Here is a 144,179-nt window from a genome sequence, read left to right on the forward strand (position 1 = left end):
GAGGCATGAGGACTGCAGATGTGGCCAGGGCAATAAATTGCAATGTCTGTACTGTGAGATGCCTAAGACAGCGCAACAGGGAGACAGGAAGGAGAGCTGATAGTCCTCGCAGTGGCAAACCATGTGTAACAACAACTGCACAGGATCGGTACATCCGAATATCACACCTGCGGGACAGGTACAGGATGGGAACAACAACTGCCCGAGTTACACCAGGAATGCACAATCCCTCCATCTGTGCTCAGATTGACCGCAAAAGGCTGAGAGAGGCTGGACTGAGGGCTTGTAGGCCTGTTGCAAGGCAGGTCCTTACCAGACATCACCGGCAATAATGTTACCAATGGGCACAAATCCACCTTCGCTTGACCAGGCAGGACTGGAAAAAAGGGCTCTTCACTTACGAGGCCTGCACTCTGAGCAGGATTGATTTGGAGGTGGAGAGTCCGTCATGGTCTGGGGCAGTGTGTCACAACATCATCGGCAATCTCAACGCTGTGAGTTACAGGGAAGTTATCCTCCTCCCTCATGTGGTACCCTTCCTGCAGGCTCATCCTGACATGACCCTCCAACATGACAAAACCACCAGCCATACTGCTCGTTCTGTGCGTGATTTCCTTCAAGTCAGGAATGTCAGAGTTCTGCCATGGCCAGCGAAGAGCCCAGACCACAATCCCATTGAGCAAATCTGGGACCTTTAGGATTGGAGGGTGAGGGCTAGGGCCATTCCCACCAGAAATGTCCAGGAAATTGCAAGTGCCTTGGTGGAAGAGTGGAGTAACATCTCACAGCAAATCTGGTGCAGTCCATGAGGAGGAGATATATGCTGCAAGACTAAATGCAGCTGGTGGCCACACCAGATACTGACTGTTACTTTTGATTTTGACACATTTGTTCAGGGACACATTATTCCATTTCTGTTAGTCACATGACTGTGAAACGTGTTCAGTTTATGTCTTAGTTGTTAAATCTTTTTATGTTCATACAAATATGTACACATGTTATGTTTGCTGAAAATAAAATCAGTTGAAAGAGAGAGGCCATTTCTTTTTTTGCTGAGTTTAGATATATATGTGTGAGTGCGCGAGAGTGTATGTATTTTATTTTAAGCAATGCTGAATGTGTTTCCTTAATGTGAAGAAATTGAACAGCTTCACTGAAAATGTGCATCCTAATCAGATTCAATCCCTACTTCATACAGACACACACTCACAAGAAAAGCAGTCACTCTCTCAGTTCTTAATATGAAGAGGAGAAAAAAACATAACCATCTCATGCATTATGGTGTGTTAAACATCCTATGTACACAGGGGTTAAAAACCTTGCTTCAGATCTCACATTTTCTGGCTTGTGTGACTGCCTGTGTGAACAGTGCAAAACCTGATGTTAAAAATAAGTATGTTTATGAATAATGTTCCTCGGGGTATTTGCTCAAATTAATGTGTCTGTTTTGTGTCCACATCTGCTTATAATTATTATAAATTCTCCAAGTATGAAATTATAAAATTGATGATCATCATCAAAGACACTTTTTTCTTATCTGTGTTAAACAGACTGGTAACAGTGTACAAACAACAGTTCCAATCCCAAGAAATCTAACTCACACACACACACACACACACACACACAAAGTCATGCTCCCTATATAATCTTGCAATAACAAAAAGAGACAATTAACAGTGGCAAAAGTGATGCAAAACAGTGATTTTAAAATAAACTCAACAATAAAAAAGGTGATGCAGAGGAAAGTAAATGTATATATATATATATATATATATATATATATATATATATATATATATATATATATATATATATTCACTCACCTAAAGGATTATTAGGAACACCATACTAATACTGTGTTTGACCCCTTTCGCCTTCAGAACTGCCTTAATTCAACGTGGCATTGATTCAACAAGGTGCTGAAAGCCTTCTTTAGAAATGTTGGCCCATATTGATAGGATAGCATCTTGCAGTTGATGGAGATTTGTGGGATGCACATCCAGGGCACGAAGCTCCCGTTCCACCACATCCCAAAGGTGCTCTATTGGGTTGAGATCTGGTGACTGTGGGGGCCATTTTAGTACAGTGAACTCATTGTCATGTTCAAGAAACCAATTTCAAATGATTCGAGCTTTGTGACATGGTGCATTATCCTGCACCAGCCTGCACAGTGGTAACAAGGCATGATGGATCCATGTTCTCATTCTGTTTATGCCAAATTCTGACTCTACCATCTGAATGTCTCAACAGAAATCGAGACTCATCAGACCTGGCAACATTTTTCCAGTCTTCAACTGTCCAATTTTGGTGAGCTCTTGCAAATTGTAGCCTCTTTTTCCTATTTGTAGTGGAGATGAGTGGTACCCGGTGGGTTCTTCTGCTGTTGAAGCCCATCCGCCTCAAGGTTGTGCGTGTTGTGGCTTCACAAATGCTTTGCTGCATACCTCGGTTGTAACGAGTGGTTATTTCAGGCAAAGTTGCTCTTCTATCAGCTTGAATCAGTCGGCCCATTCTCCTCTGACCTCTAGCATCAACAAGGCATTTTCGCCCACAGGACTGCCGCGATACTGGATGTTTTTCCTTTTCACACCATTCTTTGTAAACCCTAGAAATGGTTGTGCGTGAAAATCCCAGTAACTGAGCTGATTGTGAAATACTCAGACCGCCCGCCTGGCACCAACAACCATGCCACGCTCAAAATTGCTTAAATCACCTTTCTTTCCCATTCTGACATTCAGTTTGGAGTTCAGGAGATTGTCTTGACCAGGACCACACCCCTAAATGCATTGAAGCAACTGCCATGTGATTGGTTGATTAGATAATTCCATTAATGAGAAATTGAACAGGTGTTCCTAATAATCCTTTAGGTGAGTGTGTGTATATATATATATATATATATGGTTTTATCTGAATCAATTAATTAAATTCACCTAAAAAATTAAATGACAAAAACAAATTTAACTAAGATAACGGCTTGAGTAGGACCATAAATGTGAACCAGTACCAGAATGAGATTTGAACACGGCAATAACAAAAGAAACTCACCAAATGGACAGGACAGGTAGAACATACTGCATATTCAATGTATCAAAATAGAACAGGCCCTATTTATACATGAACACTTACAGTGTGTGACTGTAACCACCCACTTTTTCAGTGGCCTTTGTTTCAAAAGGGATTTTTCCCATTAATTTTCTCCATAGGCATTATAGAAAATTATTTAGTAAATAGTTACATGCCGTGAACCAAACCAACCAGCTCTGAGATTAATTACAACATTACAATATTTTATTCCAAGCAAAAACTTATTTGAAAATCAGATACTGTAGCATTTGACTCTTTCCCAAAATTACAAAGGGTTGGTCAGTCAGCCAGGATCCAAAAGTAAAGAGGTAAATGATGCTGAGAATGCAGGTTCAATCAGTCCCCACCACAGGACCCTGATTGAACCAGCTCCAATATACTAAGGAATGGACTGTACAGTTGAAAACTCTTTGCAACTCTCAAACATAGGTTGTTTAGAGAGCAGGTCTCATTACATAAAAGGCAAGTTTGTGGGTAATATTAATATATAATTTTGATAGGTGAAAAAATGCATTTTAAGTCATTTAGAGACAGTATAAGTTGTGTGGATGTGTTTGTAGTGTTTTGGAGGGGTGTTAATTGATGATTCTTTAATCATGTGCTGATATCCCATTGATTTGGAAGCACTCACGCAGAGGTGCAAAATTGTCCATCTCTTCGTGTTTGTGTGTATATGTGAGTGCATGTGTATATACAGTACATGTATGATATGTCCTTTTGCTCTCCACAGTGAGAACAACAAGGCTCACTGTTGATGTCCAATTTGCTTGGGACTTGCATGGACAATAACATCGGAGCTCTTTCAAATGTAAATGCTTCTGACAACATGTGCGGACACAAACAGACAGGTATAAAGAGAATCATAGGCACACATCAGCAGCAGCAGGTAAGTACGGGATGTAAGTAGATGCCAGATGCCAGTAGTCAGATTACTGCTGTTCAATTGTGAGATTGAACAAAGAGACTAACAATTGGCTATCCCATATGGAGCATAAATACACAAGCAGGAATAATCACACACATAGAGAAAATCTGACTGTGAAGAAGGAAGATTGTGGCACTCAACAAACTACCAGCACCAGCAAGGCAACAATCTCAAAATGTGTGTTATACACAAATAAAATATCTGAAATATCAGATATTTGAAATATACTGAACTATCTTGGCATCACTTAAAAGAATAGTTAACCTAAAAATGAAAAAAGGTCATAATTTACTAACCCTCAAGTCATGCTCAACACAAAATATGTTTAAATAAATATAAATCATGTTTATGAGAGCTATGGGAGAAGACTGTGCATAGTGGTGCACATGTTCATGCGAGAACATACATTGTTTAGTGCTAAAATATCGCAAAGAATGAACATGCCCCTGTGAATAATTGGCTTATCTCAGAGTGCTTGCAACGGACATAGATTTTGACTGAATATTAATTACTTTTTTCCTCACCCAAACCTACATATAATGATGCACATGTCGCATAGGCTACTTTTATGATACCTTTAAATTGTATTTTACATTTTTAAATCTTCTCATCTAAGAAGCAATTAATACAGATGCACAAAAATAAATACAGATAACGACATGGTTACTATTATAACCTCTGTTCCCTGATGGAAGGAATGAGACTTTGTGTCGATTATAGTGACACAAGGGGTCTTTCTTGAGAGAACATGACCATAGCAACGTTGCGGTCACGGCTTTCGTTCTTAAAGACGAATGCCACTCCAGCCGTCTAATTAGAATCTTAGATGTTTCTTGTAAAATTTCTTTGTGGAAATAAAAATTCACTTGAGACAATTATTTACTGTATATACAGAATATAGAGCTATAAAGTTAATGTGGATAGCATAGCTCAGATAGTATGATCTTGAAGAATTTGATGAGAAATGTTGAAATCTCCTTTTGACTTTTTATTGCAGACTTTGGCAATTCTGAGCACAGTTTGTGACATAGTTGAGATGTCTTCTGAAACTCAATAGGAGACACATGTGAGATTAATAGGGTTTTGTCTCAGGAGAACCTTAAGCAAATATTTTCATTTACTCCCTGTTAATGCCTGCCAAGGCAAAACAATTGAGATATTAGATATATCTCATTAGAGATGTTATCATTCCTATGGGATCTCACATCCTGAATAATTCCTCATTAAAGGGTAACTAAACACCTGCTCAGAGTCTGACTCCACCCACTAGAAATATTTGAAAAAGCAGGAAAAGTGGGCAGACCCCGGCGGGGATAGAGGGAACGAACCGAGTGCGGGGCTGAGAGGGGGGCGTGGTGGAGGGGGCACCTGAGACTCGTAGTGACGGATTAATTGACAGCTGCTGTCAGACTCTATGTTATTATTATTCCTCACACGGTCGCAAGACGACATGTACATGAATCTGGCGTGGTGAGCTGGAACCTGCTTACGTCAGCTGTCACCGCTTACGCCACAGGCACCGCAACAGCCAATAGGAAAATTCAACTGCAGTAGCCACCGTTCAACCTGAAGAGGGCAGCACTCAGACATTTTTACACCATATATTGTAGAATTAAAACACTTTATACACAAATGTCAAAATAATTACTTGAATCAATGACCAGTACTAATGAAGCCCCATGCTTACAGATCATTAACTAAAAAAAGTTGGTTTAGGGTTTAGTTACCCTTTAATGAACATAATTGCAAGCTATGTTATGTGTTTCTCTGTATAACATCTAAGTGCTGATGTTGCTTCTCCATAACACCTGATATATTAAAAGGATGTCAAATGAGATTTGAAATCTTAGCCATGCTGTCTAGTTCAGCAGGTAGAAACAGGAGCACATGTCCCTGTCCTCACCTGTGCAATAATTAAGACAGTCAAGCTGTCATTCACCTCACCTGTCAATCAATGAGCTATGTTGTTGTCCCAATGGGAGTCACCCTCTTAGAGAAAGAGCTCTATTCACACCTCATTAATAGCTGATTTTACACTCTTATTCAGTGAAGTTAAGCTTTGATAGAAGTAAAAGAAGAAAAGAAAACCAACCAAAAAAAAAACAACCTTAAACGAACACATGCTCTTTCTCTCTGAAGTACAATGATGTTTTGTAATCTTTTGGAGAATAAAGACAAAACTAGGTTGTGATCAGTGGTTTTAGTTTAATTTAATGTGATCTGTGGCTTGATAATAATTATAGCAGGCTTTCAAAGCATTCATAAATAACTTATTAGTTGAGTTTGCACTCATACAGTATCTTCCTGATGCCTAGACTTCAAATACAAAGGGCGTCTCTGTTCGTTCCAATTCCTGATGCGAGCACTGTATCGATTCTAAGTGCAGGTGAATCATACCGAATGAAAAACACAGACAGTATTATATGCCATGTTACATAAGAAAACTTAATGATCTCAGTCCCTTTAAAAAGCTGCAGCTCCCAATCCCCAAGTAAAGCATACATGACCATGCTTTAAAATAATAACAATAGCTTTTGCCAGCTGTCCAAGGTGACCATCTATTATGGTTCAACTTACAAACTATTGCAACATTGTGGATTCCGAGCACAGATACCCCATGTCTGCTGCATCCACTGTGCAGGCAAGATAAACATCAGAATGCTTTGTGTGCAAGGCAACATATAACGACTCATATTTTTTATTAGACTGAGGGTCACTTTTTTAATTTCCTATTTATTGTTAGATATGCATCCAATGTTTATTTGCCCCCACTTGTTTTTTTTAGTTCAGTTTCCATGGTGCCGCCCTACTTGGGACCCATGAGAATTGGTACTCATCTATCTCTATTAGATAATCCAATTAAGAAGGGGGAGTTGGGAGTGTCTTAAAACATCCATCTCATTAGAATATGGAAGTAGACAATAAGAATTAATGACACTGGTAGACAAACAGTACTTCTGTAGAGCGCTATCATGTGAGCTGTATGAGATGGTCACACTTTGCAATAAGGTTCCATTTTTTAACATTAGTTAATGCATTAGGTATCATGAACAAACAATTATAAATATGTTTTACAGCATTAATTGATCTTTGTTAGTTCATTAAAATGCAATTTTTCATTGTTAGTTCATGTTCGTTCATAGTGCATTATGTAATGTTAACTAATACAACTTCTGATTTAAAAAATGTGTTAGTATTTTGAAATGAACATTAGCTAAGATTTATACATTGTATTGTTCATTGTTAGTTCATGGTAACTAATGTTGTTAACCCTTTCCAGCCAGAGCGTTCAAATTTGGGAAAAATGTTTCCCATGGTTCCTGTCTCAATATCTTCGCCGTTCAATCACCGATAATATTTCAGAAAACTGCAAGAGACTTATGACAATATAAGCTAAAATCTAAGTTTGGGGGTTACTGGGCGTGAATAATAAATGTATTGTCATCCGCGTCATCCTTCATTTGCCTGAGCGGAGCCAGAGCACCTATCCCGGTAGATTACATCCAGTGTTGGACTTACTGCTACAAATTGAAAACTGGGGTGATCTTTCGAGATAAGTTATTTAACATGTGTTTTCAATATTTTCTATTGGAGGTCAAAAAGTTTTAGTTATGAAGAATTTATTTTTAGGAGTAACGCTAGTTCTATCGGGAAGACACGCAGGCTTGTGTGAAGTTTGAGATGCCATTTATTTGATAGATGTAAAACGGGAGGTAATGTCTCTCTCTTTGGTGTAGGCCCCGTCCGGCAGTCTGAGGGAGTTGTACCTGGAACCGTCATGTCCTGCCGGAGATAGGACGCCAGAACCCTGTCCTGGACGCCAGGACAGGGTTCAACTGATGGTGGTGGGGAGGTTGAGGTTGCAGTGTAAGCACACCGAAACAGCAATGTGATAGATTGTGAGCATTGGCTTACGTGCGTACGTAATTGGCTATGAGTTACCCAGCTAATGATGTGATTATGTACACCTGCTGGTCTTCCCGCTTGAAAGTTCTACGCTCCACTTCCATTTATTTCTGAAAATAATTACATGTCCGTTGCCGTTCATCGGACAGGCAACTAACCTCTATTTTTAAGCAAATTTCTGTGAAACTTGCTAAATAAACATTAGCTAGTAATACTATGTACATTTTAGCTAAATATCAATTACTTATTTGGCCAAATTTGTCACTTGTGTAAGATAGTCAAACCTTTTTAGTTACAAAGCATTTATTTGTAGTTGCGCTGCTAGCTAGTTTTTTTCTGGAAATAAATGTGGCAAACCTCTTCTATTTATATAAAAAATGGCAGTTTCTGTGAAACTTGCTAAACAAACATTAGCTAACAATACTATGTAATTTGTTTTTACTAAATATCAATAGTATGTCTGAATGTGTAAGTATTGTTTGTTTCTATTTCTCATATGACTGATACTTACAGTAACACTAACACTGTTACTCTTATTATTTTGGGTATGGGAAGCCATTCTCGCAGAGGTCCCAAGTCAGCTAGAAAGCGTAAAGGCTTCCCTGACTCTCTTTCTTATCCCTTGTACGCTGACATTGATTCACAGGCACCAAGACCTCTCTCATTTAAGCCTAGCCATCCATTAGGTATTGACTTAGGTAGTGTAGGATTATTCCTGAACGGAGCCATCAAATGAACAAACACTGCATTCCTCAACATCATAAAACAAATAAATGGCGCCTGAATCGCTGAAAGAGATCTCTCTCCCAGGCCTGCTTAGTATAAGACTGAGGGCCTCTGTGCAGAGAAGTTCTAAGTGCAGAGGTTATGGGCATTAAAAGACAGAAAAGACCTCCCTGGAATTCCTAAAATCATTTAAAACCACAATTTACACAATACATAGCCTCGCTAGATAACTCTGAAAATTGCTTTGAACTTGGACAAATAAATGATTGTAGCCGATGTACCTTTTAAAATATGTGTAGTGATTTGTAATCACTTATAACTGAAAAATCAATGATTATAATCTTTAATGTTGTTTGATTCATCTCGTTCTACTAAGAATGGTAACTATAGTGGTTTAAATTTATAATATATTCGCTGAGTAATCAGGAGCCGTAGTTCTTCGTTCTTATTTGCCAGAGACCGTATATTAGCGAGGAAGATACTTGGCAGTATTGGGCTATGTGGGTTAAGCTTTAGCTTAGGCTTAGGCCACCCCGCTTACCCCGTCTTTGTTTATGTTCGTGGCGCTGGCGATGGGCATTTCCTGTCGGACTGGCTTACTCACTCGAGTCCGGGGACTGAAGTAACTCTGGAGGTAGCAGATGGAGGTCTGATTTTGTATCCACTGCGGTGTTTGTGCAGCAAAGTTTGATGTCCAATAGTGTGTGGTGGCTGTATGAAGTTAGTACAAATTTGTGATGAACAACTGAGCTGAAAATAACAAGGTAACTAATAACTAATTTGAAAGAACTGGAGAGACATTATGTTCCGTATTAAATAGAGGTCCAAACATCAACGGAACAAACACGAAGAAATGTGATGACACGCAAGTACATTCCCACACTTTTGCTTAAAGTGCTGGTGTATTAGTTAAATACTTTGGGTAATATGTGTGCAAATCGATTTAGACTCAAGGAAGAGTCTAAATCGTGTAGATCATACAGAAAGACCCCGCGGAGACCACACCTGCCCAGACTGGGGGAGGTAAAGAGTGGTGAAATACATCACATGGGCTTTTAGGTCACAAGTGGAGAATGGCGTGGTAGTAGATCCTACCTCATTTGGAGGGTGGGGTTGATACAAACACGGCGACTGGGGTCCGTGAGGACTGCCCAAGGGAGACGCGGGTCCGCTCGCAAGGGGACCGTACCGCGGAAAATACGCACGGGGGGAAAGTCCACGTGGGAGCCCGTCCTGTGGAGCATCTTTTCCAGTACCCTCATTGGTCTTGGTTTAGTGAATTCCTCCGCTGAATTCGCGGACCAGAGGGCAAGGGAGGAGTCATCCAGGGAGCCAAGTTCGTGGGATCTCCTGGGGTAAAGGCGCACTGTATTACCTCAGCAGAGGGAAAGGGCGCTATGTGCAAGTGGTCCACCCGGTCAGTTTGTCAGCGTGTACCGATTTCTATCGGCTAGGACCTGAGAAAACACGGGTCGAAACCGACTCAACCCTGAGATTGTAAAATCTCGCAACGGTATCGGGTGCTGCCCAACCTGCTGCTCTACATATGTCTGCTAGGGAGGTGCCCCTGGCCAGTGCCCATGAGGACCCAACACTTCTTGTTGAGTGTGCTCGGACCCGAAAGGGGGGGCATGGATTGGGTGCGATAGGAAACGTAATGGCGTCCACTACCCAGTGGGAAAGCCTCTGTTTGGAGACAGCATTCCCTTTCCGCTGTCCACATAAGCAGACAAAGAGCTACTCAGAATGTCTAAAGCGCTGCGTGCGGTCCAAGTATATAAGCAAAGCATGTACCGGACACAGCAACGAAGGGGCTGGGCCTGCCTCCTCCCGGGACAGCGCTTGCAGGTTCACTACCTGGTCCCTGAAGGGAGTGGTGGGAACCTTGGGCACGTAGCCCGGCCGCGGTCTTAGGATCACATGTGTGTCTGCCGGACCGAACTCCAGGCAAGTGTCGCTGACAGAGAACGCTTGTAGGTCGCCGACCCTCTTGATGGAGGCGAGCGAGATCAGCAGGGCCGTTTTTAAGGAGAGGGCCCTGAGTCCAACTGATTCTAGCAGCTCGAAAAGGGGTCTCTGAAGGTCCGAGAGGACCACTGAGAGATCCCAGGAGGGGAACAGTCTCGGTCGGGAGGCTTTTAACCTCCAGGAACCTCTTAGGAACCTGATAACTAAGTTGTGCTTACCCAAAGACTTGCCGTCTACTGTGTCATGGTAGGCTGCGATAGCAGCTACATACACCTTCAAGGTGGAGGGGGACAGCGTCCCCTCCAACCTCTCCTGCAGGAATGAAAGCACTGACCTAACTGCGCACCTCTGTGGGTCTTCAGCCCGGGAAGAACACCAATTTGCGAACAAGCGCCACGTCAGGGCGTAAAGTTGCCTGGTAGAAGGGGCTCTGGCTTGGTTGATTGTGTCTACGACAGCAGGTGTTAGATCAGCTAGATCTTCCGCAACCCATCCAGGGGCCAGAAGTGGAGGTCTGGGTGCGTATGCCAGAGCGTGCCCCATCCCTGAGAAAGAAGGTCCTTCCTCAGGGGGATTTGCCAGGGAGGGGCTGTCGCGAGGAGTACGAGATCCAAAAACCAAGTCCGAGTAGGCAAATAGGGAGCCACTAGAATGACTTGTTCCCCGTCCTCCCTGACCTTGCACAGCACATGCCAGCACGTCAGTGGGAGGTTTCTTGGGAGGCGAACAGATCTACCTAGGCCTTGCCGAACCATTCCCAAATCAGCTGGACCAACTGGGTATGAAGCCTCCACTCTCCACTGGGGAAGCGTTGTTGTGATAGCGCATCCGCTACCGCATTGAGGTTGCCCGGGATGCGAGTGGCACGCAGCGACTTGAGGAGGAGAAGACAGGTAAGCTGTGATATGTAACGGGAGCGTACGCTTCCCGAAGCGGGGCAAGGGCTGCCTCTGCGTCCTTCGTGAAGACGCGAGGGGACAGTGACATGCCGAAGGGGAGGCACTTGTACTGATACTCCTGGCCGTCGAACGCAAACCGTAGAAAGGGTCGATGTCGAGGCAATACTGAGACGTGGAAGTACGCGTCCTTCAGGTCTACCGCTGCGAACCAATCTAGATGCCGGACGCAAGTTAGAATGAGCATTTTGAACAGTCGAAGATCGGTCGTAAGTCGTCACTTTCTTGGGTATGATGAAGAGTGTAGTGGTGGTGGCGTAGTGGTTAAAGCACAGGGCTGTTAATCAGAAGGTCACAGGTTCTAACCCCACAGCCACCACCATTGTGCCCTTGAGCAAGGCACTTAACTCCAGGTTGTTCCGGGGGGATTGTCCCTGTAATAAGTGCACTGTAAGTCGCTTTGGATAAAAGCGTCTGCCAAATGCATAAATGTAAATGTAAATGTAAGTAAGGGCTGTAGAAACCTTCTTCATCTTGGTTGGAGGGACAGACTCTATTGCGTGCAGGGATCTTCGCCGTGTACTGTGGTAAAGCGGACGCCCCCGAAGGAGTCAAATGGTCCAGGCCAGCCAGCGTGATGGATTGGGAAGCGAGAGCCATGCGTCCAAGCTCCGTGCTAGGGGCACTAAGGGGACGACTATTTTTGACGTACCCGGCGGGGCTTCGCAGTGGGGCGGAGTAGGTAATGTGGCGTCGGGAGGCAAAAACGAGTCTCGAGGCTCTGGTGCTGAGAGAAGACTCGAAGCACTTACCTTGCTCCGCACACCTGGCGGGGGGCGGGTTAGTGACTGAGGAGGAGGTCCTACAGAGGCGTCCTCTAGACTCGTCAGAACTGGCCAGCCGGGGGACAACAGTCGTGGGGCTGGAGGTGAGAGGTCTGCGTCCAATGTCCCGGGACTGTTGAGGTGTGGTGGCAGAGTGCTGTGATAATGGCATTTGCAGGCCAGGTGACCCAGAGACAAAGGGAATTGCTCCTTTATTGAGAATCGGGTGCGGCAAAGTAAGTAAACTTAACTGAAAATTCTCCTCCTGGCCCTCCACCGGGAGACGGAGTGGTCTGCTTACCATCTCCGGAGCAAACATCTTGATCCCTCGGTCGTCCGTCTCAGGAAAGCTTGGGAGCCTTCCAGGTCCTTGAAGGGGTTCGTGAGATGGGGGGCGTGCGCCTCCTCCCAGACCTAGAGAATTGTGTATATCTGCAAACATTTTGTTGACTGGTCTAAAATTAAAAAAAAACTGCTATAGTAGTATTATATATATATATATATATATATATATATATATATATACACACACACACACCTAAAGGATTATTAGGAGCACCTGTTCAATTTCTCATTATTGCAATTATCTAATCAACCAATCACATGGCAGTTGCTTCAATGCATTTAGGGGTGTGGTCCTGGTCAAGACAATCTCCTGAACTCCAAACTGAATGTCAGAATGGGAAAGAAAGGTGATTTAAGCAATTTTGAGCGTGGCATGGTTGTTGGTGCCAGACGGGCCGGTCTGAGTATTTCACAATCTGCTCAGTTACTGGGATTTTCACGCACAACCATTTCTAGGGTTTACAAAGAATGGTGTGAAAAGGGAAAAACATCCAGTATGCGGCAGTCCTGTGGGCAAAAATGCCTTGTTGATGCTAGAGGTCAGAGGGGAATGGGCCGACTGATTCAAGCTGATAGAAGAGCAACTTTGCCTGAAATATCCACTCGTTACAACCGAGGTATGCAGCAAAGCATTTGTGAAGCCACAACACGCACAACCTTGAGGCGGATGGGCTACAACAGCAGAAGACCCCACCGGGTACCACTCATCTCCACTAAAATAGGAAAAAGAGGCTACAATTTGCAAGAGCTCACCAAAATTGGACAGTTTAAGACTGGAAAAATGTTGCCTGGTCTGATGAGTCTCGATTTCTGTTGAGACATTCAGATGGTAGAGTCAGAATTTGGCGTAAACAGAATGAGAACATGGATCCATCATGCCTTGTTACCACTGTGCAGGCTGGTGTTGGTGGTGTAATGGTGTGGGGGATGTTTTCTTGGCACACTTTAGGCCCTTAGTGCTAATTGGGCATCGTTTAAATGCCACGGCCTACCTGAGCATTGTTTCTGACCATGTCCATCTCTTTATGGCCACCATGTACCCATCCTCTGATGGCTACTTCCAGCAGGATAATGCACCATGTCACAAAGCTTGAATCATTTCAAATTGGTTTCTTGAACATGACAATGAGTTCACTGTACTTAAATGGCCCCCACAGTCACCAGATCTCAACCCAATAGAGCATCTTTGGGATGTGGTGGAACGGGAGCTTTGTGCCCTGGATGTGCATCCCACAAATCTCCATCAACTGCAAGATGCTAGCCTATCAATATGGGCCAACATTTCTAAAGAATGCTTTCAGCACCTTGTTGAATCAATGCCACGTAGAATTAAGGCAGTTCTGAAGGCGAAAGGGGGTCAAACACAGTATTAGTATGGTGTTCCTAATAATCCTTTAGGTGAGTGTATATGTGTGTGTGTGTGTGTGTGTGTGTGTGTGTGTGTGTGTGTGTGTGTGTGTGTGTGTCATTGGTCTTTGGTATAAGCTGCTATGTCTTGTTAATTTGTGTGTTTTGTTGAATAATTAAAAAAAGAAGGATAAATGGATATTAAAGTTTTTATCAACTGCTTACACACTTTTTCAAAACTTTACACACAAATCCAAGAATTGCACACACAAAATGCAAAATGCCTCACATCTCTTGCAAAATTAAGCACTGCATTCAGAATATCACAAACACGTCTCAAAAGCAAACATTTGTCTTACGTTGCAAACACCTTTGCCATAATATTATATTTTTGTATAATATACACACAGTTATTCAAAACCTAAAGCTCTTTTTTCATGAGCTCCTATGTACATTTCTGTAAAAGATTGAAAGTGATTGGAAGAGAGATGTCAAAAAATTCACGGTAAATACGAAAGCAAACAATAAATTTTTTTACTGTAAGCATTTGTGGTTGTGAATATAGTATTACACAGTACAAAAGAAAAGAAATACATCAACCATGTGTAGTTGGACAGAAACGAAACATTTTTTTTGAAAAAGGTGATTATTCCAAAGAAATGGTGTGTGTGTGTGTGTGTGTGTGTGTGTGTGTGTGTGTGTGTGTGTGTGTGTGTGTGTGTGTGTGTAACCTTTTTCCTTACAGTAGAAATTGTGAGCGGATACAATGAGACGTTGTATTATGATTTTAATGGTGGAGAATATTATTCAGACAATTAATCTAGTTATTGGTCATTTATCTAACTTATAATGGCTGTTGAACGTGAGTAATTCCATTATGAATTTCCTTATGTAATAATGTAGAATAAGGACAGTTTAATATAGTTCCTAGATACCACATACTGTTTCCTAGCATATAATGGAGTAGAACTGCATCACTTTAACCCACACCATGTACATCTACATCATACCAAATTCCCAACATATATTGGTGTGAGAATGCAGGCACTTTAACTGATCCCGTCTAAATTTATAATACCAAATTCCCTACAGTAGCGTGTGTCAGGCTGTGCGGTCAATCTCCAATATGATGTTGTGAGAAATTGTCATTTCCATGCTGATTTTTCTCATGCTGTAGTTGCTGAGATATGCAGCTTTACAAACCATCAGGGGTGGGAGCTCATCCTAAACTGTCCGTCATATTCCAGCTACCAAGGAGCTTGGATGGAGGTGACCCCCAATTAATTTTATAAATTTCTTGGGTTGCTCATTTTCATGGGGATTTCACTTCCACCTGATTCCCATCGTCACTGTGGAACCAAGTCACTTCAGTGCTCGTGGGCGAGAGGATTTATGTCGCGTGATCATTACAAAGCTCTTTTAGCAGCTTTACATGTTGTAGACCCTATCAAAGAGGATAATCAGGATCACCTTAGGAAGTTGTTTTATCTTATGGACCACCTCAAACAAAAATGCCAGTAGCTCTTTCAACCTAACCAAAATCTTGCAATAGATGAACGTATGGTCAAGTCTAAAGCTTGGTCAGGATTTAAACAATACACAAAGGGCAAGCCTACTCTGTGTGGTTTTAAATTATGGGTAATTGCAACATCAGACTAGGGGTACACTCTTGAATTTAATGTTTACACAGGAAGTCATGATGGGCATGTCTTGGCCACCAAAGTAGTTGAATCTTTACTGCAGTCATTCAAAGATCAGGGCCACAGTGTTTGTTTTTACAAATGTACACTTTTGAGTAAGGGGAATTGAGGGGAATATACTTGTAATTCAGTGGAAGGACACACGTGGTTACATGCCTCTCCAATTTCCACAATGCAAATGGCTCACCCGAAATTACTAGGTTTGTAAAAAGTAGGGCGACTGGACAAAAGAAGTAGCCCTCCAGATCACTGTCATCAACAATTATAACAAAAACATGGGCGGTGTTGATAGGTCAGGCCAAATTACAAAATCTTACGACGTCCTACAAAAAACTCAGAAGTGGATTAAGACACTTTTTTCCACTTCACAGACATTGCCGTTGTCAATAGTTTCATATTGTTTAAGGAATGGCAACACTTTCATGCGGCACCAGGGGATGAGCGTAGACCAGTGAACTTGACCCAGATAGATTTCAGAGAAACCTGGCTCGTCAGCTGGGAGGTATCGATATTCATGCAAGTTTTCCTCTGCATACACTAAAGCCTTCCCTCCTTCATCATCATTCCACACAGCCCATGTCCCTAAATTTGAATAGTCCTCTAAGAGATGTTGGCTATGTTATTTGAAAAGTAGGACTGCAAATAAATGTAAAGTAGCTTGTTGCACACCAGAATGTAATGGCAAAAGACTTTGCTTGGTTCGCGATAGGAAATTTTTTCAGTTGTGGAACTAGCTGAGTGTGACCAGTTTCGCAAAGTGGCCTAGGTTGGGCTGTGTTTGCTTGTGTTGTTGTACTCCCTTTTTTCTTTCCTTTTCTCCCTCTCTTCTCTCCACAGGTATTGCAGTTGTTGAGAATTTATGAATTTATATACAACGTGTTTCTGCACTATTTATTAAACATGTATATACTGCAGATTGTTCGAAGGTTTGATGTTTTGCTTTGTAATTCGTGTGTAATTCTAATGTTCAAATTAAATAAAGTGTGTGTTTTATTGAACACAAAAAATTTATATTTCAGTGTTGTATCCTTTAATTCCTGATGCAATCTCAATTTATTATTACAGGTGCTCAAAAGGAGTATTTGAGGAGTGGTCATGTGAAATGTATCTTAACATTCTATTTTATGTTTGTTTTATTCCATTTTCCCACTAATCACTAGAATGGTAATAACTTTTAAACAATAGATTCTATTTCTAATCTGTCTGCTATTCTACATTGCCCACAAATATACATAATTATGTATATTTCATACACTCTAAGTTTCCCTCTAGCTTGTAATTAAAATGGTTGAAAAAGCAGTTGTCTGATGAAGTATGGTGGCCGGAGAAGATTTTTGTAAAAATTGCTGTGTGAAATCTTATTAATAAAGGATGATTAGCCTTAAGTAATCATGCATATATTTATTTCATTTGAAAGCCATAGTTCTTCTCTTCAATATGGTATATGCAGTTCAGGTGTGTGATGTTATATGAATATGAATATTATATGAATTTTGATATGAATATCATATTCTGGCACAGAATGGAATTTTGGGCTCAGGCGTTAACTAACGTTAACAAATGGAAACTTATTGTAAAGCATTACCGAAATGATTTATCCTAATGCATGTGAGGACACATATTTGGTATTTGTATTTAATAGTTTCTGCATCCCATTGTGGTCCATGCACTGTGTGTGTCAAATAAATGTAGGCTGCACACCAGGTCTTGAATCTGATTGGACGAATGATCCAAAAGTGCTGGTACACAGTCCAACAGCATTGCAATGCATTACAATTTGCATTTCTCTGCTTCTCCATCTTTATGGTTTTCCAAATAGTGGTCAGGATTTTGATTCATCATTCATTTTCTGAATTGTCAGCATCAAAATCAAAGTAAGGGAACTAAGGGAAGTGTTTATCGTCATGGTAAATTTAAATCCACCATCACCTATGCAGCTCAGCGGTAATCTGGCTGATAACTGGGAACATTTTAAGCAAATATTCAACATTTATATCTCTGCAAGTGGTGCAGGAGGGGAAGATGAGGAGCTACAGGCCTCTATCTTTTTGTATGTAATTGGTGAGACTGCACTGGACACCTATAATGCCCAGCTTTCAAATCGACGATGCAAATGTCACACTGACTGTTCTTATGGAAATTTCGGAGGAATACTTTGTGCCTAAAAGAAATGTCACTTTTGAGAGATACAAGTTTTTCTCTGCTGACCAGAAACAAGGAGTGAGTTTCGACCAGTACCTCGCTGAACTGCACACACTGAGTAAGACTTGTGAATTTGGAGATTTAAGAGAGTTAGTGACAGAATAGTTTGCGCAATTCCCGATAATAGTCTCAGAGAAAGATTGAGAAAGATTGTAACGTGAACCAGCACTAACACTGGATAAATCTATCAATATGTGTAAAGAAGTTGTGATAACTCATGCACAAGTTAAGGAACTGCAGAGAAATGTGCTAAAGTGCATGCTGTAAAAAGAGAGGAGTAGCAAGAAAACATTTTACAAAGCAACAAGGAGGGAAAACGTCAAAAAATTTGACAAATGTGGAGAAAAACACACATACCAAAATCATGTCCAGCTTATTGCCAAACATGCAACAGCTGTGGGAAGAAATATAATTATGCAAAGTTTTGCATATCTGACAAAGCTAAGAAAAAAGTACATGCAGTTGAAGAACAGCCTGAGGAATACTTAATTGATTCGGTACAGACCAGCACAACAGACAGAGCTGAATGGATTTTACCGTTGACAGTAAATTAGATAATAATTCAATTTAAAGTAGACACAGGTGCACAAGTTAATCTTTTGTCTATGGCTGACTACAAAACCCTCAAAGTTAAAAGTAAAATACATCCAGCAAAAATAAAAGTAACAGGATACAAAGGAGAGAATGTCCCTGTGAAAGAATCTACCTGTGACACTGAAAAATAAAGGACGGATGTTAAAGTCACAGGTACTGATTGTGAGTAAAAGTGCCCAGTCAATTTTAGGACTGAGCATGTGTAAAAAGCTTGAGATGGTGAGGAGAGTGTCTGTGGTGACAGCACAAGCTGAAACAAATGAAACCTGTAACAATTGAGCAGCGAGGCAGACAAGGAGATGCGGATCCAAATGCGGTTTGACTTTATTAAATAAACAACCCTCAATGAGGAAATAAAACATAAAACTGAAACACGGGCACGATAAAACAAAACAGCTGAAAGGAGACTATGGAGCTAAACAAGGGACAAAAATGATAAACAAAGGGCAACAGTGAAACAAGACAAGGTAAACATAACAGAGCCCCCCTCAAAGGATCGGATTCCAAACGATCCTAAAGAACAAAAAACCAAGGACAGAAAACCCACAAAAAACAAAATGAGGGCACCAGGGGCAGACAGGCAGACCGGGGGTGGGGGTACAAGAACAAGGCAGTCCAAGGGGCACAGAGGACAGGCAGGAAGTCCAAGGGGCAACGAGGGACAGAAAGGCAGTCCAAGGGGGCAACGAGGGGCAATGAGACGGTCCACGAGGGCACAAAGGGAAATGAGACAGTCCAGGGGGCCAGTTAGGCAGTCCCTGGGGGCACAAAGGGACAGGTTTGGGGGCCAGGGAGGTATCGACCGGGCAGGGACAGGTTTAGATGGCCCGGGGGCTGGCCATAAGGCAAGGGCCGGCTCAGGGGGCCTAGGAGGAGGCCACAGGACAGAGGCCGGATTTGGTGGCCTGGGAGATGGCCGTGGGCCAAGGGCCGGTTCAGGGGACCTGGGACGTGGCCACAGGATAGAGGCCGGTTTTGGTGGCCTAGGAGATGGCCATGGGGCAAGGACCGGTTCAGGAGGTCTGGGAGCTGGCCACAGGGCAAGGATAGGTTCAGGAGGCTTGGGACCTGGCCGCAGGGCAAGGACAGGTGCAGGAGGTCTGGGAGCTGACCTCAGGGCAAGGACAGGTTCAGGAGGCCTGGGAGCTGGCCACAGGGCAGGGACAGGTTCAGGAGGCCTGGGAGTTAACCACGGGATGTGGGTAGGCTTGGGGGACCTGGGTGGTGGCCGCAGGATAGGGGTCGTGAGGCGGAGCTGTAGAAGACTTGGGAGGCGGCGTAGGCAGGACCGTGGGGGGCTTAGGAGGCGGAGCCGAGGGAGGCCCAGGAGGCGGGGCCGAGGGAGGCGATTGCGTAGTAGGCCCAGGAAGTTTAGCCGTAGAGGACTTGTGAGGCGGAGCCAAGGAGTGCTCAGGGGGCAACGCCGAGGATGGCTCAGGAGGCGGAGCCGAGGAAGGAGCCGGAGGCGGGGCCGAGGGAGGCTTGGGAGGCGGAGCCGGGAGAGGCGGAGCCGGGAAGGAACTAGGAGGCGTCGGAGGCGAGGCTGAGGGAGGCTTTGGAGGCAGCGCCTGGAGGGGCGCCGGAGGCGAGGCTGAGGGAGGCTCCGGAGGCGGAGCCGAGGATGGCTCTTGCTGCGGGGCCGAGGGAGGTGGTGCCATAGGAGGTTCTTCAGGTGGTGAGCTGGAAGGCTTTGGAGGCGGAGCCGAGGAAGGTGGCGCCATAGGAGCCTCTAGAGGCGAGGCCCTAGGAGTCTCTGGAGGCGGAGCCGCGGGAGGCTGAGCCATAGGAGGCTCCGGAGGCGGAGCCGTGGGAGGCTCGGGAGGTGGAGCCGTAGAAGGCTCGAGAGGCCCGAGGGGCGGAGCCCTGGGAGGCTTAATGGCGGAGCCCTGGAAGACTCGAGAGACTTGAGGGGTGGAGCCCTGGAAGGCCCGAGAGGCTTGAGGGGCGGAGCCCTGGAAGGCCCGAGGGGCGGGGCCCCGGCAGGCTCGAGAGACTTGAGAGGCAGAGCCCTAGAAGGCTCGAGAGGCTTGAGAGGTGGAGCTCTGGAAAGCTCGGAAGGCGGGGCTCTGGGAAGCCCAGAAGGCGGAGCTCTGGAAAGCTCAGAAGGCAGAGCTCTGGAAAGCTCGGGAAACTCGGAAGGCGGAGCTCTGGAAAGCTCGGGAAACTCGGAAGGCGGAGCCCTGGAAGGCTCGAGAGGCTTGAGAGGCGGAGCCCTGGAAGTCTTGGGAGGAGGAGCCCTGGAAGGCTCGAGAGGCGCTGGCTCTAGGATGGGCACGACCACTGGCGCTGGCTCAGGGACGGTCCTGGCTACTGGTGCTGGCTCTTGGACGGTCACGGCTACTGGCGCTGGCTCAGGGACGGTCACGGCTACTGGCGCTGGCTCAGGGACGGTCACGGCTACTCGCGCTGGCTCAGGGACGGTCGAGGCTACAGGCGCTGGCTCAGGGACGGTCGAGGCTACAGGCCCTGGCTCATTGACGTTTGAGGCTATCGGCACTGGCTCATTGACGTTTGAGGCTATCAGCACTGGCTCACTGATGTCTGAGGCTACAGGCGCTGGCTCGGGGACGGTCGAGGGCTCAGGCTCGCTCACCGTGGCTGACGAGGACTCAGGCTCGCTCACAGTGACATGCGTGGGCTCTGGCTCGCTCACAGTGACATGCATGAGCTCTGGCTCGCAGACCGGGGCAGGTGGAAGCCCGTCTTCTCCTCCTCCTCTGGGCAGACGAAGATGAACGCGCTGGCTCGTGGGGGGCGACTGGCGTAGGGATGGGCTCGCTGACAGGTGGAACTGGCGTGACGGGAAGAGCCAAGGGCGAGCTGAAGGTCGCCACCGCGGGAGGTGAGGCAGGGTTCTCCTCTGCCACGTACACCGTGAGTGACGAGCCGCTGACCAGCAGAGCCTCTTCCACCATCTCCTCCAAAGTCCAGCCGAGCGTCGCCGGTGGCAACTGCTCCCTTAGTGAGGCATTCAGATTTCCCCGAAAGAAAGATGCCAGGATTAAGTCCGGGAAGTCAGAGACAAACGCCAGCTCGAGGAAGTCCTGGACGTGGTCCTCAATCGGTCGGTCCCCTTGCTTCAAGCAGAGCAGCTGGTAGTTGGCCTGTTGGACCGCTGGATCCATTGTATTGGTCTATCATTCTGTAACGATTGAGCAGCGAGGCAGACGAGGAGATGCGGATCCAAATGCGGTTTGACTTTATTAAATAAACAAGCAAGTAAACACAAAGGAACAACCCTCAATGGGGAAATAAAACATAAAACTGAAACACGGGCACGATAAAACAAAACAGAGAACTCAGGCAACTAAACAAGAGAACTCAGGAAGGGAACACATACCAGGCTAACAACAAACAACGATAGACAAGGACTGAACCAAAAACCAGGATATAAATACATGAACATAGGAAAAAGGGGCCAATGAACAAACAGAACTCCAACAAGATAACAAGGGAATAAACAGAGGCAAATGGCAAATTAACGAGGGCAGGTGCAAACAATGAATGGTGAACATGAAAGCTGACAAGGAGACTATGGAGCTAAACAAGGGACAAAAATGATAAACAAAGGGCAACGGTGAAACAAGACAGGGTAAACATAACAAAACCTCATTAATGGAAGAGTACAAATATGTGTTTGAAGGACACGAATACCTGCCTGGGGAGCACAAAATAAATGTTGATGACATGGTGATACATGTACATGCATGGATAAAATTTCCATTTGCATTGAGAGAAAAACTTAAAGAGGAATTAGCACGCATGGAGAAGCTGGAGGTCATAAAGAAAATTGATGAACCAACAGATTGGGTGAGTTCACTTGTCATCGTACTCATGAAACATTTGCGAATATGTCTTGACCCAAGAGATCTCAATAAGGCAATAAAGCATGAACATTTCAAATTGCCTACCAGATAAGAGATAATGTCTCAGTTTGATAGAGCAAAGTGGTTCATGTATGCTAGATGCGTCATCTGGGTTTTGGTAAATGAAACTTGATGAGGCAGGCTCAAAACTGTGTACCTTCAATACTCCAGAAGGCAGATATTTTTCTTCATCTTTCATGTGGTATTTTTTCGGAAGCAGAAGTTTACTACAAAACAATCCACATGATCTTTGAGCATTTACCAGGATTAGAGACTATTATGGATGATATAATTGTGTGGGGTCAAACCGTCAAGAACATGATGCATGATTGAGACAGGTCCTGGAGCTAATGAGATATTACAAACTGAAGTTGAATGTTGATATTAATGAGATATTACAACCTGAAGTTGAAGTTGAAGCAGAGAGAAATGTGAGTTTGCTGTCAAGAGCCTACATTTTGTGGGATATGTTCTTGTGGAGGAAGGCGTTAAACCAGACCGTAGAAAAACCTCATCCATAGTCAACATAGAACGAACTCAAAACAAAGAGGAGGTGAGAAGATTCCTTGGAATGGTTACATACCTGGCCAAATTCATTCCCCAAATGTCGACGTGTTCAGCTCAACTCAGAAGTCTCCTGGAGCAAAATAATGAATGGGTGTGGTCTCATGAGCAAGACTCATGCTTTCAAAATCTGAAGCGCATCATCACAGAGGAGCCAGTGCTCAGGTATTATGATCCACAAAGGAGCACTAGGATTTCAGCAGATGCCTCACAATATGGTTTAGGTGCTGTGATGTTACAGCAACACGATGGGAGTTGGCAGCCAGTAGCTTCTGCCTCACAAGCTTTGACAAGTGCGGAATCCAACTATGCACAAATTGAAAAGGAACATTTGGCTAGCACATATGCCTGTGAAATATTCCATCAGTATGTGTATGGACAGACTTTTGAAGTGGAAATAGATCACAAGCCAATAATGTCCAAGGCCTTAAATGATTGTCCCTTGAGAAGCCATTGCATGCTCATCAGACTCCAAAAATATGATTTCAAAATGTATGTTCACAGCAGATACACTTTCAAGAGATGTTGACAAATATGAAAGATCCGATGATGAGAAAAGTGCAGACATACCTAGAGAGAACAGAGCAGATGAGAAAAGCAACTGAGATTGATGGAACAATGAAGGAACTAAATGAGATCATATGGAAAGGCTGGCCAGAGAATAAAAGTTACAGTTCAAAACAAGAGCAAGACTACTGGACATGACGAGCCAAGCTTTCAGTAGTAAATTACATTGATTTCAAAGGAAACAAGTTTGTAATTCCAGCATCAATGTGTTAAGATATGCTACAGAAAATTCATGAGGGTCATTTAGGAAAGGAGAAATGCAAATGCAGAGCACGTGTGGTGATGTATTAGCCAAGAATAATGACATCAGTAAGAATACAGCATCATGTGAAATATGTCTCACATACAGGTCTAAGCAGCAAGCAGATCCGCTTGTGCTTCATCCAGTGCCTGATTGCCCATACAAAAAGGTTGGAGTGGACCTTTTCAACTGCAATGGTAAGAGCCACATTGTAGTTACTGATTATTTCTCCATTATTGAGTCCCCTGCAAGGTGTTTTCTGACAACGGACCTCAATTCTCAAGCAGAATGTTCCGTTTATTTGCGAGAGAGTGGGGATTTCAACATACCGCGTCGAGTCCAAATTACTCAAGGTCCAATGGGCTAGCAGAAAGTTCTGTAAAGATCATGAAGGCACTCATGAAAATAAATTATGTTGGTAAAGAAGACTTCCACAAAAGTCTTGTGATTTATAGGAGTGCTCAACTGTAAAATGGTTTGTCCCCAGCCCAAATGTTGATGGGTCGAAGGATATGTACTAATCTACATATCCATCAGGATTTGCTGACAACAGCAAAAGCAAACAAAATCAAAGCTGCAAATCAAAATCTTAAAGAAACACAAAAATGGCATTACAACAAGAAAACGAAAAATCTGCTAAAACACAAGCTGGGAGATACAGTTTGAATTTAAAATCATGCAACAGGGCTCAACAGGGTTATGTGAAAAGAAAACTGGTTCCACGTTCATACGAGATCCAAGCAGAGCATGGTACAACCCTGAGAAGAAAACGTGTGGACTTGAGAGCGCAAGTAAATATTGAGTCTTTCAATCATTGACTCAACAGATTGGTAAAAAAAAGTGCAGAGTGGTTTGCCACTAAAACAATGGACGTGAATAAGAACATTTGTTTACTTAAAAGAGTTGTTCAAAATCACTGATTCGTTTAAGCATAAAACACCATGCAAAACTTACCTCTTGCTCCATCTTGGATGGATTTTTTTAAGCTTGTCATTCTCTGATGGCCTTCTCCACAAAGAATGCATGAGATGCAGCATTAGGCGGAAGGAATATCAACATACCTTGTTTTACTAGGGTGACCATATTCTGGTTTTCCAAAAAGAGGACACCTTAACAGGGTTCAAAAGAGTGTTACTATGAATGCAAACTTTAATACAGTGAAAAAGACACTTCTATTAGCATAACATAAATATAAATAAATAAATAAAAATATCCAACATTCTTTTGAATGTCCATGTCCTAAAATAAAATATTTGATGCCATGAGTGTACCTTCATTTTACTATTATTTTGAATGGCCATGGAAAATGAGAGCAATGCGATCACAATTTTACCTGGTCGCAAAAAGTAGTCCGTTAATTTACCTGTTGAACTTTCACCTTTTGCTGACCCTTTATGCTTTTCAGAACTAATGTGTGCTTCTAAATCACTTGCACCTTTATTAGCACCTGACACATAAATGCCAGCTTTACATGTCATACATTCTGCTTCCCATGGATCTGGACCAGGATGAAAGCATATGAATTTTTTGTGCAAATCTTCTGTAAATTTGCACTTTCGTTTGGGCATTGTTTCAACTCAGCTGTCTTTTTCTGCTACTGTCAATCAACTGTTTGAAGCCGAACACAACAGCGCTTTGCACGTTTGCGGAGAGATTGACAGGCAGTAATTTGGCCAATAGTTGCTGCAAGAATCTTATAATCGACAAATTGGTGTGCGAGAAGGCGGGACTTACAAAGAGGGGTTAAAGCAATGCAAATATGTGTGCGTACACAATGAAATTTTAGACAAGATGCACATCATAATGCAACTAAAGCCGAATCCCAAATTTAGCAAATTTAGAAATCCCAGCCGGATGCTTTTTTAAGGTCCGAAAAAGAGGACATGTCCGGAAAAAATAGGACGTATGATCACCCTAGTTTTACCCATATTCTATTAATTATTTCAATGCTGTTTCCATATGCAGCTTACTAGATTTTGGAACTTAACAAATCTGTGTAATTGTGCATCTAGATGTAATACAAGTGTGTAAGTGCATTTTAATAGTGGGATTTTGTGAGACTGTGTATGCATGTGTTTTTGTGATGAATTTCTAGGTGACAGTGAGCAGATGTGAGAGGCTGATGAATTGCAGGGACATCGGAAGTGACAGACAAACAGCACTCAAAATGTAAAACTGCCTCTGTATGCCAACACACACAAAGCTAAACTCTTATGCCTACATACTCGGCAAACATCACACTCACACACTTATCAAAATGTTATCACCTCAAGCAACAGTCTGCCTCTTAAAGACATGAAATAAATACAAATCTGAATTAATGTCTCTTGCCATCTGTCCACAGTGACTCTGCCAGATATGTCCCTGACCATCTATTTTTGATCAGTATGATCAAATACTAACTAAAGAGACTCAAGGACTGACAAAAATTAAATAAAAATGTTGGCAACTTGGATTCAACCAAGAAGCTCAGCAGATATTACCATCACAAAGGAAGATATTAAATAAGGCCTACAAAAATACATGTAGCATAAAAATGAGCTGTTAATTTCAGGGGGAAAAAAATGTCCCATGCTGAGCACACTAGGTCTTTATACAGTAGCATTTGAGGGTCTGTTTTCTATAGCTGGAGTAGCTAGTCCAGCTGATCCAAGCTTTAAATTGTGATTGTGTTCTTTGAGGTTATACACATAGTTTGGTTTTCTGTGGAATGAAAGATTAAATTAGCATAAATTGTGTACATAAACATGTCAAATGGACAGTTTTGATGTATGGAAACAGTTATAGAGGCTGACGGTTAAGCAAAGTGCAAGCTACGGCAAGTTGGAATATGTAAGTTACTGCATTGGCTTTGTTGACTTGCCAAGAGTATACAAAATGTATTGCACATCTCTAAAGGGACAGAAATTGTGACATAGGAGATATTCTTTGATAGCGATTCAGAATCGAAAGAACAAAAATGTTTACTTATTAGTTTACAAGGCATTTACACAAAAGTCTTCTCAGAGGTCATTGTTAGTCCTGCTTGTGAATCTTGCTTCATTCAAAACTCAAAACTTTTGTAATCCATTTGGCATCTATTCTTTGCTGCATCTGTCATGGAAAAAAAATTGTTATGTAATGTATGTAAGTGTTACAAGATCTATACCTATGTGATTTTTTATAGCCATTAAATGATAAGGGAAAAACAGAGAAGGGTGTGAAATGTGAAGATTTCCCTTGAAATAAACAGTTGATAAGAATAATAACTGTATAAAATGTATATGATGTATAAAATATATTATTAATGTTAAAAAAAATAAAAAAATCTAGGTGTGAATGCAGTAAGTCCCACAATGTTGCATTGAAATGCATCTAATTATCAGTTCTAGAGCTCTAGTTTGAAACTTTTAACTGAAGTAGGGGTTAAAGGGAAAGGAGGCGCCAAGAACCGGATTAACAATATAAATAATATTTAATTAAATAAAAATACATACACAAAAACATACAGCGAAGCTGCCCGTAATTCTCTCTCTCACTCTCTCTCGAATTGTCGTCACCGGTCACCTTTATCCCTCGCTCGACCCATCAGGCTGATTGCGTCGTTCCAACAACAACAAAAAAAAGCAAAAGGTGAGGGAAAAGTTAACACAGAGCAACAGAGAGGAGAGAGAGGAAAGAGAGAAGAAGCTCACTCACTAGTTCTCTGATGTGCCATCGTGTGGTCCCCGATCGCTTCTCCACATTCTCAGGCGGATGACAGCCACGGAAATGTGGCTGTCATCAAAAAAGCAGAGGGGTGTTCTGTACGCTGGGGGTCGGAGGTTTGACAGGAGTCAAACCTCCGACCCCCAGCGTACAGAACACCCCTCTGCTTTTTTTTGCGGCACGTGGGAACACTCCTCCCCGCCATCGGGGAGTCCCGTCCCTCCTCGCCTCGTGGACAGGGGACATTCTCAGTGTCCAGGCGGTCGAGGTACTCCATCCCCCGGTGGATGGCAGCGGCACTCCCCTGGGTGGATGGTAGTGTCGTGGACTCTATGACGGACATCTCTCCTCCCTCACAGGTTTTGGCAACAGTGTAAGGGGTTAAAGGGAAAGGAGGCGGCGAGAACCGGCTTAACAATATAAATAATATTGAATTAAATAAAAAGACATACACAAACACATACAGGGCAGCTGCCCATAATTCTCTCTCTCTACAGATCTTTATTGGAAAGGGTTTAAACAATGTTGTTCAATGAACCATAAAAAATTCATGCACATGTATCTGTGGAACGGTCATTAAGACACTAACAGTTTACAGACAGTCACAGTTAAAATAACTTAGGACGCTAAAGAGACCTTTCTACTGACTCTGAAAAACACCAGAAAAAAGATGCCTAGGGTGCCTGCTCACCTAAGTGAATGTACCATAAGCATGCTGCAAGGAGGAATGAGGACTGCAGATGTGGCCAGGGCAATACACTGCAATGACCATAATGCGAGATGCCTAAGATAACGCTATCGGGAGACAGGAAGGACAGCTGATCATCCTAGCAGTGTCAGACCATGTATAACAAAACATGCACAGTATCGGCACATCCAAACATCACAACTGCAGGAAAGATACATTATGGCCACAACAACTGTTCAGACTGTCTGCAACAGGCTGAAAGAGGCTGGATCCCAATCCCATTGAGCACATCTGGAACCTGTTGGATCGGAGGGTGAGAGCTAGGGCATTCCACCCATAAATGTCTTGGAACTTGGAAATACCTTGGTGGAAGAGAAGGTTAACAACTCACAGCAAGAACTGGCAAATCTGGTGCAGTCCATGAGGAGGAGATGCACTGCAGTACTTATCACAGCTGGTGGCCACACCAGATGCTGACTGTTACTTTTGATATTGACCCCCCATTTGTCCAGGGACTCATTCCATTTCTGTTTGTCACGTGTCTGTGAAACTTGTCCATTTTATGTCTCGGTTGTTTAATCTTTTTATGTTCATACAAATATTTACTAGGGCTGTCAATCCATAAAATGTGTTAATCGAATTAATTACATGGTGTCCTGATTAATTAATCGCGATTAATCACATTTAATTACTTCTAAAAATATTTGCTGAGAAAGCCCCTCATATAACAATAATTCAACATATAATGGTAAAATAATTATACATAGTTATCTTATATATATATATATATATATATATATATATATATATATATATATATATAAAATACAAAATATTCAGATAATTAAAATGCATTACATTCTAGTGGCAGAAGAGTTAATCATTGATAAGACAATATAAAAAGTGGCTTTAGAATACAATTTATTGTTTACTACCATATTATTGAACATAAGTCAATCATTGGCATACAGTTCACAGCAATCCAATTCACAAGTGAATTTGTCAATCAGTTCGAGATTTATTATGAGGGCTTGTTTAAGGACCCGTCAATTTACACCTGCATCAGACATGCTTGTGTAGCGCCTCGGGTGCATTGCGTCATAAACATAAAATGTTTAGGTTACTGTGTCAAGTTAAATATAGTTTAATACTCAATCTTTAAGCACATCTTGAGATCACTTTGATCGCATTTGCACTCCTTCAAGTGTTTTCAGCGCAATAATGTAATGCATGTCTGTATTGTGGTTGTTTTCTTCACTGTATAAACTGTGCGTTACCACACAGCCGAAATTTCAATTACTGCCCACAGGAGTAAACAGGTGGTACTACAAGCTTGCATTTCTCAGGAATCGTCCTTATTATGGTCCGGGGCAGTGCGATTAATTGCGTACATTTTTTTTTTTTAATCGACAGCCCTAATATTTACACATGTTAAGTTTGCTGGAAATAAAAAAATGAAAGTGAGAGGATATTTCTTTTTTGCTGAGTTTATGTAATGTGGGGGCCACAGTGTAGAAAAGAACTCTGCCAATATAGACTGGGAATGCATATCTAACTGCATTTCTGTTTGAGGTGCACACTGTGTTTTCTGTTAGGTGGACTCAAAGGGTTGTGTGCTATTCAAATTAATTTTGCCTTATAAATTCCATTTCACTTCCTGAATTTGAATTGAGGTAACAAACGGGGTGGACAATTGCAATTCAAATTAAATTAGAATACAACTGGAAAGAAATTCAGATAAATTAATTTAACTGTAGGAAGTGTAAATTTCATTTTATATTACGAATTTCCTATAAGCATGTTATCAAACACACCAATATGGGGTTTTTCCAGAAACATATTTTAATAATTAATGTCTAAAATTACACCCATCAAAACATTTTAACTAATGTATATTTTTAGATTGAATAAATAAACCATTTAATGCTAATGAAATCAAATCAGCAAAATCAATACAGTATAAATGGGCTGTCCGTTAACAGTGGGATATAATGAATGAGGTCCTTGGTTCAAAAATGCTTGAGAAACCCTGTTGTAGATGTGCTGGAAGTCTTTTTGGAATAAAACATAATGCATTGACAATGTACCATGACTAGTGCTTAATATTAGCAATTTGGGAACATACATTTAAATGTATGCTCTTCAATAAAGCTCAGTGTTGAGCAGTGGATGTTTAGTATGTGTACAGTATATGAGCACAAGTAATAATTTGTGGCCTAATCATCAATGACTAGCATGTCAGATAATCAGTAGAGTAATGTGACAACACAGCTGAGTAGCATTAAAGAGAAACACATTTTTGTATTTGCCAAGTGAGCCGCTGCTGTTGTTTATGTCAAAGGAGCCAAAGCTTGCAAACCCCTTTGTTTAAAACAAGGAAATCTATTCTATTTTATGACAATTAGCCATCATATGTGATTTTTCTTCTGTGGTGATAATATGTTGTAGTGATACATGCATCTGGAAGACATCTCTGCAAAAGAAAACAATGGCATATTTTGGAGTTGACAGAATTGATACACTCCAGTATTTGCCTCTCAGTTGACTAAAAATTATCTGTTCCATTCATTAGTGAAATAAATTGCTGTCAACATCCACATTTGGAAACCAAAGACCTGTAAGTGGCACATCAATCTTCACGCATATTTGATGTCTGTATTTTATGTGTGTATATATATATATATACATATACATATATATATAATGGGATCATACATGGGTCTTGTCATGAAGAATAAAATGTTCCTTGATATTTTGATTTATAAGGCGTTATAGTTGTAGGGCCTTGTCCCAATCAAAATGGCTAAAGAGGCTGCATGGCTTTTTGTTCTATAATCAGAGGTGAGACATTGAACTCAGTTTCCCAGGGTCTGTCACAGTTTCACAGCTGGATGTGAAGTTCCAACCATAGACCCTGTCTCAAACACCATTGGTTGAAAGCGGCCTATGACCAATGAGATCATCTTTTCAATAAAACCCATGGACAGATGTAGCTCAGTCTCTTTGCTAAGCTCCAGCTGGCTATTAAAGGGACATCTGTATTCAAGTTTTCCCTCCTTTTTGGACAAAGAACAAATAGACCACTTTTTTCTAACCTCACAATTTGGCCACAGTAGAGTAATATTAACTTAGCTTTGTTCCAGTCTTGTAGTATACTTATTACAACTGGTTCATTCATTTTAACTGCAAGACAGCAGTGAATTTATTTTGAAAACAGAATGGCGACCAGCTTCCCTTCTCCATCATTTTCTATCAATGTTGACTATCGCCTGCATTTCTCTCCATCACCGGACCAGTGGAACAAAGCAGATACGTGTCTTTTCGCTGACGAGCGTAAGACAAAGGACCAATTCCAGATCGTTTTCTCCTGACCGCTCAACACAACAGGAATTCAAACGGACCACCCTGCTTAACTAACGTTAACAAATGGAAACTTATTGTAAAGCATTTTCCGAAATTATTTATTCTAATGCATGTGAGGTATTTAATAGTTTCTTTATCCCATTGTGGTCCATGCACTGTCCATGTCAAATAAATGTAGGCTGCACACAGGGTCTTGAATGTGATTGGACCAGTGATCCAAAAGTGCTGGTACACAGTCCAACAGCATTGCAATGCTTTACAATTTGCATTTCTCTGCTTCTGGTATATGGTACAAAGAGTTCAGGTGTGTGATGTTATATGAATATGAATATAATATGAATATGGATATGAATACCATATTCTGGCACAGAATGGAAGGTTCAGAATTTTGGGCTCAGGCTGGAAAGGGTTAAGTGAGGAACCTGCCAACATAAATTAACAGTGCAAGCTTGTTATCTCTGTAAATATGAATGAGGATTTATTGGACTAGGTTACATCTCCATATTTAGCTAAAGCATCATCAGTACAATCAAGTGTCTGGTGTTCTTGAAACTGAAGTTTGCGGACATGGACTTGACTTTCGCAGGGGTGACATTCTTCCAGGCTCTTCTCTCTAAATCCTCTGAACCGTTCCAGTGGGTGAGGCTTGCTGTGGGTGAGACAGCATCAATTTGGATCTACTGATTTCCTCTTTTCAGCTGCATCTCTTTTCTATCCATTTTTCTTGGATATTGTAAGGAAGTTTTTCAAGAATATGGCTCACTCCACGAGCGGTGACAAGATAACTCCGTCGTTTGACTCTGACTCGGTTCCTCAAGGCTCGGGTGATGACGGGAGGCCATTTTAAGGAGTTGCAAAAGGAGTTTTAAAATTATATTGCCTTCTATGGCTATCTTCCTCTGATACGAGAGCGAATACATTTTGTAAATCCCTAGGCAGAACTCTCTGCTTTGCTTTCCACATACAAATCAGAATCTTCAAATCAACCAAATCTTTGAATTTTAGAAGTCCAGAATTTACAAATAAACTGTTTGTGTGTTCTCTGTAGCCTGTCTTGTTGATTATCCTTAATGCTTTTTTCTGTAACAAAAACAGAGGTTTTGTGTTACTAGGGTGTGTATTACCCCAGACCTCTGTGCAGTAACCAAAGTATGGAAGTATTAGGGAATTGTACAGCATATGCAAGGAAGAATAGTCTAAAACCTCCTTAACTTTATACAAGACCCCAATACTTTTACAAACTTTACTCTTAATATAAACTATGTGAGCTTTCCAATTCAATTTATCATCCAAAATAACACCTAAGAATTTTATCTCATTAACTCTTTCAATATCAGTTCCTTCAATTACTATTATTACATTTTCATTCTTTTTACGATTACCAAAGATCATGTATTTTGTTTTCTCCCAATTTAAACATAATTTGTTTTTGTCAAACCATTCCTTAATTTTTACCATTTCTGAACTTATATTTTCTGTAATTTCTGACAGATTATTTCCAGAGTAAAAAATATTAGTATCATCGGCAAACATCAAAAACTGTAATACCTTAGACACTTCACAGAGGTCATTAATAAACAAAATAAAAAGTAATGGACCTAAAACGAAACCTTGTGGAACTCCACATATTATGTCTTTTAACTCAGATTTTTGACCATTAATTTGAACAAACTGCTGTTGATTACTAAGATAACTTTTGAGCCATTGATGAGCTGGACCCCTAATGCCACAATTGAATGATTTTGACAATAGCAAACTATGATTTATGGTATCGAATGCTTTGCTTAAGTCGATGATTTAATTAAGCTTTGCATTAGGCAGCAAACGTTGGCATGCTAATATTGGCTCCATCTCATGTGTGCTAGCTCTCGGGTTGCTAATGTATGTCTTGTGCATCTTCATGCATGGTCCCATTCTCTCCACACATACAGTGAAAATATGGCAGTGGTTCCATTTAAAGAGTGTCTATGCATATAACTTATTTATAAACCATATATCAGGCAATTGAATGAGCTCATATTTATTAGGCTTCGTACCTCCTACACATGCTTGCTAGTGTGCTCTCCTACACATTTAATAACACATTATGTGCAAAAGCTCTCGCTCTCTTTCTCAACCTATTTGAATGCTTGGACAGCTAGCTCATGGGAAACGGCGCTTTGTAGAAAAAGTCTACAAAAGTCTATCTTCCTGCAGTTCTTCCTCTCCCCAGGCATTTCATATTGTAAACACAAAGCACATTGAGTGCTTTGCCTGTTTTAAAGAGTCCATCAATGAGATTTTCTCCATTTGTGGCAAGCCACAATTTGAAGTGCTGATTCCCTGGAGAGCTCTTTCTCAGTGTGGACCTCGAAGGCTGTTTGGAGAGTGTGAAGAACGTGAACGTTCTTATCCATTAAACATGCAATAAAAGGGGAACAGGTTTAATTTTTTTTATTTTAAAGAAGAGTGAATAAGTGAACACATTAAATGATTACAAGCCGCAGCCTTGAACTTAAGATTCTATAGAGTGTCCATTGTTTTCAAGACGTATATGTAGACTTTATAGCCTTAATCAATTACACACTGACACTTTACAAATTATGCAGACTATTTAAGGTGCTGCAAGCGATATAAGTTGTTTTGTTACCTAGACTGCTTGCAACATTTTATGATAGCAAAATACATTGCCACTTTTGAATGGCAATCAACATTGAAACATGCTTTTTATTCTCATAATGGTGTAGTTACCACATGTACCAGCAGGGGCTAACTTCTTAAGCCAGTGGTTCCCAAACTTCTTACAGTGGCGTACCCCTTCAAACATTCAACATCCTTTCACGTACCCCCTCTCAAACGCATAGATAAAATTCACACAATGTAATTTGAAAATATGTCTGTTCAACACAATTATCTTTGTAAAACAACTCACTTATATTAAACATGTTATATTTGTACATGTTATATTAATCATATGCATACTGAATAAATGGCTTACCGATTGAGATGGGAATGCTAGATATGATATAACTGCATAACTTGAAAACTCCCCCCTCATCATGTCGCGGTACGCAAGAATATCATTCTGTGCCTGGAAATGCAAATCATTGCAGGTACGGGATTGCCGGCTGAATTTGAGCATTGTGGGTAAGTATCTGTGCAATTGCTTGGTCAGCTCAATGAGCTTTTTATGTCACATTTGACACTGTTAGCAAGGTTGAGCTCATTTGCTGAAAAAACATCATGTTACATCAATTTGCAAAACAAATTACGTTTTAAACTGGGGGGGGGGGGGTTACTAAACTAAAATTGTGAACGACTGACATGTGCAAGTCTGGAAAAACAGTGAAGTATTTTACTTGCTATCACTTAGCTACGTCATCTAGCACTTGGCTAGACTGACGAAAAAAGATCCTTGTGTGACGCATGAGTAATTGCATTTTTTATTGCATATTTTTCTGACATTTACGACACAACCATTTTGATGTTTCTACACTAGAGGGCATACAAAATAATTTTTGCCAAAAAGAAATAAACGAATTGGGTTTCAATGTTATTTTAGACTGTGATGTAATTGAAAGAACGGTAAATCTCAGAATGTAATTTGTGTACCCCCATTGTCACCTCACGGACCCCCAGGGGTATGCGTACCCCAGTTTAGGAAACACTGTCTTAAGCTAACCAGCCAAACCTCCTGATTTCAACCAAACACAGGTGCTTCTCAAACGGAAGGCTGTAGCCTAGTTAGGCTGTGTCCTTCCAAGACCAGTCCTTCTGATGCTGTAGGCTAGACTCCTCCTCAGCATTCAGTGCTAGAATGAGATGGTCTAATATGTCTGCACAGCAAACCACATGTTTAGAACAATGTTATATTTTACTCTGTTTAGAAAACCTATATACTTCAGAACATGAGAAATTTGTCCATAATCTCTAAATGATTTTAGTAAATATTTTATTAACAAAGATATAGCCACTCAAAAAAATCCTTTACATGGATTTCCAGTTTGGTAATGTGGTGTTGAGACGTACGGTGTCGAAGCTCCGCATTATTTCATGTAATCTCTTCAGAATACACCTTATTTTATCAGCACATCGTATTAATTTAATCCTTTTTATATGTTTGAAACATTCCGCCTTCGGAATCTTTCACTTAAAATGAGTAAGTCTAAGAGGACAGGAGGCAAACAACAGACTCAAGTTCAACATGCACAGGCCTGTCAAGAAAGCAGCAAAATGGCGGAAAACGAGCCCGTATTTGCACAGCTCACAATCGAATCTCTAGTCAAAGAGCTCGAAAAATTCAGAGAAGACATGACTGGGGAGTTCGTTGCACTTTTAAATAATTCTCTGGAACCAATCCGATCTTCAATTGAATCGATTGGTGCGACCCTGACAACACAGGCAGTGACCATAAGCGTGACCATAAGCGAGATGGAATCGGGTCTCTCAGACCATAGCGACCGAATAACTCAGCTCGAGCATGATGTAAACGCTGTTCAATCAAAACTGACGACCATGGAAAAGGAAAACATGGCGCTCAAAGCTAACGTAGAAGATCTGATCTCTCGCTCGAAGTGCCAAAACATACGAGTGGTAGGCCTTCCTGAGGGCCTTGAGGGAAAAAACGCAAGGGAGTTCATGACTAACCTGCTTTCTGAACTCCTTGGTGACTCCCTTACAGAACCACCTGAGCTGGATCGCGCCCACCATAGCCTGAGGCCCAGAACTCGTGCAGAGGAATCTCCACGTCCGCTGATTATCAGATTTCATCGATACATCGTTAAGGAAATTGTCATGAGTTGGGCTAAATCCCACAAAGACATGTCTTACAAGGGCCACAAAATCAAGATGTACGAGGACTTCAGCACCGAGGTGGCGAGGAATCGAGCGGCTTTCAACAAGATCAAGAGCCTACTTTACCAGCAAGGAGTGCGTTTTGGAATGCTGTATCCTGCTCGCCTCCGAGTGAGTCATAACGGCATGGAACGGATCTTCGATTCCCCTGAGGCAGCGGAGACGTTTTACCATCAAAACTTTCCTAATAAGTCGTGAACTAACACTCATGTCCGAATTGGGATGGCAAATTCAACAGGTACAAGTTGCTGTAAATAATTTAAGGACAGTATTAAACTCTCACGTTACTTATGATTGGCCTTGAGGGAAAGTTCACACTACGAGTGCATCTGTCTGCTTTATTTGGATGTTATTCACGCATCCCCAAATAATATAGTTTATGGTTTGCAAATAAGTTACTCGGTTGATGATTTTAAATGTCATACCACCTGACCTGATCCATGTTGGCAGTGCCGTCTTGTGGCGGATAGCTTATATAACTTGCCAACTTTAACTATGTTTTGCTTAATGTTCTCTTATCTACTAGTTGTTTTTGTGTTTTGTTTTATTCCCCCATTTCTCGGCACATATCTAAGCCTTGATAGATGCTTTGGTGTATATTTAACTTTTAGGAGTTGACAGTTTTACGTGGTTAATCGGTTGTGTGAATCGTTGTTCTGGCTACTCGTCATGTTCAAAAAGACGAGCATCAGAGTTGTAAGTATAGGTTTGTATCCCCCCCCCCCCTTTTTTTTCTCTTTCTTTCTCCTTTCCACACCTTTCAATTTATTCGTCTCAGACTTTTTTCTTTTCTTTTTTCTGCACGATAACAAATGATTAGTCCTAAAGTGAACACAGAGGGGTTGGCTGGTCATACTGTCAAATTTGTTACTTGGAATGTAAGGGGTCTAGATGGTCAAATTAAAAGATCAAGAGTGCTCTCGCACTTGAGGAGCCTGTCTACGGATATTGTTTTTTTACAGGAGACTCACCTCAGGGTTAGTGATCATGTAAGACTACGTAAGCCATGGATTGGTCAAGTTTTTCATTCAAACTTTAACAGTAAATCCAGAGGCACCGCAATTGTAATAAACAAACGTATAAAGTTTGTCCCACACAACGTAATATCTGATCCTGATGGGCGTTACGTAATAGTATCTGGAATTCTGTACCAAACACCTGTTATATTAGTTAGCGTTTATACCCCTAACTCTGATAACCCTGCTTTTATGACCTCTCTCTTTTCCCATCTTCCGAATTTGGATACCCATCACCTTATTCTAGGTGGGGATCTTAATTGCACAATCAACCCAAGTTTGGACCGCTCACAGCCCAAGTCGTCAGCTCCTAAGTCAATGTCTAGATCCTTCTCATCTCTAGTAGATCAGACGGGGTGTGTAGACCCTTGGCGCTTTCTTAATAAGAATATTCTTTTTTTCAAATGTCCATCGTGTTTATTCATGTATTGATTATTTTTTTATTGACAAGGCGCTTTTATCTCTAGTTAAATCCACAGAATATTCAGCGATAATTATCTCAGGCCACGCCCCACACATTTCAGACCTCTCTTTCCCACAAAACTCATGTAGACATGCTGGAGGCTGGAAGCTCAATACTGGGTTGTTGGCTGATAAAGAATTTTGCGATTATATTTCTAAGAACATTGATTTTTTTTTGGAAACAAACAAATCAGATTTGGTTTCGCCATCACTTCTATGGGAAACATTTAAAGCTTTTATACGTGGAAGGATTATTTCCTTTAATTTCCGTTGGACTAAAGCCAGGAAACTAAAACAGCAAAAACTTATTGACAAAATTTTAGAGGTAGATAGGCTAAATGCCAGGTCACCAAACCCTGTTTTGGAGACACAATGGCTAAAACTACAAACTGAATTTGACTTATTGTCAACTAACAAGGCGGAGTTTCTGCTGAAACGTACAAGAGCAACCTACTATGAGCATGGAGATAGAGCGGGCCGTCTGTTAGCATCTCAGCTCAGACATCAAACTGCTTCTCAGTTAATCTCAGAGGTGTATGACTCATCCAATAACCTTATTACTGATCTGGTTAAAATAAACTCAGAGTTCTCTACTTTCTATTCTAATCTTTACAAATCAGAAGCTAGCGTTGACATTGCTGCTATTCAGTCTTTCCTTTCTCATTTGGAAATACCTAAGATAAGTCCTGATATAGTCAGCAGCCTTGATGAGCCTATTAGTTTGGAAGAGATAGCCTCCTGTATCCTAACCATGAAAAATAACAAAGCTCCTGGCCCTGACGGCTTTCCTGACGAATTTTTTTAAATGTTTTCCACTCAGTTATCCCTCTTATTATTAGAACTGTACAATCACTCCCTTGATCAAGGCTTCCTATCGTCATCCTTAAACCAAGCTTTGATTTCCTTAATATTAAAGAAAGACAAAGATGCTAAATTTTGTGGAAGCTACAGACCTATTAGCCTAATTAATAATGACATTAAACTACTAGCTAAAGTATTGGCCAAACGCTTAGAGGCTCATCTCCGGTCCATTATATCAGTTGATCAAACTGGCTTTATACTTGGTCGTCAGTTGTCATCCAATATACGATGACTCCTGAATGTAGTCTTTAATCCTAAGGCCAGAAATGGTTATCTCGCTAGACACGGAGAAGGCTTTCGACCGGGTGGAGTGGGATTATTTATTTACAGTCTTACAAAAATTTGGGTTTGGACCTAAAATAATATCATGGATTCGTCTACTATATTCCACTCCATCAGCTTGTGTGAAAACGAACTCCGAAACGTCCCCTTATTTCTCTCTTTCTCGTGGCACCCATCAGGGTTGCCCACTTTCGCCTCTCCTCTTCGCCTTAGCTATAGAGCCTCTCTATATAGCATTAAAATCGTCTTCAGTGTTTTCAGGTATTGATAGAGGAGGAAGGGAACATCGTGCCTCATTGTATGCAGACGACCTCCTGTTATATGTCTCAGACCCTCTTAACTGCATAGATAACATAATGCACCTGTTGAATGAGTTCGGATTTATTTCAGGATACAAGTTGAACTTTGCTAAAAGTAAGTGTTTTCCCATAAATGAATTGGCAAAACAAATTCCTCCAGCTATGCTCCCTTTCCACATGTCCTCTACAGGTTTCCGCTACCTAGGGGTTCATATTTCAAACTCATTCAAGTCATTGCACAAAGAAAATTTTACAAAATTAATGGACCGCATTAAAGTAGATCTTCAGCGTTGGAGCAATCTTCCATTTTCTTTAGTAGGTAGGATTGAATCAATTAAAATGAATATTCTGCCGCGAATACTTTTTTTATTCCAGACTATTCCTATTTTTCTTCCTAAATCTTTTTTTTAAATCATTCGACACCATTATATCCTCATATATCTGGGCTGGTAAGCCTCCACGTGTACAGAAATCAACTCTTCAAAGAACCAAACAAGATGGGGGTCTCGCTCTTCCAAATTTCCTTTTCTATTATTGGGCAGCTAATATTCAGAAAATATATGCATGGTGTAATTCTCCGAATATTGATTGGTGTATGATAGAAGCTAACTCCTACTTATTATCCTCATTATCGGCATTCGTTTTTGATCCCAATTTAAGACGCTCCTCTAAATACACCACTAACCCGATTGTGCTTTCATCGCTCAAAATCTGGAAACAGTTTTGTCATCATTTTAAATTAAACACACTGTCCACCTTAATGCCTATTTGCGGTAACCATCTTTTTGTGCCTTCTACTTTGGATTCAACTTTTGCACAGTTCAGGGAGAAGGGCCTAGTACTGTTTCATGATTTGTTTCTTGGTGATCATGTATTTGCGTCATTCAATGATTTGCTGAGTAGATTCAAAATTCCTCAATCCAATTTATTCCGCTATTTTCAATTGCGTGACTTTGCTAAAGCACACTTTGATACCTTCCCTCATCAGCCAATGAAAACTTTAATTGAAGCTATAATGTTACTCCCGAAATCACATAGCCATATCTCCTCAATTTATGGCCTGTTACGATCTTCGCAGTTCCCTCCTCTTTTTGCACTCAAAGGAACCTGGGAGAGAGAGCTAGGACTGGAGCTTGACGAGGAGCTGTGGAATAATTCTCTTGCTAAAATTAACTCTGTTTGCATCTGTGCTCGCTTGAATCTTATTCAGTTTAAAGTTGTTCACAGAATTCATTTCACCAAAGCAAAATTGAAGAAACTTTCTTAACAGAAGATGATAGGTGCAATAGATGTTCGCTTTCCCCAGCAGATCATACTCATACATTTTATACCTGTCCTAAATTGTACTCATTCTGGTCTTCTTTTTTTGATACGCTGTCAAAGGCTCTCAGTGTCGCTGTGAAACCCTGCCCAATAATTGCAATTTTTGGAATAACACCTGTTGATGGCTTGTACAACAAGCGTCATGCTGATATTATTGCTTTTGCTTCATTGATAGCCAGAATACGAATACTGTTGCATTGGAAATCCTCATGCCCCCCTTCTAATTTTTCTTGGCTGAAGGACTTAATGTCCTCTGACAATAGACTCTGTTAATTCATTTTATAAAATGTGGAATCCTATCCTTTCCTTTGTTGAGACTATACCTTCATTGGAGATTTGATTTGATTTCTTTGTTTTTATTATTATTATTATTATTTTTTCTTTTTTTTTTTCTGTGGGATGTTTTGGGTTGGGTAGAGTAAAAAGTGTTCTCTATATTTGTATAATCTTTCTTTATTCATTTCTATGGATGTAAAAAAGCAGGTTGTGATGTTTTTTGTATATGTCATGCACATATTGTCTTTTAAAAATCTGTTCAATAAAATCATATATATAAAAAAAAAAAAAAAAAATCCTTTACATAATACATTTTGCAACACTGATCTTAGAATTTATAATTAAATCCATTCAATATTGAAAAAACGGAACCCTAGACTTTAATATAAAACTTTTAAGGCTTTTCAAATTCAAGTAATTGCCATATTTTATTGTATTTATTTATTGGTGCTTTGTATCATCTAATTTGTTGTATTATCTGAACTACTTGCATTTGTTTTATTTTTTCTACATATTGTCATTGCTGCAAGTGGAAATAAATACTTGAAGAGAGAGAAAAGAAAGTAAGCTGTGACAGAAAGGTTTCCACCTCTGTGGTCATGCTTCTCATTTTACACACTTTTTTTATTAATTGGGACATGTGCAAATTATTTTGGGTGATTGAAGGCCACAAAGGATACACCCGATGCATCCTCCAAAATATGGCAAACGAAGGATGCAAAATGAGGATACACACCCTAAAGAGGCTGCAGCCTTCCGATTGAGAAGCACCCAATCTCTCCAAACCCTTCCCTCTAAAGTCAGCCAACCCAATATCAGGATACCTAAAGACATAACATTCGCAGATACCTAAAACATTTTTGAGTTGTGTCTGGCAGGCTACTTGGTCTTGTTGTCTCTATTAGGAGTGAATTAAAAATACTGTATAAAATGTTCAAACACACACTAGTGCAAGAAGCAAAACAAAGAAGTATCATCTGTATAGCTGTTTTCATTTCAGTTAATACAAGTTCTAGACTAGTCTTAACACTCTAGATTTTCATCTTTCTGATCATTACACCCAATGTTTTTTAGTCAACTATTAGCTATTGAAGAAAGTCACCATTGCATTTGTTTGAGGAAGAAGCCCTGCCAGGTTTATTTTGACTATGTGTTATGGAAACGAGTTATATGGAATTCAGCTTTTGACTGTGATCAGCTACCATCTAATTTAAAAATGCACAGTGTAGCAGATATATGAATCAAACAATCAGTGATCTAAACTGTGATTGTATAAGCATTTTGGGTCTCGAGTTGAGGCAATCATGGCTGAAAACTTTACATGTATAAAAACACTGCTGAAATTCTCCTCTTAAATTGGTTGAATGAAATAGCAGCCAACCTCTGTGGTCCCTAAGAGCAATTTCAACTAATATCTGCAGCATATCGTCCCCTTGGAATTATAAGGTTCTATCTGACATTTTTGTCAAAATTGAGTTATTCACATATTCTTATTCTGTGACAACTTATATACATTATGTAATGTTTTTTTTTAAGTTGTGTACATTCTGGGACTTTTTATTGAAAAAAAAAAAAGGTTCTATCTACAAAGTCGAACTCTAACTTGGCTCTATAAGGTTCTATCTGCGTTAGCCAATCAGCATTTCGAATGAACAGAAGAGGACCAATCAGGATCAACTTTATATGTCGTGTCGCCGGCTTTTTCTTTGAATACAGAAAAGATCGCAGAAACAAAATATCTGAGAGGATAATGGCACGCAACGCAAAATTTTTAAGAAACCTCAAGATCGACAATGAAATACTCTACTCCAGGCCACTCCGCAGTGCAGGAGGTAGACAATATGCACAGCCATATTGAAAAGGCAATGGCAGTGTCTGAATTCTATTCACCACTGTCTTTCTTACGCATTTTACTGAAGGTGAACAGGAACAACCCATATGAAATCATACAGATGAAGAGAATAGATTTCTATGACTTTCAGGCATGTTCCAAGCTGTTTCAGTACAAACAGGTTCCATTTTTTGAAGTGTCACAGCTTGTGTTTGATCAGTGTCCATATACGCTTCATTACACAAAATCACATGCAGAGCCAAGAGTTAAAGTAGACATAAGAGGACCAAGCAAACACACGAGAAGCCTGGCACCTACATCCATTTTACCCAAACCAAGGGTACTCCCCAAACAGAGCATCATCTCAGAGGCGAAGATGAGTGACATTAAGTCCATGTTTAAATTCATGGCACTAGCAGATAGAGAGTATTATAAGTCTGTGTTTTAAAAAATGAGTCACAGGGAGTATTATAGTTCTGTGTTTTAAAAAATGAGTTTGTGATTTTTTTTATATAGTCAGTGTATAATTTTTCAATGATTATTAAACTTAATGAATTAATTTGCTGAAGCATGTCTGTTTTCTTGCAGTTTTTAAAGTCTTAAAATGTCTTAATTTTTACAATATTAAGCCTTAAAGGTCAAATAGTCAACAATTGAATTCATGGGGTCTTAATTACAACAATAAACGTTACCATGTTATTTCAGCCATACTGATGTCTAGAGAGAAAGCCATTTTACCTGGCCCACTTTAGGTGGAATAAAGTCCTGCTCAGATGTATTACAGTAGCTGCTTTCTGTCTAAACAAAAGAAAAAATAAAGTAACAATTTCTGCAATAATGTGTTTAATTACTCACCAAATTGGTACCAAAAATTAACTGCTCTGGACAAAATATTTAGACCTACCTTGCTTAATTTGAAATGTCCTAAATGCATGAAAGTGCTAAAAATATGAAATAAATGTCATTATAAAGGATAACATTTTACTTTCTAACACATATTGAGACATTGTTACAACATTAATTTTATATTTAATGTTCAAATAATGTTTTGGCAGATAGAACCTTATAATTCTAAGCGAAAAGTGTTTTTTTAGAATTATAAGGTTCTATCTGCATTTGACCCAATCCAAAAATCCCCATTTACAAATTTGAGAGGATTTTGATATTGTATATTTAGAATACATATAGGGTCCCTGTTATTTTCATGTTTGAAAGAAACTTGTTCCCCATATAAATTTTCCTATATGTAATGCAAAATCTTTAAAGCTCAATATCTCAAAACTGCTCAGAACGCAGATAGAACCTTATAATTCCAAGGGGACGATATGGTAAAATCACTCAAGGAATAGTGTAAAATCTGTGCACTATGAAGGTTACTGTGTTTTAGGCACCTCTTTCCATGAAAATGCTTCAACCCTTAGCTGTTAGCGATATGGATGTTTTTCCTTGCAATGCTATCACTTATGGTAATGATATTACTGAAATAGCATGAAAGCCATCACGCTTGAAATTCATCATACAGTCTGTATATTTAAATCTTGCCAAGTGTTGACTTGCGCAAATCTGTTATGCTAATGGATATGTGTTCTGGCTGGTTTGTTTTAAGGGGTGGCTGTAATTTAAAGCTGTAAAGTAAGGAACGTGCTAACTTGCGTTAGCCATCCATCGCCCCGCATGTCACGCTCTTCAACGATTTTCCGTCTACTTTTCATCCACTGCTAATATACTGACAATATTACTTACGCAAATCACTCAACAGCCTTCTGTAGCTGCTCAGAAGGATGATTGTTAGTGGAAAGATCCAGAGCTCCATCATGGCGTGGTGGAATAATAGCAGATCAGTTGTTTTGTCACTACAACACCTGCTCAGCAACACCATGCTTGACCTGTTCTCTTTCAAAAAGCTACACTTATGATGCTGTGCTGAATTAGCGCTTTGGGAACAACTTTAGGTGTGACCAGCTGTGAATATGTGTGCAACACGTCAATGAAAATTGACCGGAATTTATAGCCTCTGCCGGTGACATCATTGGATGCACCTGTAGCAGGGCTATAAATAGATGCGTCACAGGTGGATCATCAGATATTTTGTCGTCAGATCACTCTGTTTGTGTGTGCTTCATGAGCCTGTCAGAAACTTTCTACTTTCCTCTGATAGTTGTTAGAATTGTTAGGCCAGGGGTGCACAATATGTCGATCGCGATCTACCGGTCGATCGCAAAGGTAGTGTGGGTAGATCGCATGGCATTAAAAAAATAGATGTCAGCCTATCATCTGTCCTCGCTATAAAATTTGTCACTTGATTGACATACATGGCAGCCAGTCATCACTGCGCATGCGCATACAATGGCGCTAAGTGCTGCAAAACTCTAGCAAGCTTGCGAGTTGCCCAGTTAGCCTCCAATTTATTTATTTTGAACTTGAGAAAGGGTTTAAAAATGAGTAAAGAAGCTGGACCAAGTAAGAAGCCTAAAATGTACCATTTCCATACGGAGTGGGAGGAGGACTTTTTTTTCACTATGTAATTTTCGAAGTGCGTTTGCCTCATCTGCCAGTCTACCATCGCTATAACTAAGAAAGGGAATGTGGAGCGCCATTTTCGGCAAGGTGGCTTGGTCGAAGTAAATTCCTGCAACGATTTTGAGAGCTCTGTCCGGAGATAAAGGAGTTTTTCCATGTAGCTAAACATGCAGAGTACTACCAACTAAATGACAATCAGTGGCTGCTAGATTTGACATTTTTAACCGATCTGACCAACATGTTGAATGACCTTAATCTAGAGCTGCAAGGAAAAGACAAAACCGTGATCAATATGATCAGCTCAATTAATGCATTCAAACAAAAAATGCATCATCTCTCCTCAAAGCTGCAGGGCTATAATTTGGCAAACTTCCAGAACCTTGTGTCAGAGCTGGAGACGCAGGGGAAGTCATGTGTGGCTTAATCTATCGGGCATCAGAGACAAGGACAAAAATGTCCTTCTCGATGCCCTGGTTTCGCCTTCTGGCTTATTTGGTGACGCAATGAATATAGCTATCACCAGGTTCCAGGAGGCAAAAAGTCACGAGGAAGCCTACGGCCAATTTCTTCCTCGCACACTCAGGGGGAGGGGCCGTCGGCAACCCAGCCCCGCCCAAGTCCTTCTAGACGGGAGGCTCAGAAACAGAGCGTGGCGAGTCGTGCTCCCCCTCACAAAGACTGGGGACAGGCTCGTCGCCCTCATTAGCCCCCAAAGCAAGACCTCAGGGGAGTAATTTCTAAAAAGAGAAAACCCTGATGGTCTTGCGCCCAGCCTTGTGGGGGTAGCCCTCCTCGGGACGGGGCACATGTATCATCCACTTCGACCCTTCCGGTACACCCATGAAACCTCTCTATTCCCGCCGCCTCTGGTGTTTCGGGAGTTAGAGGCTTCCAGCGAAATGTTGGGTGTACCACTGTTTTCTGCCTTAGTCCAGGATGCAGAATACTCGACATCCCCTCATTTCTATGTGGGTCCTAAGAACAGTAGAAAATGGCTACAGAATTACATTTGTCACCGCCCTCCACGTTTCAACGGCATGGTTTCCACTACTGAAACTGGAGCAATCATGTCTACTGTGGAAAGAATTGCAAAATCTCTTGGTCAAAGAGGCCATAGAACATGTTCGCCTTCCAGAGAATGAGTCAGGTTTTTACAGCAAATACTTCCTAGTTCCCAAGAAGGGTGGGGGGTTGTGTTCGATCTTAGATCTTCAAGGCTTGAATCGCTCAGTCAAGGCATTCAAGTTCAAGATGCCATCTATCAAGACGGTTGTGTCACAAATCCAACATCACGATTGGCTGGTCACGATCAATCTCATGGACGCATACTTTCATCTAGAAATTTTGCTACAGCACAGGTAGTTCCTGAGGTTTGCTTTCAGGGATGAAGCCTTCCAATATCGGGTTCTTACGTTCAGCCTAGCCCTATCACCCCACACATTCATGAAATGCATCCATTCATGGATGCAGCACTGGCTCCTTTGCGACTCCGGGGCATCCGCATTCTGAATTACATAGAAAACTGGCTGATACTAGCACAGTCTCAGGAACTGGCAGTTCAGCACAGGGATACTGTCTTAGCTCATCTGGTTTCACTGGTTCTGAGACTCAACGTCAAAAAGAGCATTCTTTCTCCCACCCAGGGAATTACCTATCTGAGAGTTATATGAAATTCAATCTCGATGCAGGCACAATTGTCTCCCGTTCGAATCATGTCCATTCAGAACACCCTGAGCAAAGTCAGGCTAGGTCAAGGTTGCACTCTTCATCAGTATCAACACATACTAGGTCTCATGGCGTCTGCGTCCATGGTGATCCCTTTCGGCTTTCTGCACATGAGACCATTTCAGTTGTGGCTAAAAGCAAGGGGATTTCATCCAAGGGCCAGTCCCCTAAGGCAAATAAGGGTTACTCGCTGCGTGCTTCGTTCCCTTTCTATGTGGTTCAGACCTCTGTTTCTTACCCTGGGTTCCACTCTGGGTGCGTCTTGTCGTCGCAGGTTGCTAACGACTGACGCCTCCCTGACGGGCTGGGGAGTGGTCTTAAGTGGTCGTCTAGCTCAAGGGGAATGGGAGGGTCATCAGCTCGATTGGCACATCAACTGCCTCAAGTTGATGGCGGTATTTCTGGCCCTGAAGTACTTACTCCAGCATTTGAGAGGCTGCCATGTCCTGGTACGGGTGGACAACACAGCGGCAGTCTCCTACATAAATCATCAAGGAGGTCTACATTCACGTCAGCTGAATACTCTGGCACGTCGGATTCTTCTTTGGGCCCAGGGCAAGCTCCTGTCACTCAGGGCAGTTTATATCCCAGGAGTCTTGGCCAGAGTTCACCAGCAAGAGTCCTGCCTTTTACTGATAGCTAGGACCAGGACCCCTTCATGGGACTTAGCAATAGTCCTTAAGGGTCTGGTTGAGACCCCCTTTGAACTTATAGAGTCAACGTCTGATAAACTTCTGACTCTCAAGAGAATTGGGGATCTACAGGCTCTGTCTGTCTTGCCAGCCTGTTTAGATTTTGCCCCAGGAATGGCTAAAGTGATTTTGCACCCTCATCCTGACTACTTGCCTAAGGTGCCTTTCTCAACCTTACATCCGGTCACTCTCGAAGCCTTCTGCTCCCCGCCGTTTAAAACGCCGGAGCAGGAAAAACTTCACAGACTTTGTCCAGTCTGTGCCCTTCAGACTTATGTCCACTGCACTAGCCAGTGGCATAAGTCAGGGCAACTATTCGTTTTCCATGGGGGCCGCAACAGGGGGGTGGCCGCCACCAAGCAGACTGTCGCATTAGGTGAGGGACGCTATTGCCCTTGCCAACGAAGCGTGCATTAAAGCTTCGCCAGTAGGTATCAGGGCTCACTCTTCCAGAGGGGTCGCCTCCTCTTAAGCATTAGATAGAGGTGTCCCTCTGCAGCATGTTTGTGATGCGGCAGGCTGCTCCTCTCTGCACACATTCATTCGATTTTATAGTTTGGATGTTCATGCCACTCCGGGCTCTTATGTCCTTTAGTTGACATCACAAGCTCATGTCTGAGACCTCTCACGCTGTTGTGAGCACACTACACAAACGTAAGGGGTCTGGACATCCACAGTTTTGAAAGGGAAATTCTCGGGTTACTTGTCTGTAACCCTTGTTCCCTGATAAAAGCGGAACGAGATGCTGCACTACATTGCCGCACGGGGATGCCCCAGGACTGCTCTTCAGACAAAATACCTGACGATGCACCTGTGACGCATCTATTTATAGCCTTGCTACAGGTGCATCCCATGATGTCACCGGCAGAGGCTATAAATTCCGGTCAATTTTCATTGACGTGTTGCACACATATTCACAGCTGGTCACACCTAAAGTTGTTCCCAAAGCGCTAATTCAGCGCAGCATCTCATTCCGCTTTTATCAGGGAACAAGGGTTACAGTCAAGTAACCCGAGACATTCTACAGTATACTGAGTTGATGGCTGTAACTCCATTTGGTATTTGCATGCCATAATTATAACTGCTTTGTCAATGAACTTCAGTCCTATCCTCGCTTTAATGAAAATTTATCATAGTTCTGTGATAAAAAACAACAACAACCATACTTTTATTATGATATTTTTTGTAAACAAAAGAAACCCCTGTTAAAACCATGGTTGACTTATTATTACTATAGTTTGATCAATCTGTAACACAGACTACAGAATTTGTTAAAAAAGCTCAAACCATAACTGCCATATATGTTATAAGAATGAAGAAGATTCCCTTACCTCCCTAGATGATTTATTTGGAATGAATCCATATCTCTGCTATGTGCCCCATAGCCTCATCAGTAAGGCTCAATTACCCTTTCATTGACACCAAACCTGTTCCTCTACACTTGCCTGTATATTATACTTGATTTATTTGACATTATTATTGTGTTTATCTAAGTGGTCATTATTACAACCTGATAAACCTGGTTAATTGTTTTTCATATTAAAATTGTTAAGGTGCAAATGGAGACATTCTTAAGAAATACCCAACAGTTTATAATTATAATTAGGTTTATACATTAATTAAGTGTCCAATTGAACCAAGTTCCCCCTGGGCCTGGCCCTTGATTGGGACACAGCTAAAAACCATGGCAAATAAAGTTGCTGATGCTTTTTTGATTTCATAATATCAATTAAATTATAATTAAAATAACTTCCACACAAATTAATTTATTTTATCCTAATTACCAATATTCCCTGATAATGTAGCCTCAACTACATTGTAACTCATCTTTCTTTTCTCTTAGTATTCTCAGAATTTTGATTGATTAATAGACAGCAAATTAAAACTGCAATAAAACAAGTCAGAAGAAGTAATTCTGTTTAGCCTTTTCAGCCTTCTTTTCAACAGTTGCTTAGAAACTATGGTGACATGATTATGATGGATGATGGTTAGATAAACTGATAAGTTCCCACTGAGATGGTGGCAAGTGACCATGAGATAAGTGAGACACAGAAGCTGCCATCCTTCTGTTCTGCAATAATATCACTGGAGCGTGTTTTCAAAGTTATATTTTGAAAAAAATGCTCTCTCGTAAATCTTATTGTAGAGTACACAGATTTGGGGTTCTATCGGGAAGACACGCAGGCTTGAGTGAAGTTTGAGATTACATTTATTTGATAGATGTAAAACGGGAGGTGATGTCTCTCTCTTTGGCGTAGGCCCCGTCCGGCAGTCCGAGGGAGTTGTACCCGGAACTGTCATGTCCTGCCGGAGATAGGAGGCAGGGGCGATGAGCCTACCCCCAAAAACAGAGAAAGTAGTATACTACCCCCAAAAGAGATGATCCAGTTTGGTACGAACCAGGCCTTGTGTTGGGTGTTCATTATGGAGGAGGAATTAAGAGATGCGAGCTTCAGAATTTGACGTGAAATTTGCAATACCTCTGGCGTGGTTGTGTGAAGCCTTTGCGATGGGAAAGCATTTTTTTTTTTTTTTAATTTGATTTCGTCCCTGTGCATTTCCTCTTTGTCCTCGAGTGTGATTTTGGGCACTCCGTCAAGAGCCCCTGGTTCACCAGAATCTTTGCTTTAGGCCAGCATTGCTGTGCAGTGTCTTTGTTGAAAGATAAACGACATTTGATATGAAAACCCTCCGGCGAGGGAAAAGTTGTTCGAGGCATCTTTGCCGAGGGGGACAACATGTGTAGAGCCATACGATAATGTCGACGTTGCGTGCAGTCTCTTCGTTGAAGACATTTGATATGAAAACCCTCCGGCGAGGGAAAGTTGTTTGAGGTATCTTTGCCGAAGGGGACAACATGTGTAGAGTCATACGATAATGGCAATGTTGCATGCAGTCCCTTCGTTGAAAGACATTTGGTATGAAAACCCTCCGGCGAGGGAAAAGTTGTTTGAGGTATCTTTGCCAAAGGGGACAACGTGTGTAGAGCGATATGATAATGGTGACGTTGCGTGTGGTCCCTTTGTTGAAAGAAAACAACATTGATATGAAAACCCTCCGACGAGGGAAACGTTTTTTGAGGTATCTTTGCTGAAAGGTGAGCAACATGCGTAAAGCCATACGATTATGGCGACGTTGCGTGCAATCCCTTTGTTGAAAGAAAACATTTGATATGAAACCCTCCGGCGAGGGAAAGTAGTTTGAGGTATCTTTGCCAAAGGGGACAACATGTGTAAAGCCATACGATAATGGCGACGTTGCGTGCAGTCCCTTCATTGAAAGACATTTGGTATGAAAACCCTCCGGCGATGGAAAAGTTGTTTGAGGTATCTTTGCCGAAAGGTGAGCAACATGCGTAAAGCCATACGTTTATGGCGACGTTGCATGCAATCCCTTTGTTGAAAGAAAACATTTGATATGAAAACCTTCCAACGAGGGAAAGTTGTTTGATGGTTATCTTTGCCAGAGTGAACAGCATACATAACGCCATACGATAATGGCGATGTTGTCGTGCCATACCTTGTTGAAAGCCATCTCGTTATGGTGCGAGCTTCTGGCGAGGGCGGCTGGTTTGAGCAATACCTATGCGAAGGACCTGTGCTTGAGATTATGGAAGCCCGGCGAGGGGGAGGGGGGGACATAGTTATGTGCTGTCCTTGCGAACGGTGAGCTTGCTTGAATTGAATCATTGTGTAGGTAAGGATGAGCTGGGGAAGAGCCACCAACCACCACCAGATATGCATGAGAACTTATGGCTGATGGGGAGTTGAGCTTGTTTGATGATTTGGGTGAAGTTGACTATTTCAGGTACGATTGGGGAGAGCAGCGGCCGAGCATCTTCATTGTAGATTTCAGTATACCTCGAAGGGTGACCGTCGAGCTGGTCTGTGGAACTCCTGCTAAGCGAGGGAGGGGGTCAGAGACTACGTTGAAAAACCCGGGAATGTGTCTGGCTGGGATGATGAAGTTACAGGAAATGCTCTGCCATGTCAGACGTCTTATAGGGGACATGATGGTTCGAGGAGGGCCAGACTTTATTGATTGTAGTAACGACTGCGGAATTGTCGCATGACTATGATGCGTTTGAGTTTCTGGAGGGAACCCATATGACGTTGGCCGTGATGATGGGTGTGGAATAAGAAAGGCCTATTTTAAACTTCTTTTGTAGATGTAGCTTGCTGTGTCATCGCGGAACGAGGCTGCAGTGGTTCTGGGAATGTATTTCCTAATTCTGAACTCAAACATATATTTTACCCCATATAAGGTAAAGAACCAGTTCATTGGAGGGTAGAGGGGAAGGTTGTTTGCTGGACAGTATGATGAAGTGCTGTACGAATGGCGAGGAAGGATTTGAAGCTTGGGTCTCGGTGTCATTTCTTTCTTCCCTCCGCTGAGCCGCATCGAGACTGGGATTGTAGATCGAGAACATTTGTTAAATACATTCAATTATGAAATATCTAGCAATGCGATTACTTACGATGAGAGCGTCTGGAGAGTAGGAAGCGATATTGAAGAAAGTATAATTCTTGCCATTCCCCTGTGAACCATGGTCCTAGACGGCAACCCCTGAATCCTATGGAGGGAGCCATGTGCGGAAAATAGGGGCGTGTCATCTGGAGATTCTCGCCAGCCATCGTCGATTGGTGGGTAGGAGAGGCTGTCTATGGAATGAGCTAGTGTGAGGAGGCGGAAGAACGGCGGAGTGGCCTTGAGGAATGATAAGCATGGCAAAATTGAGGTGGCCTGATGGGGCTGGAGATTGCGTTAGGAGACCCAAACTGACCAGGGAATGATGTGAAAATAGACCTAATCCTGTCATGTTTCTTTAGAGGGAATTGCATGGTTAGAGAATGTGTGTGATATCTAGAATTCTAGAGACGTGCTCGTTGTGTTTTTTTTTTCGTTTTTTTTTCTCTGCTCTCTCTCTCTCTCTCTCTCTCTCTCTCTCTTCTCCCTCTTATTCCTCGAGCTGGAGCAAATATGGTGAGAAGAATAATGGCTCAGCTTCAAGAGAGATTAGTTGTTGGCTGTAAAAGGAACATGAGAGTCTTCATGTACTCCCGGCATAGAGCCCTGAAGATGCAGTGGACAGTTTAGTTTTTGAAGGAGGTGTGCCCCAAAACATACAAAAATGTGTGCATGTTTGTGCAAATCATCTTGCACGAGACTGCTTTGTGAATGTGTGTTGATATGAATCGGGATCTTCAAGAATGTGATTCTCGAGCATGGATCAGTTCCGGCTGTTCATGTCCCACCTTTACGACCTGAAGATGCAGTATCACACTTTATATTTTGTGAAAATTTGCAAATCTCCTTCTGAATGTGCTTGATAGCTGATTCGACAGCTGAGGTGCCAAGTTACCATTGTCTCTGACATATTCCGGAGACCAGATACACGCACGCCTAAACATGTATGGCTGAATTCCGGCATTTACGCTGTCGATCATATTGGTTCTGATTAGTTGTTGCTGTAGTGGTCTGACCACGATGAGTGAATGATTTGTGAAGACATGCTAACAAATTTCTGCTCTTTGATGATGCCTGAATGATAATAAAATGGAAGTATGCCATGCGATGGGAATTACTCGTTGTATGACCTGATCATAGCGAAATGCCTTACGCTGGTGGTGGATAATCTGATGAACAGGGGAAGCGGTGCGGAGCCTACCGCTAGGTGTCAAAGGCGCGCCGCAACATTGGTGCTAGTGATGAGAACATGGAAGTACGTCTGGAGTAAGAAAATGCTGCGTTTTATGGATCGCGTAAATGCGCCCTTGGATGCGCTCTGGGAACCTCATCGAATGTTGTACCGAATTAAGTAAATTCTTTCACAAGGCTTGGTGAATACATATTTGTTTGCACTCGGGAGTGACTTCACTCTGCTTACGTTTAATATATTTGCATTCTGATATATGCATGCATGGATATGCAATTAATGTTAACAGATTAAACGTCTTTTCGAAGGTCTAAGTGTACAACGTTGATATCCGATCTCTGTTGCATGATAGCAGTCCTCCAGAAACAGCAATTTGTTTATTTGTGCCGGAAGTGCGGATGACAACATGCAATATCAAAAATGGGACTTCATACCTTATTATGAAATAGCGATGCCAGATGAATCCATTTCAGCCTGCTTGGGTCAATTGTCCGTGACAGAGTTCATTCTACACCGTCCAGTAGCACTTTTGTACGTAATTATAAATCTTGATATGTTCTCCGTGTTTACATGAGATCTCGCCTGGAAGAATTACACTTCATCGTCGTTCTTCGACAGACTATGCAATCTGAGCAGCATTCCTGTTGTAAAACTGTATATTATCTTATATATGAAGTCTTCTAAACAGAATGAGACCATCTCAAAGTTTTTTTTTTTTTGAGATTGTAGTTTTTTGCTTTAAAATAACAACATATATTAATTCTGAAACTTGAGAAGTGAAGCCCAATGTGTCTTCTTTCAAAAGATACTACGACTGTGTCCATACTCCAGGGGAGCCAGTAGATACAGCCATTTAAGTTGGGTATGTAATTTGCATGGTTTGTGCTCGGGAAAGTGGGGCGCACATCAACAGGTGAAACTGTGATGTCATGCTCCCTCGGAATGCTTACATCATGGGCTCGTTCTTCCTAGTGAATAGGGCATAGGGATGATGAATTGGATTGGAACGCACCCATTACGTGATTTGGGCGAAGGTGGCCGCAAAATGGGGGAATCTTACTGAATGAAGTAATGAGAGCCCGTATGATAAGCGTTGACTGTACATGATGATATGCCTGAATAATTATCTTAATTTCCCGATGGGGAACGCTCGGGCATGCAGACTGTGAATGACAAGTGAATGAACCTTGACCGAGTTGCCCTCATGAGATTACGGGATTGCCTGCCATACTATGAAAGTGAATATGCTGTTGACATGAAATACTGGCTTTTGATGTTGATGCGAATGCATTATGATGAACAGACAGCGTTGCAACTCTGTGATGAACAGGTAGCATGGCAACGGAAGGTCTAGATCCATGACTAGATCTGAATGCATTTGATGGATATGAAAATGACTTAGCTTATTTCTGATGGAAGTCGGCTGCTGCCTGAGCCGATGATTTTGCAGGATTCGAGGGGTGCGCACTCCTTCCGCGCCGGGTTCTCTGCAGTGAAGAAGCATATGGAGGCCATATCACACATCCTGCCCCACTGCAAACCTGCCCCATCTGCTTGCCGAGGGTGTCCTCCTGCGGTGAAGAAACGCCCAGCTTTGCCTCAACCCGGGCCCAGTTCTCAGGCCATGCATCGAGCAACCCGCAGGAAGCAGACACCCCCTGTCTCACGGACCACCCGGGCCTGGTTCTCGGACCTCGTACTCCTCGCGACAGCCCCTCCCTGGCAATGGCGCCCGCTCTGTCATCCACACCCAGACCTCTGGAACTTCCACGTCTGGCCCCTTGATGGGACGCTGAAGATCTAGCTGGTCTACCACTTACCGTCATAGACACAATTAACCAAGCCAGAGCCCCCTCTACCAGGCAACTTTACGCCCTGAAGTGGCGCTTGTTCGCATATTGGTGCTCTTCCTGGGCTGAAGACCCACAGAGGTGCGCAGTTAGGTTAGTGGTCTTATTCCTGCAGGAGTGGCTGGAGGAGAGGCTGTCCCCGTCCACCTTGAAAGTGTATGTTGCTGCAATCGTGGCCGACCACGACGCAGTATATGGCAAGTCTTTGGGTATGCACGACTTAATCAAGGTTAAATCCTTCCCGGCCAAGCCTGTTCCCCTCCTGTGATCTCTCAGTGGTCCTCTTGGGCCTTCAGAGACCCCCCTTGGAGCCGCTAGAATGAGTTGGACTCAGGGCCCTCTCTCTAAAGACTGCCCTGCTGATTGCGATCACCTCCATCAAGAGGGTCAGGGATCTGCAAGCGTTCTCTGTCAGCGACACTTGCCTGGAGTTCGGTCTGGCAGACACACATGTGATCCTAAGACCGCGACTGGGCTATATGCCCAAGATTCCTTCCACGCCCTTCAGAGACCAGGTAGAATGCTGTCTCCAAACAGAGGCTTTCCCACTGGGTAGTGGACGCCATTGCATTGGCCTATCACACCCAGGCCGACTCAACAAGGAGTGTTGCATCCTCATGGGCACTGGCCAGGGGCACCTCCCTGGCAGACATATGTAGAGCAGCGGGTTATGCAACACCTAATACCTTTGCGAGGTTTTACAATCTCAGGGTTGAGTCAGTATCGTCCCATGTTTTCTCTGGTCCAAGCCGGTAGAACTCGGTACACGCTGACAGACTGACCGGGTGGATCGCTTGTACCTAGCGCCCTTTCCCTCAGCCAAGGTAAAACTGTGTGCTTTCTCTCCCAGGAGATCCCGTTCATTCGGATCCCTGGATGACTCCTCCCTAGCACTGTGGGTCCGCAATTCAGCGGAGGAATTCGCTAACCCAATCCACTGTGGCTGCCATTTCTGGCTCCTCAGAAAAATCCTGAATGAACTCAACGTATTTCCCAGCTTTTATACCCGTATGTCCGGGGGCGGGGTATGCAAATACTGTCTGCCTACTTCTCATTGGCATTTTTTCATAGATCAGAGGCATATTCGGCACTCAAGAGAGACCCCTAGTGTCGCTTCTTCGACACAATGTCTCGTTCCCTCCATCAGGGAATGGAGGTTACATAAGCAACCTAGACGTTTTCCTCCAACATAACAATGGTCATTATGGCCAAGCAGTTACATTTTTATTTAATCAGACCAGAGAACATTTCTCCAAAAAGTACGATGTTTTTTATGGTGGTTTTGAAGCAGTGGCTTCTTCCTTGCTGAGCAGCCTTTCAGGTTATATTGATATAGGACTTGATTTACTGTGGATATAGATACTTGTCTACCCGTTTCCTCCAGCATCTTCACAAGGTCTTTTGTTGTTGTTCTGGCTTTGATTTGCACCAAGCTACATTCATCTCTAGGGGACAGAATGAGTCTTCTTCCTGAGCGGTATGATGGCTGCGTGGTCTCATGGTGTTTATACTTGCATACAATTGTTTGTAAAGAGGAACGTGGTATCTTCAGGCATTTGGAAATTGCTCCCAAGGATGAACCAGACTTTTTCTGAGGTCTTGGCTGATTTTATTTTTATTTTCCCATGATGTCAAACAAAGAGGCAATGAGTTTGAAGGTAGGCCTTAAAATACATCCACAGGAACACGTCAAATTCTGTACACCTCATATCAGAAGCTTAACGGCTAATTGTCTAAAAGCTTGGCATCATTTTCTGGAATTTTTTCTGGAGAACACAACATCTCGTTCCCTCCATCAGGGAACGGAGGTTACAAACGTAACCTAGACGTTCCCCTTCTATTGCTCTCTCCACGTTGTGTCAGAGAAGCGACACTAGGGGTCCACTTATAAAAGTGCCATGCGCTGAGCCGTGTACGTGAACTGCTGATACAGGAGCGAGCAGGTATTCTTACGTGCAGGATGACCAACTGTATCAGGCTGCACGTACCCTTCCCCAATGCTCCATTTAAGCCATCAGGATTCCTTATTGTTACCCTGGAGGGGGGAACAAGGTGCTGGCCGCCAACCTGGGAACGGGCCAAGCCTGGCCGGGCCTCTTTTCTCTCTATGTTTCTTGCATAGAGCAACTAAGGCCGGGGCCCTTACACGCATTGAGGGAAGGGGGTCTTAGCCCTTATTCAGGGTGGAGAAGACCCTGCGGAGGCCACGCCTACCCGAGAGGGGAGGCAAGTTTAAGTGGCAAAACTATCAGAGGCCTGCTTAGGGCCTATGTGGAAAAGTTGGTGCGGTGGTGGATCCAGCCTCATAGAGGGGGGAACATACAGCACGGCAGCCGAGGCAGCCATGACTGCCTAAGGGAAACATGGGAGTCAGCTCGCCAGAGGGGACAGAACCGTGGTGTTACACACAGGGGGAGTCCGAAGGAGGCCTTACCTGTGGAGCACCTATACCAGTACAGGGTAGCTTGCGGTACCACGAGTGGCTTGGGTCAGCGAGTTCCTCCGCTGAACTGCGACCCACGAGGGCTAGGGAGGAATCGACCAGTGTCCCAAACCTGAGATCTCCTGGGAATGAAGGCGCACTGTTTCCCCTGGTTAGGGGGAAGGGCGCTAGGTGCAATCGATTCACCCGGTCAGATGGTGGGGGTGCCACCGAGTTCTACGGGCTCGGTACCTGAGAGAACACGGGACGATACTGACTCAACTCGGAGATTATAGAATCTCGCAAAAGTGTTAGGTGTTGCCCAGCCCGCTGCTCTACAAATGTCTGCTAGGGCAGTGCCCCTAGCCAGTGCCCATGAGGACGCAACACTCCTGGTGGAGTGAGCTCGGACCCGCAAGGGGGGGGGGGCACAGCCTGGGTGTGATAAGCCAGGGAAATGGCGTCGACAACCCAGTGGGCGAGTCTCTGCTTGGAGACAGCATTCCCTTTCTGCTGTCCCCCAAATCAGATGAAAAGCTGCTCAGAGCGTCTGGTGCTCTGTGTGCGGTCCAGATAAATACGTAAAGCATGTACTGGACACAGCAGTGAAAGGGCTGGGTCTGCCTCCTCCCGGGGCAGTGCTTGCAGATTCACTACCTGATCCCTGAAGGGCATGGTAGGAACCTTGGGCACATGCCCGGTCGCGGTCTTAGGATCACGAAAGTATCTGCTGGACCGAAATTCAGGCAAGCGTCGCTAACAGAGAACGCATGCAGGTCCCCGACCCTCTTGATGGAAGCGAGCGCGATCAGCAGGGCAGTCTTGAGAAAGAGGGCCCTGAGTCCAGCTGAGTCAAGCGGCTCGAAGGGGGGTCTCTGGAGGCCCGTAAGGAGGACCGAGAGATCCCAGGAGGGGAACAGGTTAGGCCGGGACGGAGTTATCCTCCGGGCACCTTTTAGGAACCTGACGATTAAGTCGTGCTTACCAAGAGACTTGCCGTCTACCGTGTCGTGTTGGGCCGCGATAGCAGCGGCATACACCTTGAGGGTGGAGGGGGACAGCCTCCTCTCCAGCCTCTCCTGAAGAAACACGAGCACTGACCTAACTGCGCACTTCTGCGGGTCTTCGGCTCGGGAAGAACACCAGTCCGCGAACAGACACCACTTTAGAGCATAGAGATGCCTGGTAGAGGGGGCTCTGGCTTGATTGATTGTATCTATGACGGTCGGTGGTAGGCCGGCTAGATCTTCCACATCCAGTCCAAGGGCCAGACGTGGAGGTTCCAGAGGTCTGGGTGCGGGTGCCAGAGCGTGCCCCATCCCTGAGAAAGAAGGTCCTTCCTCAGGGAATTCGGCCAGGGAGGGGCTGTCGTGAGGAGCGTGAGGTCCGAAAACCAAGTCCGGGTAGGCCAGTAAGGGGCTACCAGAATGACTTGCTCCTCATCCTCCCTGACCTTGCATAGCACCTGTGCAAGAAGGCTCACTGGGGGAAATGCGTACTTGTGCAGCCTCACGGGCCAGCTGTGTGCCAACGCGTCTGCCCCGAGGGGAGCCTCTGTCCGGGCATACCAGAGCGGGCAGTGGGAGGTTTCTTGGGAGGCAAACAGGTCTACCTGAGCCTTGCCGAACCGGTCCCAAATCAGCTGGACCGACTGGGGGTGGAGCCTCCACTCTCCGCCGGGCAAGCTTTGTCTTGACAGCGTGTCCGCTATCACATTGAGGTTGCCGGGGATGTGAGTGGCGTGCAGTGACTTGAGTCACTGCTGACTCCAAAGGAGGAGACGACAGGCGAGCTGTGACATGTGGAGGGAGCGTACTCCACCATGGCGGTTTATGTAGGCTACGACCGTGGTGCTGTCTGTTCTGACTAGGACGTGTTTGTTCCGAATTAACGGGAGAAACTTCTGCAGGGCGAGAAAAACAGCCAGCAGCTCTAGGCAGTTGATGTGCCAGCGCAGCGGGCCTCGGTTCCACCGGCATACGGCGCCCCAACCCAATTTGGAGGCGTCGGTTGTGACCAGAACGCGTCGGGACACCTGCTGCAAGGGTACTCCTGCCCTTAGGAAGCAGAGGTCTGTCCAGGGTTTGAAGGTTTGGCAGCAGGCAGAGGTAACTTTTATGTTGTGCGTGCCACAGCGCCATGCTCGTCTCGGGACTCGAGTCCGGAGCCAGTGCTGAAGTGATCTCATATGCATCAACCCCAGTGCGCGGCCGCCGCGGAGGATGCCATATGCCCCAGGAGCTGTTGGAAATGTTTTAGCGGGACCATGGCGCCTGGCTTGAAGGAAGCGAGGCATTTCAGCACTGACTGAGCACGCTCGTTGGAGAGACGTGCTGTCATTGGGACTGAGTCTAACTCCAGACCGAGAAAAGAGATGCTCTGGACCGGGGAGAGCTTGCTCTTTTCCCAGTTGACCTGAAACCCCAAACGGCTGAGGTGGCTGAGCACCTGGTCTCTGTGTGCGCATAGTAACTCTCGGGAGTGGGCCAGTATGAGCCAGTCATCGAGGTAATTGAGTATGCGTATGCCGGCTTCTCGGAGCGGGCAAGAGCTGCCTCTGCGACTTTCGTGGAAGACGCGAGGGACAGAGACAGGCCGAAGGGGAGGACTTTGTACTGATACGCCTGGCCGTCGAACGCGAACCTTAGGAAGGGGCGGTGTCGAGGGCGAATTGAGACGTGGAAGTACGCGTCCTTCAGGTCTACCGCAATCTAGATGCCGGACGCCAGATATAATTTGTTTCTGGGTGAGCATTTTGAACGGGAGTTTGGACAAGGTTCGATTGAAAACTCGCAGGTCCAAGATCGGTCGTAAGCCACCGCCTTTCTTGGGTACAACGAAGTAAGGACTGTAGAAACCCTTCTTCGTTTTGGTTGGAGGGACAGGCTCTATCGCGTCCTTTAATAGAAGGTAGGTGATTTCTTTGCGCAGGGAGAGGGCATGTTGGCCGTGTACTGCGGAAAAATGTACGCCCACAAAGGGGGGCGGAGACCTGGCAAACTGAATTGAGTAACCGAGTCGAATGGTCCGGTGTAGCCAGCGTGACGGGTTGGGCAGTGAAAGCCACGCCTCTAAACTCCGAGCTAGGGGCACCAAGGGGATGGGTTTTTTGGACGTACCCGGCGGGGCTTCGCAGCGGTGCGGAACAGGTAATGCAGCGTCGGGAGGCAACGTGGCGTCCCGAGGCTCTGGTGCTGAGAATAAACTCAAAGCACTTATCTTGCTCTGTTCGTGACTGAGGAGGAGGACTGAGGAGGAGGTCTGATGTTGGCGTCATCTGGACTCATCTGAACCGGCCGGCCGGGGAACAGTCGTGGCGCTGAAGGCGGGGACACTGCGTCCATGGAGCCGGGACTGTTGAGGCCTGAAAGCAGAGTGCCGTGAGAACGGCATTTGCGGGCCATGTGCCCCAGAGACAAAGGAAATAGCTCTTTTATTGAGAATTTGGGTACCGCAGCCCATGTTAGGGGGTGCGGCAAATGAAAAAACAAAGGATTCTCCTCCCGGCCCTCCACCGGGGGACGGAGCGGTCTTACCACCTCCGGAGCTAACGTCTTTGGCTCTGGTGCGTTGTCTCAGGAGCGCCTGGGAGCCTTCCGGGTCCTCGAGGGGGTCCGTGAGACAGGGGGCATGCGCTTCCCGCTGGGGCTGAGAGCTGGGCCCGGGTTGAGGCGGAGCAGGGGCTTGCCTTCTGGCTGCGGGAGGACGCCCTCGGTGAGCAGACGGGGCATGGGCCGTTGCGGCAGGCTTGCGGCGAGGCATGATGTGAGAAATGGCCTCCGTCTGCTTCTTCACCATGGAGAACTGCTGGGCAAAGTCCTCGACGGTGTCACCGAAGAGGTCGAACTGGGAGACAAGGGCATTGAGGAAGCGAGTCTTGTCGGCTTTGCGCATCTCGACCATGTTCAGCCACAGTTGACGTTCCTGGACCACTAGCGTGGCCATCGCCTGCCCGAGCGCTTGCGCTGTGACCTTCGTCGCTCTCAGGGCGAGGTCGGTCGCTGAGCGCAGTTCCTGCTGCGTGTCGGGATCAGGGCCACCCCGTGCATGTTGCGTAGTGCCTTGGCTTGGTGGACCTGCAGGAGAGCCATGGCATGCAGGGCGGAAGCGGCGCGTCCGGTGGCGCTGTAGGCCTTCGCTGTCAGCGCGGAGGTTGCTCTACAGGTCTGGGAAGGGAGTACGGGGCGACCTCGCCAGGTGGTAGGGGTACCGGGGCATAGATGGATCGCAACCGCCCTATCCACCTGGGGAATCGCCTCGTAACCATGGCGTGCTCCGCCGTCGAGTTGGCGAGGGCGGACGAGCCTGTGGCGATGTGACGAGTGGAGAGAGGTGCTCTCCACGAAGACGTCAGCTCGTCATGCACTTCCGGGAAAAATGGGACCGGGGGGGCGAGGCTGTGAGCGGCGCCCAGACCCCAGGAACCAGTCGTCCAGCCGTGATGGTTGTGGGGAGGATGGAGGGTTCCAATCCAAGCCCACGCTGTCGGCTGCCCAGGATAGCATGTCAGTCATCTGTGTGTCAGCCTCAGCCTGGGCGTGCAGGCCCGAAAGCGGCAGCCCAGGGGAGTCCTCAGCATCAGATAACCCGCCCTTCGATGCCGCGGCGAGCTCATCTGCTTCCATCGCAAGAGGGTCGGCAGACTGGCTGTGAGGCGAGTCACCACTGCCTCACGGTTGTAAGCAAGCTGCGACCGCAACGTTGTCATGGTCATGTTCTCGCAGTGAGAACATGAACCATCCACAAACGCAGCCTCGGTGTGATCGCTACCCAGACACACGAGACAGCGCCTGTGGCCATCGGAAGCGGAGAGCACTCTACCGCATCCAGAAACAACACAGGGGCAGAAGGGCATCTTTATAAAGACGCATCCTTAAAAGGACGTTCAACGCCGCTGTGTTTTGCTCTTTTAGAGGAAATTACTCTTTTAAATAAAATCACTCTTTTAGGGAAAAAACTCGTGAGAGTTTTTAAATCTGCACTGTCGATGCGCCCAGGGGCAGGAATGCACAGCCGTGCAAACAGGAGAATGCCGCTGTTGTGCGCCGTAGAATCCAACAGCATGCAACAGAGGGATAACAGGAACTCGGTGTGTACACGTAGACATGACCATCGGCTCCGAAGAAATTTTCTGAATGAACTCCCGTATATGCGCCGCTTAAATACCCGTATGTCCGGGGGCGGGACATGCAAATACTGGTTGCCAACTCTCAATGGCCTTTTTTCATAGAACCAGAGGTGAATATCGGCGCTCAAGAGAGACCCCTAGTGTCGCTTCTCTGACACAACGTGGAGAGAGCGACAGAAGGGGAACTATAGTTTGCTAATATTAAATCTGTGAAGTGGTTAAAAAAATGTGTTTTAATGAGTGTATGTAAACTTCTGACTTAAACTGTATATATAGCAATATATTCTGTATCACTGTTGTTTAAAAATATTGCTTGTAAAATACAAGGAAATTCCTCACAGATATTTTTGGTCTGCTGTAGCTGAGTTGTTTGTTGAGGGGGTAATTTGATATGTTTTTTTTTTTGTCAGTGTGATATTTAGTGATGGATGAGACTGGTGATTTGATGTCTCAGACAAATAAGATATTCACGCACACACACACACACACACACACACACACATATGCTGTTGCGATTATCTTTATGAGGACTCTCCATATACATAATGAGTTTTATACTGAACGAATTATTGATTCTATTCCCTAACCCAAACCTTAAACCTGACCCTCACAAACATTTTTCAGCATTTAAAATTTTTTTTTAACAAAAATGTTATGTTTTTTAAGCAATTTAAATTATGGGGACACTAGAAATGTAGAAGATTTTGATATTCTAGGAACTATTAACAGGCCAGAATTTTGCGATCTTAATGAACGTGATGGAATAAAGCATGGTAGAAGGTCACTTAAGTACTGCGGAGCAAGACCATTCAAAGCTTTGTACATAGTTTTTAAAATGACAGAATTACTACAGAATTTTAAAATTAATACGGAATTTAACAGGTAGCCAATGTAACGATTATAACATGGGTCTAATATGATCATATTTCTTGATTCTCGTTAGCACTTTCTGGCCATCCAGTCTGTTATTTAATTGATACACTGCTAATTTGGAGAATTGTGAAATCTTATCAGGTTTTGAAGAAATATAAAGTTGTGTATCGTCGGCATAGCTGTGGAAACTTATTCCACGATTCCTGATAATATATCCCAGGGGAAGCATATACATGGAGAAAAGCCGAGGCCCTAAAACTGATCCCTGCGGCACTCCATATTTTACTTTTGTTTGGTTTGACAATTCCTCATTTACATAGACAAAGTGGTAGTGGTCTGCTAAATATGACCTAAACCATTCTAATGCAACTCCACAAATGCCAACATAATTCTCGAGCCTATTCAAGAGAATGTCGTGATATATCGTGTTGAATGCAGCACTAAGATCTAAAAGCACTAGAAGGGAAATGCAGCCGCGATCAGTTGATAAGAGCAAGTCATTTGTAACTCTGATAAGTGCAGTCTCTGTACTGTGATGAGGCCAAAATCCTGACTGAAATTCTTCGTATATACTATTTCTCTGTAGAAATGAACATATTTGAGAGGATACTACCTTTTCTAGTATTTTTGACATAAACGGGAGATTTGAAATCAGTCTATAATTAGACAGTTCTCCAGGATCAAGTTGTGGCTTCTTAATAAGCAATTGATAACTGCCATTTTTAAGTTTCTTGGGACATGTCCTAAGCATAGCAAGGAGTTAATAATATTAAGAAGATGTTCTGAAATTACAGGAGATACCTCTTTTAAGAGCTTAGTTGGCATAGGATCTAACAAGCATGTTGTGGCTTTCGATGTTTCGATGAGTTTTGTTAGCTCTTCATGACCTATGACAGAGAAGGATTGAAGTTGCACGTGAGGAAAATGATTAGACACTGTTTTCTGAGGTGCTATGACAGATGATTGCATAATTCCAATTTTATTTCTGATTATTTGAATTTTATCTGTAAAGTATTTAATGACGTCATTACTCTTTTTACTATACCAATTTAGCCACAGTACTGAATAAACATCTAGGATTGTTGTGGTTATTTTCTATGAGTTTACAAAAATAAGTAGCTACAGACACTATCCTTCCATGCACCACAAAATACTTCTAATTTTGTATTTTTCCATTTACTCCATTTTCAGAGTTGCTCTCTTGAGAGCATGATTGTGATCATTGTACCATGGTGCAGGGCTTATTTCTGTAATTTACTTTAATCGAAGTTGGGCAACAATATCAAGAGTGCTAGAGAAGACTGCATTTATATTTTTGTTATTTCATCAAGATCTTCTGGGCTTTGGGGTTTATTGAGTGTATGAGATAGATCTGGAAGATTAGTAGTGAAGCTATCGTTAGTGGTCAAAAGAATAGTTCTACCTGAACAATAGCTTGGTGTAGATTGAGTAACATTAGCTGATTGCAGCATACAAGAGATGAGGTAATGATCCGAGATGTCATCGCTCTGCTGCAGAATTTCTATATTATCAACATCAACTCCATATGACAGAATTAAATCTAGCATATGATTATGGCAATGAGTTGGTACTGTTACATTTTGTCTGACTCCAAGAGAGTTGAGAATATCGATAAATGCTAATCCCAAAGTATAATTTTCATTATCTATGTGAATGTTGTAGTCACCAACAATTAAAGCTCTATCTACATTAACTACAAGATCTGATAAAAAAATCAGCAAATTCACCAAGGAAATCAGAATAAGGCCCGGGTTATCTATACATTGTAGCAAGGACAAAAGACGACAGCTATTTTTTATTTATGTCTGATGGTGTTACATTAAGCATTATTAGTTCAAAAGACTTACATTTATATCCTGTCCTCTGAGTAACACCAAATACTTCACTGTAAATTGTAGCAACACCTCCTCCTCGACCCTTCAGACGAGGCTCATGTTTATAACAATAACCAGGGGGAGTAGATTCATTTAAACTAATATATTAATCTGATTTAAACCAGGTTTCAGTCAAACAGAGCACATCCAATCTATGATCTGTAATCATTTAATTAACAATGAGTGCTTTGGTAGAAAGAGATCTAATGTTTAGTAGCCCTATTTTTATATGATGTGTATTTTTAATTTGTTTGTTTTGTTCAAGTTTGAACTTAATCATATTTATTCAAAATGATTTAGTGAGGGTTTTGTGTTTGGTAGTTCGGGAAACAGACACAGTCTCTATGAGATATCTAGGTGATACAGTCTCTATGTGTTGTAGTTTATGTGACCTGTGTGGTGCCTCAAGGGAGCTAGCAGACATTCGGATTAACCAGTCTGTCTGCTTCCTGACCTGGGCCCCAGTTAGTCAAATACTATCATTATTAAGACATTGAGCCAAATTACTAGAGAGGAGAGCGGCACCTTCCCTTGAGGGATGGAGTCCGTCTCTCTTTAGCAGGTCAGGTCTACCCCAAAAACTCTTCCAATTGTCTATAAATTCTATTTTATTCTTCAGACACCACTCAGACATCCCGCCATTTAGTGACACTAATCTACTATAAACCTCGTCACCATGACGAGCAGGGAGGGACCAGAGCATATTACAGTGTCTGACATTGTTTTTGCAAATTTGCACACCTCTTTAACATTATCTTAAGTGATCTACGACTGGCGATGCCGGACATCATTAGTGCCGTCATGAATAACAATTTTAGAAAATCTACGTTTATTATTAGCCAGCACTTGTAAATTTGATGTCAGATGTGCTGTACAATAGACTCACCAATAACAAGGGCTCTTTCAAAATTATTCTCATTGGGTGTATCACTGAGTGGGGTGAATCTATTGGAAACCCTAACAGGAAAGGGAGAGTGAGTATGCTGCCGAGACGTCACCCAAATGCCCTGCTGCAGGGGCTCTACAGCTGGAACCAAAGTGTGTGTGTTGCTCTCTGTACTACTCGCATCCGAAACAGTATCTACCGACTTCTCTTTCTCACTGACCTCAACTAGCGTTCAGATGCAAGTCTCTAACTCATTAACCTTCTCATTCAGCCTGACTAATTCCTTACATTTATCACATGTGAATCCCTCACTGCAGACAGAGGAGGCTATTGTAAACATGTGACATGCAATGCAGGAAGAAATAACATGAGCGGATACCATGACATACAGCAAATTGTTTGTTGTTGGTTGTTCCTGAGCGGTGAGGGTTTGAGATTGATGTGAATCCCTCACAAAATTGTTTGTTGTTGTTGTTTGTTCTTGATAAGCAGTGCTTTGAGATCAATGCAATAATCTGTGTACCGCAGAGGAGAGAAAATGGGTGCACGTTGAAAAAATGCACACAGTTTAATCACGATAAAAATAGAATGTGGATGCAGTTGGAATATGCGTGCAGTTGAATCAAGATAAGAGAATAATATGAGGGAAAACCTGATGCGTGATTAAAAATGGCAGATGTTAAGGATTAAAGGCTGAAAATAGATATAAAAGCGATGCTAAAAAACTAGCAGGCTACAAACACAGACTCTAGCTAGGTGCCAGCAGCAACAGGTAAAATACATGCAGATGAAACAGTAGAAAAGAGGAAAAACCTGAAAGGTGGTAAAATGACAAAGGATACAACGATGAACGATGAATATAACGATGAATGTTTCAGAATAAGAATAAGCAATACTAAGCAGCCTAAGCAGGCTACAAACAAACTCTTGTGCAGCGTGCCATCAGCAACAGGAAGTCCAGTGACGTCAGGGCAGGAAACACACACACACACACACACACACACACACACACACACACACTGAAATATTAGTGTCAGTGAGAGTAATGGCCCATTCTATCTCTTTTCAAATAAAGCATGGATCAAAGCTGGAGAAACTAAGTTTCATGTCCGCAGTCTCGGCTTTCTCTCTCACTTTCATCCACGCAAACTCCTGTTCATTCTATTCACGCACACTCCCACACACACTTGACGTAATGATAGCTCAAACACGTTCAGCGATTCTCTCTCTCTCTCCCTTTCCTCTAGCACAAACACAGTGCTGTAATAATGGCCTGGCCTCATTCCCATTGTATAAATAAATGCTATTTCCACACAGTCTCTCATCCATTTCACTCTCATTAAAGTTGGAGCCTTAAAATGCTGTCATGTGTGACCTTTGCAGACTTCACCCACAACTCTCACATCCCAAAATGTAATGGTCTTATCTTCCTGCATAATCTTCAAACTTATTTCTCTGATTAATTAGTGTCTAAATCACGATCCGTCCACTCAAATGGCTCACCTTAAATCCAATTTATTTTATTAATGGGATTCAATTCCAATTTACAAGGCTGCCACAGAGTTCCTCCAACTGTACTTGGTGCCATCATGAACTTTTCTGAAAGAGAGAGAGATTGTAAGCCAGAGGCTATTTTTTTTTAAGTAACACACTGTTTCAAATCAAAATCAAATCACTTTATTGTCACACTACCATGTACACAAGTGCAACAGTAGGTGAAATTCTTGTGTGCAGCTCCGAGCAACATAGCAGTCATGACAGTGACGAGACATAGCAATTACAGTAAACAACATACTTACACAACACAATTTACATATCAAATTAACACATACTTACACAACACAATAATTATATACAATGTACAGTACACAATACACACAATATAGAATACACATTATACAATAAGTAAGAGTATATGAATATATATATATAAGTAGTTGTATTGAGGAGAATATGTTGACAGTCCAGTGTGAGATTATAGATGAATAAAGTGCAGTGCTAATTATTGATCCTGATAGATCAAGTGTTCAACAGTCTGATTGCTTGGGGGAAGAAGCTATCATGTAGTCGGCTGGTGCGGGTCCTGATGCTGCGATACCGCCTGCCTGATGGTAGCAGTGAGAACAGACCATGACTCGGGTGGCTGGAGTCTCTGATGATCCTCCGAGCTTTTTTCACACACCGCCTTGTATATATGTCCTGGAGGGAGGGAAGCTCACCTCCGATGATGTTTCTGGCAGTTCGCACCACCCTTTGCAGGGCTTTGCAGTTGTGGGCGGTGCTATTGTCGTACCAGGCGGTGATGCAGCCAGTCAGGATGCTCTCTACAGTACTAGTGTAGAACCGTGTGAGGATGTGGTGGTTCATTTTAGGACATACGTAAATTTCAAGAAACTTGCAGGTCTCTCCATAACAAGTCTTGTGTAACCAGACATTTGACTAACAAGTCTGATGCACTTTGCAGTTTTTTCTGGGCAAGAACCGCACACTTCAATCACAGTTAGTTTTGGTTCTACATGCAATTTAAGGGCGGATAAATCTGAAATGGTGACCACCATGAATGGATGTAAGACAACACAGAATAATTTAGCAGAAAATGTGTAAAACTAATTCTGTCCAAAAGTAATACGTATTAACAAGCCACATAAAAATAATTTAGCAAAAATGTAATTGTAGTAAAGTCATTCTTTGAGACCAGTTTGGAAAATACAATTCAGCTTTTGAGAACATCTAGTTTGCAAGCTAAATCTGGCAATGTTGGTGAGATTAGTAGCTTACAGTATCAATCAGGTGCCTTTTAAAAACTAGTTTGTTTCCCAGCTGACTGATATTTTTTTTTTAAAGAAATAAAAAAAAACATACTCCCGGTAGTTGTATTATAGTCAAGCTCTCTGAAAAAATGTCACGGTGCTTGATACCAATATCGACACCACTGCAAAAATATGCTAATTGAACACACTCTGCCCTATTAAAAATTTCAATGGAATATGCATTGCCTTATAAGCACGCAGCTCACTAAAATTGTAGTCTTATGCCGTTTATCAATCACACTAGGACTTTAATTTCATGATTTTACGATGATCATGATTTTAATTAGATTAACTGTGCATTTTTTCCCCAAAATGTAAAATGTTCTACAACTAAATCTACTACTGTAGTTTCCTCTATATATTTATCTGTTGAATCTTATTTTATCTTATTTTGTATCTATATTTTTTATTCTTATTTCACTGTTTACGTATATATATATATATATATGTATATATAGATTTATTTATTTATTTATTTATTTATATGTACATTTCAATTTTGTATATATGTGTTGTATATGTATATTTTTTGGAATTATCTTTGCACTGGAAGCTTCTGTCACCATGACAAATTCCTTGTGTGTGTAAGCATACTTGTCAATTCAGCTCATTTTAATTCTGATGTCAGTCAAACAGAGTGTGGGTATCGAATTGAGTTGGTGCTCGGTACTGTAGAAACACTGGTATCATGACATCTTTTTTTAGTACCAACTTGGTATCGTAGTACCAATACTTTTGACATCACTAGTTAAAATGCTGTTTATTTTTGGTATCATGTTGAGGTGTCATTAACGTTTTAATCAATAGAAAACAGACTTGAATATGTTGAAAGCATACATAATAAGATTACAAGTTGGCAAATTTACAATGGATATTAATTTATCTATTCCTCACTTCCAATTACACACAAATATCTCAAGAGACCTGGTTGTCATCAGTAATGTCCAGAATTGTGTCAGACATGCTGCTAATGGAGATAAATTCCTCCAATATTAGAATTATACTGTAATTTGGGAATTTCTCTAAAGAAGGACATTTAATCAGTTGTCATCTCTGCATTCACCATTCAGAGAAAAAAAACACAGACACACTGAATCATATTGTGATGGTGAGGGCATGGTTAAGTGACAGTTTGTGAATGGAGAGTGAGATCAGGAGATAAGAACAGTAAGGATCATCACCTGGTAATGTTTGTCTCTAACAGCGGTTTGTCACTGCACTGAGAGTGGAGACAGGCTTTAAGATCGAGCCAGATGCCAATCCCGACAGAGAGAGAGCTGAGTTTACAGAGTGTGTGAACCTAATACCAGTTCTGCTGAAAAGAAAACATTGAAAGTTTTAAATACAGAAAAGTATAAAAACAAAAGTACCTTTTGAGTTGGATTACGCCATCTCCCTCTTCCTCCTTGTCCTCATCCTAAGAACGTTGTTACACTGGTTCCAACACCTGCATTAAGGGAGAAACCCTTCCCATACCAGCTGCTCAACTCTGCCAGTTTCCCCTGTCCCTCTCTGCTCTCACCCCCAGGGTGGTGGACCCGCTGTCAGGGGTGCAGGCGTGGAGCCTGGGCCAGTCTGTTGGAGCTGTGGAGAGCCCGGGCATTTCCCGGGTCCCCGACACGCCACAGGCCACCCCCAATTGATCTGGGATGTACCGCATACCTGTTTCAAGACGAGGCTTTGGGTGCTAATCACAAGGTGAAGGTTAGGTGTGTGCATGGGGATATCCATGATTAGTCAAGTCAAGTCAATTTTATTTGTATAGCGCGTTTCACAACACACATCGTTTCAAAGCAGCTTTACAGAAGATCAGGCATTAACAGACGATAAAACTGTAATGTCTATAATGTAGATGAATCATCATTGTGTAATTAGATAAAATACGATTGTAAACTATTTTAAAAATAAGTAATTAAATAATAATTGTATTAATAACCCAAGTGAGCAAGCTGAAGGCGACTGTGGCAAGGAACACAAAACTCCATAAGATGTTGATTAATGGAGAAAAATAAACTTGGGAGAAACCAAAATCACTGTGGGGACCAGATCCCCTCTGGCTAACATCATGAATATAATTTAAATATTACTTATGTATAGTTAAAGTCATGGTTTAAAATTATTAAACTAAGTAAGTGTTAAGTGTCAGTGTTTAAATGTCGATTATGTTTGAAATGTAAGATGTCAATTTGAGGTCCATTCTGGATTAACTGCAGACATTCACATAGATGCAATTGTCCTTGTTAATTATCTGATGAAGGCTGTTGTTGGTAATTGTTAGTCTGTGCATTCCATTTCAAGATCGTAGTCCATCAATAGACCGAGGTGATGCAGGCAGAGATCAGGGATGTGAAACACAGTTCAACCTGGCCGTTCATTTCGGTGAGGTTCGGTGTTGTCCACCCTAGATCCAAGATTCAGACAATGGCATATGAAGTATCCCATGTCTTATGGTTGGAGTTGGCATCAGTTCATCCTCTGAAGTCCATCATAATAGACTGAAGTGATGTTTGGCTGGCACCAGCTGCATTTAGTAATCATCATTCAGCGACACGTAGCAGTGGTGTCCAACATGAAGCAGGAATGGTGCTGGATCCAGCCGGTTCTGGTGACCTCAGGATAGGAGTCCCGAGGTTGAGACAGGGAAACAAATAAAATAATATAAGCATACATGCCATAAAATTTATTGCAGAGATATAAATCATGATCAATGTTTCTGGTTTTTGCTTCCGGCAGACTAAACTAAAGCAGCCTAATTGTGGGTTGGAGATAAATTAGGTGTATGCCTGACTAAATAGATGAGTCTTTAGTCTAGACTTAAACTGAGGGAGTGTGTCTGCATCTCGAACAATGTTAGGGAGACTATTCCATAGTTTAGGATCCAAACATGAAAAGGATCTACCTCCTTTTGTGGATTTTGATATTCGAGATAGACCATTCAAAGCTTTGTAAGTAGTTAACAGAATTTTTAAATGAATACAGAATTTATCAGGTAGCCAATGTAATGATGATGAAATGGGGCTAATATGATCATATTTCTTGGTTCTCGTTAACACTCTGGCTGCTGCATTGTGAACCAATTGAAGTTTATTTATTGATCTTGCTGGACATCCTCTCAGTAATGCATTACAATAATCTAGTCTTGAGATCATGAATGCATTAATTCGTTTTTTGGCATCAGCAATAGAGAGCATGTGCCTTAATTTAGCAATATTTCTTAGGTGGAAGAATGCTGTTCTAAAAACATTGGTAATTAGATTTTCAAAGGACAGATTGGTATTGTAACAAGGACACAGGTAAGTTGGGATCCATATGCGGTTCTTTATTGGAAAGGCAGAGCAAAAGTCGTACAGGCAAGGTAGTGGACAGGCAGACAGGGAATATAACAGGCAGGCAATAGCGTAACTTGAACAGGCAGGGGTCTGGTCAGGCAGCAAACAATCGAGGTACGAGACAGGCAAGAGGTAACAAGGCAGGTAGCAAGCAGACAAGGTCTAAGAACAGGCTAGGTTGGCACACAGGATAACTAGGGTATGAATACTGAGAATAACTTGCTTGGAAATGTTGCCGGGGCAAACAAGACTTCGCAATGAGGGAATACACAGTCACGATTAAGTAGGGAAGTGAAAACAAGGGACAGCTGTGGAGTAATCAGACCTAGGTATGCGGGTTAAAGGGAAATGTAGTCCTAAGGGTCAATACTCCGGTGAATCCGATCTCCGATGACTGAAGGTGGAGGCGCCTTCACCGGTGTTCGTGACAGGTATCAAATATAACACTTAAGTTCTTCGCTGTTGAAGATGATGTAACAGTACATCCATCGAGAGTGAAATTATATTGTAGTGGCTTATTTTTAGAGTTTATTGGTTGAATAATTAGTACCTCTGTTTTGTCAGAATTGAGCAATCTTTTATTTCATTGATACATTCTGCTAATTTCGAAAAATTAAACTCATTAGGTTTTGAAGAAATATAAAGTTGTGTATCGTCGGCATAGCAGTGGAAACTTATTCCACGATTCCTGATAATATCTCCCAGGGGAAGCATATACAAAAAGAAAATAAGAGGCCCTAAAACTGATCCCTGCGGCACTCCATATTTTACTTTTGTTTGGTTTGACAATTCCTCATTTACATAGACAGAGTGGTAGCGGTCTGCTAAATATGACCTAAACCATGCTAATGCAACTCCACGAATGTCAACATAATTCTCTAGCCTATTCAAGAGAATGTCATGATCTATCTTGTCGAATGCAGCACTAAGATCTAAACGCACTAGAAGAGAAATGCAGCCGCGATATGATAAGATCAAGTCATTTGTAACTCTGATAAGAGCAGTCTCTGTACTGTGATGAGGCCTAAATACTGACTGAAATTCTTTGTATATTATTTCTTTGTAGAAATGAACATATTTGGGAGGATACTACGTTTTCTAGTATTTTTGACATAAACAAGAGATTTGAAATCGGTCTATAATTAGTCAGTTCTCCAGGATCAAGTTGTGGCTTCTTAATAAGCGGTTTGATAACTGCTATTTTAAAGTTTCTTGGGATATGTCCTAAGCATAGCGAGGAGTTAATAATATTAAGATGTTCTGAAATTACAGGAGATACCTCTTTAAGAGCTTAGTTGGTATAGGATCTAACAAACATGTTGTGGCTTTTGATGTTTCGATCATTTTGTTAGCTCTTCATAACTGTTAGGGTTACCTCGTCTTGTTCTCACTGTTACCCCTTGGTTGTCATTTTGCCTCGACCGTCCCCGAGCCAGCGCCTGTAGCCTCAACCGTCTCCGAGCCAGCGCCTGTAGCCTCGACCGTCTCTGAGCCAGCGCCTGTAGCCTCGACTGTCCCTGAGCCAGCGCCTGTAGCCTCGACCGTCCCTGAGCCAGCGCCAGTAGCCATGACCGTCCAAGAGCCAGAGCCAGTAGCCATGACCGTCCAAGAGCCAGCGCCAGTAGCCATGACCGTCCAAAAGCCAGAGTCAGTAGCCATGACCGTCCAAGAGCCAGCGCCATTAGCCATGACCGTCCCAGAACCAACGTCACCCAAGCTTTCCAGAGCTCCGCCTTCCGAGCTTTCCAGAGCTCCGCCTTCCGAGCTTTCCAGAGCTCTGCCTTCCGAGCTTCCCAGAGCTTCGCCTACCGAGTCTTCCAGGGCTTCTCTTGAGCTTTCCAGAGCTCCGCCTTCCGAGCTTTCCAGAGCTCCACCTTCCGAGCTTTCCAGAGCCCCGCCTTCCAAGCCTCCCGAGCTTCCCAGAGCTCCGCCTTCAGAGCTTCCCAGAGCTTCGCCTACCGAGACTTCCAGGGCTCCTCTCGAGCTTTTCAGAGCTCCGCCTCCTATGGCTCAGCCTCCTACGGCTCTGCCTCCCGAGCCTCCCACGGCTCTGCCTCCCAAGCCTCCTACGGCTCCGCCTCCTGCGGCTCCGCCTCCCGAGCCTCCTACGGCTCCACCTCCCGAGCCTCCTACGGCTCCGCCTCCCGAGCCTCCTACGGCTCCACCTCCGGGACCTGTCCCTGTCCGATGGCCTCCTCCCAGGTACCCTGGGCCGGCCCCTGCTCTGCGGCCATCTCCCAGACCACCTAGACCTGTCCCTGTCCGAAGGCCGCCTCCCAGGCCTCCTCGACCTTTCCCCGTCTTGTGGCCGTCTCCCAGGACTCCTCGACCTGTCCCTGTCCTGTGGCCACCTCCCACGCCCACCGAACCGGTCCCTTTTCCTTGTCTGCCCCTTGTTGCCCCCTGGACTGCCTGTCTGCCCCTTGTTGCCCCCTGGACTGCCTGTCTGCCCCTCGTTGCCCCCTGGACTGTCTGTCTGCCCCTCGTTGCCACCTGGACTGCCTGTCTGCCCTTCGTTGCTCCCCTTGGTTGTCATTTTTGTCACTTTTGTATTCCGTAGTTTTCACTTTTGTCCCTTGTTTAGTTCCATAGTCTCCCTGTTAGCGTTCGTGTTCTCTGCCATTGTTTTCACCTGTCCTCATTAGTCTACCATTGGTTTCTGTTTATTCACCTTGTTATCTTGTTTTGAGTTCTGTTGTTCATTGGTTCCTGTCTTCCCTTGTCAGTGTATTTAAACCCTGTCTGTTTGTTCAATCGGGGTCTATCGTTGAATGTTGTTAGCCTGGTATGTGTTCCCTGCCTGTTTTCTCAGTCTTGTGTTTATTTCCCCATTGAGGGTTTTTCCTTTGTTCCCGAGTTTTCCGTGTACCTGCCTTGTCTGTTTCCTCAATAAAGTTGAACTGCACTTGGATCCGCATCTCTTCGTTTGCCTTCGCTGCCCATTCGTAACAATAACCTATGACAGAGAAGGATTGAAGTTGAACGTGAAAAAATTATTAAACACTGTTTTCTGAGGTGTTATGACAGATGATTGCATAATTCCAACTTTATTTCTGATTATTTCAATTTTATCTGTAAAAAAATTCATGAGGTCATTACTCTTGTGCTGCGACATAATATCCGGTTCTGTTGAGGCTTTATTCCTAACCAATTTAGCCACAGTACCGAATAAACATCTAGGATTGGTGTGGATATTTTCTATGAGTTTACTAAAATGTAAGTAGCTACAGACACTATCCTCCCATGCACCACAAAATAATTCTAATTTTGTATTTTTCCACATGCGCTCAATTTTCCGAGCTGCTCTCTTGAGAGCATGAGTGTGATGATTGTACCATGGTGCAGGGCTTATTTCTTTAATTTTCTTTAATCGAAGTGGGGCGACAATATCAAGAGTGTTCTAGAGAAGACTGCATTTATATTTTTGTTATTTTATCAAGATCTTCTGGGCTTTGGGGTTTATTGAGTATATGAGATATATCTGGAAGATTATTAGTGAAGCTATCTTTAGTGGTCGAAAGAATAGTTCTACCTGAATGATAGCTTGGTGTAGATTGAGTTACATTAGCTGATTGGAGCATACAAGAGACGTGGTAATGATCCGAGATGTCATCGCTCTGCTGCAGAATTTCTATATTATCAACATCAACTCCATATGACAGAATTAAATCTAGCGTATGATTATGGCGAGTAGTTGGTCCTGTTACATTTTGTCTGACTCTAAGAGAGTTTAGAATATCGATAAATGCTAATCCCAATGTATAATTTTCATTATCTATGTGAATGTTGAAGTCACCAACAATTAAAGCTCTAATTACAGTATCTACAAGCTCTATCTACAGTAACTACAAGATCTGATAAAAAATTAGCAAATTCACCAAGGAAATCAGAATAAGGCCCGGGTGATCTATACATTGTAGCAAGGACAAAAGACGACATTTATTTCCTGTCATCTGAGTAACACCAAACACTTCACTGTAAATTGTAGCAACACCTTCTCCTCGACCATTCAGACGAGGCTCATGTTTATAACAATAACCTGGGGGATTAGATTCATTTAAACTAATATATTCATCTGGTTTAAGCCAGGTTTCAGTCAAACATAGCGCATCCAATCTATGATCTCTAATCATTTAATTAACAATGAGTGCTTTGGTAGAAAGAGATCTAATGTTTAGTTATTATTTTATTTTTATATGATGTGTATTTTAGTTTGTTTGTTTTGTTTAAGTTAGACCTTAATAAAAAAATTGTTAATTATTTAGTAAGGGTATTGTGTTTGGTAGTTTGGGGAACAGACACAGTCTTTATGAGATATCTAGGTGATACAGTCTCTATGTGTTGTAGTTTGTGTGATGTCTCAAGGCAGCTAGCAGATGTTCGGATTAACCAGTTTGTCTGCTTCCTGACCTGGGCCCCAGTTAGTCAAATACTATCATTATTAAGATTATGAGCCAAATTACTAGAGAGGAGAGCGGCACCTTCCCTGGAGCGATGGAGTCCATCTCTCTTTAGCAGGTCAGATCTACCCCAAAAAATCTTCCAATTGTCTATAAATCCTATTTTATTCTTCAGACACCACTCAGACATCCAGCCATTCAGTGACACTAATCTACTATAAACCTTGTCACCACGACGAGGAGGGAGGGACCAGAGCATATTAGAGTGTCTGACATTGTTTTTGCAAATTCGAACTTATCTTTAGTGATCTGTGATTATCCTGTAGTGATCGTGACGATTCAATTTCGGGGACAAAAGTATACTGTCTAGGCTGCAGTAAGTTTGTGCCTCACCAATCTGCTAATTTTGGGAATTTGTGTGAATTGGTCCTGTAACAGAGTGTTTCTGTGTGGGATTTGTGATGCACTGGTTGGGGAGGCAGAGCTGTGGCAGTCTACATCAGTTCCACGTCAGGATGGGGAAGTCTTGGCTTCAATAGCCCTTAGAGGATTTTCTGCAGGGGATTTCCCTCTGGAATAGACATGAGATGAGACTCTTAGGGCACGCCTTCGACCAAGTGAGAGTGACTGATGTCATAATCTTCAGCCAGACATTTCACTAGCCTATCTGTATTTTTCTATTATAAATGACCAGTTGTATTGAGTGAGGCAGGACGCTCAGACAAAGGAAGATATGACCCAGTTATTGATACTAAAGAACTGGTGGGAAATGTTGTTCCATTCTGCTCATTAATATCTGACGGCGGGACACTTAGAGCAGGAAACGACACAGAAGTGTCTAATGACAGTTTCTATTGGCCGGGCATTCACAGGGATGATCGCAGATGTTGTGCGGCATGGCGTGAATGCCAGCTGGTGAATCTGCCTGCCAATCCAAGAGTGCCTTTGTGGCCGCTTCATTTGATCGAGGTCCCCTTTGATAGAATTGGCATGGAGCTCATCGGGACATGGGTATCACTTTGTGTTCGTTCTGGTAGACTATGCAATGCAATATCTGGAAGCAGTGCCTTTGCCCAACATCTCAGCATGTAGTGTTGCGGAGTCACTCTTCAAAATTATCTCCCGAGTGGGGATTCCAAAAGAAATCCCTGATCACTGATCAAGGCACTACGTTTATGTCACGTAAACTACATGAGCTGTAAACATTATTGGGCATTAAATCGATTCGGACAAGTGTGCACCACCTGCAAACAGATGGCTTGGTCTAATAAAACCCTGAAAAACATGATTCATAAGTTCTTGCACAAAGATGCTTGGAATTAGGATAAGTGGCTTGAATCCCTATTATTCACATTGCGTGAGGTCTTGCAAGCCTCCACCATTTAAATTATTGTATGGGCGAAAGCCTTGTGATCTTAGATGTCGTGAGGGAAAATTGGGTGGAGGGACCTTCAAACAGCAAAAACTAAATTCAATATGTTCTTGACCTGAGAGCAAAACTCATTGGGGCAACTATCACAGGAGAATTTTGTACAGGCTCAAGAGTGTCAGACCTGGCTGTATAACAGGGGAGCTAAGCTACTGGAATTTATACAGGGAGATAATATCCTTGTATTACTACCCACATCAAGCTCTAAATTGCTTGCAAAGTGACACAGGCCCTTTGAAGTCACACGGCGAGTCAGGGAAGTCGATTATGAGGTTAAACGTAAGGATGGGGCGGAGCAAATCAGATTTACCACCTCAAACTCTTAAAACTGTGGAGGGAGGTGGTCCCTGTGGCTTTGGATACAGTGGTACCAGAGAGGGAGGAGCTTGGGCCTGAGGTGAACTTAAACACCAATCACGGCAACCCGGTAATTTTTTAGACCACGTCTACCCTCACAAATCACGGACGTGGCCCGGTTGCAAAGACAATTCTCAGACATGTCCTCGCCCCTTCCTGGTCATACAAACCTCAAAACTGTGTGAACTGAACTGAAAAGTATAAAAATAAAAGTACCTTTTGAGTTGGATTTCACTGTCTCCCACTTCCTCCTTATCCCCATCCTAAGAACGTTATAACACATATCCTGTGGCACAAATTTTGAGGTGAGAGCATATACATTAATGGTAAATGGTCTACACATATATAGCACTTTTTTTTAACCTTAGAGGTTACCAAAGCGCTTTACATTGTGTCCCCCATTCACACTCACATTCATACACCGATGGCGGCAGAGCTGCCATGCAAGGCGCTAGCCTGACATTGAGCAACCTGGGGTTCAGTGTCTTGCCCAAGGACACTTTGGCATGTGGAGTCGTGTGGGCCGGGAAACGAACCGCCAACCCTGCGATCGGCAGCCGACCCACTCTACCACCTGTGCCACAGCCGCCCCACTATTCTCAGTTGTTTTACAAATTGGTTGCTTCTACTGGTTTCCTTAGTCATTCAACTGTAATATGTTTTTGTTAATGGTATAGTTTACCCCAAAAATAAAATTCAGTTTTTTACTCTTTATTCTAGTCATTTACTCACCCCATGTTGTTCCAAATCATTTGACTTTCATTCTTCTATGGAACACAAAAGGAGAATGCACTGGATGTTAGCCTTAGTCATCATTTACTTACCTTTACATTTATGCATTTGGCAGACACTTTTATCCAAAGTGACTTTCAGAGCCCTTATTACTGGGGGGCAGTGGTGGCTCAGTGGTTGAGGCTCAGGGTTACTGACCAGAAGGTCAGGGGTTCAAGCCCCAGCACCACCAAGATGCCACTGTTGGGCCCTTGAGCAAGGCACTTAACTCCAGGTTGCTCCGGGGGGATTGTCCCTGTAATAAGTGCACTGTAAGTCGCTTTGGATAAAAGCGTCTGCCAAATGCATAAATGTAAATGTAAATGTATTACAGGGACAATCCCCCCGGAGCAACCTGGAGTTAAGTGTCTTGCTCAAGGACACAATGGTGGTGGCTGTGGGGATCAAACCGACAACCTTCTGCTTAACAGTTTAGTGCTTTAGCCCACTACGCCACCACCACTCCATTTACTTTAATTGAACATAATAAGTTGCAATAAATATCCTTTAAAGGGATCACATTATGAGGAATCAATATATCTTGCTCAAGGACACAATGACACAATTTAGTGCTTTAGCCCACTACGCCACCACCACTCCATTTACTTTAATTGAACATAATAAGTTGCAATAAATATCCTTTAAAGGGATCACATTATGAGGAATCAATATATCTTTTGAATCAGATGTATGGCAACTTTAGAAACTCAAATATTCCCAGTATAAAAATGGGGACCAAGAATGGGGTGGGTCCCATGGCGAGTTTGAGGATGCAGAACCATACTTTTCTCTTTTATTTCTGTTGATTATCGACATTCTGTCAATGTTGAAAATGTACAAATCTTGTACATTATATTTAGCACTACTGCAGTGAATCACTACACTTAATACATTCAATGAAATACACTTCAATGAATTTCAGTGTCAATGAGCAAAATTAATTCCGACCATCTAAGCATCATTACTATGAGAATGCCATACCACACACTACATTGCATCTTGTAGAAAACATCTTCACACAAAACTGTCAGCCACAGGGCATTTCAGAAGTACACTGATCCATTCACAAGATTTTAGACTGCAATTATATTATAGGCTAATAAAGAATAACAACTTACCGACCGCTGATTACAGTGGGATCTTTCTGGCCTTCATCTCAGCTATAAAATGTATATAGTCCGATGTCAGAAGCAATGTACTTTTCAATTTATAACATTGACAGCTCACACAAACTCTCCTGTGACATAGTTGTTTATAGGTAGTTGAATAAGTTTTGTTCTGCTGATGCCACTGTTACTGGGATGGTCTATAAAAACTGATACGTAACTTTGGTGTTTGGGATCATCTCTTTTAGAACTTTCAGCTCGGAAAGGAGATTGGAGCCATCAATGTTGTGTTATTTTCTCCATCAGACAAAGAATTGCTGAGTTTCATGCAGTGATCTTACATATCTTCATCTGTCAATACACTTAATTTGACCACATGAAATAAAAAACTTATTTTGGACATCCTGCATTTGTTGAAATCGTAAATTTAAATTTTATTACTACGTAATAATCAGTTTCAAACATTTTCTATGGTGAAATATCAATATTCCTCTTTCGTTTGACATTCTGAATTTTGGTTCAACCCCTAATTCAGACGCAATCTCAGTTGCTGTTACTTTAGCAGCCCTATATCCTGTCGCTCTGTAATTTTGAATTCCTTGACAAGTGAGAAGGCCACCAGCTACATGTATTTCAATTGCAGATGTTTACTCACTGAGTTTACAGCAAACAATATGTCATACAAAATGACCATATTGAAAATTAATTCAAAGTTTTGTATCTCATAATTTACAAGAGACTCTGCTTCACTCTTAACTTTTGGATCATAGCTGGCATCAGCAATATGCTGTAAAGAGTCTCTGATTTGACTGGTCTGATAGTGAATTGCTTTATCGCACTCTATCCAACATTCTAATCGTGTGTTGGACAGAGGCTTAGGAGTGATGGTGGCATGCACCTTTAGTAACTGCCATTGATTTGTCAAAGGTGCAAATAGAGTGTAAAACCGTTGAACAACTCTGAAAAATGTCATTGTTTTAGGAAAAGACTTTGTCATATCACCCAAAACTAAACATAAGTTGTGACAACCATTATGGGTGAAAAAGCACTGGGGTTCAGAGGATATGCACTTGAAAACCTTGACTGGGTCCTTTCATATAAGCCCTGCTGTCCTATCTTTGCCCACAACCAATAAGGAGGCCCATGCTTTCAAGGGAGGCCAGGAGGATTCTGAAAGTCCTTAACCTATCTGATCTGCAGTCTGAATGAAGTCAAGAAAAGGTTCCTGAATGCTTATTTCCTGCATCTTCATATTTACAAATACAAAGTACAAGAGATGACTTGATGACTCATGTTTGGTGTGCAGTCCAGAATTACAACAAAGTATTTAGAGGTCTTTATATCATGGATAATTTAGTTTGAAGGTGTACGTAGTCATTATAGCTGCACACCACGACACAGTGGGCGGTAAGTCCTTAGGAAAGCACGACATGATCATCAGGTTCCTGAGAGGCACCAGGAGGTTGAATCCCTCAAGACCGCACCTCATTCCCTCATGGTACCTCTCTGTAGTCCCTCTGGGTCTACGGGAAGTCCCCTTTGAGCCTTTAGATTCAGCTGAGCTTAAAGCACTCTCTCTGAAGTCTGCCCTCCTGGCAGCACTCACCTCCATCAAGAGGGCATTCTCTGTCAGCAAAACGTGCCTGGAGTTCGGTCCGGGTTACTCTCATGTGATCCTGAGACCCCGACCGGGCTATGTGCCCAAGGTAGGTGTCCACGACCCCATTCAGGGATCAGGTGGTGAACCTGCAAGCGCTGCCCCAGGAGGAGGCAGACCCAGCCTTGACGTTGCTGTGTCCGGTATGCGATTAATGCATTTATTTGAACTGCACGCAGAGCTTCAGAGCTCTTGGCAGACAGTGGAAAGGAAGCGCTGTCTCCAAGCAGAGGATCACCCACTGGATAATTGATGCCATAGCTATGGCATACCACGCTCAGCATGTGCCGCCTCCTGCAGGGCTATGAGCCCATTCTACCAGGAGTGTGGCAGCCTGCTGGGCCCTGACCAGTGGCACCTCTCTAAAAGACATTTGCAGAGCAGCGGGCTGGGAAACACCCAACACATTTGCAAGGTTCTACAATCTCAGGGTTCGTCCCGTGTCTTAGCAGGAACGAACAGGTAAGTCCGGGACAGTCGGCCGGGTGTATCGTTTGTGTATAACGCCTTTCACCTCCACTGAGCTGAAGACGTGCACTCTTGACTCCCAGTAGTGTTAACAAAATGTGTTCCCTGGATGAGTTCCTCCTAGCCCTGTGGCAGACGAGTTTACTGAAAAGCTTGCTGCCGGCTCAATACATGTACAATCTAAGCCCTGTACTAAGTAGGTGCTCCGCATGTGCTGGTTTCCCGCAGGTAACCCCTTGTGACATATATCTTCCTCTGAAATGTTTCCCTGTTGGTAAACTGCATCTTCCTTGGGCAGAGGCCACTCTGCCCCAGTCACCATGTTTGTAGAGTCTCCTCCTCCATTGGGTAGGACCTACCATGGGACATCTCCACATGACATACTTCCGGCAACCCTCGGCAAGACCATGTGATGTATCTCCACACAAAATGCCCCCCTCCCCCTCTCTCTGGGCGGGGCGTGGTCTCCACAGTGTCTTCCTTTTCGGAGAGACATCCCCGACCGACATGGTCACTGGTGGTCCCAGTCCGTTGAAAAGCGTTTACTCTTTTTAGGGAGGAAAAGAAAAAGATGGAAAGGGCACGACTGGGCTAACCTTCCCCTATCTTTTGGGCAGTCGACTTGTCCCCAAAGGGCCGTTTGACGCTCATAGCAGCATTGGGGGAGGTTACTTGTCGGCCTGGTGCGCTGGCTACGGGGAACACAACAGTCTGCCTGTCTCACACCGCCGGTCCATGTAACACAGTTCAACTAGTTGTGGCGTTTTTGTAGGGGACCCCTAGTGTCACTTCATTGACACAACGTCGAGTGAGTGACAGATAGGGAATGTCCTGGTTACTTCTGTAACCTCCGTTTCCTGATGGAGGGAATGAGACATTGCATCCCTCCTGCCACAACGCTGAATTACCCGCTGAAATAGCCGGGACCTTACTCTCGGCTTCTCAGCACAAAACCTGAATGAGCAGTATGCACGCCAGCTCCTTTATACCTGTATGTTCGAAGGGAGTGACATGCAAATACCACTCGCCAATTCCCATTGGCCTTTTATCAAAGATCAGAGGTGTCTCGGGCTCCCAAGGGTGACCCCTAGTGTTACTTCATCGACACAATGTCTCGTTTCCTCCATCAGGGAACAGAGCTTATGGAAGTAACCCGAATGATTTCTCTTCTTCTACCGAGTAGACTTCACTGATATCTCCACCAACCCGCTGAGAATCAGCTGTCATACCGCCCACTGACAGAGTGAGGAAAAAGCCTCCCGTCATCACCTGAGATTAGAGGAACTGAAACAGAGTCAAACGACGGACATTCTAACTGTGTCTCAAGTAAGAGGTTTACCTCTTCTTGTGTATCAAGGTTATTGCTTGCACAGTTTATGGACCGACTCAGTGTTGCTAATAATATTCAAGGTATTACTGTAACTTACTGTTACCAGAAATTTGATTTGCTGTGTTGTCATTCAAACACATTGGGCTGTTTGTGCATTTCCGCCATCGCGGGTGAGCGACAACACACTTTCGTGTCACTCACTTTTTTTAATGGAATTTATCCATTAAAGAACCAATGACCGCAGTGGATGGATTACGAGCCATTCACTGTGTCTCATAGTGATACAACTAATGGTTGCCATCTCTCCCACTATCGCAAAACCTGTCAACCTGTTCTCTCTCTCTTGTACTAACTCTACACACACCCACAACCCCTCACAAACATACCCACACACATTTGGTGACCAGATAACTTTGGCGATAGAGCCCAGCTTTATCCCCAAGTAATCATACCAGCAGAGACACGTGTTAAACAGGCAGACGCCATTAACCACTCTCTCCGTCCACATTTGTGGCCACATTCTCTGGCCGGAAACCTCATGTGACGCACTCTCCACGAGAGTCATGGCTGGCATTTTCTGCACTCCTTCTCTCCTTACACACACACACACACACACACATACACACAAACAAGCACACCTCTACCCTCTTATCATGTATTACAGGTTTATCTGTTACCATATTGTAGCAGGGCAGAGGGTGGGGCCGGGTCGTGATTATACACACCCGGTCCCTTATCAGGCTAATTAAGCCTCCGAGAGGGATAAAGGCCGATTGCGGGCGGTGGTGCGGGAGAGAGAGATTGTTTACGGACACGTTCGTCATGTGTGTGTTCTTGTCTTTTGTTTAAGTTTATAATTAATATGTAATTTATATTGCCAAGCCAGTTCTCACCTCCTCCAGCCCCGCCCTCCACCCTGTCACATTCCTCCCTCGTTCTCAGGCTGGGAGCCCCTGGCCTGAAGTACACCCCCCCTCTTTCCCTGGGGGAGGGCGTGCTATAAGCCCGGTCTGCCGGCAGGTCATCCCCATCTACCTGGACGAGGGAGGGGACAAGGGGAGGCAAACAGAAATAATTCAAATGGGGGGTACCTCCTGTAACAGTGTAGTACCCCCCCAAAAATCACTGTAAAATTTAAACGAGAGGGAAAAGGCCAACGCAGAGCGGCACTGAGAGAGAGAGAGGAGAGAGTGATGAAAAAAAAACCTACTCGCCGGTTCTCCGATACACTGTCGCATGGTCCTCGATCACTTCTCCACCCTCTCAGGCGGATGACAGCCGCTTCTACCCGGGCGGACCGGAGTCAGACTCATGACCCCGGCGGTCAGAACGCCCCTCCGCATTCTCGGCAACTCGTGGGGACACTCCTACACCCCTGGCAGTGGCCCTAGCGCTCCAGGTGGTCGGGGAGACAATTCCCTCCTCCCCTCGCAGACGGCGGTCTTCCTTCGACCCCTCCGCTTTTCCGCAATTGGCCTTTATCCCTCTCGGAGGCTTAATTAGCCTGATAAGGGACCGGGTATAATCACGATCCGGCCCTGCCCTCTGCCCTGCCACACATATCTAATCATGTTACTGTTTAGTTTTTAGTTGGAAGTCTATCGACTGCATTGTATTGAATATTGAATTATATTACTGCATCAATAAACGTTATTGTACTTTTGTTATCGAGAAGTGTTCTGGTATTGTTGTGTATGCACCTGGGCCAAGGGCTGGCAAGGTAAGTCAGTGCTCGGATTCAAGACTTAATTGTTCCCTATTTGAATATTGATGTTCTCAGGATGTCAACTTTCCTTTCCTTTGATTTTGATCATTGATAGATATCTTTGATGATTGTTGATTTGAAGGATTAAAGAGCTATGGTTGATTCTAATCAATGTTCTATTGGTTTTAATAACTAATAATTATATTTTTTTCAGATTAACATTTTATTTTTTATTCTTATACAGAAGACAAAATAAAATAATATAAATGAACAGACTCAACTATTATCCCTTTTAAACCCCCATCCCCTAACAATCATCTGTCTGCCGGTCATAACACTGGCTAGGACCCAATTTTTTATATATTTATCCCCGATATTAATGACCACCCCATCGCCTAAAATACAGAGTCTGGGGCAAAATGAAATTTGAGTGCCCAATACGTCACACATAAAACCCTGAAACCTCAACCAAAATTCTTGAATCTTTACACACCACCAAAAAAACATGGGTTGTGTCCCTATCTTCTGCTTGGCAGGTGGGTATGTTTTTAAGACCAAGCCTATACAATCTAGAGGGGGTCCAATAGAATCAATGAAAAGTCTTAAATTGCATAAGGCAAGTCTTGCATCTCTAAATGTAGACTTGATATTTTTTTAGAATCCAAGCCCACACTCCCTCCTCCAATACCAAGTTTAAATCTTTCTACCATAATCTCTTGAGTAATACACTGATGCCTCATGACCTTTTCCAAAATCAGTAAACACCATTCCCAGAGTATCTGCCACTTTAGGGGCGTGTATGCTACTCCTGAAAAAAGTACAATGTAGCCGGCACAGCTGTAAATACCTAAAGAATAGAGACCTGGGAATCCTGAAATGCTGAACCATGTTTTCAAAGGATCTCAACACTCCAATCTCATATAGGGCACAGAGCGTTTTAACCTCCCTCACAATCCACTCTTACCAGCAGAAAGGGTACTTATTAATACATCATCTTGGGTTCAGCCATATGCTCGAAGCAACATTTAAATAAGTGTCCAAATCAAACACTCTGGACCCTTTTGTCCATACCACGTGCAAATGCGAGATAACAGGTTGTAACTTAACTTCTTCAGTAAGGTTGATAGAAAGGATTTGCAATGACTAAATAGGGGCAAGAATTTACTGTTCAATACAAAACCAGGGAGGGTCTCTCTCAGGTGGAAGAGAACAATTAGCTAAATGTCTAAGACCAAATGCATAATAAATGCATAATAAAAAAAACAATATCTTGGGCAGGTTTAGCCCACCTTTGTCAATTGGACTATGCATTTTACTGAAATGTAATCTGGGTTGTTTACCATTCCAAATTAAGGACTTCGCTATGCTATCAAATTGCTTGAAATAAGAGAAGGGGATGTAGTTGAATTTTGGAATACAGTTAATTTTTAATAACATTTATCTTCCCAATCATAGATAAATATAATGAAGCCCACCAGCCCACATAGCATGAAAACCTTTTATTAAAGGGTAAAAATTAAGGGAATTTAATACTTAATGCCCTGTTTGGGCCAATGGAAGGCATCCGGCTGAAAAGCCGTTACTGGGCAGTATTTTGTCAGAGCCAGAGCTTGGGATTTAGACTAATGTATCCTGAGAATTTAGAAAAGGAAGTAAAGGCAAGGCATAGATCTGGTAGGGTCGGAGACAAATAATAAAATATAATCTATGTAAAGCAAAAGCTTATGCACCACACCTCCCACCACCAACCCTGGAAAATCATCCTCCTCTCTTAATGAGGCTGCTAATGGTTCCAGGACAAGACAGATAATAATGTGGAAAGAGGAGAACCCTGCCAGGTGCCATTATCCAGAGTAAAATAATCTGAAATTAATCAATTTGTTTGTATTGCTGCTGGGTGTTTAAAAAGTAACTTAATCCATCCAATAAAAGTATTCCCAAATCCATACATTTACAAAATCTTAAAAAGATAATCCCATTCTACCATATCAAATGCCTTCAGCATCAATTGAGATGTCAGCGACCGGAGACTGAACATTTGCCACTGACCAAATTATATTGATTAAACGCCTAATGTTATCAGAGGAGCTATGGCCCCGAATAAACCCAACATTATCTATATGTATAAGAGATGTCATAACTTTACATAATCTGTTAGCCTACATTTTTGACAATATTTTAACTTCTAGCTGGATCAGGGATATTGGACGGTAACTCTTACACTCACTTGGATCTTTGTCCTTTTTAAGAATCAGACAGATCCAGGCTTGTGTCATGGTTGCTGGAATCTTTCCATTCTTTAATGATTCTGTATAAACTTCTATCAAAAGTGGAGCAAAAAATCAGTGGCAAAGACGTCTGGCCCCAGAGACTTGCTTGTGGGCAAGGCCTTAATTAACTCGCCAAGCTCCTCCAAGGTTATCTCAGAATCAAGAGTATTTTTTTGTTCATTCGACAGTTTAGGAAGTTCTAATGGTTCTTCAAAGTTTCTAATATCTCAATCAGTAGACGGAGACATGGAACTATAGAGATCAAGATAGAATTCTTTAAAAGCATTATTAATATCAATGGCAGAGGTAAATACTTAATCACCAGCAGAATTCACAGAGGGAATGGTAGAAAAAGACTCTCTCTTTTTTATATATCTAGCAAGAGGTTTCCCTGCTTGTCCCCCGACTCAAAGTAAGACTGTCTTGCCCTGAATTGCCAAAAATCCACCTTCCATGACCAAATAGTATTATATCTGTATTTCAATAGGGTAAATTTTCTGAGGCCATTAGAGGACCTTCTGCGCTTCAGCTCTGCCTCTGCAATTTTAATATTCCCTTACAATTCCACTAGTTCTTGTGCTTTGGATTATTTGGTGAATGAGGCATTCTGTATTATCTGGCCCCTAAGAAACGCCTTAACTGTCTCCCCAGCCACACCCACAGAGGATACTGAGGACCAGTTGGTCTCCATAAAGACATTGATTTCAGCCTTTAGCATTTGTCAGAATTCAGGATTTTGCTAAAGGGATACATTAAAGCGGCAACTACATGATTTCTTGTTCTTCTCATGTGGCAACACCTCTAGACACACCAGTGCGTGATCTGAAACTAAAATGTTTCCAACTGAGTGTCATGGCACACATTCATTTGTTATGTTTTAGCACCATCTTTTAGTAGTTTGATGAAACAACAAAATGAACGATGTTAACTGAGAACCACTTAGTGGTTCGTTCGGATCATGTGACACTTAGGTTAGAGGTTGATCAGGAAATAACCGCAGGGTTCCAGATTCTATCCATGCGGTTGGTCAAGAAAACTCTTCTATCTGTTTTCTTTTACATTTATGCCTTGGAGAGCTTTTACTTTTAAGTTTGTTATCTTTTTTCTTTTCAGTGCTTTGTGCAAATGTATGTGTGTATATACTAGTAAGTCATAAGTTTGAGCTTAAAAAAATATTCTACGGTGATCTGTTAACAATAGTAACAACAATACGCAAATATGAATGTAATCTTTGGTATACATGCTCAAATAATATTTGTACACAGTGGGGAATTCATTTTTAAGACATTTTGTAACAAGACATTTGTCATTTTTGTTTGTTTCAGTTTTACAAAACAAGAGTCAACAAAAAGAAAACAAAGAGGAAAGAACATAACAGTAAAAACCCTCAACTTTACTCCAGTGTCTGACATTTTCTGACTCCTGTTAGCTATCTGTCAGTTTTGCGTAGATTAAACACGCATCTAGGACAGAATATTGAGCAATCAACAACAGATGAAATGAGGGACTTATGGAAATCTTATGGACTGATGAAAACAAATTATAGTCCCTACCAGATGTGTTCAAAAGTCTCCAAATATCTGTAATAATAATAATAATAATAATAATAATCTGATTTTTACTCGTCCTGTGAAGCGTCACTGTTGCTCTGGGGGCTTGCGCACTTTTGCTTCACTGTGATCAAGGATTCCATCAAAAGGTTTAAGTTTCCTCTAAATATTATATCATGAGCGGCTTGTAACATCCCTTCAAGATCTATAACAAAGCCCTGATCATCAATGTTAGGTGTATAAATATTAGCCAAAATAATTATTTCAGCTAAAACAATAATGTATCTTCCTAATTTATCTTTACTCTGTTTGAGACATTTGAATTGTAGATTTTTACTTATCTGTGTAATGACTCCCCTGCTCTTTCTCAAGCCAGCACTATAAAAAAATGCCCTCCCCATATCTTTCCAAAATTTTCAGCTACCTGCAGAGAAAGGTGCGTTTCTTGAAGAAACACTACATGATATTTCTTACACTTAAGAAGAGAAATAACCTTCCTTCTTTTTATGGGGTGCCCCAACCCATTCACATTCTACATGGAGAGAGACAATCCACTCATAATAACTTTTGACATTCTGACATATAAAAAAAAATGATTGTGTGTCAAAGACAAGATTATAAAGACCACATTCAAACATTAGTGCAACAATCAAATCCCAAACATCCACTAGAAAAAAAAACGTGCACATTAACCCCGCACAAAACAGTGCCAACTGGCGTCCATCCCCCTGAATTCAAACCATCCATGCACGCCTACAAGAGCCCCCGTGACAACCTTGTCATCGGATTGCTGAAGTTCAGTGTTTCTATACAAATTTTGTGAGACAGAATTGCAGAGCAAAATAAAATCTATAAAATAAACTTCATCCAGTAGGCAAACTAAGTACAAAGAGCATTTAAATTCATCCACAAAATCGTCACAAAAGTGTGTTGCTCTATAAAATAAACTCCAACTACTAGCCCCTTAACGCTCACTGTCATAAATATGCGACAAACCGTTTGACTCAATCAACCAGCCGAGATAACGTCTGCATTCCCCCAATGCCGGTGAGTGCATATTCGCTACGGACCTAGGAACCTTCGACAAGCACTTGTTTCTAGTTGGACCGCAAAGTGACGGACTTATTTCCTGTTTACGCACGAGAATTACGCCAGTCGCGAAGTTATGGATATGAGTCGGGAAAGTTTGATCCTGAGGTGTATATAAGGTAAGTTGTGCTAAGATAAAAAATACTCACCTGCTTATTGTGTGCTTATACACTTGACGTAATGAGGTGAAATATGTGTGACAAGTATTTTTGAAGTTATTGTAATATTTAGCTTTGTAGCATATTAGCGACAGTAGACCATAAGCCTAATGCTGACCGCTAACCAGCGCTATAGAAAAACTCTTTTCGTGACAGCTTATCTAGGTAATCCTTTGTATTTTGCTTAGTTATTTTCAATAGTCTGTATACAGACACCATGCTGGGATACACCATGCTGGGATATGAATATAAAAGCTATTTATTTTTATGCAGATCCGAATGAAACCTTCCGTGTTTTACGGCAAGCGCGTAAATGCGCAACCTCATGTCAGAGCTCCCCCAGAGGAAAGTGAGGATAGTTGTCTCAGTGATAGTGCAGGCAGCGATGAGGAATATGTTCCCAAGCCAGGTGATGAAGAGAGCTGCAGTGAGAGCGACAGGAGCAGCAGTGATGAGGAAAATGTTGTCAAGCCAGGTGAATCAGGATTCAAAATTAGCACCAGCACCAGCCAAATGCTGGTTAATTTTTATGTTGGCTGGTACTAGATTTTAGACTGAAAATGCTGATTTCCTATTGAATGGCTAGTGAATTTTGCCAGTTTATCCATAGATTATCCATAGATTTTCACATTTCTAAAAGTTAATTTGGACCCCTGCAGGTGTGAGGAGGAGGAGCAGCAGCAGTGCGGAGGAGGTTCAATACCAGGATGCGGGCAGTGATGGCGAACGTGTTCCCGAGCCAGGGGATGAAGAGAGCAACAGGAGCAGCAGTGATGAGGAGGTTAATAACACCAGTGCCCAAGCTGCAAGAAAGACACAAAAGAGACAAAACAAAGACAAAGTGGTGTGGAAGACAGTGAAACAGACTCAGAGCTCTACAAAAAAAGTGCCCTTGGCACTGTGCGGCAAAATCGCCTGCGATGCTGCAGTTTCAGCGAAGACAAAAAGCTCAAAAAGAAGGGAAGAGGGACATTTGAGGAGCAACAGGCTGTTGTTGACCGTGTTGACCGTGTGGAGGTTAGGGCTGTCAAATGGTTTGACAACAGAGGGGTGATTGTTGCCAGCACTTTTGCAAGTGCCCAGCCTGTTTCCTTCATAGAGAGGTGGGACAGAAAGCAAAGGAGGAAAGTGTCTGTGGAATGTCCTACCATCATCACCCTCTATAATAAGTTCATGGGTGGTGTTGATGCACTTGATGCCCTAATCGCCTACTACCGCATCCACATCAGGTCTAAGAAGTATTACCACCGATTCTTCTTTCACTTCGTGGACATGGTGGTTGTCAACGGCTGGTTGCTCTATCGGCGTGATTGTGACAGTATGAATGTTCCACGGAAGAAGCAGAAGGACTTGCTGGCTTTCAACCTTTCCATTGCACAGGCCCTCTGCATGCAAGGCAAAGATCTGTCAGCCAAAAAGAGGGGGCGGCATTCGTCTGACGTGGAGCGAGAGTTCAAGAAGAAGCGCAGGGGACCAACTAAGGCTATTCCCACACAAGATGTCCGTGCTGATGGTGTGGGTCACTGGCCGCAAATCGACAGTGTGCGGCAACGCTGCAAATTCCCTAAGTGCACGGGCCACACTAGCTTCAAGTGTACAAAATGTGATGTTCACTTGTGCCTAAACAAGAACAAAAACTGCTTCTGTGCATTCCACGAGTGAGAAAAACATTGTTACATTGTTGTGCGTGCGTGCATGCCTGAGTGTGTGTATGTATGCATGCATGCATGTGTGTCCACGTGTGTGTGAATGCGTGTGTGTTTGTGTGCATGTGTGTGTGCGTGCGTGTGTGTGTGTGTGTGGAGGTTAACCCTGGGGCTACCCAAGAGGTGTTTCACGGCCCCTGCTCCTTAAATAATTAAAGAGTGGAGTAGCATTGTTATGTTACATTGTTATAGTACAAAGAACTGCTTCTGTGCATTCCCTCTCATTCTTTCAGGTTCAGCAACATACATTTGAAAACTTAATTTACAATTCAAATCAATCTACAATTCAAATTAATGCAATGTTTCCTATAGCCTTAACAGTAACATTTGTGTATATTGTGTTGGTGACATGAAAGTGGTCATAATTCTTATTATTAAATACCTGCTGTTGCAGATTTATATAAATAAGTAAAAAAAAAGGGGTGAATAAATAAAACATTGTTTATTCACTGTTATTTTACTGTGTTTTTTGTTATCTTATTATTGACCATTATGCCCGCTGTTGCAAATTTGCAACATACCAAATTGACCCCAAATTGACCATTATGCCCGCTGTTGCAAATTTGCAACATACCAAAATTTCGATTTATTTGTTGTGCAAAAGTGAAATTGATAATCTCAACATTATTTACCATCTACTTAAAGGCAAAAACACACATAAAATATTTTTTTATATACAGCTATATAAATTCAGGCGTTAAGGGGCTAGGTGGAACCAGCGCAAAAAGAGAAGCAGATCCTTCAACAGTCAAGCGAATGTTCAGTGAGCCAGTCCACTCAGCGTTTGAGTACAACAAGATGACTTACTCACTCCATTGACTTTATGAAGGACATCGCTTGCTGTGGGCATGTGAATGTTTTATGATTATCCTTAGCATCTATTCTCAATTTGGCTGGGAATATCAGTGCAAAAGATACCTTCCGTTGATGTAAAAGTTTCTTGCATTCCTTGAATCAATCACATTTCTCTCTTGTCAAGTTCGCAAAGTCTGGGAAGAAAAAAATGCTCTGGTTCTTCCAAGAAAGCCTTCCTTTACTCCTTGCCTCATGTAACACAAGATCTTTATCAGATGATCTCAGAAATTTGGCCTCAACACTATCAATCCCTCGTTGTGTCAATTCGTCAATTGTCTTACTGCCCTATAAATGTCAGTACACCTTAAACCATATTGTTGCATTGATTATGTGATCATTGGATGATTCATGCAGTTTTAACTTTGCAGCTAAATGCCTCCCGTCATTAATGCCGTATTTTGCCAATCTAGTAGTTGATTTCGAACCAAACAATTTGCAAAAAACTGAATCTGCTTTTTTTTTAAATAAATCAGCCAAGTTTTTTCTACCTTTTCTCCATTTCTCCAATATCCTGCTCTAGAACTCCTCTGAGAAACATCGGTTTTCAATGTTTCCAGAAAGACATACTCTTTGTAGGACATATTTAAGGGCCCTCTTTCCACTAGCATGTCTATCATCTTTACTGGTAAACTTTTCCAGCCAGTTTGCAGGTTCACTGATGTCTTATTCCACAATGTTACACCAGACAAATGTGGCTGAAATTGGCTCACTGTCTGAGATGTCAGTACCAGCAGCAGCGAAAGCTGGTGCAGCTCCACTAATACCATCTCTCTCCTTAGCAGAAGGAATGACAGCCTCATTTAAGCCAACACGTTCCTCTTCCCGCACCTCTTCCCACTCTCCATCTGGTTTCACATCACTCCTCATTCCTTGCTTCATATAAATGTGTCCAACGAGCCTTCCAAAGATGCATTTTATTCTTGTTTTTTCTATTTTTTATTCATTTTTTCTGCTCCAGACATGTAGTTCTTAAACCTGAGCCGTTTATACTTCTGATATAAACTTGGCGCCATTTTCGCCAAAGTGAAATCTTAACAATTTGCCAGGTGACCTTGCTGCATTACATTAGGCAGCATGCTGGCACAAAGTAGTGTCTCATACTTTTAAAAAAATATAAATAAAAAAGGCACTATATAGCTCAGATAGTGTTTTAGAATTCATAAAATGAACAAAAACTAGGTTGTTTAATTTTTTACTTAAACAGTGCCACGATATGCAGAAGGGGTCCTTTGCTGACCAGCTGGCCCCCATCTTCACACACATCTTAAACAGATCACTGGAGCAGTGTGAAATTCCTTGCTGCTTCAAATGCTCCTTTATCATCCCTGTCCAAAAGAAACCCAAGACCCAAGAACTTAATGACCACAGATGTCTGAGCGATGGGTCATTAAGTCATTTGAGAGAATGGTGTTGGCCCACCTGAAGGACATCACTGGACCGTTTATGGATCCTCTTCTATTTGCTTATAGAGCAAACAGGTCTGTGGATGATGCAGTTAACATGAGATTGCATCATATCCTGCAACATCTGGACAGACCAGGGACATATGCAAGGATCCTTTTTCAGGACTTCAGTTTGGCTTTCAACCCCCTCATCCCAGCTCTCCTAGGAATTAAATCAACCCAGCTCTCTGTTCCCTTGTCTATCTGTCATTGGATCACCAGCTTTCTGACGGACAGGCAGCAGCAAGTGAGACTGGGGAAATTCACTTCCAGCACATGTACGATCGGCTCTGGTGCCCCCCAGGGATGGACTCTCCACACTACTCTTCTCCCTGTATACCAACAACTGCACCGCAAAGGACACCTCTGTCAAAATCCTGATGTTTGCAGACGAGACTACTGTAATCGGCCTCATCCAAGATGAAAATGAGTCTTCATACAAAAGGGAGGTTAAACGGCTGGCTCACTGGCGCAGTCCATTGCTCTTACTCCCATCATAGCTAAGTGTTTTGAAAGGTTGGTCCTCTCTCACCTAAAATCATGCCTGCCCCCAACACTGGACCCATATCAGTTCACCTACAAACCCAACAGGTCAACTGAGGATGCTATCGCCTCAGCTCTTCACTCTGCCCTGACTCACTTGGACAAAAACACCTGATATTCACTGATTTCAGTACTGCCTTCGATACTTGATCCCATACAAGCTGATCTCCAAGCTCACTGATCTTGGCATCAGCCCCTCCCTCTGCAACTGGACCTTGGACTTTCTCACCAACAGACCACATTCTGTTAGGATCAGCAACCACAACTCCTCCACCCTCACTTTGACTATTACTCATTCACACTTTCCCAGGTGCTGCTGATATGATTAGTGAAATGATGTTAGCTTTTTCATTTTGTGCCAGGGCCAAAAAAAGTAATTTTTGTTATAAGGTTTTCTGCAATTATTTCAAATGCATCTGATCACTGTGCCCAATAATCTAGAAACAATGTGAATCAACACCACAACTTAAGCATAAAACATTGCAAAACACAAAATTAGTCACTGCCAATACTTTTGGCCATGGCTGTATACACATGACTGTGTGGCAACAAACAGCTCCAATGCCATCATTAAGTTTGCTGATGATACTACAGTGGTAGGTCTGATCACAGACAATGGTGAAACAGTCTACAGAGAGGAGGTGCACACTCAAACATGATGATGTCAGGAGCACAACCTCTCCCTCAACATCAGCAAGACCAAGGAGCTTGTGGTGGACTTCAGGAGAAAAGACAGAGAACACAGCCCCATCAAAATCAATGGAGCACCGGTGGAGAGAGACAGCAGGCTCAAGTTCCTCGGTGTCCACATCACTGAGGAACTCACATCATCCGTACACACTGAGGCCATTGTGAAGGCTCAGCAGCGCTGAGGAAGTTTGTAATGAACCAACGCATCCTCACACAGTTCTACACCAGCACTATAGACAGCATCCTGACTGGCTGCATCACTGCCTGGTATGGCAACAGCACCACCCTCAATCGCAAAGCCCTACAAAGGGTGGTGCGAAATGCCAGACACATCATCCGAGGTAAGCCTCCCTCCCTCCAGGACATCTATACCAGGCGGTGTGTGAAAAAAGCTTGGAGGATCATCAGAGATCATCAGAAGCATCAGGACCCGCACCAGCCGAATTCATGACAGCGCCTTCCCCAAGCGCTCAGACTTTTTTGAACACTCGATCTCTCACGATCAGTATACATCAGCACTGCACTTCATTAGCCTCAGACTGGACTCACATTTTATACTTCTCTTAATAACACACTGGCAGCTGACTATGAACTGACAGCCGAATGTCAACACAACACTTCATATTTATTTCCAATAAATATGAAGGGGGGGGGGGGGTGTAACAGTATATTTTTATTGCATACAGTCTTATTCTGTGTATACTGTTTATTGTATATTATTAGGTGTATATTGTATATTGTGTTGTTTAACAAGATTTGTAAACTGTGTTATGTGTAAATCACATGTTTATTTTAATGATCATACTGCTATATTGCTTGGATCTGCACCCAAGACTTTCACCCACTGTTGCAATTGTGTATATGGTTGAGTGACAATAAAGGGATTTGATATTATTTATTTTGAGTTTAAGTCTGTCCTCTGCACTTCAATAACTGTCTGATTTGGTTTAGCTTTGAAATCGAACATCAGAAGTCTACAAAGGACAGTTCGGATTGCTGAGCGGATTATTGATTGTCCATTGCCCTCTCTTCAAGAACTGTACACTTCCAGAGTGAGGAAAATGGCTGGTAAAATCACTCTGGACCCCACTCACCCAGCCTACTACTTTTTTGAACTTTTTTGAGCTGGTTGCATTAAAAAGTGAAAACTGTGTGGCAGACCTCTGTCTTTCTCAAACATAAGACATTTATTAGCACACACACACACATTTCAGTGTCACACATAATGTGTGCACACGGTCCTCAGCCAGCTGGACTGCCTCCATCAGTGACGGCGGATGATAGCACTGGAAACAGTCAGCCATCACTTTCAGTCACCAGCTGATGAACTGCTCCAGCACCACCAGATCGAGCAACTCGTCTGCATCGCGATCTTCAGCCAGTGGTGAAGACACCATAACAGTGCATAATTTTCCCTCCAAAATCCCGGGTTTCGGCACCAAAGTGGCAGATCGCTTTCTTTCTTATAAAGGAGGAAGTGGGAGCCGGGTAAACATCCAAATGTAAGACATTATTAACACACAAGCTTTTCAGTGTCACATATTACGGTGTGTTTTTCAGCACCCTCAACATAGACACACACACACAGACAGCTTCATGCTTCTCTCTCGCTCATGAACTGTGGCTCTAGCTACTCTTTATCTCCCGGCTAATTGCTATAATTTTCTCCCAGCCGTCCTCCCAGTGGGTCTGCAGAAAATTTCAGATAATAGGTGAAAAAAGCATGTTATATAGAGATGCACATTTAATCATATTTTAACTGCAATCATGGCTTATGCCTCTCACAACAGTCTGCAATATTAGTGAGCTAGCAAACAGAAATGATCATCCATAAAATAAAGTTGCACTCATAAATTCAACTTTTTTTTATGTCTTTCAACTGTTCTGAGACTCGTTTACATAAAAGTTCCATTCTTTCAACAGCACTGTCAGGTAAAAGACAATAAGATTAGGCAGCAAGTAAGCTGATTAAACTTTGTATGCAACAAGGTGTTACAGGAGTTCTATGCTTGATCAACATGAATTTTCATTTAGTTGGTTAGGGGACAGATTGTGGGTCTTTGGATTGTCCAGCCCCCACCTGGGTGGTCCAGGGTCTTTTGGGGTCTGTTGGGAATTGAGTCCCGTTCACCCATTACACGAACGTAGTATGATAAATTGCCGTGGGACTGCCCTGTCACAGGAGGGGCCCACCTGCCTTCTATATGAATGGCGAAGGCAACCATTAATTTAAGCCAGAGGTGGGACATGAGTCTGCCACCACATGGGTGAAGCCCAAACTGCAGGAAAAAAGCTCAGTTGGGGGGGGTTTCTTTAAACGGCTGTGGTGGGGAAGGAAAGGGCATCAGAACCATCCGTGAAAAATTTGGGGGAGCTGGCACGCAGCGTCCACAAACCCACATCTGTTTCCCCATTTCCTAAAGGCTATGTTAACACCTGTCGAAAATCTTGGTCTTGTGCAAGTCAGAGTGGATTGTGAGGGAGGTTAATACGCTCAGTGACCGATATGAAAGTGGAGTGTTGAGATCCTTTGAAAATATAGTTCAACATTTTAGGATTCCCAGATCTCCTAAATGACAGCTCATCCGTACACAGCTATCTGGACTAATAGTTCTTTAGGTATTTACAGTGGCACCACCTGCTCTGTATTATATTTGGGAGTAGCATACACCCCCCTAAAGTGGTAGATACTCTGGAAGTTGTGATTACTGCTTTTGGAAAAGGTCATGAGGCATCAATGTATTACTCCCTTTTAATTCAGAGTCTGGGGGACAGAGCTTCATCTTCTCTTAAGCGATTATGGGAGAAATATTTAAACTTGGTATTGAAGGAGGAAGTGTGGACAAGGATTCTAAAACAACTTAAGTCTACATTTAGAGATGCAAGGGTGTGTCTGATGGAATTTAAGATATTACATTGAGTCTATTGCACCCCCTCTAGATAGGCTTGGTCGTAAAAACACACCCACCAGCTGGCGATGCCAATCGGAATATGGGGACACAACCCGTGTTTATTGGGATGTGTTAAGATCCAAGAGTTTTGGTTCAGGGTTCAGAGCTTTATATGTGACGTATTGGACACTCACTTTTCATTTAGCCTCAGACTCTGTATCTTAGGCAATGGGGTGATCATTAATATTGGGGATAGTCATTTAAAAAGTTGGGTCCTAGCCAGTATGATCGGCAGACGAATCATCCTCAGGGGGTGGAAGTCAGCTGGGGCACCTTGTTTCGGGTGTGGTGCGGGGAGATGAGCAGGGTGACGGCATTGGAAGAGGTGATTTTTAGATTTCTGGGAAAATGGGATTTGTTTGATAGGAAGTGAGGTGGATATTTGGCTTTTTTGGAGGGTTCTCTGGGAGGGGCAGTGGAGAGGAATGTCTAGTTCAGATGTGTATGTGCATTCTTGTTTTTTTTTTTTAAAGTATGCTTTTAAAATATATATATATTTTTATGTTCTAATTGTTGGTGACCACTGTACAGTAGTCGTGTTTGTGTTGGGTTGGGGGGGTGTTCAGGGGAGGGATTTAATTATATAATTGATTTTGTATGTTTGTCTTGTGAATGGAATCAATAATAATTGTTACTAAAAAAAATTAATGAGAAGCTCCCTGTGTGCTTGATGACAGAATTATAAAAACAAGAAGGTGGTACAGTACTTTAAGCATGATTTGCTCTGATAGTAGTATAATCTCTTATGGTCCAGGGGCATGATTAATTGCATTATTTTTGTGTTATTCTTTACATAATGAATCACACTGAATGAACATTTTTAATTGACAACCATAGTATATACAGTAAGTGTGTGTGTGTGTGTGTATATATATATATATATATATATATATATATATATATATATATATATATATATATATATATATAGTGCTTCACAGTATATAAAAAAGTATTGACATAAGAAAAATAACAGGTTGTAATAAAATATATGCAATGAAAAAATCCACATAAAATATAAATCATACAGTGGTATGTGCTTGTGCCGTAAGTTAGGGAAAAAGAATACATGTCTCAAGTGTATGGTATTGCTGAATATGAACAACCATACTGCCCTACAAAACAAAAAGGCAGTAACTGCATTTTTGGTCAAAAATGAGTTATTATCATTTTCATGACATTCAAGGCATCCTTTGTTATGTGACAAAACATCTTATCTCAAATGTGTGTCGTTTTGGAGAAAAATGGTAGTCGTTTGTACAGTAACTGCAAAAAGCCCTAGTGAAACAAAGCAAGAGTACAGTAACATCCATTACTGTATTCTTGTTATGTTTTACCTAACAAAAAATAACCGTGTTGCTGCGCAGTGAAGTTACTGTTTCCATGGTGAACACACACAGCTGACTTCGCGGCATCCTCACGGGACGGTTTTAACATTTGCGATTTCACACTTCTAACTTCACACAAATTTTGTTTGAGATGGCACAAAGCCGGGGAAAGAAGATGGTCGAAATGGCATTGAAAAGAAAATACCCGGAGAATGGTAAGTAACAGTGACAGATTAAACATTTAGAGGCTAGGCTATCACAATATAAACACCTGTCAGCCACCAGGGCGGGACTTCCTCTCAGAGGTCCATTCAGATAGCATTATGCTAATTGACAGGCGATGTTTTAAATAGCTTTGCTTACCTGCCCCTGATCCTCTCTGCTCCTAGCTGTAACTTTATCCTCTGTAACTTCACATCATCGCCGATGCCATGTCATCATTTTGTTGTTCATGTCACAAAGTTATAATCCAACCAGCGGTGGAAAAATATTCAATAACTAGAAAAGCATGTGGTCCTATTCAAGATAAATTTTCCCAATTTGGGCCTTGACACAGCTTAGCAATGTGAGACTTTAAGCAGCCGTTTCAGCATCAGAACAGCTTCTGGGTGGAAAATATTGACCTAAAATGGTCAAATTAGTTTGGGTTTGGTATATCCATGTTCAGGAAAACAAATGGTTCCAATTATTTCAAATACAGTGTATAACACACCCAGAGCCCAAGTTGTGGCAAAATAGTTTTTGGAGAATCTGTAGTTACCGCCTTTTTCCTTGGTATGGTGCCACGTTTTTGGTAAGTAATACAAAGCAAGAATACAGTAACTGCAAAATAGGGGTAAAATATCAAATTAAATATGAGGATTGATATGTACAAAGAATAAGCTAATATAAAGTAACAAAACAGCCACATGTCCAATAATCTACCTACAACTACTTAGGCTGGATGACAGGATAACTTTAAAGTCATTTTCTCAGTTCTGCACTCTGCGTAGTTACTGCCTTTTTGCTTTGTAGGGCAGCATAGTAATGTACATTAGTGGGTGTTGCTGTTGCAATGAGCAGTTGCTAGGTTGTATTTAATAGTCCTATTACCTGTAGGTAGAAGCTGTCAGTTCGTTTATGACTGAATGTTTCTAAACTGATTCCTATATGATAAAAGGGAACACAGACAATGACTGACTGAGGTCTTTTAAAAAAACTTGGCTTTCCTGTCTGGTGTTCGAGAGTTGCAGATGCTTTCTTTTCCAGTGTTGTATTTTAATTTTCTCATTGTAATGCTTTGTGTTAAATTTAGTGAGCCTGACCATTTCCTTCTGGTCTCTCATTAACATGGCATGAGTGAATTAACTTTTCTAATCACACCATTCCCTATTAACTTAAGGCAATTTGGTGTGTGAAAATCTCAAGAGGTCAGCTGCTTGTGAGATGAAACCATTACATCAAGAACCAATCATTATACTACATTAAAAGTCCACTACATCATCTGCCTTCTGATTTTTAGTCAAATTACAGTACATTACATTTTTAAACCTCTTGAGTATGTTTTCTTCCAATAAGCTGAGTTGCCGCTACATGATGAATAACCTCGTTAAATGTGTGTATTTCATAAACTATTCTCAAATGTTCTCTTTTCTCTCTCTCTCTTTCTCTCTCTCTCACCTACACAGGTGAATAACTGCTTGAGGTGAGGGGAAAGATGTTTAATGATGTTGCGTGACTGACAGCTCGGGTTAGGGTGTGTAATGTGGACTTGTGAAGGCACAAGTGCAGAAATATTCGGAAAGATGAAATCAGCTTAAAGCAAATTTATTCATGGTTTAATCAGACAAGTTACTTACTGATAACCTACTTTCTTCATATTAATGCAAAAAAGTGAGAGATAGATTTAAAAGTGGGCGAAAGGAGAAAAAGAGTGAGGGAGGAGAGAAAAAAAGTGGGAAGAGGTTGAGCGAATCAGGTGGTTTTATTTCTCATTTTCCTTCATGTCTGGGTAAGCAATCTGGTCATGCAGTGGGGCCATCCATCATGGTTATAGCCTGTGAAGAGAATGTCTGAAGCTCAGGGTCAATGCTCTCTTTTTCTTTCACTCTCTTTTTCTTCCACATTTCTCTCCTGCTCTTACTAGGTTAAATGGAATAATTCTTCTGTGCCCATGACCATGGTTTCACCTCACTAAAACCTGACACACAGGGGTTAAACAGGGCCATATATCTTCCTTAAGTTCAGGAAAAAAGTTAAATAAATGTTTATTTGATCCAGTTTATGCATACCATTTTGTGAGAGTACCCATTAAAGTTCATTTCAATAAGCATTATGTTTCTGTTTAAACACTCTCTAAAGCAAATGTCACTTTAGTGATTAAATTTTTTATTGATTCATAAATTAAACAAAGAAAAGGAAAACATATCTACACAGAATCAACATTTAACCCCCACTATTACCCCTCCCAATCTCCAACCCCACCCTGACAATCAACAAATATTCCTGTGGTCACACGAGTATATACACACACACACACACACACAAAAAAAGATAATAATAATAATAATTATATATTTATATGTAGCCCTCCAAGAACGGCAAATATTTGCCCCAAATTCCCCAGTCCTCTAGATGACCCTTCTTCGAAAGCCAGGAGGGTCCCTTTGGTTGTGTCTCCATCTTCTGATTGGCATCGCCAGCAGGTGGGTGTGTCTTTAAGACCAAGCCTATACAATCTAGAGAGGGTCCAATAGTATCGATTTAAATTGTTGAATTGCATATTGCGCACCCTTGCATCTTAAGACACAGACATAACGTTTTTAATCCTAGCCCACACTCCCTCCTCCAATGCCAAGTATAAATCTTTCTCCCATAATCTCTTGATAGAAGTTAAAGCTCCATCCCCCAGACTCTGAATTAGCAGAAAGTAATACACTGATACCTCATGACCTTTTTCAAAAGCAGTAAACACCACTCCCAGACTATCTGCCGCTATAGGGGGGGCTGTATGCTACTCCCAAAAATAGTACAGAGCAGGTGGCGCAGCTGTAAATACCTAAAAAACGGAGATCTGGGAATCCCAAAATGTTGAACCAAATTTTCAAAGGATCTCAACAATCCACTCTCATATAGGTTACGGAGCGTATTAACCTCCCTCACAATCTACTCTGACCAGCAGAAAGGGGACTTATTAATACATAATTTTGGGTTCAGTCATATGCACGAGGCAACATTTAAATAAAAGTCAGAATTAAACATTCTGGACAATTTTGTCCATACCAAGTGCAAATGCGAAATAACAGGGTGTAACTTCACTTTTCCAAATAGTTTGATAGAAAGAAGGGATGGTAAGATTCACCGATTCACATCGGTGCATCGGCATAAGTTAACAATGTGATGAAAATTGTGCATCGGATACAAGTTGGCATTTGTATCACAATGCATAGTTTCTAACATATTTGCATCGGTAAAACCTGATTTATTTATATATAATTATTAGTAGATGCACTATACTATTATTATTTGAAAAGTGACCAATAATTTGTGACCATATATTATATGTAGATTGATTTCACCTCTCTAAACTGTTTCTTCAGCGCATTCTCTCATCACCACTGCTACTACGTGATCATGATGTATAACAACACTACGGAGACCGAGGCGTGTCCTGACAGTCAAATACGTCGATCGCAAATGCAATGCTGGTAGATCACAGAAAATTGAAATGTGTTTTCATTAAATTTTAATACAAATAAATATAATGTCTTTTAGTTTCTGTCTGACTTGCACTTGACGAGTACATTTTGACCAGGCAAGATTGATGTTTATTCAGTTGCCATGACAACAAGGTTCGCACCTTCCAAGGGCTTCTGAGAACATAAATTGCGAAGCTAGCAGTGTTGCTACCAGCAGCTACTGCCCGGATTATGCAAAACTGTCTGATTCCATTCAGAGCAAATCATCAGAATAAGGTAAATGCCCTGGCTATTGTAATCTATTGTGCTGTAGGTGTTTTAGGCTTAGTGTTAAATCTGAATGATAACAACATTGAACATTATTATATATTTTTTAATTAATTAGAAGATTAATTCCATGTAGGGATACATGCAGTAGTCCCAACCATCATTTATTTATTTTTTTAATTAAACTGTTATTTTTTAGTTGGTAGATCTTATTGAGTTGGTTATTTAAATGTAGACAATCAAAAAAACAAAAAAGTGTGGACACCCCTGACATAGAATATATATTAACATGGCAGAGGCAGAGCTACATCTTTCACCAAATAATTACAAATCCAATGTTTGGAAACTTTTTGGGTTTTATAAGAGAGATGGAGATTTTTATAAAACCATACAGTTTGTAAAATATGTCATGCTGCTATAAATTATACAGGCAGTACGACTAATTTAACAACACACTTGAAGCGCCGACACAAAAGCACATTTGTTTGCGGTCAAGTTACGGAATATTTCTTAATTCTTCATCCTTAAATTGTGTCACTGTTAAATGTGTGAACTGTTAAAAGTTTAATTGGAAACAGAACAGGAAAATAATGTCTGGTTTTATTTAATCTTTTTTTTTTTTCCACTACAAAGGCCTTTTTGTGAAAGGTCCATGCGTTAGAAGTTAGAAGGCACTTAAGTTAATTTATGATTTACTATCTATCTGATCCAAAGAAATAAAAGTGAATTCTCTGTATCCTACCATATTAAATTGTATAGCATCATATTTTTTCCCATTGCATCGTATTGCATTAAATCGCATTGTGTTGAATCGAATCGAAATCGGATCGCACAGCGTAATAGGAGTGAATCATATCATATCGCATCGGTAGTTGCTTCATATCTTTAATGTATCGTACCGTTGGCTATGCATCGAGATGCATATCACATCGGCCTCAGTTATGGAGATGCACATCCCTAATAGAAAGGCTTTCAATGGCAAAATAGGGTCAATAACTTCCTGTTCAATACAAAACCAGGGAGGGGCTCTCTCAGGTGAAAGCGACTAATGAGCCAAATGTCTGAGACTGAATGCATAATAATAAAACAAAATATTGTGTAGGCCTAGCCCATTGTTGTCAATCGGCCTATGCAACTTAATGAAATGTAATCTTGGATGTTAACCATTTCAATTGAAGTACTTCACTATGCAATCAAATTGCTTGAAGTAAGAAAAGGGTACATCTATAGGAAGAGACTGTAGCGGATAGTTGAATTTGGAATACAATTCTTTTTAATAACATTAACCTTCCCAATCATAGATAAATGTAATGAACAAACCTGCCCAAATTGCTCTAAATCCTTTTTATTAAAGTGTCAAAAATAAATAACTAAATCACACAAATTTGCTGGGAATAAAATACCCAAATACTTATTGCCCTGTTTGGGCTACTGGAAGGTGCCAGGCTGAAAAGCTGTTACCGGGCAGTACACTGTCAGAGCCAAAGCTTTGAATTTTAACCAATTAACTCTGTATCCTGAGGACTTAGAAAAGGAATTAAAAATTATATGGAGGCGAGGCTTAGATCTAGTAGGGTCAGAAACAAATAATTTAAATATCATCTGCGTAAAGCAAAAGCTTATGTGCCACACCTCCCGCCACTACCCCTGGAAAATCATCCTCCTTTCTTGTCCCAGGACAAGACAAAACAACAATGGGGAAAGAGGGCAACCCTGCTGGTCGCCCCTATCCAGAGTAAAATAAACTGAAATTAATCCATTCATTTTTACCGCCACTACCGGGTGTCTATAAAGTAACTTAATCCATCCGAAACTGTACATTTCCAAAATCTTTAAAAGATAATCCCATTCTACCATATCAAATGCCTTTTCGGCATCAAGTGAGCTGGCATCGACCAGAGTCGGATAATTCGCCACTGACCACATGATATTGATGAAACATCTAATGTTATCAGAAGAGCTATGGCCCAGAATATACCAGCGCTGGAATTCTCATCCGTCCCAGAGCCAGCGTTGCCAGGTTCCCCCTCCCCCTTTTTCAGCCAATTTGGAATTCCCAATGCACTTTTAAGTCCTTGTGAATCACCTCAATCTGGGTGGTGGAGGAGGAATCACAGCTGCCTCCACATCTGAGAGCGTCAAACAGTGCATCGTATCACGTGGCTCGTTGAGCGCATTGCGCACGCTCAACTCATGACACGCCCCACCGTGGACGAACCACATTATAGCGACCACAAGGAGGTTACCGCATGTGACTCTACCCTCCCTAGCAATCGGGTCAATTTGGTTGCTTAGAAGACCTGGCTGGAGTCACTCAGCACGCCCTGGGATTCGAACTAGTGAACACCATGGGTGGTAGACAGCGTCTTTACCACTGAGCTACCCATTACTAAAATGTTTCCAATTGAGCAATCAACAACAGATGAAATGAGGGACTTAGATATAAAAAATATCTATTCTACTATAAATCTTAAGGACTGATGAAAAAATTTATAGTCCATACCAGATGGGTTCAAAAGTCTCCAAATATCTGAAAGACCAAGATTTTTTACACATTCTGTGATACATAAATTTTTCTCTAGGGGACTTACACAATTTTGCATCACTATGATCAAGGACAGAGTCCATCAAAAGATCAAAGTCTCCTCCCAATATTATATCATGAGGGGTGCCAGTGGCTTGCAATATCCCTTCAATATCTATAAAAAAAGCCCTTATCATCAATGTCAAGTGTGTAAATATTAGCCAAAATAAGACTTTGCCCCTGAATTTCTGCTAAATCAATAACGACTCTTCCTAATTAACCTCTAATCTACTTGAGGCGTTTGAACTGTAGATGCTTACTTACCATAATGCTCCCCTGCTCATACTTGAGCCAGCACTAAAGAAAATATGTCCATTTCATATCTTCCCAAATTTTTCAGCTTCCAGTGGGGAAAGATGCATTTCTTGAAGAAACATTATATCATATTTCTTATGCTTACTAAGAGAAATAACCTTTCTTTTTATGTGGTGCCCCAACCCATTCACATTCTATGTGGAGAGAGAAGATCAACTCATATTAATATTTAATTATCTAAAAAATAGATTGTGTTTCAAAAACAAAATTATAAAGACCACATTCCAAACTTAGTGCAACAATCAAACCCCATATTTCCCCCCAATCCAAACAAACAGAAAAAAGAAAAACAAGTGCATTCAACCTGCACACGACAGCACCAACTGGTGTCCATCCCTCTAAACTCAAACAGTCCATTTACACCTACTAAAGACAACCGCAACAACTTTGCCATTTGATTGCTCAAGTTCAGTTTTCCTATACAAATTTTGTGAGCCAGAATAACACAACAAAAGATAACTTATAAAACAAATTCCAGCAAATTGGCAGAATAAACACAAAGAACGTGTAGATTCATCCACATAAGTGTCCCGAATGGATGTTACTCCATAAAACATACTACAGCCGTTAAGTGGAACCAGCACAAAAAGACACAAAAAAGGCACTCAGTTTCCTCGGATAGTCAAGTGGATGTTCAGTGAGTCGGTCCAATCGGATGCAATGTGAGTACCACAAAATAATTGACTCACTCCATTGACTTTACGAAGGAAATCTGAATGTTTTCCAACCATCCTTAGCATCTATTCTCAATTTGGCCTGGAACATCAGATCAAAAGCGTCCTTCCATTGATGTAAGACCTTCTTAACTTCCTTAAATCGATCACGTTTCTCTCATCAAATTTGCAAAGTCTGGGAACAAGAAAATGCAGTGGTTCTTCCAAGAAAGCCTTCCTTTACTCCTCATTGCATGTAACATGAGATCTTTATCGGATGATCTCAGAAATTTGGCCAGAATCGCCGAGCTGGAACCCTGTGAGCTCGCTCGATTTCAAGCTTATGGCCTGTTATATGGAGCAGACTCAGAAAGAGCTCGTCCAGGAATTTCACCATTTCCTGACCCTCTTCGGCCTCAGGAATTCCAACAATAAAGATGTTATTCTGCCAGCTATGGTGCATGTCCTCCAACATCTCCCAGACATGCTCCAAATCCACCTTGGTCACTAGTGGATTAGCAGATAATTACCTATCCGATGACTCCAGATAATCGATCCATTTCTTGACATCCCCCACTCTTGTAAACCCCTCTGTGAATTTCGTCTCCATGGAAGTGATCAATCGACGCATAACAGCAAGATCCTCCAAGTCAGCAATGACCTTCGTCAGCATTGCCGGCATGTTCAACATTTCTCGCCGAATTTCTCGGACCAAATTGTCAGGCATGTCAGCTTGAGCATGTAAGAATTTTGAATTCTTTGAAATATTGTTCTCCTAGTTCTAACAGTTATGGAGGAGTGTATCGAACCTCACCAGTTTATGACAATAGCGTTAAAACTAGCAAAGTGCGTACAGCCCACCGGTCACACCTTGCATGTTGTCACGTGACATTGAAATGTCACTTTAGTAACTTTTATCTTAATCAATATCACTCTCTTAACATTTTTCAAATGCCATTCTGGTGCTGTGTTAAAACAGTATTTACACATATACACAGTATTTAGTGTAAAGTGTCTGTTCAAAATCCTAGTGAGCATCCTCAGAAGGCAGCATTTTAAGACATCGTAGTCACACTCCCGATGCAAAGGCTGTTCAAAAAGGTAGGTATCTTAATTTTGCTGCCTCCTATGACATCTAGTTTTGGCAAAATTCTAAGGTAGCATCTTAAGTACCCATCCCTGGGTAGGCAATCAATGCACGGTGATGAGCTCGGTGGAAAAATAAATCCAAAATGTCGGACAAAGCGAGAGTTTTTATTTTAAACATACTTATAATCCATTCACTACTGAAAATTATAGATAAATATCAGTTTAATTTGACACAAAACCGACTATTTTACCTAAAATGTGTGTGTGCTGTGTGTACTTAAGTTCATTAGAGGATTGTGTTTTTTCTCTTGTGTCACCTGTATTGAAATCAGTTGCAAGTCGAGTCTCCCGTGCGCTGCGTGTGAGTAGTGGTATTTATAAAAAAAAAAAAAAAGTAGAAGTAAAAGTAATAACATAAATAATTACTTGAGTAAGGATGTATCTAATTAAAAGTGTACTCAAGTAGTGAGTAAATTGTTACTTTCACAACTGGCATAATGGACGTTATCTACCCTATATTCCATTACATAATACACATTTAACATGTATTATAGTTTTACAGATTAGTATCATCATTCTCCATCATGTTGATCCAAACCGTATGACTTTCTTTCTTTCGTGCAACACAATAAGGAGATTTTAGATCGAATGTTTACCTGAGTCACCATTTACTTTCAGTGAATGTGTTTTTTCTCTCCATATTTTGAAAGTGAATGTGACAGAGACTGATAGTCTCTAACATTCTATCTAACATCTTATGTGAGTAAGAATTAAGTGTCACGATCCCCTGTTTGCCCTGTGTTTCACTTGCTCCATGTCATGAACTACACTTCCCATAATTCCCTGCCCTCATCACTGCCAGTCATTCATTGTTCTCACCTGTGTGTCGTTTAATCATCATCACCCTTCTGGTCAGTCTTTGTCGTTAAATGTTCAAATGATTGTAATGGTTGTCCTTGCTCTCCGTGGAGGTTTCTCCTGCCCGTGTTCTCCTTGGATGTTTTTCGTGTTTATGTTTTGTTTTCCCCACGTAGATGTTTTGTTTGTTCCCTGTGTTTTTTTATTCTGAGTTATCTTGTTCAGCTGCAGCCTCAACCGTCAGTGTGCCAGTGCCTGCAGCCTCGACTGTCAGTGAGCTAGTGCCAGCAGCTTCGACCGCCAGTGAGCCAGTGCCTGCAGCCTCGACCGTCAGTGAGCCATTGCCTGCAGCCTCAACCGTCAGTGAGCCAGTGCCTGTAGCTCCGCCTCCTGAGCATTCCAAGGCTCCGCCTCTCAAGCCTTCTACGGCGCCGCCTACCACGGCTCCGCCTCCAAAGCATCCCTCGGCTCCGCCTCCCACTGCTCCGCCTTCTGAGCCTTCCACGGCGCCGCCTACCATGGCTCCGCCTCCAGAGCCACCCTCAGCTCTGCGTCCTGAGCATTCCACGGCTCCGCCTCTCGAGCCTTCTACAGCGCCTCCTACCACGGCTCCGCCTCCCTCGGCTCCACCTCCCGAGCCTTCCACGACTCCGCCTCCCGAGCCTTCCCCGGCTCCACCTCCAGAGCCTTCCACGGCGCCACCTCCTGAGCCTTCCACGGCCCCGTCTCCTGAGCCTTCTACGGTTCCGCCTCCTGAGCCTTCCATGACTCCACCTTCCATGGCTCAGCCACCAGAGTTTTCCATGACTCCGCCTACCACGGCCCTGTCTCCGGAACCTTCTATGGCTCTGCCTCCTGAGCATTCCATGGCTCCGCCTCTCGTGCCTTCTACAGCACCGCCTACCACGGCTCCGCCTCCCGAGCCTTCAACGACTCCGCCTCCCGAGCCTTCCCCAGCTCCGCCTCCAGAGCCTACTACGGTGCCACCTCCTGAGCCTTCCACGGCCCCGTCTCCAGAGCCTTCTACGGTTCCGCCTCCTGAGCCTTCCATGGCTCCGCCACCTGAAACTTCCATGGCTCCGCCGACCACGGCTCCGCCCTCTGAGTTCTCCATGGCTGTGGCCCTGTGGCTGACTCCCAGGCCTCCAGACCCAGACCATACCCTGTGGTTGGCTCCCAGGCCTCCTGAACCTGTCCCTGCTCTGAGGCCGACACTCAGGCCTCCTGAACATGTCCCTGTCCTGTGGCCACCTCCCAGGCCTCCTGAACCAGTCCCAGTCTTGTGGCCCTCTTGGACTGCCTGTCTGCCCCTTGTGCCCTCCGTGGACTGCCTATTTGCCCTTTGTGCCCCCCCTTGGACTGCCTGTTTGCCCTTTGTGCCCCCCTTGGACTGTCTGTTTGCCCCTTGTGCCCCCCTTGGTCTACCTGCCCCCCCCTTCACTGCTTGGACATTTTTGTTTGTGTGGGTATTTTTTTTTTCTTTTTAGGAGCGTCTGGAATCCAGACTTAAACAGACTTAAACTGTGTACAAAACAATGTTTTAAAAATATAAAAATGCATTTACACTGCTCAAGAGTTCAGCATGAAATCATCATGATAAAACACATGATTTACACTGTACAAGGGATAACTGTAAAATTATGAACCAATTAAAGACATTTACAGAGCTAGAAGAAACAGTGGCTGCTACGAGAGCTCAAGAGGACTGCTGCAAACAAACACTTAATATGATATATATATATATAACAGCTGAATAGGCTCAAGATGGCGCCGAGTATGGCTGCTGCGTTGCGAGCTCCGTTACAACACGGCGGTTTATTGTTTGTTTTGTTTACAGTTCTTTGTTATTTTGTCTTAGATGTTGTCTGCCTTATTGTTTATGACAGACAACTGCTTTTGGACATTGGTTCTACAATTACACATCGAAAACCGGACTTCAAATTCCTTAATGCCGACCCGCTGTTTACAAACACACTGGCGGAGCCCTTTGTCTGGGCTGCTCAGCCGCGGAAACGCAGAAGGAAAAGGGGAAAACGAGCCAGCGTTCTCATCAGAGTAAGACGTCGTGCAAATCGACCCCCGCTACCCAGTATACTACTGGCAAATGTTCAGTCTCTGGACAACAAGCTCTGCGAGCTGAGAGCGCGGATTTCTTTCCAACGAGAGACGAGAGATTGCTGTGTTATCTGCCTTACAGAAACTTGGCTGACTGCGGAGATTCCAGACTCGGCCATCGAAATCACAGGCTTTTCCGTGCACTGAGCAAAAGACCTCTCAGGTAAAAGCAGAGGTGGTGGTGTATGTTTTATGATCAACAAATCATGGTGTGTTCAGAGGAACGTACATTTCATCAAGTCTTTCTGCTCTCCTGATCTGGAATATCTCATGCTTCTGTGTCGACCATTCTGGCTACCGAGGGAATTCACAGCGGTCATCATCACAGCTGTGTACATCCCCCCACAAGCCGACACAGACCGGGCACTCAGGGAACTGTATGGGTGTATAAGTGAGCAGTAAACCGTGCACCCTGAGGCTGCGTTCATTGTTACCGGGGACTTTAACAAAGCCAACTTCAAAACAATCGCTCCAAAATACCATCAACACATAAAGTTCAACACACGAGGGGACCGGGTTTTAGATCATTGTTACTCTCCTTTCCAGGATGGCTACAAATCCCTCCCCTGCCCCCCATTTGGCAAATCGGACCACGCTTCCGTTCTGCTTTTGCCCGCTTACAGGCAGAAACTGAAACGAGAAGCACCCACCCTCAGAACGATCCAGTGCTGGTTGGACCAATCAGACTCTGCGCTACAAGACTGTTTTGATCACGCGGACTGGGAGATGTTCCGGTCCGCCTCTGATGACGACATCGAGGTTTACACTGACAGCGTAACGTGTTTCATCAGGAAGTGCGTAGAGGATGTTGTTCCGACCAAATCAATACGGATATACCCCAACCAGAAACCATGGGTTAACAGCGATGTTCGCGCGGCACTCACTGCGCGGACCTCCGCTTTTAATTGTTCTAACACGGAGGAGCGTAAACAAGCCAGATATGCCCTCCGTAACACTATCAGTGCAGCCAAACGCCAGTACAGGCACAAACTTGAAGGTCAGTTCAACACCACTGACTCCAGAAGTATGTGGCAGGGAATTAACACCATCACGGACTACAAAAGGAATAAAGACTCCGCCATGAACACCGCTGCATCTCTCCCGGACGAACTTAATACATTTTATGCTTGTTTCGAGGACAATAACACCGCCCTCGCGGAGAGAGCACTCGCGGCTGACGCTACAGAGGTTGGGTCACTCTCCGTCTCTGTTGTGGATGTAACCCGATCATTCCGACGGGTGAACATCCGTAAAGCCGCGTGTCATCAGAGCATGCACGAATCAACTGGCTGGTGTTTTTACGGACATTTTCAATCTGTCCCTCTCACTGTCTGTATTCCCCACATGCTTCAAAACATCAACCATTGTGCCTGTACCGAAGCAAGCTATAATCACTTGCTTAAATGACTGGCGTCCTGTTGCTCTGACCCCCATCATCAGCAAATGCTTCGAGAGGTTAATCAGAGATTACATCTGCTCTGTTCTGCCCACCTCTTTGGACCCATTGCAGTTTGCCTACTGCAACAACTGCTCCACTGATGATGCCATTGCATCTACACTACACACTGCTCTCTCCCACCTGGAAAAAAAGGAACACATATGTGAGAATGCTGTTTGTAGACTACAGCTCAGCATTCAACACCATAGTGCCCTCCAAGCTTGATGAGAAACTCCGGGCTCTGGGCTTAAACAGCTCGCTGTGCAGCTGGATCCTGGATTTCCTGTCAGGCAGACATCAGGTGGATAGAATGGGCAGCAACACGTCCTCATCACTGACCCTCAACACTGGAGCCCCGCAGGGCTGTGTTCTCAGCCCACTCCTGTATTCCCTATACACACATGACTGTGTGGCAACACATAGCTCCAGTACCATCATTAAGTTTGCTGACGATACGACGGTGGTAGGTCTGATCACTGACAATGATGAAAGAGCCTACAGAGAGGAGGTGCACACTCTGACACGCTGGTGTCAAGAGCACAACCTCTCCCTCAACGTCAGTAAAACCAAGGAGCTTGTTGTGGACTTCAGGAAGAAAGACGGAGAACACAGCCCCATCACCATCAATGGAGCACCGGTGGAGAGAGTCAGCAGCTTCAAGTTCCTCGGTGTCCATGTTACTGAGGAACTCACATGGTCCGTCCACACTGAGGCCGTTGTGAAGAAGGCTCACCAGCGCCTCTTCTTCCTGAGACGGCTGAGGAAGTTTGGAATGAACCACCACATCCTCACACGGTTCTACACCAGCACTGTAGAGAGCATCCTGACTGGCTGCATCACCGCCTGGTACGGCAATAGCACCGCACATAACTGCAAAGCCCTGCAAAGGGTGGTGCGAACTGCCAGGAACATCATCGGAGGTGAGCTTCCCTCCCATCAGGACATATACACTAGGCAGTGTGTGAAAAAAGCTCGGAGGATCATCAGAGACTCCAGCCACCCGAGTCATGGTCTGTTCTCACTGCTACCATCAGGCAGGCGGTATCACAGCATCAGGACCCGCACCAGCCAACTACATGATAGCTTTTTCCCCCAAGCAATCAGACTGTTGAACACTTGATCTATCAGGATCAATAATTAGCACTGCACTTTATTCAGCTATAATCTCACACTGGACTGTCAACATATTCTCCTCAATATACTACTTATATATATATATATATACATATATATATATATATATATATATATATATATATATTTCATATACTCCTTACTTATTGTATTGTATATTGTGTATTCTATATTGTGTGTATTGTATATAATTATCGTGTTGTGTAAGTATGTGTACATTTGATATGTAAATTGTGTTGTGTAAGTATGTTGTTTATTGTAATTGGTATATGTCTCGTCACTGTCATGACTGCTATGTTGCTCGGAACTGCACACAAGAATTTCACCTACTGTTGCACTTGTGTACATGGTAGTTTGACAATAAAGTGATTTGATTTGATTTGATTGATATATCAATGTGTAAGTGAATTCATATAGGCCCAAAACAAGAACACACAGGCTTGTTAATTTAAAAGCTTAAATTTATTTAAAATTGAAAGGCTTTAATATTTATTTGAATTGAAAACTTTATCTTTCAAACTATTACAAATAAATATAGGCTACTATTGATTACAAAAAGAATATAGACTATAAAGTTGAATATTATCCCTAAGATTATTTTCCTTTTTCAAAATCTACCAGTTTTTCAAAAGGTGTTTTAGATGATGGAATAAACTACTTCATAATATATGGGATAACAGGAAACCTAGAATTAGTCTGACAAAAAGGCTTGTAGATGAATGAAGAATCTAAAGTGAAATGGAGGAAGATGGAAATGTATCAAATGAGGGAACCTATATCCCTGATCATACCCAAACAAAGCAACAAATTTAAATCAATATATAATATTTGTATTAATAGTAGTTTTAGAATTTGGTTAGAAAAAAAAATAAAAATAGTACAATTAAAGGAATAGTTCACCCAAAAATTAAAATGTGCTGATCATTTACTCACCCTCTGGACATCTGAGATGTATCTGAGTTTCTTTCTTCATCAAAACAGAATTTAAGATTTTTAGGATTTCATTTAATTCCTCCTTTAAACAATGCAAGTGAATGTACTTGTTTTTTGACAGTCAAAATGCATATTTAAGGTGCATCAAAATAATCCACACAAATAAAAAGACAAATTATTTTTAGAAAAAAAAGTGAACAAATGTTCACTTCCGTACATCTCTGTGACACGCTCATGAGAGGGATGACGTAAGCTTGTTGGTAAGGTCATGGGTGGAGGAGGCAGAAAGCGCGTCATTGTTTACAAGAGAAACTTGCACAGACCACAGACCAAGTGCTGTTCACAAACCAAAACAGTCCAAAACTATTTCAAAACAATATAAAATAAGAAAAACATTTTTTTTTCCAATTAATAATAAAAAAATTCAAAAAAACATTACTGCAGTAAATAACCATCCTTTATTTCGGAGTAATGCCATTGCGTTATCTACTTGTGCTTTTTCTTTAGCAGAAATAAATAGTCTATATGACTGTATCTACAGGAATGCAAGCCACACAAGCTAAGTTGTAGTTTATGAAACCAAGTTTGAGAGCATTTACTGAGACTCACAGGATTTACAGGGCTTACACAGTGAGCTCAATGGTACAGGTGATATCACACAGAAGAGAAGCTTCGCAAACTGAAGAAGAGGTAACCGGCGAAACAACAGGGTAAGCACTAAACAGATACTATGAAGATCAAGAGCAAATACAGACCGGTAAATAAACACTGCGTGAAAGCAGCGTGGTCAAACTAGGGTCCTTTGTGTGAGACTTGACAGTGAAGTGGCGTGAAGTACATTCAATTGCATTGTTTAAAGGAGGAGGCCTGAAATGAAATCCTAAAATGTTAAATTCTGTTTTGATGAAGAAAGAAACTCAGATACATCTTGGATGGCCTGGGGTGAGTAAATTATCAGCAAAATTTTATTTTTGGGTGAACTATTACTTTAAGAAATATATAATTAATTTACAATAAATTGCTAAAGATCCTGATTTCATGACAAATAGATTAGATCATTACATACTATTCAATCCAGTGTTTGGAAGATATCAATTCGATTTTATAAGTCAACACCTGTTATTCAAAGTAAATACAATAGCATAGTAAACGGGGATTGTTGGAGAAATTGTGTACAAAAAAAGACTCATTACAGTAAAATTCTATACGAGTGCTCCAAATTGACTACTTATTGGAATTAAGTGATTAGACAGGTTAATTTAATATTTAACTGCACATTAAATATACATCCAGAAACCTTATTTTGAGTAAAATGCCTTTGTCCTTAAGAAATAAATCTGAACAAAATATATTTAGGGTAATCAGAATAGCAGCTTTGAAATAGATTACAAAAAAATTGGCTTAAACCAGAACCCCCATAATTTCAATGATGGTGAGAAACGATTTCAGTAATATACCACATGAAGAAAGTAACATTTAAAATTAAGAATAAAGTCTGGAACAGGAACATAGATGGGATTTGCTTCAAAATATTATAAATTAATTTAGATAGATTGTTTCTTTCAGATTCTTGATTTTTGAACAAAATTTGTTAAAATATGAGGTATGATGTCCTACTGTATATCATTTAATATTTAAAAAAGGAGGTGATGCCTTAACTTTCTTTCCACTTTATTTGAAATAAAATATAACATGTAAATGAATGAATTACACATGTTATTATTATAATATGCTGTGAATGGCAATTTGATATGGTTATTCTGTCACATCTTCTGCTGTATCTTCTCCCATCCGGTTCACACGATCCTCATCCCCTGAATACTAATCCCTCACTGGACTACAACTCCCATCATGCATTGCCTCCTGCATTTTTCTCTCACACCTGTTCATTATTTGCTCATTGTCTGTGTATTTAAGCCCTGAGGTTCTACCATTCAGTGCATAGTCTTGCTAGTTCTCTCTCAGTCTGCAATTGTAAGCGTTTTTTGGATTTGTCTGCCTTTCTATATTGTTTTCTGGATTTTCTGGAATTGTTTTATGAAGAAAATATGTCAAAGAATTCAAACTCCTTGGGCTCTGGAGATATTAAAAGACACTTATGTGCTCAACCTGATACCCCTGACAGGGCCACAGACCAGGGATTGGACGTTGTGGCGGGAGAAATTCAGCGTCAGCTGTCAAGTATGTCTCCAATGCTCATGAAGGTCATTGCAAACTTTGAGGGTCTGGCTGTAATAAGTCGATCGATCACTTCCATGGAGACGAAATTCACTGAGTTGTTTAAAAGAATGGGGGAGTCATTGGATAGGAAATCAGCTGTTAACACACTAGCAACCAAGACAGACTTGCAACACATTTGGAAAAAACTGGAGGATTTCGAGAATCGTAATAGATAAAACAATGTCCAAATTGTTGGAATTCCTGAGCATTAGGAAGGCTGAGATATTGTAAAATTCGTAGACGGGGTCTCTTTCCGAGCCTGCTCAACATAACAGGCCATAAACTGGAAATTGAGCGAGCTCACAGGGTCTCAGTTTGGAGATCCACTGAGGGAGATGGGCCCGATCAATTCTGGCCAAATTTCTGTAATTTTCATTTGTGGGTGAACTAACCCTAAAAGTACTTGCCTACAGGCAAGGCTCCAGGGCCAGATGGCTTTCCCGCTGAATTTTTTAGATATTATGCTGTAGAACTGGCTCCAATTTTGTTAGAAGTTTATATGGAATCATTAAAGAATGGAAAGCTTCCGCAAACCATGACACAAGCCCGAATCAGTCTGATTCTTAAAAAAAGGACAAAGATACAAGCGAGTGTAAGAGTAACTGTCCAATTTCCCTGATCCAGCTAGACGTAAAAATATTGTTGAAAATTCTGGCTAACCGATTAAGTAAAGTTATAACAACTCTTATACATATAGATCAGGTGGGGTTTATACGGGGCCGCAGTTCTTCTGATAATATTCAGTGTTTCATCAATATCATGTGGTCAGTGGCGAATTATCAAACTCCAGTCGCTGATATCTCACTTGACGCATTTGATATGGTAGAATGGGATTATCTTTTTAAGATTTTGGAAATATACGGGTTCTGGAAATCTTTTATTGGATGGATTAAGTTACTTTATAGACAACCAGTAGCTGCGGTAAAAACAAATTCAGATTGGTTCAAAATCAGATTTGTTCAAAATCTAATTTCAGATTATTTTACTCTGGTAGGGGCACCCGGCAGGGTTGCCCTCTTACCCCCTTATTGTTCTGTCTGGCACTAGAAACATTAGCAGCCGCAATAGGGAGTAGGGAGGATGTTTTTCCAGGGGTGGTGGAGGGAGGTGTGGTGCATACAGTAAGCTTTTTCTTTATGCAGATGATATTGTATTATTTGTCTCCGACCTTGCTAGACCTATACCTAGCCTCCACAGAATTATTCATTCCTTTGCCAAGTTCTGAGGATACAAAGTTAATTGGTATACATCCGTAGCTTTGGCTTTGACAGCATACTGCCCAGTAACAGCTTTCCAGCCGGGTGCCTTCCAGTGGCCCAAACAGGGCATTAAGTATTTGGGAATATTATTCCCAGCAAATTTGTCTGATTTAGTTAAGAGTTCGTTTTGACCCCTTAATAAAAAGTTTTTTTGAGTGATGTGTACAGCTGGGCTTCATTACATTTATCTGTGATTGGGAAGGTTAATGTTATTAAAATGAATTGTATTCCAAAATTTAACAACCTGCTATAATCTCTCCCTGTAGATGTCCCCCTCTCTTATTTCAAGCAATTTGATAGCACAGCGAAGTCCTTCATTTGGAATGGTAAACATCCCAGATTACACTTAAGTAAATTACATAGGCCGATTGACAAAGACATCTTGCTCATTGGTCGCTTCCAACTGAGAGAGTCCCTCCCTGGTTTTGTATTGCAGAAGAAGTTCTTACCCCATTTTGCCATTGCAAAGCCTTTCTATCAAACTAACTGGAGAGGTTAACCCTCTGGGGTCGACGAACACGCTGGCGCGTCCTGCTGGATTATTTTTGTCATTACAGTGGAAACAACATAGAATTCTCTGTCATTTTTGGGCATACAGATAAGTGTAAGACATCATTAGAGACTATAAAGGGTCTACTTTTATTTGTGTACACTCACAATAACAACAAAACCTTGTGCTTTTGTAAAATAAAGAAAATAAAGGGTGAGCCTTAAGCAGTCTCTGGATTTGCGAGCATATATTTGAAACACGTCACAAAAATGAACTGAAACTCTGTGAATGCGTATCACACAAACATGAAACATATGTCTAACGAAAGCTTTAAATGTCTACTTTTAAATAAAACAATTCAAATTTAAAACAAATATTCTCCTGCAATGTAATCTGTATTGAAAAAATAACCTGGCTCAGCTAATTTATCTCTGTGATCACACCTAAGGGCAGAGCGCGCTATTCATACGCTAATGTGCTATGACGATCAATGCAAATGGTAAACGCCTCCGACTCTGCCTTAAAAACAACAAGTTCATAAATGTTTCTGCGCATTTGAAAGACAGCACAATACACAAGTGAGAAAACTCCTGGATAGTGACGAAGAGTTAACATTTTCATCAGAAGAAGAGTGGGACTCCGATGAACATTTGTATTTTGAAGAGAGACTTGATCCAGCCAAGTATACAATTTCAGACAAGTAAGTCATTTAATTTTCAATAGCTGACATGCTACTTTATATAAACATATACATATTTTACTAGTGGAACTGTTTCCAGACTTGCCAGCCAGGATTCAGAGTATTGACATTTGAAATATGTTCTAATAAGCAAGTTACATTTAAATGCTGTTTCGGCTAAAGCAGGTATTTAAATTTTATGCTGTATGATATAAATATGATATGTAATAATTCTGAGTGTTTAGATTATATTTTATCTAGTGTTTATGCTGCCTCATTATCATCAACAAAGCTTGTGCTTGCAAATATGGGTTCAGGTGTAAATGAGTAAAATGCACATTAAATATGCCCATATTAGAAAATCAGCATATTATAATGATTTCTGAAGTATCATGTGACACTGAAGACTGCAGTAATGATGCTGAAAATTCAGCTTTGATCACAAATAGCATTTTACAATATATTCAAATAGAAAACTGTTCTTTTAAATTGTTTGTTTTTACTGTATTTTGGATCAAATAAATGCAGCCTTGGTGAGCAGAAGAGACTTCTTTTAAACGGTAGTGAAGGTCTAAAATTAAGTGAAGTCTTAATGTAAAGAATATGTATAGTCAGATTACTACTTTTAACTTAAAACTTGATTTTGATCATTAAGTCTCCTCATATTCATTCTCTTTCTGTCACACTCCTCATTGATAGGGCCAGGAGAGGGTATTTTGTCTCCTCAGGTGTGAATTACAATCCATATTCATGATAGTTCACACCTCCTCGCATATGACTTTTCTAACACTAAGTGTCTTACAAAAGTTCAATAACTATATTGTTTTTTATGAATGAATGATTGGATGGTTTTCACATCATTTTGTAGCAAAAACTCTAGGCTACAAGATCCAGTTCTCAAAAGGCTTGTGGACAAATGTTTAGTATGTGTTATATGGCCTTATTTCAATTACTTAAAAGTTTAGTTTTTCAAAAACCATCCATAAACGTTATTTTCTCAAAAATACAAACATGTACAGACATGCTTGCTCACATATTACTGTAGCCCAGTTTGTGCTGAATACAGTGTTATCAGACTTTAGCCATTAATGTGTTTTTAAGCAACTGAAAAAAGCACAAATGTCAAGGCATGTCAACTTCCCCAGGGCCCAAAACAACCTCAGACCCCAGAGGATTAATTTAAACCCCTGTTATCCAGAGTGTTTAATTCTGACATCTATTTAAATGTTACCTCAAGCATTTGGCTGAACCCTAAATTACTTTATGTATAATATAATATAATACAATTATTAAATAAGTCCCCTGTCTGCTGGTCAGACTGGATTGTGGGGGGGTTACTACACTTGGTGACCTGTATGAGAGTGAAGTATTGAAATCTTTGAAAATTTGCTTCAACGTTGTGGGATTCCCAGTTCGCAGATTGTTTTTGGGAGTAGCATACACCCCCCTAAATTGGCAGATACTCTGGGAGAGGTGATTACTGCTTTTGGAAAAGGTCATGAGGCATCAGTGTATTACTCCCTGGGATGCAACTTCTCTCAAGAGATTATGTGAGAAAGATTTAAACTTGGTATTGGAGAATGGAGCATGGGATCAGACTCAAAAAAACGTCAAGTCTGCTTCTAGAGATGCAAGGGTTCGCCTTATGCAATTCAAGATTTTACATAGATTCTATTGGACCCCCTCTAGATTGTATAGGCTTGGTCTTAAAGACACACCCAACTGCTAGCAATGCCAATCAGAAGATGGAGACACAACCCATGTTTTTTGGGGGTGTGGTAAGATCTTTGGTCATTTGTGACATTTTGGGCACTCAAATTTCATTTTGCCCCAGACACACGATGGGGCGGTCATAAATTTGGAGGACAAACACCTACAAATGGGGTCCTGACCAGTATTTTGATTGGCAAACAGATTATTTAATGATAGTGCTGGTTAAATGTTGACTCAATGTATATGTTGTGTTTTTTCTTTGTTATATGTTTGAGTCAATAAAGCATTTTAATTGAAAAAAATAAAAAATAAAAGATTGTGTGTACTGCCTGTTGCTTATTTTATTATAACTTCAAGGAAAATACTGTATGTTCATTTCGAGCCAATGAAAGAAGAAACAAGGGGTTTGGGTGGCATTCACCCCTTTCCATAGCAATCTTGAGCTTTTAATATTTTAAAAACGATAATTTTTTGCAGGTATAATATTAATCCATCTCACTGGCTGTTTTACTGTAGCCTAATATCATGCTTATATTTTCAAATATATTTTTTGCCATGGCTAAAGAGGGTAAATGAAAAGTAATAAAATTTTAAATAAAATGCAACACTATCTACTGAAAATCTACATTTAGATTCTCAAATATATTTATCATGAATTGACAATTCAGTGGCTTTCTAAGATTTTATTTGTAAAGTGTGCTATAAGAGACACGGGGTATTGACTTGATTGGGTCATTGATGTAATTTTACTCACAGCTGATTCAGCATCTGTTAGTGATCTGTAATCCAGAACAAAACCTGCTGTGGAGCAGGTTAGCCATATAGCATTAGTTGCTATGGCAATGAACACGGCTAAAAGCTGACCAACTTTCATGGTACCTAAAACCTGAGATTGAGGCAAACTAAACTAAAACTTACTTGGCTAGCCACCGAAACTGGCTTCATGGTTCAGGCCTTTGGAAGGCTACCACACACCTGACACGTTGGCAGAGGTGGGCAACCAACAGATACATGAGACAGGACCAACTAGGCAGAGAGAGTGAGGTAAGTTACTACAGCTTACTATAATGAAGCATATTCAGTCAACACTGAACTACATAACTACATTAAGTCAGCAATGAACTACACTTAGCATTCAACAATATTCAACAAACCAGCGACGGACATGACACACAAGGGGATTAAAACAGGCAGAAACAAACAAGGGACAGGCGCCACTCGTAGGTGAAAGTTGGCATGATAAGAAATCCCATGGAAACAATCAGGCATATATAAAAAAAAATTATATAAATAATATATCCAAAGTATGGTGAAGATGCTGACTACCACGCCTGGAGTTTGCAAGATCTCAGGGCATGCTGAGTGACTCCCTAAGCAACCAAATTGGCCCGATTGCTAGGGAGGGTAGAGTCACATGGCGTAACCTCCTTGTTGTTGCTATAATGTGGTTTGCTCTTGGTGGGGCACGTGGATGCCGTGAAGCCTCCACACACGCTAAGTCTCCATGGTAATGTCAACAAGCCACGTGATAAGATGGAGGCAACTGAGATCCGTCCTCCACCACCCAGATTGAGGTGAGTCACTACGCCACCACGAGGATTTATAGTGCATTGGTCATTCCAAATTGGAGAGAAAAGGGGAATAAATTGATGTGTAGCAACTGATGTGTCGAAGATAGTGGGCAAGTTCTCAACTAAAAACAAAAAAGCTGCTCAAAGAGTACCCAAAGAAATAGGAGGACACATATATTATTAGAGAACATTTCTATTACATTCAGAAATGGGGATCCAAATAATTTATAACTTATTTTGCCATACAACTTCCTCCATCATGTATATGGAAACTACTCTTTTTTTTTTTTTCTTTCTTTCTTTTTTGGATGAGCAAAATTTTCATATGTCACAATGGATAAGAGATAAAAGCCTGAATGTCTATCTGCTTACCATTGACAGTTTTTGTCCAGTTTATGTCACTGATCTTCTCAGCCAGGTATCTTCAAAAATCTGAGAGGCGATTGCTTATGTCCTCTGAGGGGTGACCTCTTTCCTTCAGCCTCTGAGATAGACACTCTGTTTGGCACCCCAAGCACACACACAGAAACAAAAAGTTAAATTTAAGTAGTGATTCATGACCAATGAGTACAACATAATTTTTAAATACAAAGTTGTTTGTGTACATTGTGGATATGGAATGAGTCAGGGATGGACTGGGCAAAGGGAACAACTGGACTTTACCCAGAGTACATATAACGTGTTTAGCCAATGGAAATGGGGCGCACAGTCCCACAAAGCACCAGGAATTGAGATGTTGAACAAGCATTCAGAGTGGAGCTCTGCAATGGATGAAAAGTTATTTCAGTTGATAGCTAAAACTTTTTCAGGAGACAGAGCTGGTTTTGCCTCACCAGCCTTTTTTAGCATTGCACTTCATGCCTGTAACGCTCCTCTGTTTGTGGACTGTGGTACGCCATATAACCACGGCCAGGCTCTTGCAGATCTTAGAGTCACCCACCCTCACCCAATTTTCCCTGGGTATCATGACCCCATGTCCTAGATGCTGAAAACAACCCAAGAATAATATGCAGAACAAGAAGACAATTTTAGCTCAGCACTAATCCACTGACCCTGTTTCCACATTGGATGCATTTTTGTGGTCCGTTCAGAAGTGGTCAGTGCTAAATAAAGGTGAAAACGGGGTCCAAAATGTTTTGTGATAAGATCCACATTTGGAGGTAGTCAAAAATGCATATGACCACATTGCATTTTAAGTGGAAACAGATCCATCCTCAGTGTGTTCCAGACAGCAGTGAAGCACCACCCAGTTGTCGCCCACTCACCTAAGCAGCTACCCTTTTATCCGCAAGTCGTGTAACGTGGCTTCATCCATTTAATTGAAAGAATTGGAAAAGTCCATACACTAACCACACTTCCCGCAAAAGTGAAGTGGGGTGTGATGAAATAAGAGGGGAGAAATCCCATTTCAAGCGGTGACAGGAGACACATTTGAGACAATGTTCTTACCAGGTGGATACAGCAATGCATTTCGGCAGACCACCAAATCAGGTCCCAGATCAGATCAGATCCCAGATAACTCATCTTAATACCAGGTGGAAACATGGCCATTGACAATGAAAAAGGCAATGTCAGTCACCAAAACTTCTTTACCCTTAAATAAATAAATTTAATCATTAAGATCTACCGTTGTTTTCTGTAAACACCGAAGGCATTTGGGTGGCTTAATTAATTGTATTTTATTTTTTTATGAAAATGAAAGGAATATGTTCAAGCTTATGTTCTTCTGGACCATAAACTGGCTGCAGTGGGAGTGGAGTGTCATCTGCAGAAATGGTTTGTGGCTCCATTTGTGTAAACGTAATATCATATTAAGCAATAATAGTATTATTTGATGCCAAAATAATTGAAAATCATAGGCTATACAATACATGTGTAAGTTTCTTATTCTTTCTAATATCTTTAAACGCATGCATGTAAAATGTATTTCTCTTTCAGGATGTCCATTAAATTCTTCCTTTTTTTGCATGGGTTGGACTGCTGCCACATCCTGCCCAGAGAGGTTGGACGGTAAGTCCTTAGGGAATCATGACCTGATCATCAGGTTCCTGAGATGCGCCAAGAGGTTGAATCCCTCCAGACCACAACTTGTTCCCTCATGGGACCTCTCTGCAGTCCTTCGGGGTCTACAGGGAGCCCCCTTTGAGTCAGCTGAGCTCAAGGCACTCTCTTTAAAGACTGCCCTCCTGACTGCGCTCACCTCCATCAAGAGGGTAGGTGACCTGCACGCGTTCTCTGTCAGCGAAACGTGCCTGGAGTTTGGTCTGGGCTACTCTCACGTTATTCTGAGACACGCCCACACCTGGATGGTTTTGATGGACTGTGGGGATGATGTACCTCCTCCCCCCTCCTCGACCGATCCTCTGGTGGGTATCAGGAGCCAGGTAAGTGCTTCAATGTCCCTTGACTCAGCACGGCCACAGGGCTCGAGCCCCTTCAATGTGGCTCCTTGGTCACCTTGAATGTGTATGTGTCACTATAGCAGCACACCATGATACAATGGACGGTAAGTCCTTAGGGAATCACAACCTGATCATCAGGTTCCTGAGATGCGCCAGGATGTTGAATCCCTCCAGACCACACCTTGTTCCCTCGTGGGACCTCTCTGCAGTCCTTCAGGGTCTTCGGGGCACCCCCTTTGAGTCAGCTGAGCTTAAGGCACTCTCTTTAAAGACTGCCCTCCTGACTGCGCTAACCTCCATCAGAGGGTAGGTGACCTGCAAGCGTTCTCTGTCAGAGAAACGTGCCTGGAGTTCGGTCCGGGCTACTCTCACGTAATTCTGAGACACCGACAGGGCTATGTGCACAAGGTTTCCACGGCACCAATCAGGGATCAGGTGGTGAACCTGCAAGCGCTGCCCCAGGAGGAGGCAGACCCAGCCTTGACCTATTTGGACTGCACACAGCTTTAGAGTCTCTGAGCGCTGTCTCGAAGCAGATGATCACCCACTGGATCATTGACGCCATAGCTATGGCATACCACGCCCAGCACGTGCCGTCTCCCACAGGGCTACGAGCCCATTCTACCAGGAGTGTGGCTGCCTCCTGGGCCCTTACCAGTGGCACCTCTCTAACAAACATTTGCAGATCAGCGGGCTGGACAACACCCAACACATTTGCGAGGTTCTACAATCTCCGGGTTGAGCCGGTTTCGTCCCATGTCTTAGCAGGAACAAACAGGTAAGTCCGTGACAGTTGGCCGGGTATATTGCTTTTGCATAGCACCTTTCACCTCCTCTGAGCTGAAGTCATGTGCTGTTGACTCCCAGTAGTGTTCACAAGATGTGTTCCCTGGATGACTTCCTCCTAGCCCTGTGGCAGACGAGTTTGCAGAGAAACTTGCTGCCGGCACAGTACACGTGCTAACTAAGCCCTGTACTGAGGTAGGTGCTCTGCATGTGCTGGTTCCCGTAGGTAACCCCATGCAACGTATATCTTCCGCTAAATTATTTCCCTGTTGGTAAACTGCGTCTTCCTTGACATGTTTGCAGAATCTCCTCCCCTGTTGGATTGGACCTACCATGGGACTTCACATGACTCCTTTCCGACAGAAAGAGTCGGCAAGACCATGTGATGTATTTCCACTCAAAATCTCTGGGCGGGGTGTGGTCTCCGCAGTGTCTTTCCCTTGGGAGTTTGGTGCTGTACAAACATTGATTTCCACAAACAGCATGAGGTTATGTAAAAAACAGTTCAAAAATTAAAACATGATAAAATGTATTGCCAGATTTTGTCACCTATCCCTAAGGTTCACATTTGAAGGGATAGTTCACCCAAAAATTAAAATAATATCATAATTTACTCACATTCATTTTGATCTTAACCTGCATGATGTTTTTTCTTCTTTGAAAAAACATGTCTGTTTTCAAGCTTCAAATGGACAAAAAAAATCAAATAAATTTTTTAAGTGAATCATGTCTTATAATCCAAGTACTATAGGGTATATATAAAAATTTATACATGCATCGCTGCTGAATTTCCAGCAACTTGTCAGGACAACTCGTCTTTCCATTGATTTAGAGAAACACGTCACATAGCCTACAGTTGGATTAATGGAGCTTTTTGTAGATGATAAGTCTTCCTCGACACTTTGGAATGGCGGTATCGAGACTCGCCCACGCTTCAATTCCTCTTCTCTTTCTGTTCATACGTGACGCTGAGAAAGTGAAAAAGCAGACGTGGTAATTGAAATTGCTATTTAAATATGACAGGGCCAAAACTCGTAAGATATGGGAAACACAGTTGCAAACGGACTTTGCTTTTCCATTTGAAATCTGGCAGTCACTGTGCGTTCGCTTAAACGAAAATGCAAACAGTAATCCGCGATTTGCAATTGCGTTTGGATTATGTCACATTTTATGCGTCCACAAATTGAAAACGCAATTGCAAATACAATTTGCAATTCCTTTTGAATGATGTCCGGAATATCATTCCATACCACACACCTACCAGCCAGTTTGAGTATTTGTGCCCTGTAGAAGTGCCCCTGGTCTTCTGGAGATTTCTTCCACAGAATCTGATACTTTTTCTTTTTTCCAAAATCCAAGACATCCTTTGGAAAGAAGTCTTGATGTAGTCCAAGGGCACTATCTGACGAACGTTGTCATCTATATAATGGACGTCAGCAAACATGCTAATATAGAAACAGAAATGACAATTCATAAAATATATATTTAACATCAAATAGCAACACAAAATGTATTATTTGGCAATAATTACCTAGGCAGCTAGCTTGCTTACTATCTGGCTGGTATATTTGCATTGTGCTCTTTAAGTATGTTGGGTAACGTTACTTCTATATTGACCTCTAGTCAATTTGAACTTTCCAAGCAATCTCTAACTTTTTTGGGTTACTTTTTGAGTTGGCTCTGCCTAACTTTAAATCACTAACTTCTTTAATACGAAAACCTGTACCTAGATAGCTGCCACTGTCTGAGGTAACACTGTATAAGGTAGACCGCCCAGACTAGTCTAATTCAGACAGCTAAGAATATGGAAAAGAGTGGACTCTGAATTAAATAATGGCCTTGAGATAACAACAAAGGAAAAGGTTAATGACATTATCTGACTTAAAGAGTTGGGTGTATGGATGGGTGGATCGATACTAAAGTATCATTACTTCCAATACTGATGTGGTATCAAGAATATCGATACTCACATTAAAATATCTATTATGATGTTTTGTTTTTTTTAAACTAGTGATCTTATTATTTATATAACATGAATATTAATGCATCTCATAAGCTTCAAAGTGAAAAAAATAATTATATTAGCGAATTGTTGCATGGCACTAACTATTTTTTCTTCCGCTCAATTTGACGTGCAGAAATACTAAAATACACCAGCAGACAACGCTCACCCTTTCAGTCACAGCGTTCGTTCAAAGAAGGATCAGTGCTTTCCTGAGGTAATGACAAATAAACAGCATCTGGAGTTATTCACACCAAGTAATGACAAACCTAGATGTGACATGTATTATAATGGACTTGTTTGACAATAGGTTTATTTAAATTCAGAGTTGTTAAAACACTGATAATGATCTGTAATCCACTTTAATAAATGCTACTCTTATGAAAAGTTACCATGGCTTTACTGTAGTAATATTGTATTAGAAGCCACGACTGTAGTAACCATTTATTTATTTATTTATTTTTTGGCAGTAACCAATGTTTTGATATAATTACTGTAGTATCTATATGATACTAAAACTTGGTTTTAGTAATAGTAACCATATAATTATATCAGTGGTTAATTTTAAGGTTTTAAATGTGGCTTATACTAACTAGTTATTAAAGGGAAAACAAAGTAGCCAATTCATTTTCTGTTTAGGCCCATACATATATAAAAACATTTAAGTAAATGTAATTATAATGTAAAAAATAATGTAATAGGAGTATTGGTATTGGTATCGATATTGGTGATATTGGCCTAAATGTTTTGGTATCGAATCGAAACGAAAATGAGTGCTATCGCCATCACTAGTTGGTGGTTTGTCGAGTTGTCACTCTGTCGTGCAAACTAAGCCCCGCCCCTGTCAAGCTAGCTTGTGCATTGGCTATGAATAGCTATATTTGGGAATTTATTTGAATTGTTATTAAGGCTGTTGCAGTTGGGCTTCTCCAAGATGCTTAGAAATAGGTAAAAATATAAACTATACCTGGAACCTCACAGTGAAGCAATGATACCGCGCCAGAATCTGTGTCGACATGACAGACCAGGTGTTGTTGACAAGGAAGAGATCCAAACAGGCAATGAGACAGGTAGACTGTCGAGCTCAATTTCCAGCGACCGTTGAGAGTAGCACTGACACGATTACTCTATTAAAACAACAACTGTGTACATATTCGAGTAAATACGGAGGAGGTGATGCAGTCCAGACAGTGACTCCATGCAACAAACAGCAAAGGTACCTGCTGTGTGGGAGCACTTCATTTTAGATTTGAAAAACAAGCCTGTCATCTGCTTTGGGTGTCTGAATGCACTCAATCCAGAGCAGTTATTAAATTAACATCTGATCTGACATATTTAATGAAGAATGACTTTCGACTTTTAATAGGCAAATAAACTAATTAATATTCAGAGAAGGGGAGAAGAGCAACTACTCTCTTCCGATATCAAAATAAAAGTCCTCACATAATATATATTATGTTAAAACGTATCAAAGTGGTGAAATTTTTTTTTTTATAAATAATCTCTCTCATATTATTTCTTTCAGTAATTTTACTTTTGTATGGATTCTTTTAAGGCGTAACATTGTATATAAGTTTAAAAAAATTAAAGAAGCATTTTGAGTAGTTTGCAGTGCTACACAGTGTATACTGTTGTTTAATAGTAGCCTATTGTTTAAAGAAGCCTTTATAAATATGATAAAATATCTAATTTGTGATACTCCAGTTGTTTGAAGTGATATATAGAACTTTGTAATATGTTAAAAACAAGTTGTTTTTCAAGTAGGTCTATTTGTATTTTTTTTATTCTTATTTATCCCTTTATAAATTCAGAGTTGTTATATTTATATTTATAAATTCAGAGTTGTTAAAACATTGATAATGATCTGTAATCCACTTTAATAAATGCTACTCTTATGAAAACTTACCATGGCTTTACTGTAGTAATATTGTATTAGTAGCCACGACTGTAGTAACCATTTATTTATTTATTTTTATTTTCATAAATATGATAAAATATCTCATTTGTGATTCTCCAGGTGTTTGAAGTGATATATAGAACTTTGTAATATGTTAAAAACAAGTTGTTTTATTTGTATTTTTTTTATTCTTATTTATTGTCAAAATAATTATCTGATTACTCGATTACTCTATAAATGATAATGACTGCCCTAGCTGAAAGATGCATATGAGAAGATTTTTTCATCTTAGTTTTAACTAATGTTTCTTGCAGTTTTTGGTGGTTTTAATAGATATGTTCTCAGAGTTTGGGAATGGTCAGGATGTTGAGACAGCCAGCACATAGAGAATCCATTTGCAATTTGCATTATGGGTAAGTATGAACGTTATCAATATCAGATTACATTTCAGAAGAAATCTACCCAACACTGCTCCTTTCACAGTATCTGTTTTTCAGTCTTGATTGTAATGTAACTTACTGATCTCAGAATAGTCTATGCAGTGAAGCAACAACCACAACATCAGCCTGTTTTAAGTCAGCTGAATTGATGTCAGATGAGTACAGTCTGTGTAGTGAGGTAGACTTTGCACCATGCTCAAGTAGGCCTTTAGAAACACATGTGAGTATTTAGCTACTTGTTCTGATCAACTTTTCTCATGTGTGCAGTACTTTTATTTTTAAAATTATGGATTGATCAAAGTATTTGATTGATTGATTGATTGGTCATCGTTTAGGGTCTGCCAGTTTTTAAGTGGTGACAAAGTATGTGTTTTAATTCAAAATGTTTTTAAAGAAATGCTCACAGCCATACTTTTAACAAAAATGTTGCTATATTTACAGGCATGTAGTGGAACAGATTCAGAGTGTGAGGCAGACTGTAGGACAGGCAGCATAAAACAGAACCCTCCTGATCCCATGTCATTGATTGACCTGCGACACTGTTTTTACTGCCACAGGAACTACCACAAAAGCTGATGAAATGCTCATGATGAGTCATGCAGCAAAGCATAAAATAACTATTTGTTAATTACATGATCTACTACAGTTGATAAATAAATTGTTTGGGAAAGAGGTTGTGCCTCGATCCAAGTATCTTTTAAACAGAGCGTTTAAAAACAGTTGTGAAAAAGTACAATTCCAATTCTACTGTGAACCCTGTGCCTCAAACATAGGAACAGTTCAGACAATCAGTGACAGGCAAATGAATGAATGTGCAACATGTGGCAACACTTGTGATTCTGGTTCTATTGTGGTAATTTCTATATCAATGTTCCTCTAGCCCCACAAATTCAGACTCCGCTTTAAGCATAGAAGTGAGTGCACATTTGAGCTATAGGTTTGATAGGAAGAAGAGCCATAATGTTGTTAGACATCTATGATGGGGAGATGTACAGACAGCCGGGTGTCACATGGCAAAAAGAAGGGTCTGTAATCAACAGCAAGATTCCAAATCGAGACCGCTGATGCAAAACACTACCCAGTTTAATGGATATTATGGCTGTGGATTCTGTCTGCATCCTGGGAAGCTGATTGATAATGTGGTGAAGTATCCAGTTTCAGCAGAAGAATACAGTGACAGAACAAATGAGGAAATGGTTAAGGATATGGAGTTGGCTCTAGAAGGTGGGACAAGTATTAATGGTGGAAAAGGTCCTTCTCCACTTATCAGCTTGCCATACTTTGATGTTGTCTGGGGTTTTGTCCCCGATTACATGCATGCAGTTTTACTGGGGGTTTTGAGACAGATAACCAGACTCTTTGTTGATACTTCTTCATCCACCCAGCCATATTATGTTGGCAGTCCTGCCAGACTGAGAGAGATGGATGCCAGAATCGTAGCTATCCAACCTCCACACCTGATTACTCGACTGCCTAGAGGGTTGTCAGATAGGCTGCACTGGAATGCCTCAGAATGGCGATCCTGGCTCCTGTTCTACAGCCTACTATGTCTTGAAGGATTTCTGCCCAAAATGTACTTGCAACACCTTGGCCTTCTTGTATCAGCCATTTGCCTTCTACTAAAAGATGAAATTGCACCAGTTGAAATCAACAGAGCTGAGATCTTGTTGCTTGAGTTCACATTCAGGTTTCAAATGTTGTATGACGAGTCACAGATTACATTTAACATTCACCTTCTCAGTCATCTTGCCACGTCAGTCAAGCTATGGGGCCCATTGTGGGCACATTCTGCATTTAATTTTGAGAATGCAAATGGCAAGCTACTGACTTTGGTAAAAGGAACAAAAGGAGTGGCTAATCAGATAGTAACTAAGTTTCCTTTGTTTAGATCAATTCCTTCTCATCCAAGTACACAGTGAAAGAAGAGGTGTTAAGGTTCTGTACTGAATTGAACAAGTACCCAAGGGTTCAAAATGCTGTCAAATGTGACAATACTACACTCCTTGACAATGGAAGTGTGCATATTATTACACAGGAAGAACGGGTTGCCTTGGGTATCTCTCACATGTGCATACCTGATGAAGTTGTAGTGCAAAAATTTATGATCAGGGGTGGTCTGTTTTATAATAGCAGAGACTACACACAATCTCATAGATGAGATGAAGGCTATGTGAAGTTAACAGATGGAACATATGGGGTAATAAAAAAAAATTTCTTTCTCTGCTGAGGAAAAATATCACATAGCATTAATAATAACAACATTTGAGGTGGCTTCAGCATTTCCACTACCACAACATTGTGGTTTTGTTCCATATAATTCCAATGTGCAATGCTTTGAATCATCCAAGACACAGTTAGTTCCTGGTAGTTGTCTTCATGGTAAATGCACTATACATTTGCAGTTTTCCAAACACTCACAAGAGGGACTAGAGCAAGTCCTTGCCAGACATTTGTGTGTGTTGGCTGCAGAAGATGTATTTAAAGATGTTTTGCCAGTTTTAGTCTTAAATGTGGATGCAATACTATGGCAGATTATATTCTATGTCAAGTATCTTTGAATGCTAATATTGACCAGTAATTTGTAGTAATTCATGGTTACTAAGGTAAATGCATGGTAAATTTTCCTCAGCTATTTTTTCTATTCTTTTTTGGTACCGTTTTGAATTCCATGAAACATTGAATTCGACTTGCTCCGTATCTTTACTTGATTTTTAGGAACCTGATATTGGTGTTTTGAATAACTTAATTTAAGTGGTTTATACCTCCTGGAGCCTAAACATTAATTTGTTAATAAAGTAATTTCCACCAAGCAATATCATTGCATTAAGTGTATTTTTTAAATAAAATGTTCCTGTCCAATTCTGCATCCCTGCCTGATTGTAATTTTCCTATAGACTTGCTAAATTGCATTTTGAATAGAGATTCCCCATTAGTCCAATTAAGGCTAGGCTTAATGCCATCACGTTATAAAACATTACATAAAACTGAAAAATTAGCAGAGAGTTAGTTTACTTATGTCATTCTTGAATCTATTTTGCTGTGTTGTGATAATCATAAACACATTTTATAAAATCTACATCAGAAATTGGATATACTATGTTTTTGTTCATCAGTAAATAATTATCAAACTAAATGAACTATTAGAAACTTATTGGAATCTGGATGCTTAATTATGTCCTAATGTTCCCTATTGGTGTCAAATAGATACCAACATGTGATCTACAAGTTGGCTAGAGGTGTTCTATTCGTTCTTAATTATATCCACTAGACATAGCATGCCACTAATAGATGGCAACTAATTACCAGTTGAGACCCACAGGGACCATTGCATTTCCATTAAAACCAATACAATTCCAGGGTACTCACACTTGTTTGTTGCGACATCACTGTCGGGTCCAATATAGTTGCCACGGCATCAACTTTTAATTGTAGTCTCTCTGCAAAGCCGGCTTCGAACGGTCTTGTTTGTGAAAGAATCATTGGTAAAATGAAGCGAGCAAACAAACACGTTCTTAACGACGCGATCTGGGAATTCATTAAAAACAAACGTCAGCCACTCTTTCTTAATGTTGGGATCCTTTTGAAGCAAAAGCAACAGATCTAGGTTCCCTCAACCCGTCACTGCACAACTTCTTGACATCTTCATTGGCCTCCATCTCCTGTTGCTCCAGAAATAATCTCACCATTCTACTCTAACCGCAAGACTGGTTGGCAGGCCTAAGCAGTGTCGACAATAAAGTAGGCATTAGCCTGTCCACTTTTCGTCCTATTTTGTTATCGACAAATTGAAAATGCATAAATACATTTAGCAAAATTTGCCATCTTCAACCTCTTTCCATTCAAATTGCTTTTTATCTATAAAATGGTGTGCGTGATCATGTCATGCCACTTCATTGCATACGTTTTGGTTTATCGCAAAATAAATCTGCCTTTAAGCCATTTCCATACAGAAATGTGTGTTTATCGCTATTTCGTCACCCGGATGTCCCTAATATTTTTCCTGCGAAGTTTTGGTAAAATGGGGAGAGTATTGAGACAATGAATTGAAATTAGCCTGCTAACTGTCATTTTAATTTCACAAATACAAGCAATCAGAACAGGAGGAATTGCAATCAAAATGGAACAGTTGCCCTTCTGATAGGACTGTATGTTGTGCCTAGTGCAAGTTGTAACAAGTTCCGACCCAAAAGTGAATCATCATGGCCCTGTTCAAGCTGGCAACCTGCACCAAGTAGTGGGGGAAACTTTCAGTCTTAGTATAAGGACCATCCATCGATGTGTATATGCTGTGTGCACAGCAATTATAGAATACATTTGGTGCGGTGTAATATCAGGGTTTACATATGATACATTCCTGATATTCAATAGGCTATTTTAAACAATCATCTCATCTAAAGCATCGTCATCACAACCGCATTATGTCCCGCATATTTGTCCAACAACTTTTAACGACCAACTGAACTTGATTACCATCTCAAATTAATTTTAGCGTCATAATGCAATTTACATTTTCTGTATAAGCTCAGCAAATGCGATCTGAGGTTAAGGGGGTTAGATTTATAATATTTAAACGTTTTAAAATGTTCAAAAGCTTGTTTTCTGAAAGTGAACTCGGCATTGGATAAATAGTTTCGATAGTTTTGAAAAAGTGCAGAATATTCTGATAATGTAATTCAGCTGACTTTTTTTTGCCTACAGAACAGGGTAAAGCTAATTTAAATTTGTGTAAAGGCATATATAGGTCTAAAAATATTCATTTGGTAATTGTTTTCATTTAATGCTTTTTTCGTTTGGTAATTTAATTTCATAAACCACATTTTTGCATTAATACCAATTTTGTAAAAAAAAAAAAAAGTGTTTCCAAACCAGTTTTTAGCTACATTTGAAGTATCGACATAGAGTTTATGCAGTAGAGTTAAACAGAAAAATATTATGTTGACACTTAAAAAGCAAAAATTTGCATTTCCATTAGTTTTATTTTGATGCGCAAACAATCAATGGATGGAAACTTAATTATTGATCTGTTTATGCAGAGGGGCTGGTCTGTGCTGATGTATTACCTCACTATGACGTATTTAGGAGGAAGTAGAGAACAAGCCATTTTGGCACCTTGGTTTCAATAAAGTATTTTTTGTACTAACAAACATTTTTCTGTGCTGAAATGTACAATATGTTTACATAGTACTATGAAATCTTATATGTCAAGATATCATTGCAAGTTTGATTTTCCAATTCATCCCCTTTAAGAGTTATATTTACTAACAGGTATTCACTCTATACAGACTTATCAGCTTTTCAATGTTCAAACACGTATATAAACACATTTGTCAACCAAGTTCAAAAGGTATACACTCTTAAATACTCTTTTCTTTGAGCCCTTGGACTGGTCCGTGACTGCGTTGGCACATCAACAGCATCAAGTTGCTGGCAATATTGCTCGCCCATCGAGTGAGGTTACTGTTGTAACCTCTGTTCCTGATGGAGGGAACAAGATGTTGTGTCCCTCCTGCCACATCATTGAACTACCTGCTGAAATGGCCGATACCTTGTCTCAGTTCCGCAGCACAAAACCTGAATGAGTGGTTGCATTCCAGCTCCTTTTATACCCATATGTCCGGGGGAGTGGCATGCAAATTCCACTCGCCAATTCTCATTGGCCTTTTCTCAAGATCAGAGGAGTCTGGGGCTCCCAATGGTGACCCCTAGTGTCACTACATCGACACAACATCTCGTTCCCTCTATTAGGGAACGGAGGTTACAACAGTAACCGAGACGTTTTGCTACAACATTACTGAAGTATCCATGCTTATACATACTAATTTTTAAAAGTTAAACAAAACAGCCTAATAATTTTCTACTTATGCCTATAAATATATAAAATATTAAAGTAATAATTTATTAAAAAATGTATCCAATTTTTTTTTTAGAGGTATCGGTATTGGTATTGATATCAGAGATAATGGCCTAAAAGTACTTGGTATCCGATTGAAACGAAAATAAGTGATATTGCCCATCCCTATTCTGCATCACTCTGATCTAACACACACTACCTGACCTAAGTCCTGCCACCTAACCAATCAAAAGTTTTTCCAAAACAAAATTCACACTTAGACATAGAATACATTAAGCTTCTCTGTAGAAGGCTTCTGTGTGCCGTGTTATGTAAATGTGGTGAGTGGAACTTTTCTTTTTGGCGAGGAGCGCCTTTTTGACCGCTCAATGCCCAAACTCAAGGAAGACACCGGCTACGCCACCCGGGGAATTTCGCCCCGAGGATAGACTTGGACTAGTTCGGTAGTTAAACCACCAAATACAGAAAGCACACAGGTTCGACTGATGCACGAAGCCAGAGACGTAGTTCCGTAAAAGCAATAATTTTATTTATACAGTTACTAAAAAAATCAAGTGTTTAATACCACTCACTAACATAGGGAAAATGAGTGCTGAGGCCTTACCAGTGGAGGGGCAGAGTCAAAAGGTGTGGGGTCTCAGGTGAACACAAACACACACACCGTGATTATACTCAAAAGAAACAAAAAAAGAAAACCCAGCACACAGGAGGAGACACCACCACCGAGGACACCGACACCACCACCTTCGGCACTCAGCAACTGAGGAAAAACAAGATTTAATTATTGGAAAGCAGCAGCAATCGTCAAAAAAATAAATAAACAACTTCAATGATGCATGTCTAGGCAGCACAGATGGCTTAATAGCTGCCTAGAGCCTGACAAAAATAACCAAAAATAAACAAATACAATTTAAACAGAAGAGAATGTCTTTTATCAACTTAAACAAAAGAAATATAAATTAACCAAACGAAAGTCACTCCATCATAATTTAATAAATAAACCAAAAATAAATAACTTCCATAAGGCCAATCTAGGCAGCACAGGTGGCTTAATAGCTGCCTAGAGCCTGACAAAAATAACCAGAAATAAATAAATACGATTTAAACAGAAGAGAATGTCTTTTATCAACTTAAACAAAAGAAATATAAATTAACCAAACAAAAGTCACTTCATCATAATTTAAATCAATAAACCAAAAATAAACAACAACTTCCACACTAATAAGCACGGGCGAATCACAGAAAACAAAGCTATCATCCGTGTCACAAACACTCAAGTACAGCCCTGCCAAACGCCCAGTTGGGTAACGAATCCGGGCGCTGAACGGTACGTAAAACGTTCAGAGCCTCGGGTAAGCTCGTGCAACCCGTTGGACAGTCTATTATTGAAGCCAGATCAGTAGAGACAAAACAGCAGCGTGGCTTGGAATGGAAGGGCTAGTGCAGATACCAGCATGAGTGAGGCGGTTTACAACCCTGACGTACACAAACAAACCAAATTCAGTAACAGTTTTATGATTAAACAAAATATACCCGCGATGCCAATTGGTATACATACCCGCCAGGGAGCGTCACACCAATAACCCAGTAGTGCCAATAATACAGTTACACAGAGCCTACAATAAACAATGGCCGATTACTTAAATACTCAGAAAAGAAAATATCCAAGGAAGAGAAAGATTTAACCAACCTACCAGCAACAAAACTCAACCCGGTTCCGTTACAGGAAGGGTCGGGCCTGCGACAGGGAAACACTGCAAGAGACACCGCACGCTGTAATACCCATCCTAACACCAACAAGGCCCATCGATAAACAAATTAACCGCACTGTATTACCTGTCGGATTAGCGCAACTGCACCGCAGACGCGAACGGATCCAGAGCGGAAATGTGCCTCTGGCAACAAGCAACAAGGAGTGTCTAGAGGGCACACCCCCCACCTATATAGCATGCAGTTACCTCCCTATTGGTCCAGAGAAAATTGAACCCATTGCGACAAATCAACCTGCTACATAAAAAAAAATGTATAATTAAATACTAGTACACTTTAAAATGCATGGTTTAGTTGAGTGCTACATTGCTTGAGTAAAACGTTCAAACAAAGACTTAAACTTACTTGAATTAGAGTATTGCACAATAAATTTTACTTGAGAATTTCTAATTAAAGCTACTAAGAACTGTGAAGACTTTACTTGAAAATATGGTCTGTTATATTTCCAAAATCCTTTCAGCATATACACATTTCTGTGTTACTGTACATTCTAATGGCCTCTTGTCTTTCTAGCTCCCCTTCACTAAGGCCATATTTGGTGTCAGTGATGCTTAAGATTGAAGTGGGCAGCTATAAATGGCCACCATTACCACTCACTTTGTGTCTACATTGTGTCAGAGAACTGAATCTGCACTCCATCAACCTTAGCGGACCACCTCTCTGTGCACATACACACCATTACACAGGGTTGTCATTCCTAACCCCCCATTATCTCCCATCTAGCTGTCCTGACAATAAATCATCTATAGGCAATTAATGCATAATTTAAACTGATCTGTTCATCCACTTAAACATCAGTTTGTACACTTTATGCTGTTCCCCACTTCTTTAATGACTTTTGAATAGTTTTTCGTTTTCAAATACGCCTCGATGGCAGAATGTGCTTGGTATAAGCCCTTAGCCAAGTGTGATTGACCCAGTGGAGTGTTTAGAGTAAGTGTTTATGCATAGCTCACTCCCAGATTGACATAGGGCACTGTGCACTGGATGCAAAACAGGATTTTCTGTGTGGTCTAAAACACATATAAATTGTCCTAAAGCAGCCCTGTTTTTCACCTTCCTCCCAGCATGGCTCAACTGTTTTCTCAATTTATTTTTGTGTGTGTAATTTTCTACAGCACTCACCAAAGCTGTTGACATATTTACAAATTTTCCTTGTGCAAATGTTAAAAGAAATGAAATAAAGCATCCCATTATTTAGATTTTTGTCAGACAGGGAATTCTCCTGCGTGTGGTAGACCAAAGATATCCTCACTGAAGGCCTCAATGTCTATGACTGTGTTTGTTGGAATGAACCAAAGATCCTTCCTGCTGGAGTCCCAGCATATGAACATCGCAGAAGAATTCTAGTACAGAGGTACTTCTACAGCTGTGTGTTTAGGGAAAAAATATGAATGCATTACCAACATGTAGAGAAAAAATAAACAAAAACAACAGGGAAAGATGCAGTTTTACAGTTTGCCTCATTCCTCATGCCCTTATAGTGATCTGAATTTATATCTTTCTCTCTTATCCACCCCATTGGATATCCACCCCATCCATTTTATGTACATGGTATTGTTGTAACTACCATTGACATTAAGCATGTGTGGCGGGGCAGTGGTTGGGCAAAAATTACACTAATGTACAAAATGAAGCAAGATAAAGAGCAGACTACGCCACCCCGTTTCTATGAACGGGGAAATTTCATAAGACACACAGGTTCGCTACCACAGAGAACAAGAGACGTGGATATGAATACAAAACAATTTTTATTTTCACAACAATAATAAATTTAAAATGTATAAGAACTGTTAGGAGTTTACACTGCTTCAGTGGGCACCAGACAAAAAAATGAAAATAAAGAGGAAAAACTTTCAGGCTGAGGCTTACCAGTAGGGTGGCTAGCTGCACAGTGAGTATCCTAAGACCACACCAACACTCACACACACACACTCACACACGCCAAGTGAGAGAAAGGCAAGTGCCAACAGCAAAACACTCTGTGAAGGAAACACCACCACAAAAAGGACAAGGACAGCTAGCTTCCCTACACCGGGGGCCTCCACTTCCTGAAACAAACAAAAAAAACAATTTATTTCGCAATCAATAGACATTCAGTTATAGTAAAGCAGGTTCAAACCCTGAAGAAGTTCAATAACTGGCGAATTACTGGCCACAGAAGTTGCCAGTAAGACCTGAACAAACAATGGAGCAGCCAACTGCTATAAGGAAAAAATTATAAAAACAAACAAAATAAGTCAAACAATACAAAATGGAAATGACAATTAATTATACTTCAAACAAATTAAATCACAAAACAAAAAGTAATTAGAAAATTAAACTAGGGAAAGCACAAACCAAAGAAAGCAACAAATTAACAAACAAACAGTTGGTAGCGATATCGCAAAAGGTGGGGCTAGGTACAAAATTGGTAAGTCTCACGCTGAGTGACGGCCCTGAGACTAGCCACCCTTCACCAAGACCACCAGTATTAGCATAAAGCTATCTACAAAGCATCTGAACATCATACCCAGGTGGCCTGAACTCCGCCTTAAATAGGTCAGGGACAGCAGCCCATAGGCTGTCACACCCATCAGTCATGTAACAAATCACAAATAATAAGGTGGGTTCTAACCCGCCTTGCCACAATCGCCTTGCTCACTTATTTTCAGATTAGTATCCGATCACTGATTCTTGAGATAAGGGACAAGGCATGTTTTAAGACAAGGCATGTTTTATTTATTAATACTAAATTCATTTGAAATGTATATATTTTCAGACAAAGGTCTCAGAAGACGAACCATGTAAATGAACAGGTTTTTATATAAAAAAAAAAAAAAAGAAATTCTGAAAATTGACATTTATTCACATCATAACTTTCATCATACTGCCATTTTGTCAAGTCCGTCAGAAACACAAGGATGCTATTTTAATTTGATCCATCTAACAAGAGTGTCCAGTCTTTAATTATCTAATAATGGTGTTTAGTAAAGGAGTTAACACTAGCACTACCATGGCGGTCATTTTGACCATTTTTAAATTTTGCAATGTAATAACTTTGTTGAAATAAAACCCATTTAACCATAGGACCATGACTTTTCTTAAATGTGTGTATATTTTATTCTAACATTGTTATTTTATTAAAATTTCAAAACAAAAAAGAGTTCTGAGTATTTCTACCTTGAATAGCCATAACGGTCATTTTGACGCAGTTCACCACAGAGGTGCTGAGAAGTGAAAATGCAACGCTCACAGTTTATCAGTGCAAAAGAAGGAAAGCACTGTCCACACAGCTGTTGCAATCACAAGTGGACAAAAGGCTAAACCAGAGACAGTCAAATACTACAACAGAACCAAGTTCGGAATAGATGTGCTAGATCAAATGGGAGGAAATACTATGTGAAAGCACCCACACGTAGATGGCCAGTGGCTGTGTTTTATAATATCCTTGACCTGGCTACGATAAATTCTTCCATCCTGTTCAAGAAATGCACAAATGAGAGAATGTCACGGAGGAGCTTCATAATGCGACTGGCATATGAACTTCGCTACGGCCATATGAGAGCAATAGCCACACAGCTAACGGTGCGAGGACCCAGGCAGGAGCAGCTGATGATGGAGAGGGGAAGGCAGTGTCAAGTGCGGAGAAACTGCAAGAAAAACAAAATTTGGACGCTTGAGACAAATGTCAAAAGGTTGTGTGTGGGAGCTGCACATGGAAGGTAGAGATTACCTGCGTTGACTGCGAGTAATCGATCCACAAGCATCAGTGAATGATGTGCGGTGTTTGCCCCCAAAACAATCAGATGCCTTGTTCAAGTGAGCCCACTTTTAGGAGAATTCGTTCTTAATGATTTTACAGCATAATATTTTCATTATAGTTTTACATCATGATATTTTTGCTCACTGTAAATCAAATATTGCTTTCTAAATCAGTTCATTTTCCCACAGTTTAGCGAATGTTCATATTCTTTATTAACTGTTTTGGCCATTTTGGGTTAGGCCTTTATGTGTTTCATACATATCTTTTTACTATGCATTGAAATACACATTGGTGATGCCAGTGTGTTGGGGTAGTTATGCGACGGCTTGCTGCGCTGGCTACGAGGCACTCAGAGGTCTGCCCGTCTCGCACCGCTAGTCTGCTTAACTCGGTTCAGCTCTTGTGGCATTTTCCATCGGGACGCCTAGTGTCAACTCATCGACACAACGTCGAGTGAGTGACAGATAGGGAATGTCTCGGTTACTGATGTAACCTCCGTTCACTGATGGAGGAACGAGAAGTTTTGTCCCTCCTGCCACAACACTGAACCAACCACTGAAATGGCTGGGTCTTTGGCTCGGCTCCTCAGTGCGATACCTGATGTGCACTTGTAGTGTCACTCCTTTTATACCCATATGTCCGGGGGAGTGGCATGCAAATTCCACACGTCAATTTTCATTGGCCTTTTCTCAAGATCAGAGATGTCTGGGCCCTTGTGTCAACTCATTGACACGTCTCGTTCCCTCCATCAGGGAATGGAGGTTACATCAGTAACCGAGACGTTACACCTCCACTTTGTTACAACTCTGTTACAAATCTCCTGTATGGCTTCAGAAGATTTATATATACATAGAAAAGCAGATAAATAGTATGAATTTTTATTATTTTTATTTTTATATATAGTGGCTTTTTAATGTATTATTATTATTATTTTTTTTTTTTTTTTTGGAGCTTGTTAGGCATGGTCACAATGAACTGTGTGAAACAGCAGCATAAATATTATTCAAGTCTACCCTGTGTGCTGCACAGATAGCTGCATAGGATTTTTTTTATACATTATTTGTATATACATTTATTTATTTTAATTACATTTGTGGTTGTCATTAAAAAAATGGTCTACTACTAATGTTCTTCAAAAATGATGCTTAAAAAAATATAATATTTGTTTGCAACAATATTTGGGTGAGTAAAAAAAATGGGAGATCTATTTCTTCACAAAATCTCTCTTAAATATTATATCCAATTTTCATCACAACATGTTAAAGGTATTTTCCTTTTTCCCCCTTTTTTTGTTTATATTTTGTTATTTGGACGTCAATAGCAAAGTTGAAAAACATGTACAAGCTCAGTTTTTATGGACCTCCTAGTGATAAGAAATGCAATTACTTAAAGCAAGTCTGAAATGTACACTGTCTTTACCTTGTTTGCACCTTTTAAAGACCTTTCTTGTTATGCTCTTAGCTGGACAGAATACAACATTGTAGTCATTCTTGCCATTTATCCACAAAATTGCTTTTGTGGTTCATCAAGAGACTCACTCTCTCTCTCCCTCACAAACACACTAACACACATCTTTTCATTTCTGCGGGCCAGGATTGCACACTATAGGGAGGCTTTCAACTGTCCAATTATTATCATTAGGATTTGTTTCATGCTGAAATATGCCAAGGGTTTAGAAATGGGCTGAATGCCCTAGCTTTTTTCATAGCTTGCAGCAGATCCAATGTAAGAAGCATTTGTAATCTCAGACAAGCCTTTAACTCTTATAATAGTTAGAAAACCTGTAAGTGGCATTGACCACAGGTACCGGAGCAGCAGGATGTCTTGTTATTCTATTTAGGACCCTGCAGAGAAGGATTTAATGTTCACTTAGGGCAAATAAGGACGCTTTAGCTCTAGATATCTGTGCTGTAGATTGGTGGGCACCCACACAATGCAGGAGAGGACCTGTTAGAAAGTGGCTGATTGTAATGATACATCAAGATGATGTCATCAGCATATGCTTTCTGTGAAGTGGCCTCTTA

This window comes from Xyrauchen texanus, chromosome 23 (assembly GCF_025860055.1).
Source record: "Xyrauchen texanus isolate HMW12.3.18 chromosome 23, RBS_HiC_50CHRs, whole genome shotgun sequence".
Taxonomy (NCBI): domain Eukaryota; kingdom Metazoa; phylum Chordata; class Actinopteri; order Cypriniformes; family Catostomidae; genus Xyrauchen; species Xyrauchen texanus.